Source organism: Phyllostomus hastatus, unplaced genomic scaffold (assembly GCF_019186645.2).
Source record: "Phyllostomus hastatus isolate PE091 unplaced genomic scaffold, TTU_PhHast_1.1 phas_scaffold_501, whole genome shotgun sequence".
NCBI classification, from domain to species: Eukaryota; Metazoa; Chordata; class Mammalia; order Chiroptera; family Phyllostomidae; genus Phyllostomus; species Phyllostomus hastatus.
The window spans coordinates 31,960,563-32,087,665 of NW_025334033.1; the positions used below are offsets into that span (position 1 = coordinate 31,960,563).

Below are 127,103 nucleotides of genomic sequence, written 5' to 3' on the forward strand. Positions count from 1 at the left end.
AGTCAAAGCAGTCTCCTACACACTAACTTCATAATTTCACGGCCCGTTCTTTTCCTTTGAACCCTCTTCCCTAAACCTCCTTAAAGCTTGTAGGAAATAAAAAGATACTTTTCAAAAAAAAGGAATGATTTTGTGTTGAAGATATAGATGATATACAATAAGACACGAGGAAAATATATACAGGTCAAAGATCATAGAAGATGTCTTAGAAAATGTAATTTACTCCTGTTGTGTAGAAGTGGATGAGGGGTGTGTAAGCAATATTAACACGGCCACTCTATCCGTCTCTGTCTCTCTCATTCTTTTTCTCTAAGTAATTTTAATTCTGTTTATCTTTGGAATAAGTACAACAAAAGAAACCAGGTTTATCATTGTGTTTGATTTAACTCAGTTACATATTCTTTTCATTTTATATAGTCACTATTCCAACCATTGTTTGTGAGAGAATCATAGAAAAAAATGTCCTCTCATGCCAAAGAAAAGGCACATGGGTTTTTATAATGAAAGTGCAATTTCAACAGTTTTTTCCTAGAGTACTAAGACAGTTTTGAAGTTATTTTATACAAAAATCCTTGGTATGATATTAAGTAACTGCATTTGTTGAAAACCTCAGTACTTTTGGTAACTGCTGATACCTTTCTGATAGAACACCGAAATTTAGCTAGTACTTGTTTAGTTTCAATTCAGCATGACATGAATGAAACCTGGGTGTAGAACAGGCTACATTTTCTACATACACATACATCCTGATGTTGCTAGGTAAACACCTAACTATATATTTAAATTTATATATGTGTGTGTGTGTGTGTGTAAATATGTGTGTGTATCAATGTCATCACATCTGATTTTTTCATAGTTTTAATTTTAAATATTTTCCAACTTAAAAAATCACTCCTCTTTAATATTTGCACTGTATAGCTGTAGTGGGTTGTTCAGCTGGAGGTCCCACAAAATGGAGAAAACCGCCATAGCTATCACTTTGGGGATGAGGGAAGTGGAGCAGGGCCATTGAGAGCATCTTTGCACAGCTGAAGAACGTGGCCATTGTTTTAACAATGTTAAAAAGCCGTGCCTGCACTCGGAGTCAGGGAGATGGGCATGACTCTAACCTGTGATAGGATGTAGCTGAAAGGACTTCCTGGTCCTGCGAGAGCAGCTTGTAGGTGGCTTCTGGGTCACAGGACCACACTTGCCAGGACTAACAATGGCAGCTGAGAAAGGCAGAAGAAACTAGACTACTGGCAGGTGTAACCCAGCGTGGGAGGCATTGGAAATGGGGTTACAGGGGAAGATCTGCACCAGGACTTAAACCCAGGCATGGCAGCCATGCTAGGGCTTAAATGCGCAGTTTTGGGAGTGGGGGGTGGCTCTTGACTACACAGCTTAGAAAGCAGGAAAGCAGGGTGTAGCAGCTGTGCGGAGCTGCTACACCCTGCTTGGCCAGGTGGCTTGGAAGGATGCAGAAGGATTCCCTGACCCACCATGAGGGTGCAGTTTTGGATTCTAGTGGGAGCCTGGCCGAGCTATGGACTTCTACATTCTTTTCCTGAGATGCGGTATCCAGATTGGCCCAGTTTGGCAGGGGAAGGCAGCACTGTGTGCGTGTTTGTGAGTGTTTTAAAGGGACTTTGGGATTTAACGGTGACATTCCACCATTAATCTGAACCTGTATAACTTTTGAATAAATAGTTCCTTTCTTCTTTACCAAATTCTGGCTTTGAGAGCCACAGTTCCTACCAGCAGTGGGCGAAGAACCACAGAACAACAACAATAAAACCCAGGCAGGAGGGTTTCTCCAACACAACTTACCTCTTTTTAAATGAGAATTATTTTTTGCTTTTTAAAAAATGTATAACTTTCAAAATAATGTTAACATAATTGTTATATATTCACGCACTATTAACTGATATTAAAATGAATTACATAATTTGTCTTATACAATTTGAACTCACTAAATATTCATGGGCCTGAAGTGACAAACACAAGAATGTGAGGCTTCCAGTCAAGATGGTGGAGTAGGTAAATGTGGTACTCATCTCCTCCCGTGACCACAGCAAAATTACAATGAAATTACAGAATACCATCAGTCAGAACTGCCTGAAATCTAGCTGAAGTCACATCAAGACTGGTAGGAGGGGCTGAGATGCAGAACGGACTGTTCTCACACCCATGTGTGATGGTTAAAAATCAGGAAGTATGTCTTGGTTGCAGAGGTGCTCCTGAGGGAGCAAGAGGTCCCAGCCCCACACTAGGCTCCCCAGCCCAGATTTCCAGGGCTGGGAAAAGAAGTCCCCATAACCTCTGATTTTGAAAAACCAGCAGGCATTGTGGCTGAGTGAGATGGAGGGCTTCTGGAGTCCCAGGTTTCCACTTAGTGCCCATGCACACACTTACTAAGACTTACTTGCTCTGAGCTCCAGCACTGGGGTGCCAGCTTAAAAGATACCAGGACACACAGGGAGGAACTGAATTGCCTGGCTTTGTGGCAAGGGCTGGAGGGGCAGAAGCCATTGTTCCTTCATTGTACCCTCTACCTGTAGGCTCAGGCAGGTGCTACATCTGAGTATCCATCAACCTGGCTAACACTGTTCATCCCACCCTTGTGATCCCTGAGACTCTACTCTTTGTTGGCCCACCTAAGTCATTTCCAGTGACTTTTCCATACAAATAGCCAGTCCTGGCGCATGCTGCGAACTTTCCTAAAATCTCTCAAAGGTTCACAAACCCAAAACAAGCAGCATCTGGCCTCCACATGTGCTGTACCTCTTGCTAAGAGGCCCCAGGCCAGGCCTCAGTTCACAGCTTGGCCTTTCTCTGGTACATCCAAACCCAGCCCAAGTAGCAGCTAGTTGTGGCATGTGTTGTAGCTCATGTTGGATGACCCCAAGCAGGGTTAGGGTTAAGGTTAGGGTTGGCACCCAGGAAGCCCCAGAGCCAGCACAGTGGGTGGATAACTTCAGACCATACCGGAACACCAACCAACCACCTTCACAAACAGCACAGTCAAGGGGCAGACTCATCAGGAAAGCCCCACCAAAGCAATCTTGTTTTGTTGGGTTGGTCCCAGCACAGCAGCTCCTCTGCAGTAGCTGCTGCTCTTCCTTACAGCCAGTTGGCCTGGGGGTAAATCCTTCTCATTGAGATAGATAGTAAGCATAAATATGACATTGAAACCATAAAAAGAACCAGTCAAAAATGAAGAATACACTACCAGGAATCAATAGCAGATTGAATTAGCAGATCAATAGCTAATTTGAAGCAGGGAATCAAATGAGCAATTTGGAGGACAATGTAGCAGAAAACACCCAATCAAACCAGGAAGAACAAAAAAGAAAACATTTTTAAAAATGAGGACAGTTTAAGGGACCTCTGGGACAACATCAAGTCTAACAACATCCACATCATAAGGGTACCAGAAGGAGATGAGAGAGAGAGAGAGAGAGAGAGAGAGAGAGAGAGAGAAAGCGAGCAATGGATTGAGAACCTATTTTAAGAAATATTGTCTGAAAACTTTCTTAATCTGGTGAAGGAAAAAGACACAGAAGTCCAGGAGGTACAGAGAATCCCAACCATGATGAACCCAAAGAGACCCACATCAAGACACATCATAATTAAAATGCCAAAGGTTAAAGACAAAAAGAGAATCTTAGAAGCAGCAAGAGAAAAGCCAGTTAGTTACCTACAAGGGAGCTCCCATAAGACTGTCAGCTAATTTCTCAACAGAAACCTTCCAGGCCAGAAGGGATTGGCATAAAATATTCAAAGTGATGAAAAGTATGGACCTACAACCAAGACTACTCTACCCAGCAAGGCTATCATTTAAAACTGAAGGGGAAATAAAGAGCTTCCCAGACCAGAAAATGCTAAAGCAGTTCATCAGCAATAAATCAGTATTACAAGAAATGTTAAAGGGATTTCTTTCAGAAGAAAGAAATAAAAGAGGAACATTAATATAAATAATATAATGTCAGTAAATACTACCTATCAATAATCACTTCAATGTGAGTGGATTAAATGCTCCAATCGAAAGATATAGGGTAGCTGAATGGATAAGAGAACAGGACCCATTAATATGCTGCCTACAAGAGACCCACTTGAAATTAGACACACACAGACTGAAAGTACAGGGATGGAAAAAGACATTTTATGTAAACAGAGACAAACAAAAACCTGGGGTAGCAATACTTATATCAGACACAATACTTTAAAACAAAGGCTATAGCAAGAAACAAACAAACAAAAAGATGTTACATAATAATAATGGGATCAATCCAGCAAGAGGATATATGACCTTTGTAAACATTTATGTACCCAACATAGGAGCACTTAAATATAAAAAGCAAGTATTGATGGGCATAAAGGGAGCAATAGACAGTAAAACAGCCATGCCAGGGGACTTTATTGGCCCGTTGACACCAACTGACAGATGTTCTAGACAGAAAATCAAAGAGGAAATAGCAGTCTTAAATGACACATTAGACTTGATAGATTTAATTGATACTTTTAGAGTATTTTACCCAAAGCAGCAAAATATGCATTCTTTTCAAGTGCACATGGAACATTTTTTAGGGTAGACCACCTGTCAGGACACAAAACAAATCTCAATAAATTTAGGAAGCTTGAAATCATATGAACCACCTTCTCTAACCACAATGGTATAAAACTAGAAACTAGTTACAAGAAAGGAAGAAACTGAAAATGCTCAAACACATGAAGGGAAAATAACATGTTCCTAAACAATAAATGAGTTAACAATGAGGTCAGTAAGAAATAAAAAGATACCTTGAAATAAATGAACATGAGAACACAACCCCAAATCTATGGGGCCCAGCAAAAGCAGTCAGTCTTAAGAGGGAAAGTTGTAGCATTACAGGCCTACCTCAAGAAACAAGAAAAATCTCAAATAAATAATCTAACTTTCCAGTTAAAGGAACTGGAAGAAGAAAAACAAAGTCCAAAGTGGTCAAAGAAGAAATAAACAACAGTGTGTGTGTGTGTGTGTGTATACTATTATATATAGTATATATTAAATATAGTATAAATTTATATATACAGATACATATATAAAAGGTCAATGAAGTCAATACCTGCTTTTTAAAAAAAGATAAACAAGATTAATAAACCTTTAACCACATTCATCAAGAAAAAGATGGAAAGAGGGGGATGGGGATGGGGAGCAGTGGAGGAGGGGATGGGGGATAAACGGTGGTAGCGGGAGACTTGACTTGGGGTGGTGAACACACAGTACAGTGTACAGATGATGTGTTGTGGAATTGTGCACCTGAAACCTGTATAATGTTAACCACTGTCACCCCAATAAAATTCAATAAAAAGGGGGAAAAAGGAAAAAGAGAGAAAGGACCCAAGCAAATAAAATAAAAAATGAAAGAGAAGTAACAATTGATACCACAGAAAGAAAGAAATGAAATACTGACACATGCTACAATATAGATAACCTTAAAAACGTGCTAAGTGAAAGAAGCCAGCCACAGAAGACCACATATCGTGTGATTTTATTTATGTATAATGTATACGACAGGCAAATCCATAGACACAGAAAGTAGATTAGTCGTTGCCTAGGCTGAGGGATGGGGCAATTTGGAATGCATTTATTTGGGAAATGATGAAACTGTTTTCAACTTAGATGGTGGTGACAGTTGCATAACTGAATATACCAAAAATTATTGAATTGTCTCCCTTAAAATATGGGTTAGATAAATTATGAAGATACATTAACATTGTGTAAGATTATAATGTACTTAAAATTATGTTAATGCAGTGTTCCTTTAGGGATGATAAAATTCAATGATATGAAATTAATAGAACTTAAGCAAATTTAGTTAAATTTAGTGACCTGAACTTATACTTTAGCAAGGGCAGTTAGAAGACATGCGGGGGCTTCCTGAACACTGGAACTGTTGAGCTTCAATGTTCATGATGTTGTTTTAGATAAACTTCAGACTTAGGAATTTAGGAAAATATGGTTAAAGCTGTATCTTCTGTTATAAAAACTGCCTGCTTGGCCTAAAATAAGAGAACATTATTTTATTGCCCAGATTTTTCCCTTAATAATTATTGGATAATTAACGCAACCCCTCTCTCACTTTCCAAAAGCCAAACAAAAACAAAAACAGTTTTTAGACCAGCAGATTTAATTAATTAATGAATTTTTAAAGATTTTACTTATTTATTTTTAGAGAAAGGGGAAGGGAGGGAGAAAGAGAGAGAGAAGCATGGAAGTTCAAGAGAAACATTGATCAGTTGCTTCTTGGCATGTCCCCAACAGGGGACCTGGCCCACAATCCAGGCATGTGCCCTGACTTGGAATTGAACCTGTGAACTTTTGCTTTGCAGGGTCGGTGACCAACCCACTGAGCCACACCAGTCAGGGCCAGTGGGTCTATTTTAAACATAACATGAAATTGAGTTTTCCTCAACAACATTTATTTTATACATTTTTCTTTATTTAAGATAAATTACTGGAGGCACAATTAATTTACATACTTCCAGCTTTTGGTTTATTCATTCAATCATTCAATTAACAAATGCTTTTTAATTGCCTACTGTGGCTCTAGGCACTGGCGAGGGGATACAGAGAACAAAGCAGACACTGTCACAGTCTCAAAGAGCTTACACTATGTAGCAGTTAACAATCATGAAACAAATATATACAGATAAAATTATCCTAAATTCTATAAAGAAAAAATCAGTGTACTAGAAATGGATTAATGAAGGATGTCAGGATTATAAGGAAAGTAAGGAAGTTACTTTCTTTACTAGGGAGGTAATATATGCACATGACAATTCTAGGGTTTAAAAAAATTTTTTTATTTTTATTTTAATTGTTGTTCAAGTACAGTTTTCTGCCTTTTACCCCCCATCCCAGCCCACCCCCCTCCCCAAGCCCTCCCAACCTCCCTCCCATTTCCACACCCCCCTTGTTATTGTTCATGTGTCCTTTATACTTGCTCCTGCAAACCCTCCTGCTTTTCCCCTGAAATTGCCTCCCCTCTTCCTTCTGGTCACTGTCAGCCTGTTCTCAATTTCAGTGTACAATTCTAGGTTTTATTGTTTAAAAAAATTTTCCTGCTTGACTGGCATAATAAAAATTGTTTTTAATTTGTGTTTCTTTTGTGAACAGTGAATTTTAGAAAGTTTTCACGCTAATTGGCTTTTATGTTGCCCCTTATTCTCTCTTCTTCCTCCTTTAATTGGCCCTTCTATGGGAAGGAAATACATGTTTTGAATGTATTTTTTGTTGTTGATTGAAATTTAATATTTCATTGTTCATTTTAAATTATGATTTCTATCATTTTCCTGGAATAAACTCAAAAGTAATTAATTTGCTGTTTAGCTCTGTGTGAAGGGAATTTATTCTTTTGTAAGTCATCAACTGTCAGTTTTTGCCTATATTTTATAGTAAGAAAATATATTAAATTTGGATCAGATATTTTTCATATTTCAAAATACATCTTAATATATCAAAGGTAACTGGTCCCATTTCAGTAGAGCAAACTTTTGTATATTTTGAAAATCTCATTTTATTTGTTGACTGATTATATTTTAATGTTCACATGTATTTTAAAATAGAGTTGTGTTCTTCCCAGACAATTCTATCGCTATATACCTACTGCTTTGCCTGCAGCCTTGTGTCATCTTTTTATGACAACACTGTGTAGTCATTGCATGTACCTGCTTTGAAGCAAGACAGCGTGTGTTCGAACCCCATTCCTACCACTGACAAGTTGGATATAATCTTAGGCAAATGACTTGTCCTTTCTAAGTGCCTCCTTTCCCTCTTCATAAAAGCACATTCAAAGGCCACAGTATATAGTGCCTGGCACAGAGTAATTGCTCAGCCAGTTGAAGCTGTTATGGTCTTTCTAATCACTATTTTCTAATTTCCCCTTCAGACTGTGTGCCACTTTGTTCCTGCAGTTGTTTACCATTTTGTTTACTTTCCTATTGTTTGCCACGTGACTAATTCTCCCCGTTCTGTTTCAAGAAGAGAAGTGCAGACAGCCTCAACCTCAGCTATAACGTCCATATCTGTGATTCTTACCAACCTCAAGCCTGCTTAGCAGGTAGCCATCCCGTTAACTAGAGGTGCTGGGAAGCAGCATTATGGTTTTTCAAAGTGGAAGGGACTCTTAGTTTAGCCATGTTCCAAGACATTGTTGTGTTTGGTTGGATCACTAACTGGTAAAATAGAGGAGATATTATAAAGTACACCAGTATAGGCCACAAACAGTCAAAGTTTAATAACACAACTTCTAGCAGAGTAGCCCAATCTTTGTAAGAGTTTGAAGTTTGTTCTTCTTTCTAGCTTCTCCTAAAAAATGGGATAAAGCATGTGTTTATAGTGGCCAGGGCCATTTGTAAGGATACTTGAGGCTTGACTCTCTTTTACTACCTTGCCTGCAAACATTTTTATAAAGACCAAGTTGATGTGCAAGAGCAGTTCTGATTAGTAGAACTGAGAAGGTCAATATGAAACATGTAGATATTTTAGGGAGACAAAAGTAGCAGATGGGAAGTGTGTGGGGAGAGGATGGATTTAGCAAGACAACAGTGTAAAGACAAATGGTACATGAAAAAAAATGAAGCAAAGCAAGGTACAAGGTAGGGTGTTGATACACAGCCATGAAGAGGCTTTTTAGTGTACTGGACCTGACTGTGGATCGGACCTGCAACCTAGGTATGTGCCCTGACCAGGGATTGAACCCACGACCTTTATGTGTATGGGCTGATGCTCCAACCAACTAAGCCACCCAACCAGGGTTTTACCTTAACTTTTAAGTGATATCACATGAAGTAAATTTGGGTATATTTTGTCAATATGTCATATATCATAATAAATGATTCTCATTGTTTGCTTGTTTTTCCCTTAAGGCAACACTGTGACATCTGATGAAGAAAAAAATGTGAATCATTATGTACAAGTTTTACAGAACTTACTACTAAGTGTTCCCACTAGGGAGCCAGCCACTGAGAAAAAATCAGAGTCTCCAAATACTGTTTACTCTATGAAAACGAAGGTATCAAAACTTAAGGCGATAATTACACCTGACAAAGCTTTAGCTGAGAATGTTGTAACGACCCCTGTGAGTGATAAAATTACAAGTTTCCCGACTAGAAGCTTCTCACCGGAACAAAGGAGGAAAAAACATACTAAAAGCACAGCATTCTGGTCTATTAAACCAAGCAATATTTCTGTTGTTTTACGCGCAAAGGAGCCTTATGTTGAAAGAGAAGAGCCAGAGCCAGAGCCCAAAGTCAAACAAACCGAGGCCCCGATGTGGCCGTATGTCACTGAGTATCCTCCCAGCTCTTCAAGTGGGAGCACCGACTGGGATACCTCCACGGATCTAGAAGATGTTCCTCAGCTCTTAGGCGATTATGAAACACAAACATTTGAAAAACACCCACTCGTTTTGGGTAATGAAGAAATTTTGAAAAAAATTTCAGATATTAGTTCAAAAGTGCATCAGGTACCTCTTGCTGAGAGCCTCAAGCCAGAGTACAGAGCGGACATTCAAGCCGTCAGAGAGCAGCTGAAACGGAGCCTCGCCGTCGCAGCGGCGGCAGAACACAGATTAAGTAAGATGTATAGGTCCCAGGTATTACCACTAGGGCAAAGCAGTTATGAAACTGATGACATTGAAACTGTTATTAACACGCTGTATAATTCTAGAACAAAGTTATCTCAGTATTTAGATACTAGATATGTTCCATCAGAGATGAGAGAAAAAGCTATTACAGTAATCAATACATTGAAAAAAATATTATGTGTAAGTCGACTAGAAGTTCAAAACCTTATTAGGAAGTTATTAAACAATAATATAAAAATTTTAAACCTACTTGATGTTCCATGACAAAGGTGACTTAGGAGAACTTGGCATATATTCAGAGGTGAAATAAGCATATTAGTGATTCAAAAGTTGTATAAAAATATTTCCTATTGCTCAATGTGCTAACATCTTTATGTCACATGTTATGAAAATTTTTCATATGCACTAATATGCTTTAAAATTTAAAATAAAATTTTGGTTCAGGAGTTTGTAGTTTTCTTTCATTAATTTTAAAAGTTATGAAGGTCTAATCTTTAAAATGTTTAAGCTTTGGTTTTACTTGAATAAATTAGTTAAATTCACCCATATTATGAGTTAAGAGACTATGCAATCTATATATGTAGCTTGTTTTGAATGATTACCCATAAATGTGAATTTTTAGGGTATATGGCCTTTGTTACTCTTTAAGAGAATCTGAGTTTTCTATCTGAATAGCATAGAAAAGTAGAGCTTGTATCAAAACTGCTTTCATTTGGATATATGTTTGCCTCCTTTGAGAGGCGGGTGCTGTATTAAGATATCTCTTTTCCTTTGTTGTTAAGTATTTTGGAGTATCAGTGAGGGACTGTGACCTGGACTGGTAGTAAAGTCATACTCACTTATTTCTTTTTTGCTTGTGTGTATGCATGTAAGTCCTTCATTTCCATTAAGGCTTACTCTGCACTGTGTACTCCATGGTTTTTGACAAATGCATAATGACACGTACTTGCCATGACAGCAAGTAGTTTCACTGTCCTAAAAATCCCCTGTGCTCCAAATGTTCACTTCTTCCTCTTCTCACCCCATGCCTCCAACTCCTGGCAACACTGTTATTTTTAGTCTCTATACTTTTGCCTTTTCCAGAATTTCATACAGCATAGGTAGAAGCATAGAGTGTAGAGACTTTTCAAATGGGCTTATTTCACTTAGCAATGGGTATTTAAGATCCCTCCATGTCTTTTCGTGGCTGGATAGCTCATTTCTTTTACTGCTAAGTAGTATTACATTGTATAATACACCACAATTTTTCCAGTTTATCGAAGGACATTTTGGTTGCTTCCAAGATTTGGTAATTATGAATAAGGTTGCTGTAAACACCTGTGTACAGGTTTTAGTGTAGACGCAAGTTTTCGATTGTGCCAGTTTTTTCACACTTTTGAACATGCCATATTTTAGCAAACTTTCACATTTTGGCCGATATGAAAGATGAAAAATACTATTTAGTTATTGTTTTAATATATAATTCTTTAATTATGAGTGAAGTTGGACTTCTTTTCATACTTACATTTTTATTTCTGGAAATGGTCTGTTCATGTTTAGTTCTCTATTGATTTGCTTTTTATTAGTGATACAACCTTTTCCTATAATGCAGATTTGGAATTTTGTCATATTTTTACAAATATTAGGTCCAGTTTATTATTTGTCTTTCAACTTTTCCAAGTAGAAACTTAAAATATTTATGAATCAAATTTATACTTTTTTTCTTTGGAGGCCTTTATGTTTTGTGTCCTGCTTTACCCACTCTGAGGTTTTACAATATTCCTGTTTTATTCTAGTGTTTTAATTGTTTTTATCCTTTTTTCTTTAAAAAAACACACTTTTTAAAGCAGTTTCAGGCAAATTAAGCAGAAGGTACAGAGGTTTCCTATGTACATGATGGGGTTCCCTACCCTGCCTTGGCAAAGCCTTCCCCATTGTCAGTATCCTCGCTAGAGCAGTGCATTTGCTACAACTAATGAACCTACACTGATACGCCATTATAATCCAAAGTCCACAGCATACATTAGGGTTCACTTTGGTGGTGTACATCCTGTGGGTTTGGACAAGTGTGTAATTACGTGTGTCCACCTTTATAGCATCACTGACCTAAAATTCCTCTGTGCTCTGCTTAGTTATCCCTCCAACCCTGCTAACACCTGGCAGCCACTAATCTTTGTACTGTCTCCTTGTTTTTGCCTTTTCCAGAATGTTGTATAGTTGGACTCATATAGTATATAGTCTTTTGACATTGGCTTTGGTCACTTAGAAATAGGCATGTGAGTTTCTTTCAGGTCTTTTCATGGCTCGGTAACTCATTCAGTTTTAGCTCTGAATAATATTCCATTATGGAAAGGTACCATAGTTTATTTAGCCATTTACTCGTTCAATTATATTTTGGTTTCTTCTCAGTTTGGGCAATTATTAATAAAGCTTCTAAAAACATCCATCTGCAGATGTTTGTGTGAACATAAGCTTTCAATTTCTTTGGGTAAATATTCTGAACTGTGGTGGGGAGGCTAGGTAGGGAAAGGCACTTACTAAGAAGGTCTCCTATTGGCTAACTGGGCTCAATTTAAAAAAACAGAGCCTAGCAGCCATTTCTGCACAAGGACTCTCACACAAACTACCCTTCATGGAGAAGCCAGCACAGAACTGCTGCACTGTGTGTCTGCCATCTTCGACAGCCCTGATAAAGGAGTTCTTGGAATCCTATTTGAACCAATAGGACTGAGACTTTCCCCATCCAATGAGAGCTGTGCTGCTCAGGCCAATCAGAGCTGCTCTATTCTGACCAATCAGGACAGTGCCTTTTAGACCAATCAAACTGCAAGAATTTAAGTTCCTCATTTGTATGAGAACAGATCAATAATGGACAAGCCCAGAGAGCACACTTTGCCTTTCCACAGAAAACTGAAGACTAAGGCTCCTGGCTGAACTGAAACAGGGACGATGTCTGGCCAGAGCAGAGCAGAGCAGGGCAGAACAGACCATCCAGATGCAGAAGTGGAGACAACTGTAATAGCATAAACAATAATAAATAAATAAAATTAAATGCTAAACTGAAAAAAAAAAAAGATGCAGAACAGAGCTGTCTATGTGGAGTGGGGCCTGGCCCCAGAGCTGTTCTACAGTCATGCTGTGTTCGCAGCTGTGCTGTATCACACTTGAGCTGTTTTGCACTGAATAAAGTTTCCTTCTTCCCCACACCCCAAATTGGGGATTTCTGTTGGTGTCAAATTGGTGCCAGTTACCACCAGATGGCAGTACCAAGGAGCATAATAGCTTGATCATATAGTAAGAGTATGTTTAGTTTGTAGAAACCATCAAACTGTCTTCCAAAATAGCTGTACCATTTTGCATTCCCACCAGCAAATAGTGAGAGTTCTTATTCTTCCACATCCTCATCAGCATTTGCTGTTGTCAGTGTTCTGAATTTTTAACATTCTAATAGGTGTCTGGTGGTCTTCTTGTGACCTACTAGTTTTTTAAACTTTTATTTTAATAATCATAGGTAAACATGCAGTTGTAAAAATAATCCAAAGGGATATGTTTAATGTACTCTTCATACATTTTACCCAATGGTAATATCTTTTAAAACTATAGTACAATATCACAACCAAGGTACAGATATTGAAACAAGATACAGAAGGTTTCCATCACCATAAAGAACCCTCACATTGCCCTTCCATAGCCACACCCACTTCCCTCCTGCCTTCATCTCTCCCTAGTCACTGGTAACCACCATTCTGTTCTCCATTTCCATAATGTTGTCATTTTAAGAATGTTACACAAATAGAATCTTACAGTCTATAATCTTTTGGGATTGGCTCTTTTCATTCAACTCAGTTCTCTGGAGATTTATCAAAGTTATTGCATGTATCAGTTCATTCATTCTTTTTCATTGCTGAGCAGTATGTTTAACCATTCACCTGTTTAAGAACCTCTGGGGTTGTTTCCAGTTTTTGGCTGTTGTAAAGAAAGCTTCTATAAACATTCATTTATGGGTTTTTGAGTGAACACAGGTTTTTATGTCTCTGGGATAAATGCCCAAGTATCAAATTATTGTGTCATATGGTAGTTGCACATTCACTGTTATAAGAAACTGCCCACTGTTTTTTAGGATGGAAATGGCTGTACTATTTCCTACAGCCACCAGCAATATATAAGTTTCTCTGAAATCTCACCAGCATTTGGTGTTATCACTATTATTTAATGTTTGTTTATTTTAAAACATATAATTCAATGGTTTTAGTATATTCATAAAGTTTTAACCATCACATCTAATTCCAGAATTTCATCACCACAGAATGAAACCTCATACTTGTTAGCAGCTACTCCTCATCCTTCTCTCCCCCAGCCCCTGGCAACCACTAATCTGTGTTTTTTCTCTATGGATTTGCTTATTCTGGACACTTTATATAATGTAATCATGCCAGTCCCAGGAAGGAGGAATAACTGCCCCTTCCATGAAGAGAGGGATTGATGTAAATAGCTGGCCATTCTACTCAAGAGATGGTACCCTATGGCTTGCTTGGGTCCTTTCTTCCATTTTTTAAAAATTATATTTTATTGATTATGTTATTACAGTTGTCCCAATTTTCCTCCCTTATCCATTCTCCACTTGGTACTGCCCATTCCCTTCTACTTTCCCCCCTAGTTCATGACCATGGGTCATGCATGTAACTTCTTTGGCTTCTCAATTTCCTATACTGTTCTTAACATCACCCTCTCTATTCTGTACCTATCAGTTTGTACTTCTTAATCTCTGAACCTTTTCCTCTATTCTACCACTTCCACCTCCCAACTGGTAAACCTCCAAATTATCTCCATATCTATGATTCTGTTTCTGTTCTGGTTGTTTGCTTAGTTTGTTTTTTATATTCAATTATTGATAGTTATAAATTTATTGACATTTTAATATTCATTGTTTTGATCTTCTCTTTCATAAATAAGTCCCTTTGACATATCATATAATAATAGCCTGGTGATGATGACCACCTTTAGCTTTACCTTTTCTGGGAAGCTCTTTATGTGTCCTTCAATTCCAAATTATAGATTTGCTGGATAGAGTAATCTAGGTTGTAGGCCCTTGCTTTTCATAATTTTGAATACTTCTTGCCAGTCCCTTGTAGCCTGCAAAATTTCTATTGAGAAATCAGCTGATAGTCATATGGGAACCGTTTTGTAGGTAATGGTCTGCTTTTCTCTTGCTGTTTTAAGATTCTTTATCTTTAACCTTTGGCATTTTAATTATGATGTGTCTTGGTATGGTCCTCTTTGAGTCCAATTTGTTTGGGACTCTCTGTGCTTCCTGGACTGTCTGTCTATTTTCTTCACCAAATTAGGGAATTTTTTTTTATTATGTTTTCAAGTAAGTTTTCAATTTCTGGCTCTTTCTCTTCTCCCTGTGACACCCCTATAATTCAAATGTTGGTACACTGGAAGATATCCCAGAGGCTTCTTAGCCTATCTTTGTTTTTTTTTTTAAATTCCTTTTTCTTCTTGCTGTTCTGATCAAATGCTTTTCTCTTCCTTATGTTCCAAATCATTGATTTGATTCTCAGCTTCATCCCCTCCACTGTTGGTTACCTGTAATTTTTTCTTTATTTCACTTAGTATAATCTTCACTTCTGCCTGGGTCTTTTTTATGCTGTTGAGGTACACCATGAGTTCCTTAAGCATCATGATAATCAGTGTTTTGAACTCTGCATCTGATAGATGGCTTATTTCCATTTTGTTTAGTTCTTTTTCTGACATTTTGTCCTATTCTTTCATTTGGGTCATATTTCTTTGTCTCCTCATTTTGGCAGCATCCCTGTGTTTGTTTCTGTGTAATAGGTAGAGCTGCTTCAACTCTTTCTCTTAGTAGCATGGCATATTGTAGAAAAGCTCACTGTAAGTTAGATGGGGAAGAGCCTTAAGTAATCATCAGGGTGGGCAGCCTGTGTCACTGCTCTGTGGCTCTCTGTGTGGCAGGGCTCAGAGAGGGAACAATGCTGCTGGCCTCTGGAGTTTTGTCTGGGAGGAAGCTGTCTCCCAGCACCTGTCCCCATACCAGATACTTCAATTTCTCCCTGTATGCCACTGGTGCCCTTCCAACTGTTGCTCTGGTGCTGAAGCCCAGAGGGAGTGAGTCTGTGTAAGTGCTAAGTCCATTATGGGCCCTTTAAGAAGAGGCTACTAATAATCCCACTATTTCTTCTGCTTCCCATTGCCTCACCCTCCACTGGTTTTTACAGCCAGAAGTTATAGGAACTTACCTTCCTTTCTCTGGAACCCTGGGCTGGGGGGTCTGGTGTGGGGCTGAAATCCCTCACTCCTGAGATATCTCTCCCAATTTTTATCCACCACAGATGGGTGTGGGACCACCTGTTCTCTGTCTCTGCATCTCCACTTCACAGCCCCTCCTACCCATCTAGATGAATGTGGCTTCTTCAATTCCTTGGTTGTCTGACTTTCATACAGCTCAACTTTCTGACGATTGTGGGCAGTATTTGTTTTGTAGCCTAGTTGTAATTTTCCCTGTGGTTGTGCAAGGAGGCAAGCCATGTTCATGTATGCCTCCATCTTGACCTGAAGTCTACTCAAGTTCTTTCTGTGTTAAACTACAATCAGGTAGCCAGCAGTGGCAATAACTAGATCAGCCTTGGTAAAGTAGGAGTTTATTCTGTTGGGCCAACATTTGGTCTCACCTTTGCTACTATGGCTATTCCATCTGTGGGATCATTTTGCAAGCACTGAGATGGCTAAAGACAGAGGATAGCACTGGGTGAATTATCCTACTCACTAGGTTTCTCAGAGCCCCACTGAAGTGATACTCTGAAGTAGGCATTGATTGAGAGACAAATTTCTACACACTTATACCCACTCTGATGGGTCATGTACGTGTTTCTTTCCCAGAGTTCCCAGTCTCCACTCTTTCTCCTTTCAGATCATTTGTTACTACACAGGCACCCCTATATACCTTTAATTTAGATCATCACTCCCTCCATACATAACTGGTGACTGTTCTTCTCAAAGCTCTATGCACAGAGAGGACTCCCCACCACCACCCAACACTGTATTTGAGGTACACCCCTGAGTGGGGATGTGCTGCAGCAGTAATTGGCTCATACTAATATACCAACGTGACCTATCCATGAATTAGACCCAAGTTTTTTCTTCTTCTTTTATCTGGTTGTTTGAACCTCCACTGTTGCGCGTGGGTCCCCGGCCAGCAGTGACCACGGAACGCTGTGGATGGCTCGACGATAAACACGCGAGAAAAAACAACACATGCACAGAGACAAACTAGTTTCTGTGGGGAAGTAGGGGACGAAATGGCCACCCCCCTAGTTGGGGAGTGCGCCGATTTACAGTCCATACCTGCTTTTATTGGGCTCATTCTGCATAATAATTCAGGTAAAGTACAGTACTCATTAGGGGGAAGTAAGGAACCATAGAAAACAAAGAACTCTGCCGGTCTATTGAGTTGGGGGTCAAAGAGCTGTAAGACCGAGGAACAAAATAACTTCCTCCTAAGACCCTTCTCATTCAACTGAGAGCATTCTAAACAAGGTTTCACAGTAATTTACATGTTCTTTCTTAGGCCTGATCACCCTGGGGAATCCGCCCTTTTCAGCACAGAGCTGCACCACCCTGTCATTGTTTCAGGCTTAGGTGGGACAAGGGAACTAAGGCAACCAAGAGACAAGGAGGTTTTCTCCCAGACGCTGAGAACTCAGGCTATGTCAAAGCCGAGGAGCGAGGGTCCATCACCCCCTTTTGCTACAGCCCCCCAAGTCCTTCTTTTTGGGGGGCCTCCCAAAGTGATCCTGCCTGTCTTAGGTCATTCCCCCGTGGGGAATCTTACCCGTCTTTGGCTAACCGACCAAGCTTTTTGGGGTTCAGTCATGAATAAAGCAGCAGAAGCAGCATTCCTGCCAGGGAGATAAGCTTTTGTCTCCTTGCTGGCTCACGGTTCCCAGGGCGTTCCCTTAGCCTTAGCCTAGGCGGGGGTTTCAGCTTCTGATACCAGTCAGGGCGGTTCCCAACACCCCACAAGTTTTGAGGTAAAGTCTTGCTGCAAAAGATGTAGGAGTCTTGAAGGTTTTGTTTCTTGAAGCTACACTGGTTTATGTAGCTTATTTGTGTCTTCTGTGTCCACTTGGGCCCAATCCTGAATATATCATTTCCATCATACAAAGGATTATGCTGCATCTGTCCATCTCTTGGCATGGTGGACCTGACAATTTATATCTCATAATGAGCAATTCCAGTTTCATATTTATTCAATGTTTCATGGTTAGGTACTCAGTCTCTACTAGGACTCACTTCAGGAACTGCTTTTCAAATAGGACCTCCTTTTCTGCTGCAGAAGGCATGGCTTTGCTCCAGAACCTCAGAGGTCTGAATTATGGGTTTCTTGTTGGGGCTTGCCAAAGATTCCTCATAGTGTACTTATCCACCATGGATATCTCCAGCACCTTATTTGGGCTGGATCATTTAATCTAAATGCCAGGACTGCTCAAAGCTTGGATCTGCAGTAGAGCCCTCTCTTCTCAGACCCTCACTCAAAACTGTTAGTCTTCTAAGTTACCCAATAAATGGGTTGGAGCAATATTCCCCAGAGAAGTACATGTTGTCTCCAAAATCTAGAAACCTGTCAAGTGCTGTGTCCCTTTCTTAGTATTAAGGGGTGAGAAATACAAAAATTGATCTTGTAAAAGGATGAATTGGCATGGCCCGACTATCCACTGATCCACAGGTTCCCAAATCTTGGTAGAGTTTATCCTCTACCCTCTGGCACATTTCCTTAGAAATCCCACTTCTTGTTTACTGAATCTAATTAACATGGCATTTTATCAATATAGTCGACCAGTAAGATATATTGTGGAATGTTAAAATGATCAATCCCTCTAAACTGTATTGTGACAGGGAACAGGAGCATTAACATAGCCCTAAGGCAAGACAATGAATGTGTACTTCTGTCCTTTCCATGTAAATATTGTCATTTACTCTTCTCTATTAGTGGAAATGGAAAATACTGCATTTGCCAAAAGATTAGTCACATACTAAGTATTACATCTGTTATAGTAAACCTATAACACCTGGCACAGTTGCTATAACTAGAGCTACCACTTGGCTGAGTTTTCAGTTAGCACACTATTTCACCGCAATCTGTCTGATTTTGCTAAAGGCATTCAAGTGAATGGGGAAAATAATGTGGATTACTACCCCCACATCCTTTAGATTTTTGAGAGTCACTCACTCATCAAGGATTCATTATTTCTACTGACTTGCTTTCTTGTTTGACGAGAGAGGACACTAATTTAGGGTCTTTCACCTGCCCTTTCTATATAATGACTCTAATGCTGAAGGTCAGGAAAACAACATGAGGACTAGGAGCTGTTAAGAAAATTGGTCTCAATTATACAGTCAAGGACGGTGAAATGAGCAGGAGGTGATATGTGGACCCTTTGGAACCACTGTGAAACAGACTTGAGCAAGAGCTCAGTTTATCATCTGGCCTTCTTAAATCCCCTCTTTGACCAGAAGCCTTGATGCAGGGCCAGGACCAGGGCAAAGCAAGTGAGGTGCCTAGGGTGCAGACTTCAAGGAAACATCCTTGGATGCTACCCATGCACTTGCACGACTCCGAGAGTGAGTACCTCCCTGAGCGTTGTGCCCAGGCTTCTTACCTCACCTTAGTCCTGCCCTACTGTGACAGCCTCACACCATTCTGGTGTAGAGCACTTGCATATCCCAGTACTTCATCTTCCTGTTATGTCTCCTCCCTACCCACCACACAGGAGACTCTTAGGAATTATAAAGCTTAAGCATTCCATGAAGTGCAACCACACCACTTACTACCAGCAATGAAATGCATGTTGCCACGGATTGAATGACCCAGTGCCAGAATCTCATCCCAGGGGGACTTCTTCCTAGTGTCATTCCTGGCACTAACTATGTTCATTTGGTTTCTCCTGTGTAGCAGAGTGTTTGACAAAGACTTGGGTACAGGAAGTTTATTTGGAAAATGACTCAAGAGAGGAGGGATAAGGGAATTTGGAGAGAAAGACAGGAAATACAAGAGTATTTTTGAGTTGGAATCTCTGTGGGCAATGAAGAATTTAATAACCTTTTGGCAAATGACTCTGACAAATGATGAGGTATGTACCTCAGAAATGTCCCTCCAGAGCAAGAGTGCAGAGTCTTTTAAACACCGTTCTGGTCCCCCATTTGTGGATGATAGCTCCCTTGTAATTCCAGGCTGTGCACTCCTGTGGGCTGACTATGTCCTCCCGGCTCAGGAGGAAGCCCTGCAGCAGAAGAGTGGTGAGAACCAGGCAGGTGGGAGGCTGAAGTCAGAGAAAGGCTGAGAGGATGTGGCGTTAGGACACCTCTTGATCTACACTGGGCCACAGCAGTAATTATGCTGCCACCATGGGCTGCAGATCACTCGCTTCACCGTTTTTCCCAGGCCAGGAACTTTGTGCTTCTCATACAGGCGAGCGATCCAATCTGGAATCCTATTTTGGGGACCTGTTTCTTGGGGCCATATTTCATACCACTTTAGAAAAACAGATGGTATTCTCAAGTTAGGTAATTTGAGGAGAGTTAGTAAAGAGACCTTTTGCAAAGGTATGAGCAGGGATACCACAAAGTGTGCGGAGTCCCGGGGCAAGCAATAGCGGGGACACCATTATTACCCTTAACCTAGAAAGGAGAAGGGAAGGAGATTTACCAGAACCCGGAGACAGAGTCCTGCGTGCTAATAGGCCCTAAGTAATAAAATGGCATAAAATGGCATAAAATGTGGTCTGCTTTTCACTGTCACTACACATGAACAGTTTTAAACAAAGTCAACAATAAAATGTAAAATGTGCTTGGCTCCATCCTGACAACCTGGTGACTTTGCATGTACTCACATAGGCCATGCAGGCAAAGGCCTGAGTAGCTAACGTGAGTCTTGAAAGAAAACTTTGGGGTCCTCCTGGAACACTGGAGAATGAGAAGCGCAAGAAGCTGCCTTGAGTCATGTCCCAGTCTCCTCCACAACTCCTCTGGGAGGCTGTCATGGACAGTTTCTCCTCATTTCCTGGATTCTGATGAGGTATGTGGCTTCCCACCCTGCCAGCTCAGAACAGAGCTGCCGGATATAAAACTTCTCGGCTGCAGTCTAGAATTGGCTCCCCAGCAACCATCTGCCTTCAGCTCATGTTGCAATCACCTGGCCCCTTGTGTTTTAGTGCTATCCTTTTTGATATACAGGACGAGGATCATGGGGCAGCTGGCATCTTTGGCTACTTGTTCTTTCACTGTCTGTGCCAGGGATGAACTGCCTGAATCTACAGGTGGCTGTCTGTATTTTCACCAGTGGAATCGCTTACTTAGGCCTTGTCCTTGCCTTGTATTCACTTCACATGAAATACTCCTTTCGTCCCAAATTCTTCTGTAAGTCCAAGTTCTAAGCCATTGTTGTGGTTCCGTTGAGTTTTAAAAGTATGTGTTTCCAAGTGATCACTTTTTATTACTTATCTTTTAATAAACAGTCCATGCTTCATAGAATTTAATTTGGAGAACTCCCAGTCATACAGTAGACTGATAAAAGTGGACTCAGCTACACAGGTTTGTTTTGAGAATAAGTTCTTAACAATAAGTGATAGTAACGGCAGGTTCTTAACAGTAAATAATTTTTTTTGTAAGTACCATATTGTATTTTATTTTGTTACTTTCAGTGAAAATCATAGAAGATAGTTAAAATTCAACAATATCAAATAATATCAAATGTTAATTCAATAGTATCAACTGAACAGAACAGATACATGGGGAAAAGAAACAGAAATTTCTATACTCTTCTTCCCTTTCTCACTATTGTGGTGTAGCCTACTCCGCCCTCTTGACTGGAAGTTCAACAATAGATAATTCTTAAAAGTTCTTAGCAAATGCTAAGCCTACACACTTCTAAAATTCACTTGCCATTCCTCACCAAAAGCGGTTGCTTGCTTGCTTGCTGGTCTCCTCTTTGGCCCCAGCTTGTCACCATCTTCTTGGACCCTGCACATCCCGTCCACAGCTCTCTCATTTCTAGCTGCCTGACTTCAACCCAAAATTCCAGCACTTCTAGCTCGCACCTCAATTCTAATGAAGTTCTGAGTTCATCTTCTCAGCTCATGCAGAAAGAGACTCTGATAAGCATTTGCCAGTCTCCTGGGGGTCTACATTTAGCAGTACAAAGAAGTGGTAGTAGCTTTGACTCTATAGATTTTGTTTTGCTTTATGTTAAATATACAGTTTTTAAGGCAATATGTGTTTTTCACTATGGAAAGAGAATTTTCCTTCTCTGTGGGGTATGTTCTGAGAGTCACGAGGAAGGCCTGGTTTCTGAGCTGCATCATCAACTGTAACAGGGGGGAGAGTTTTTACTACCTCAACATGAGCTGGAAATCTAATACTAAATTACTCAGGAGCAAAGCAGTGTTTATTGCCTCATAATCTGGCTGCTGTGAACATCTCCATGTTCTCGCTTAGAAGGAATGGCTAGGAACCTGGAGGCAGGATTCTGGATTTGTCTCTGTTACAGTGGGCTGGGGTTCCTTCCACCTTTATCCAGTTCTGCAGAAGCTCACTGAGGAGGCAACCAACCCTGGGTGGCAATTTCCATTGACTGGGATCCCTCAATCCTGAATACGGTCCCTACATAGATGGCAGGAGATGAAGAAAGGGTCAAAGTTTTTGCATTTGTTTTTCTTTCACATCTCAGAGGTCATGCTGACATTTCTTGGAATGGGGGGTGAGTGGGTGGGGGTCAGATGAGATTTCTGGTCTGGTCACCCAGATAGCATCGGGAGGATGAATCAACCAGCAGCCTTTGGGCTTCATTTGCACACACAGCAGGCCCTACCCTGCCCAGGTTCCGTAGAGTGTGGTGCTGAGAGTCAACGTGTTTTTCAGAGCCTAAGATGTGACAACTTGGAAATATGGGGAGATGCCCCAACTCACCAGCAAACAAGGCAATTTTTTTGAATATCAACATGAAATCCCTTAGCACCTCAGTATACTGAAACTGGAGACCCGCGAGGCAGACTGATCTGAGACGCTCAGGAAGCCACGGCACAGTCAGGAGCAGCCCCAAGTGCGCCCACTGCCCTCACCACTGCGTGTTCGGATGAAGGTCAGCACACCCTCGTGTTCTCGTTCCCGCTGTCCCTCGGAGGTCTTTTTAAAAATTGTTGCCTGCGTTCCCATTTACCTAGTCCTTCTGCCACTGCCCTAGTTAAAGCCTCGGTCCCTTGCCAAGTTGTTGATGATGATAACAGCATTAATAATAGCAGCAGCTACTGTTGATTGAGTCCTTCCTCTTCCTCAGACTCAGTAAGTAGGAACACTTCAATCTAACAGCGCTTTGAGGGAGATACTAGTATCACTTTCATTTTATCGATGAAGAAACTGAGGCACAGAAAAGTTAAGCACAAGGTCATGAAGCTGGTAAGCAGTGGAGCAGATTTAAATTTTGGCAGTGTGACTCTGCAGTGCATGCTCTCAACCATTTCATTAAACTTTCTTTGGCGTATAGTAGCACATTGGATGGCATTATCACCCCACTTTGCAGATCAAGAAACTGAGTCTCGGGGATGTTAATCAAGTTCACAAGGCTAGTGAGGAGAAGAGTTGGTTCTCAAACTAAAGCCCTTGCCATTAAATACTAGTTACACCTTCTCATTGTCATAGTAACCTCCCCACATTCGACAGATTAAACCTAACTCTCCAACAGGAGAGAGCAAGAAGCTGTATTGTTAACAAACAGGAACTATTGCTGTCAACGTAAGAATGTCCAAACCTGTAAAGAATTTTTATAAAAACTTGAGTCAGATATAGGGTATACCTGAAAGCAAGATCTCATCAGACTGAGATAAATGCTTCCAAGAATGATGGTTTGCAGTTTCTTTTTAGGAAGGTGAAAGGATTATGTGAAGGTGGGAGGAAGGCCTGGAGGAATGGGATTGCAGGGTAGTTAACATTGGGTGCTCTGGGACTGTGGGGCCGGGAGGAGGAGCCGAGCTGGGCCTCCTACAGTGGTGGTGGCGGAAGGCCATGGCGCACGGGGGGTCTCCTACGTCCCCTCCACCTCGCCCCGACGCCCAGCCGAGCTCCCCTCCTGCCCATTTGTTTTCCGAAGGCTCTGGGGGCGCCACCCTCCAGCTGGAGGCCGCTGCTGCATACAGCCTCTGATTTTTTCCTCTTTCCCTCCCCCACACCCTAGCAGCGCACGCGCGAGCCTGTGGGGCTGGTTGCTGAGGGTCTCCAAGCAGTAACTCCTTTAAGATGTCCAGTGACAGGCGAAGGTCCGAAAATGAGAGCTGCAGCCCCAGCAGTGGTATTCAAATGCAGACCCAGCCGCTCCGGAGCCTGAAGAGCAAGAAGAAAGAAAACCTTCTGCCACCCAGCAAAAGAACAACACCAAACTTTCTAGCAAAAGCACTAAAAGAATTCAGAAAGGAGTTAGCTGAAATAACCCTTGATCTTCCTCCTAACTGCAGTGCTGGACCTAAAGGAGATGACATTTATGAATGGAGAACGACTTATATTTGGTCCATCAGGTTCTGTATGTGAAGGTGGTGTGTTTTATCTGGATGTCACATTTTCATCTGATTATCCATTTAAGCCACCAAAGGTTGTTTTCCGCACCAGAATCTATCACTGCAACATCACCAATCAGGGAGTCACCCCAAAAGACAGCTGGAGTCCTGCTTTTACTATTTCAAAGGTTTTGCTGCTCTTTTGACAGACTGAGACCCTGTAGACCCTCTGGTTGGAAGCAGAGCCATTCAGGATTTGACCAATGGAGCAGCACGCGACAGGGTAACCAGACAGTGGGCCAAGAGATATGACATCATGCACATAATTTGGATGCAGGGCGAAGGAGCAGAGGCATCTCACTGTGCTACAAACCTTTGTACCCTTTACAATACGGCCTTCTGTGTGTGTGTTATACTGATTCTACTCTCTGTTTTTATCCTTTGGAGACTGGGAGACTCCCCAGAAAGGTAAATGCTATCAAGACTAGAACTTTGTAGCTGTAGATTAGTTATGTTTAAAATGCCTACTTGTAAGTTTTGCTTCTTTGGGATATCAAAATGTATTTTGTGATGTACTAAGGATACTGGTCCTGAAGTCTACCAAATAATATAGTGCATTTTAGGCTAATTCATTATCTGTATGAAGTTATAAAAGTAGCCATAGATGACTAGGAATTACGTCATTTGCATTACATTCAGACCTATTTGTTAGTATGTGGTTATTGCTGCTAGGAAAAACGTTTTACCTTATACCTTTGTCAGTTTGTAATAAAAAGATTTCCTCTTACCCTTTGTAGCTCAGAGAGTACCTGATGTATCATCTCAAACACAATAAACATGCTCCTGAAGGCAAAAAAGAAAGTGCTCTCTTAAAAAGCAAAGAAGCTCACCTGAGCTCTGCCTCCTATCTCCACCCTGCCCCTATTCGACAGCTGGCAAGTGAGTGAAACTCACTCCCTGCTCCCCTCAATCATCCACAGCAGGTGAGCAAAGCTCACCTGAGCTCGACCTCCTTGTCCCCATGCTGCTTCCCTGACCTGTCTTCCACAAAACCAGTCCCTGGTGCCAAAAAGTTTGGGGACAGCTGTCTTAAGGGATCTGAAATGGGAATATTTCAAAAGTGTTTTAATCTAGATGCACAGAAACAATGGAAGGGGCTTGCTTAAGACAACAACAAGCATTTTATGAAAGGAGTTATATGCTTGGGGTGAGTCTGAAAAAGGCATCCAGTGGCCTCTAGTTGCCTGGCAGCTGTTGCTCCTGGTGATACCGAGATACAGGCATGGCCTCCCCAGCCCTCTGTGTAGGCCACCCCTGCCCCCCGACCTCCCAGACTGGACAGCAGCATTCCCACAGCAACCTGGGTCCCAAATATTAAAAATATGTCTCTACCAGCACTAGTGTGTAAGTCAGCAGTGTTATTTCAGGAACACACCGCATTAAGTCCTCTGTGCTGCATAGCACACACTCTCTAAAGACAAACTTTCTTTAGCTGAGGACATCTTTACCCTCTACCTTGAAGCACCAAGCACCCATTCTCCTCCCCTCTGGGGTAACCTAGTTTAACCACCTCCATTGTTTTCTGGACACACTGTTCAGAGGTTGTCTTGGGGCTAACTCATTCTCACACCAGGCTCCCTCCTGGCCCAGAAGCAAGAAGATGGTTTATTGCTCCTTAAGGGCTGGGGCACCAATATTGTCTTTATGAAGAAAATCAGGCTATCCTCTAAGGGTGTGGGCTCCAAGAAGCTTTGGTGTTTCCCTGCTGAGTCAATAAATACAATAAAGGATATAAATTAATTTCTCGATAAATTGTTGTGCTACGTTAAATTCCCAGTAAGTTCTCTTTCAGTTTAAGTATGTCTTAATAGAATAAGAGTAAAGTGGAGTGAGAACTAGAGGAGAGAGCTAAATTAGGTCTCTTGAGGATGCGTGTGCTGGAGAAGGGAACATTTGCAGTGGCCCTTGAAGGTTGTCTAGGAGCTCGCCAGGTGAAGAAGTGAGGAGGAGACCTCACTTTGTGCTGAGATCCAGCGCCTGACTCGGTCTGGAGATTTCCCAAACTATGCCATGCTGCTATGGCCCCAGCCCCTCCACATCTCCAGGATTTACCAAACAGGTTCAGGTGAGCTCAGAGCCTGGAAGGAAGCAATGTCCTCTTGTCAGCTGGCTAGAATGTGTCAAGACGGAACCTGTAAGATGATGAAGATGATAACATGCACTGAATTGCCGGATGTCCCGCTCCTTCTCTGGTAGGACCAGTGTTCTGGAAACAGGCTGGGGCCACTGCATCAAAGTAAGGTCTTGTCATTCACATTGTGATTCTTGTGGGTAAAACTGTATAGAGTTAAAAGAAGAATAGAAAAGGGGGGTGGAAAAGAGACAACAAGGTAGAGAAAGGCAGGGAAAGGCGTTTGCTTGAGTGAAGATCTTAGGCCGTGACCTGCCCAGTTAGGAATTTATGATGGGATCACCCTGTGAGGTTACTTTCCTTTCTTCTTTGTCCACAGGGCTCGTATATCCTTCCTCTGATGGAAATATAATGATATGAAATATGACTCCCAAAGCCTGATGATTGATTGTTGGCACGTTTTAAAAACAAAGGACAAGAATAATATTTTCACTTATTCGAACAAAAAGTCCTAGCCTTATTCCCAAAACAATTCTTAGGAAACCAGAATAAGACATAAAAAGATAGAGTTCTTAGATCAGCCTAAGATTCCTTTTCCACTTACATCACAAATACCCCACCCTCCCTTTTTCTTCCTTACCTCTCAGATGCAGAGCCGAGTCCCATGTTTTATAGTCACCGCCTCAGTGTGAAGGCTAATGTGAAAAGAGCCCTGCACTAGGGGATCAGGGTTCCAGTCCCAGCTCGACCAACTCCTGGGTTACCTCCAGGAAGATACAACCACTCTGTGGGCCTGATTTTCCCCTCCTAGAAAGGAAAGGTTGCACTAACTCTTTCATAGAAAAAATAAGCATGTACATTTTTGGGGAGGGGTGAGTAAAAATTCTAACCACATAACTAAAAATAATTTTAAGTGTTTGGAAGCCACTGGAATAAATCATTTCCAAGACTGTACCCAGACCTAATGTATAGAAGTCTCTAGACTTAAAGAGCAAAAGTGGAGAAAGAGTGGGAAGATGGCGTTGGACTTCTTTCTGCAGCTGGGTCCCCACAGCAACCCTCTCTCATTCGTTGCCCTTTATTGCAACAGAGGAGTGTATCTCTCACACATCACCTGTCTCCTGAGCTAAATGGTGGTGGTGGCAGGTGGCAGCTGGCCCTCATTGCATGTGTTTCCATCCAATGATTCTGCAGAGGAAGTGGGGTTTCTGTGCTAAGGATGCAGAGGGCTGGGATGGGAGTGGGAGGCCAAGGATGAGAGGTCCTTGCCCAGCCTCAGAACCCAGCCCACACTATCTGAACCAATTCCTCCAGGAAGAAGAAGGAAAGGGGAACGGAGCCATCATGGATTCAGTGCCACCTGCTAGGGGTGTACCTGTGGTGTCTCAAAAGAGCCCAATGACTTCATGGATATAGGCCTAAGTGACCCCTTTATACAGGTGAGAAAAATGAGGAATGGAGAAGGAAAGAAGGTTGGCCTCAGGCATCAAGTGGTAGACCAAGTGTCAGTTCTGTGGGTGGTCAATGAGCTAGGACATCCAAATCATGACCTCTGGGCAGGCAGTTCAGGTCATGTGTACTCAGTTATTTCTGGAAACTGGGACACAAAGGAGGAGGTTGAAAATAATCAGAACAACCTTTGGAATGAATGAAAGTGAATTGTGTCTGTTCTGGGCCAGGAGTTTCACTTAATCCTCACAACTGTGTGAGCTGGTAGTCCGGGCAGCCATGACGCCCATCCTACAAAGTGCTCGGGCTTAGTGAGGGTCAGTGGGCTGCAAGGGAGGGCGGAGATCCATCCATGCAAGGCCAGCTCTTTTCACTCACTCGTCTCACTCCCATCACGAGGCCTGCTGGTCGCAGTTGTTGAACAGTTAATTGTCTCGTGTGAGCTCCTTGAACAGAGGACCATGAGTAAGTCACCCTCTCCCTCCTGCCTCTGGCCCAGCACTGGGTACAGAGGTAATGCTCAGAACCAGTGTGTTCCAAACTATTGTAAAATATTTGAGGTTGTGAACTTCTCCACTCCCTACCAAAGCCTTCTCTTTTCCATGTGTATGCTGCCGTGTGCTGGAATTGCTCCCAACAGCTAAGTGGGTAAACAAGTCTTTCTCTTTTAAAAAAAAATATTGTTCATGCTATTACAGTTGTCCCAGTTGCCTCCCTCCACCCAGCTCACTCCCCATTCTCATAGTCAATCCCCACACTGCTGTCCATGTCCATGGGTCATGCATACATGTTCCTTGACTAACCCCTTCATCTTCCTTCAACCAGTCCCTGCCTTTCCCCTCCCCTCTTATATAGCTGTCAGTCTGTTCCAAGTTTCTATGCCTCTGATTCTGTTTTGGTCATTATTTTGTTCCATAGATTCCACTTATAAGTGAGATCATCTGTTATTGTCTTTCACGGACTTGCTTATTTCACTTAGAGTAATAGCCTTTAGTTCCATCCATGTTTTTACAAAAGGTAAGGATTCTGTCTTTTTTATTGCTGCATAGTATTCCATCAAATAATGTATCACAGCTTTTTTATCCACTCATCTACTGTGGGCACATAGGCTGTTTCCAAATCTTGACTATTGTAAATAATGCTGCTATGAACATAGGGGTACATATATTTTTTTGAATTGGTGTTTCAGGATTCTTAGAATGTATTCCCAGAAGTGGAACTGCTGGGTCATAAGGCAGTTACATTTTTAATTTTTTGAGGAAACTTTATATAGTTTTCCTTAGTGGCTGTAACAGTCTGCATTCCCACCAACAATGCACTAGGGTTCCCTTTTCTCTACATCCTCACCAGCACTTGGTTTTTGTTGATGTATTAGTGATGGCCATTCCAGCAAGTGTGAGGTGATATCTCACTGTGGTTTCAACATGCGTTTCTCTGATGGTAAGTGATGCTGAGCATTTTTTCATATTTCTGGGCCCTCTGTATGTCCTCCTTGGGAAAGTGTCTATTCAGGTCCTTTGCCCATTTTTTAATTGGATTGTTTTTCTTCCTGGTGTTGAGTCATATGAGTTCTTTATATATTGTGAAGAATCCACTCTTGTCCAATATATCATTGGCAAATAAATTCTCTCATACTGTGGGTTCCTTTTTCATTTTGATGATGGTTTCTTTAGATGTTCAGAAGCTTTTTAATTTGAGGTAGTTCCATTTGTTTATTTTTTCCTTTGTTTCCCTTTGCCCTAGGAGATATATTGGAAAGAATATTGTTATGTGAGATATCTGAAATTTTACTGCTTATGTTTTCCTCTAGGATTTCTATGGTACCATGACTTATATTTAAGTTTCTTATCATTTTTTAGTTTATTCTGGTGCTTAGTGTAAGCTGGTGGTCTAGTTTCATTGTTTTGCAAGTACTAGTCTAGTTCTTCCAACACCATTTATTGAAGAGACTGTCTTGACTCCATTGTATGCTCTTGCCCTCTTTGTCAAATATTAATTGACCATAAATTTTGGGAACTGCACTGCCTGGTTTCAGAAGTGGTAAGCCCCCCATGGCTAAGGCTGAGTGAGAGACCTTGGGACCATAAGCCACTAAGGAGACAAAGCTTATCTCCCTGGCAAGGGCACCATCTCTGCTACCTTTTACTTCACCCTGCTTGGCCCCAGGCAGATGACTGGTTAGCCAATGATGGGTAAGATTCCTCAAGGGAGGGATGACCTAAGACAGGCATAGTCATGAAGGGGCCCTTGGGGAAGGGCTTAGGGGGCTATAGAAAAAGGGGGTGGTGGACCCTCACCCCTCAGCTTTGACATAACCCGAGTCCTCATTCTGTCTGTGAGAAGTCTCCTAATCTCTTGGCTGCCTTACCTCTCCCACCCGACTTAAGCCTGAAACAATGCTGGAGGTGGGTGTGGCCCTGTGCTGGAAAAGGGCAGGTTCTTCTGGGGCACTTAGGGCTAAGAAAGAATGCATAAAATCCTGTGAAACCTGCTTTGCTAAGAATGTCCTCAATTTTCTGATAAGGGTGCAAGCATGAAATGAGTTTGTTTCCCAAAGTTTTATGGCCCTTCAGCTAACTGACCCTGACTCAGAATAAGCCCTCAGAGTTCTTTGTATGTTATCTGTTGTTTGATCCTTACTGCCTGACAATGATTAATGACCTTTACCTGTATTCCTGTGCAAATTGTACCCAAAAAAGGCCCATTGAGGAATAGGCCCAGGGTCTTCTCCTTTGAGAAATTGGCCACCTTTCCTCCCCAAGCAGATCATGTCTTGGTAGGCTTATTCTCATCCACGGTGGCCCACAGAGCCCCCCAAACATAAAGGCATGCATTTATTTCTGGGCTCTCAACTCTGTTCCATTGATCTATGTGTCTGTTCTTAGGCCAGTACCAGACTGTTTTGATTACAGTGGCCTTGTAGTATAGTTTGATATTGGGTATTGTGATCCCTCCAACTTTGTTATTTTTTCACAAGATAGCTGAGGCCATTTGGGGTCTTTCTTGGTTCCATACAAATTTTTGGAATATTTGTTCTAGATCTGTGAAATATGCCATTGGTATTTTAATAGAAATTGCATTGACTCTATGGATTGCTTTGGGAAATATGGACATTTTAATGATATTAATTCTTCCAATCCATGAACTTGGTCTATGCTTCCACTTATGTGTATCTTCCTTATTTCTTTCTTCGGTGTCATATAGTTTTCTAAGTACAGGTCTTTTACCTCCTTGGTTACATTTATTCCTAGGCATCTTATTTTTTTTTGTTGCTGCAATAGTAAATGAGTTTGTTTTCTTAGTTTCTCTTTTTGATAGTTTGTTATTGGTGTATACACATGCCATTGGTTTCTGAGTATTGATTTTTGTATCCCACTACTTTGCTGAATTCATTTATTAGGTCTAGTAGTTTTTTGGTGGAGCCTATAGGGCTTTCAATGTACAATATCATGTCATCTGCAAATAATGACAGTTTTACTTCTCCTTTCCAAAGCATTTGGATGCTTTTTATTTCTTCTTCTTGTTTGATCCTTGTGGTTAGGACTTCCACTGCTATGTTGAATAAGAGCCATGAAAGCAGACATCTTGTCTTGTTCCTGATCTTAAGAGAAACGCTTCTAGTTTTTGCCCATTGATGTTGTTTGTAGGTTGTTCATATGTGGCTTTTATTATATTGAGGTATGACCCCTTTATTCCCACTTTGCTGAGAATTTTTATCATAAATTGGTGCTAGATTTTATGAAATGCTTTTTCTGCATCTATTGATGTGATCATGTGATTTTTAGCTTTCATTCTGTTTCTGTGATGTATCACATTTATTGATTTGTGAATATTGTACAAACCTTGCATCCCCAGGGTAAGTCCCACTTGATCATGGTGTACGATAGTTTTGATGTATTGCTGGATCTAGTTTGCTAATATTTTATTGAGGATTTTAGCATCTATGTTCATCAGGAATATTGACTGTAGTTTCCTTTCTTTGTTGTGTATTTACCTGGTTTTGGAATTAGAATAATACTGACCTAATAAAAAGAAATTGAAATTCTTGCCTCTTTTTGAATTTTTTTGGAATAATTTGAGAAGGATAGGTGTTAGTTCTTTGAATGATTAGTAAAATTTGCCTGTGAAGCCATCTGGTCCAGGACTTTAGTTTGCTGGTAGGTTTTTTTTTACTGCTTCAATTTCATTAATTGTTATCAGTCTATTTGTTTTCTGCTTCTTCCTGATTCAGTTTTGGAAGGTTGTATATTTCTAGAAATGTATCCATTTCACTCAGGTTGCCCAATTTCTTGGCATATAGTTGTTCATAGTAGTTTTTACAATACTTTGTATTCCTGTGGTATCAGTAGTTACTTCTCTTTCATTTCTGATTTTATTAATTTGGGCCCTCTCTCTTTTTTCTTGATGAGTCTGATTAAAGGTTCATCAATTTTGTTTATTTTTTCAAAGAACCAGCTCCTGGATTCATTGATCTTTTGAATTTTTTTGAGTCTCTATGTCATTTATTTCTGCCCAAATCTTGATTAGTTCCTTCCTTATATACACTCTGGGCTTTGTTGCTGTTGTTTTTCTAGTTATTTTAGGTATAGGGTTAGATTATTTATTTGATATTTTTCTATCTTCTTGAGGTAGGCCTGTAATGCTGTGAACTTCCCTCTCAGGACTGCTTTTGCTGTGTTCCATTGGTTTCGGGGTGCTGTGTGTTCATTTTCATTTGTTTCTAGGTACTTTTTAATTTATTTCTTCATCTCATTGATGATCCATTCATTACATAACATGTTATTTAGCCTCCATGTACTTGATGTTTTGAATTTTTTTATTGAAGTCGATTTTTAGTTTCATGCCATTGTGATCTGAGAAAATACTTGATATGATTTTGGTTTTCTTGAATCTGTTAAGACTTATTTTGTACCCTACCATGTAGCCTGTCTTTGAGAATGCTCCATGTGCACTTGGAAAGAATGTGTATTCTACTGCTTTAGGATGAAATGTTCTGTAAATATCAATTAAATCCATTTGATCTAGTGTATCTTTTAAGGTCATTGTTTTCTTGTTGATTTTATGTCAGGAAGATATATCCATTGTTGACAGTGGAGTGTTAAAATCCCCTATAATGACTGTATTGCTATTGATCTCTTCTTTGAAGTCCACCAAGTTTTTCTATATATATTTAAGTGCTCCTATATTTGGTGCATATATGTTTACACAGGTTATATCCTCTTGCTGGATTGACCCCTTCAATATATGTAGTGACCTTCTTTGTCTCTTGTTATGGCTTTTGTTTTGAAGTGTATTTTGTCAGATATAATTATTGTTACTGCAGGTTTTTTGGCCTCCATTTGTATGGAATATTTTTCCTATCCTCTCACCTTCAGCCTGTGTAAATCTTTTGTTTTGAGGTGAGTCTCTTGTGACAACATATTTATGGGTCATGTTTTCTTATCCATTCAGCTACCCTATGTCTTTTGATTGGAACATTTAATCCATTTACATTTAGGATTATTATTGATAGACACTTATTCATTGCCATTTTATTCTTTATATGTTCCTTCTATGTTTCTCTCTTTCTATTTCTTCTTCTTGAAGCAGTCCCTTTAACATTTCTTGAAATGCTGGTTTGTTGTTAATGAGTTCCTTTTGCCCTTTTTTTTTTTTGGCCTGGTAATTTCTTTTTTTTCACCTTAAATTTTAAATGATAGCTCTCCTGGATAGAATAATCTTGGTTGCAGATCCTTCTGAATACTTCATACCAGTACCTTCTTGCTGAACTGTTTCTACTGAGAAATCAGCAGTCTTATTGGAACTCCCTTGCAGGTAACTGACTGTTTTTCTCTTGCTGCCTTTAAGATTCTCTTTTCATCTTTATATTTTTCAATTATGATGTATCTTGGTGTGGGCCTCTTTGGGTTCATCTTGTTTGGGACTCTGTGTTTCCTAAGCTCATGAGACTTTTTACTTTACCAGGTTAGGGAAGTTTTCTGTCATTATTTCTTCAAACAGGTTTTCTATCCCTTGCTGACTTTCTTCCCCTTTTGGTAACCCTATGATGTGTATATTGTTATATTTCATGTTGTCCCAAAGTTTCCTTAAATCATCCTCATTCTTTTAAAATATTTTTTTCTTTTTGTTGCTCTGCTTAGGTGTTTTTTTCTACCTTGTCTTCCAAATTGCTAATTCAATCCTCTGCTTTTAATTTCTTTTAGTGTATTTTTCATTCCAGATATAGCATTCTTCATTTCTAACTGGTTCTTATTCATGGTTTCTGTGTCCTTTTTCATGCTGATATAGTACCTACTAAGTTCTGTGTAGTTCTCACTAAGTTCCTTGAGCATCCTTATAACCATTACTTTGAACTCTATGTCTGATAAATTGCTTGTCTCAATTACATTTAACTTTTTTTTGGAGGGTTCTTCCTTTTCTTTAGTTTGGGAATTGTTTCTTTGTTTCCCTATTTTAGCTGACTCTTTTTGTTTGTTTCTACATATTAGATAGATCTGCTTTTGCTCTCTGTCTTTGTGGTGTGACCTTATGTGGTAGGAGTCCTGTGGGACCCAGTGGTACAGCCTCCTTGATCTCATGAGTTGGATGCTCTAGGAATGTCCCTTATGTGGGTTCTATGGACTCTGCTCTTATATTTGGGTCTTGATTGTTTTTGGCCCATTCATTTATGGGATCTCCTCTCTGGCTGGCTGACTGCAAGGCTCAACTTACACCTTCCTTTGCCACATTTTATAGCTGTTGTACCAGTGCTGACAGAACAAAATGTAACAACACAAAAACCAGAATTAAAACAAACAAAAAAAATCAACAGTAAAATCAATGACAATAGAGCAAAGAATAATAAAAGTAGAAAGACTAATAAAATAGTAAAAGAAAAAAAATAATGTAAGAAGACCAGAGGAAAGAAAAATGATTATGAGAGGAGAGAAGGAGGAGAAACAATAAGAATAAGGAATAGAGAGAGGAAATTGTCAAAAAAGAAAAATGAAAGGAAAAAGATTTTAAGGGAAAATGGAATAAGAAAAGGGAAGGGTAAAATAAAAAATATGACAGAAAAATAGAGAAAAATAGAAGAAAAAGAAAATAATAAAAAGGCTAAACAAAAGAAAACATAGTGAAAAAGAACGAGGTGGAATTTGGCTCAGCAGAGTTTAGTGCTTGTCCTTTGGGTTTGCCCTTTGGATATGGCTCTGATGTTTTCTGAAGCTGGTATAAGCCAATGTCAGATGCTGTCCACATCTAGCCTTTGGCAGCCTGTTTGAAGCTACAAGCAATCCTCTGTTCGCAGCTGTCTCCTCCAAGCTGAGCTGTGCCCAGGATGAGCCACATTGCATTGTAAGGCTTGCTTTTATGAGCACAGAGCCCAGGGGTGGGTCAGCAAATGGCCAAAGCCATCACAGGATCTGCCTCCACCTGCTTCTGTCTGCTGGCCTGCTGTCAGTCTTAGTCTAGCCATGGATCCAACTGTTTCTGAGAGGGCTTCTGTCAGAATCTGAAGGATTGGACCCTTGGATCTCCCTTGGGAGGTTCTGTTCAGACTTCAGAGAAGATGGTGGACATGTTCCTCCATCCCTGTGACATATGTCTGAGTTTGTCCAGATTATTTCCTTTAACCTAGTAGAAAGTAGATGGAGCTACCATAGCCTAGTGTTTGGGTATGCTGGAAACCAGAAGGGTGTCTCTATGTTTCTCCCATGATGGATAAGAGCCAGTCTAGTTCCTGGGAAATTGTATGGAATACCCACACCCTAAAATCATTCTCTGATACCCCCTGAGTCTGCCCATGGGGTTGTCTCCTCTATAGTGTTTAAGACGCAGGGTGGAGAACAGTAAAAAAAAAAAAAAAAAAAAGATGCAGGGCGGGATGAAGAGGATTCCAGATGTCAGATGAGCAGTTTCCCACAGGGTGGAGCAATTGTTTTTCCCCTGGAGGGACTTGCTCTTTTCAAAGAAAATAAGTCTGTGGTATGTCTTGGCACAGGGAACCCAGCAGCTGTTCCCTGAAGTTTCTCCCCAAACCTTCCTACTCCAGACTCTCCTCAGGCAACTCCAGTCTGTACTGCTCATCCTTTGCCCAAGCCCAGGATGAGTAGCTATGAGTGAGAAACCTGTGCTTTGGCCTCTTAGGAAAAAAACAAAAACAAAACAAAACAAAACAAAACTGGCTTTGTCTCCAGCAGGCTCCATCTCTCCCCAGCAGACAAAAACCCTGTGGCTTTTCACTGCTGGATGCCACATGGATGGCTGATCCCAGCACCCTGTGCTTTGGAGCCCTATCTGGGGTCCAGGCTTCACTCATCTTGGGGGGAAGTCTCACAGCAGTGCCGTAACCTCAGCCTGCCTCCTGTGGGAGAAGTGCCAGCCCTTTTCACATCCCCACCCTTCCTACAGGTCTCAGTCCTGAGATGATTTCTGCCCATTCTTGTCAAGAATCTCCTTTTCAGGCAGTTTGGTCGGGTGGCTGTTGCCCTCATTATTTTAATTTCCAGTTTGGTTCTGGGAGGCAATGCAAGAAAGATCCTCCTTCTCCACTGCCGTCTTACCCCTCTCCTCTTTCTCTTTAGCAGAAAATAATACCTCAGTAGGGTCCTAGAAAAGATCCCTGTGCTAGGAGTCCAGTAACAGAGAAACCACAACCCTCTGGGTGCTTCAGTTTCCCCACCTGTGCCATGAAAGCTTCCTCTGGTAAGCTGTAGACCTCTATAGGGCCTATGGGCTCCAACCCTTTTATAAGTGGGGCTCCCAATATATCCAAAGGGCAAGGCCCCAAAGAATTCCTATCTAGGGTTGCCATCCAGAAGCTGCCCACACAGGCCCTTTTCTCTATAATGCTTCCTGCTCTTCCACTGAAAAATAGTCCACACTCAGCTTCGATCAGATCAAAGGGATACATGCTCTGTATGTAACTTGCTGGCCAGAGACTGCCCATGTTACTCTTGCCTTTTGGTCACAGGTGGGTTTTACCCAGTTCTCTGGAGGTAAAAAGAATAAATAAGGAATATAAACTCTATGAGGACAGGAACCATGTTTCCCTTGACCATTGATTTATCTCTCAAACAGCATAGAATATTTCTTGAAGGAAGACATGAATGAAATAGGGAATGACCTGGCAGGGTAGTTGGAGAGAGAAGAGACACGCACACAAAAGTTAAGTAATGACCAAGGGACCAAGTTACCATATAGGGCAAAGGTATGAGATGTTGCAAGACAGCCTATGTTCAGGCCAAATTTGTGGTGCAGACAGTAAGGGCTGAAGGTACATAGTATATCTGGGCTGGGTATAGCAGAAAGGGCCTCCAGGAGGAGGTGGACTTTGCCCCTGCAAAGCCTTTGTGTTGAAAATGAAGAAGGCATGCTCAAGCTCTCCAAAAGAGTGTGGGCCTCTGCCACAGAGAGAAGGGATACTGGGCAGAACTAGCTTGGCCAGAGCATTCTGTCCAGGCCATGCTCCTCTGTTCATCTGTCTAATAAGCAGAGGCTCAAAAGTCCATCCCACTGGGGTCTTGTTGGGAGTTCCTGGGATGTGTCTGTGCAAGCATCTTGTAGTTTGAGAGATGTTCTGCAAATGCTGATGCAAACAGCAACCCCAGGGCTCCCTGAGAAACCTGTTGCTTGAGACAGGCACAGTGTTTGCTCTCTCCATGTTTTCCTCAAGCTGAGGGGCAGTAACCCAGGGTACAGGAAACTGATGAGGACCAACTCAGCCCACACTGGTGGGGCTGAGCTGTGCAGGAAATACAGGAGGAAGAAGATGGGCCCCAGCCATCTAGGTCTTAAATAAAAGATAAAAAAATCTGGTGAAACTTCATGTCCTCTGAAATTTTATGTGTTAGTGACCTTAACTGCCCTGTTTCTGTGAGAGGTTCATTTCAACCCAGGGGGATGGGGAATGATAATATTTCATTTCATTTGAATAAATCTAAGTTACATCAGCATTCTGCTTGTGTTTTGTGACTCCATGGATGCCAAACTGATGGACGAGACTCTGGGGGGAAATAATCCTTAGCAAATGGCTTGTAAATAGCTTTTTGTGAGGCTCCCTCCTGGACATGAGTTGCATAGTGTAGAGGCCAACTTTTTTGGCTTTAAAAATATCTATCCCTGTCTGCTCTGATATTATGTCCTGAAGCGGGGAGTACAGAGAAAAAGATCTCCATTAAGCAGGTGAGAGACTGGGTCCTGGACAGAGGAGGTGACTTTTCCAGTCCATGCAGTAAGTTAGGCTGTGTGTAGAGGTTACCTTTCCTGATTAATGCCTGGAGCTGGTTGGTCCTCTCTTCCTGCTGACATTGGGAACAGTTGACGGGAGTGTGGAGCTTCCTCTATGTAGCTGGCCCACTTCAGCCATTTACTAAACACTGATGGGGTGACTATTATAGTTCAGGCACTCTCCTAGGCTCTTGAGATTCATCTACAAATAAAATAGACCTAAGTCCCTACTTTTACAGAACTGACATTCTAGGGGAGGAGGCAGATATAGAACAATAAATGTAATAAAGAAGTACATGATATAGCATGTTAGAAGATGATTCCTGTCTGGAAAGAAGAAAGGAAAGCAGGGTAAGAGGGATCAGTAGTTTGGGGTGAGGTGAGACCCAATTTTAAAATACGGTGCTCTGGGCAGACTTCATTGAGAAGGCATGAGACAAGCAAAAGGTTGAAGGAGGTGAGGGAGTTAGCCAGGTAGATCTCTTGGGGGAGAGCATTCCAGGCAGAGGGAATAGCCAGTGCAAAGACCCTGGGGCAGAAGTGTGCCTGCTATAATCAAGAAAAACTGAGGGAACCAGTGTGGCTAGGCCTGACTGCTGGAGGGGAGAGCAGGAGATGAGGGCATCTAGATGGTCATGGGGCCATGTTGTGGAGGGACTATGGGGGGCATTGGTGGTTATTCTAAGTGGGATGAGAAAGCATATAAAGATGTTAAGTAGAGGAGTGATCTCAACTAACTTATATTTGAACAGAATTTCCAGGACAGTTAAATAAAGAACAGACTATAAAAGGTTAAGTGTGGAACAGTGAGGTGCATTAGGAGGCTGTCAGAATAGTCCAGGTGAGTGAAATATTCTGGCTTTGGCTGGGGTGACAGCTGCAGAGAGGCAGTAAGATTCTGGATCTATTTCTAAAGTAGAAGCAACAGAATTTGCTTGTGGATTGGATGTCAGGCAGGTGGGGAAGAAAGGAATAGATGAGCACTTCATGATTCTGAAGTTAGGTGAATGGGGAAAGGGTCATTCACCGAGATGGGAACACAAGGGTGGTTCAGAGTTAAGGACACCATGGGTCCAGCTTGCAGCATGTTGAGTTTGAAATGCATATCAATATTCAAGTGGAGATGGTCAATAAGCAGTTGGATACATTAGGCCACACAATTCAGGGCCAAGGATCAGTAAATCAGTACACTGAGGAGTCAGTGAGTTAGAAAGGAAACCAGGACCCTGGAAATCAAGTAAAGACAGGATCTAGAAGGAAAGAGTTCTCACCTTTGTTAGTGCTACTAATGACTGAGAGTGATCACTGGACTTGGCCATGAGGAGGTTACTGGTAATCTTATGAAGAAAGGTTTCTTTGGGGAATAGAAGTCTGATTGGAGTAAGTTTCCCCTCAACCAAAAAAAGGAAATGAAGAAGTAGACACTGAGTTTAGATAACTCTTTCAGGAAATTTTACTATTAAGGAAAAGTTGGTCAATAGCTGGAGAAAGGATGATTGAGCAGGGAAGGGGAAAATAATGCAGAAAATGAGGGGATAAAAGCAAATAAAAATGCAAGGTATTATTTCTTTTTTAGCCTAATTGACAAATATTTTAAAAGACAATCCTTACTATTTGCAAGTGTTTCATGAAACAGGCATTCTCTTCAAACAAGGGTGAAAGTGAAAACTGGTTCAAGATTTTGGGGACATAGTTTGACTATATTGAAAGACTTAGGAAAATTTGTCCTTTTGGGGCTCAGTAATTCCTCTTTTGGAAATCCAATCTAGAAAAACCACTGGAAACTTGAAAAAAAGATTTAATCATAAGATTTCTCACAAACTTGAGAAAGTTACAGTTAATGAAATAAATATAAAGAAAATTAAACTGTCCAAGCATAGAGGACTAATTTATAACATTTGGCACATTCATATTTCATATTATGAAGAAATGCTTAAAATACGTTGGTAAGTGTTGCAAACTGCCCTGTCTGGTTTCAGAAGTGGTAAGCCCCCCATGGCTAAGGCTGAGTGAGAGACCTTGGGACCATAAGCCACTAAGGAGACAAAGCTTATCTCCCTGGCAAGGGCACCATCTCTGCTACCTTTTACTTCACCCTGCTTGGCCCCAGGCAGATGACTGGTTAGCCAATGATGGGTAAGATTCCTCAAGGGAGGGATGACCTAAGACAGGCATAGTCATGAAGGGGCCCTTGGGGAAAGGCTTAGGGGGCTATAGAAAAAGGGGGTGGTGGACCCTCACCCCTCAGCTTTGACATAACCCGAGTCCTCATTCTGTCTGTGAAAAGTCTCCTAATCTCTTGGCTGCCTTACCTCTCCCACCCGACTTAAGCCTGAAACAATGCTGGAGGTGGGTGTGGCCCTGTGCTGGAAAAGGGCAGGTTCTTCTGGGGCACTCAGGGCTAAGAAAGAATGCATAAAATCCTGTGAAACCTGCTTTGCTAAGAATGTCCTCAATTTTCTGATAAGGGTGCAAGCATGAAATGAGTTTGTTTCCCAAAGTTTTACGGCCCTTCAGCTAACTGACCCTGACTCAGAATAAGCCCTCAGAGTTCTTTGTATGTTATCTGTTGTTTGATCCTTACTGCCTGACAATGATTAATGACCTTTACCTGTATTCCTGTGCAAATTGTACCCAATAAAAGCCCATTGAAGAACAGGCTCCTGGCCCTTCTCCTTTGAGAGACTGGCCACCTTTCCTTCCCAAGCAGATCATGTCTTGGTAGACTTATTCTCATCCATGGTGGCTGGGAGAACTCTATGGGCAGAGCCTCCCCACAGATAAATGAAAAAATTTACAAAATTATTCCAATGAATACTATCTTAGGGATTGTACAAACACTTTTCAACTATGTCTAGTCCAAAAATTATTCTATTTATTGAATTACTTTAAAAATTTAAAAACTATATGTTTCTCCATATGTCTAGAACACCAACTGGGGCTGGTTTAATTTCTTCCCATTTTTATTTAAGTTCTTATCCTTTTTAAAATGGATATTTTTATTTTATTTCTCTTTTTGAGGATTCTAAATACATGTGCTTAAAGTCTATTATCTTCACTTTTTACAGAAGAAATTCTCCCTGTTATTAATTTGATTGACTATCTTCCTGGCATTCATTATTTTTGGTCTTTTGAAGTACCAGCTTGCTGGCTCATCTTGCATAGTATATGTGTATGCATGCTTGCACATGTGTGTTCATGTTCAGCCCATCTCTAGAAGTTTTGTGGTTGCTTCCACTCAGCTTCTCAATCCCCTCAGTTCAATATGAGCCATACCTTGGTGGCTTGGGGCTCCCATTCATGAAGATTTGAGGATATTGTGGGTCCAGTCACCAAGGAACAATTGTTTCTTGTGCTTTTAGGTATTTTTATAATTTTTTAAATAATCAGCCCTCTTTTGTACTTTTAGGCAGTTTTCTAATTTTAAAGTATATTTTATTGATTATGCTATTACAGTTTTCCCAATTTCCCCCCATTATTCTCCCTCCTCTATGCACCCCCCAAACCTGCAGCACTCCCCACTCTTAGTTCATGTTCATGAATTGTACATATAAGTTCTTTGACTTCTCTGTTTTCCATACCATTCTTAACCTCTCCCCATCTATTTTATGCTTACCAATTATGCTTCTTATTCCCTGTACCTTTCCTCCCATTCTTCCCCTCCCCCTCCCCACTGAAAACCCTCCGTGTGATGTCCACTTCTCTGTGATTCTGTTCCTGTTCTCGTTGTTCACTTACTATTTGTTTTCATTGTTGTTGGTTATTTTTAAGTTTAGTTGTTGATAGTTGTGAGTTTGTTGTCATTTTACTGTTCATAATTCTTTATTTTCTTCAATTTCTTAGATAAGTCCCTTTAACATTTCATATAATAAGGGCTTGGTGATGATGAGCTCCTTTAACTTGACCTTATCTGAGAAGCACTTTATCTGCCCTTCCATTCTAAATGAAAGCTTTGCTGGATAGAGTAATCTGGGATATAGGTCCTTGCCTTTCTTTCCAGTCCCTTCTAGCCTGCAAGGTTTCTTTTGAGAAATCAGCTGAGAGTCCTCTGGGAACTCCTTTGTAGGTAACTGTCTCCTTTTCTCTTGCTGCTTTTAAGATTCTCTATCTTTAACTTTTGGCATTTTAATTATGATGTGTCTTGATGTGGTCCTGTCTAAGTCCAACTTGGTTGGAACTCTTTGTGCTTTCTGGACTTGTATGTCTATTTCCTTCAACAAATTAGGGAAGTTTTCTTTCATTATTTTTTCAAATAGGTTTTCAATGTCTTGCTCTTCCACTTCTCCTTGGCATCCCTATGATTTGGATGTGGGTACATTTGAAGTATCCCAGAGGCTCCTTAGTCTATCTTCATTTTTCTGAATTCTTGTTTTCTTCTTGCTGTTCTGATTGAGTGCTTTCCTTCCTTATGTTCCAAATCATTGATTTGATTCTTGACTTCACCCCCTCCACTGTTGTTTTCTTATAGATTTTTCTTTATTTTGCTTAGCATAACTTTCATTTCTGCCTGGGTCTTTTTTATGCTGTTGCTGTACTCAGTTTTTTGAGCATCCTGATAAAGCACTATTTTGAACTCTGCATCTGATAGGTTTTTTGTCTCCATTTCATTTAGGTCTTTTTCTGGAATTTTATTCTGTTATTTCATTTGAGCCATATTTCTTTGTCTACTCAATTTGCTAGCCTCTCTGTGTTTGTTTCTGTGTATTAGGTAGAGATGATTTGACTCCCTGTCTTAGCAGTGTGGCCTATTGTAGAAAAGTGCACCCTGTAAATTTTGTTAGGCAGAACCTTAGGTAATCTCAGGGCAGGCAACCCATGTCACTGCTCTGTGGCTCTGTGTCGGGGAGGGTTCAGAGAGGAGACAATGCTGCAATACTGTGCAATATATGTAAAGTCCTTAGCACAGTGCTCAACTCAGAGTAAGTGCCTAATACCTAATGTTTTTGTTGGTAATTGATGTTATCAGTGAAGTCTCAGGTAGCTCATTGGTACCGAGCAGTGCCTGCCTCAGGTTGTTGGTAATTGTTTTCATTGTACATTTCCAGGTCTCTTGCCTGCACCCTCTCCTGGAGAGAGGGAGAGTGGAAGATATTGGGCCAGAATAAAGAAAGCCAACATTCTTCCCAGTGAAAATCTTTCCCCACCCCTGCAACAGGCTTTCTTGTTGGGATTTCTCATTACATGGATGACAGAGGGACTATGGGTGTGAGCAGCTATTTAAGAAAGTCGGCAAAGGAGCAGTTGGGGAGAGGTGAGCTGTGGGCTCCACCACACAGGCTGCTGTGTGGACAGCAGCTTCTTTGGCACGTATTGTCTAGAAGACAGGAGAAAGGATGAGCATGCCAGAAAAGCCAGCCCAGGCAGATTCTGAAGGCTGCACAGGGTGAGTGTCTCATTTATCAAGATTTCCATACCCGAGACAAGGGAAAGGCAAGGGTTCTTCACCTTTTGGGGGATCAACAAAGGGTGACTGTGTCTGCCTGGGGACAGAAGTCAGGAAACCTGAGCTCTGTTCTTGCCTGGTTACTAACAAGCTGTGCAATCTTGCTTAAGTCACTAGTCCTCCCTGGGCCTGTTTTCTCATCTGTAAAATAAGAAATTGGCCAAGTCAGATTAATAAAAAGAGCTAACATTTGTACAGTGTTTGCCAGCTGTACTTTCCCAAATAGCATCTCATTTGGTTCTCAGGGCAGCCCCCCGTTGGAGGAATGCTTGTCACATTTTGTAGCTGAGGAAACTACAGTGCAATGAAGTGAGTTATTCAATTGGTGCAAAGCAATGCTGGACCTAAAATCTTGGTCTCCTGGGGTCAGCTCTGGCTTCTGTGAACACATTATTCCCTGGAGCTCTGGACTCTGAAGATCCCCAGTTCCTCGTCAGGACTTTGTCGCCCTTGGTGCTGCCTTCTTTCTCCTTTGTTCTCCCTATACCCTCACCCCCTACCTAAGGCCAGCTGTTCCTCTTCTCTATCCTCTTCCCAGAGTTACCTTTCTCTTTCCACAGGCTGACATACTAACATTTCTGAGAAGAGGGAGGTGAACACCAGATACCCTGTCTCCACCCTCCCTGGGTTAGCACTTGCACGCAGTTAATTTTCTAGAGCTTTCTCTGCTGTGTGGAACATTTTCCTGTGGGATCCCAAGAGGTGAAGAAAGTGGGGGTTGATTAACTCTCAGGGCAGCATTTCTCCAGGTATAAGCCTGGACCACCCAGCATGGGTCATAAGCCCCCCAGGGTGTTGGTTAATTGTGCAGATTCTTGGGCTTCATCCCAAAGGTTGTGTTTTAGCAAGCTCTCCATGTTTCTGACAGGCATCTATCAGTATTGGTTTGGGAACCAATACTCTTTTTTATTTTTTGTGGGTTTTTTTTTCTTTTTGGGGGGTGGCAGGGGACCACTACTCTTTAGTAGATGGCTCTGTTGGGCTGCAGAGGGTCATCGATAGATTTCTTAATAGTGACTATCCTTATATTACTGGAGTAAGCCTTTCCTGATCCAGGTGGATTATTATTTTTTAAAGTAGACTTCAGGATTCAGGTTGGTTATATTTTAGTTTGAGTTTTGCATCTATGTAAGTTAGATTTATCTAGAATTTTCTCTTTTATTATTACCTTTGTATGCAATCTTCATTGGGATTGGGTGATTCTATCTTTGTAAAATAAATTGGAAATCTTACCATTATTTTCTATAATCAGAGATGGTTTGATATTGGACTTATTCTTTGAAGATTAGATAGACCTCAGTTATAAAAATAAGGTGGGCCAGACATTATTTTAATTCACTGACATTTAAATGCATTTCTACTTTCTTAAATGACTATTGGTTGGTTCAGGTTGTTACTTCTTGAAACTAATTCATTTCTCTAATTTCATCAAACATTTGCCCTTGGTACTGTTATGTCTCTGTACCCCTCCATTTTGAGGGTTCATTGTCTTTATCAGTGATAATCTGTCTTTTTCTTCACTTCTTTTTCTTTCATCATGATTTTTTTATTTAGTCTTTTCAAAGAACCAATGTTCTTTGAAATATCGGTAAAACCATTGTCATAATCAAAATAAATTGATCACTTGAACCATTTTTTAAGTTTTCTAGTTTTTAAATAATCTATTCCTTTATTTGTATATTTTATTCTTTTTCTAGTTCCTTAAATGGAAGTTAGCTCATTTATTTTTAATCTTTATTTATAAATAAAGTCAATCTTTTTTTGAATTAACTTTTCTGTATTGTTTAAGTAAGCCCCAACAAACAAAGCCATTTTTATTTTAGGGAAAAAAAAAGTGCTAGAACAAAGCATGGGAGAGTTAAAAAATCATAATACTCTAGTTGTGGTGATACCAGGAGCCTTTTCTTTGCTCACCCAGCCTAGGATCCTGTCGGTCAGAGGGGAATACAAACTCTTTCTAATTGTTTAGCCCAATGTGGCTCCTTTTCTGAACTGGCACTTCTTCATGTGCCATTGCACCAGTTCTGACAGTGGGAACTCCTCAGCTCTGGGTCCCTGGAATTTGTCTGTATCTGTGTCTGCCCTGTATAAGCTATGTTCTTTTGGACAGAGAACAAACCTCTCGGGGTCTTTGTTTCGTCACATGTAAAACTTCTCATTTTCAAAGCTGAGAACATTCATTGCTGAAAGACCTGGGCTGAAGACTCAGCTTTGCCTTCCTAGAGCCTGTAAGGGCCTCTGGACCTCGCAAAGCTCAAGTAAACTGGGCCCAGAAGGAGTGCACTTCATAATCCGGTGTCCAGTCTAGACAGTGTGCTCTGACAAGTCCAGTCAATTCTTGTTTTTCATGTCAGTTATGTTCTATAAAGTCACTGCAAACAGTACAGAATTCTGAACCATTACTGCTAGGGAAAATATAGGCTTTGGTTCCTGCTAACATCTGGGCACACATTTTCATCCAACGATCAATATATAACCTTGTTTTATGTGTGTTTCTGTTTAAAGACTCCTTCAAAAATATAAATTGTTAACTCATTAACATAGAACTCACAGTCAACAGCACTAGAACTCCTATCTGAATAAAGCTTACCTAACACGTGTTTTCTCCATAAAGCACATCCCAGCCTTTTTGCACTTAGGAACAGAACACTAGGCAGCACTTTAGCACAACTCTAAGGGGCTATTTTAAAGACCAAAATCACCAGAAGCAAGCACAAAACTGTGACACATGCAGTACTAAATAGATCATGAAAAAGACACTCGTTCCCTGTCTGAGAACTAGAACAAGGTGGCAGAATGTTGCCTTGTTTGAGCTCAGCTGGGAAGGTGTGCGTCTGGAGACTCAAATTACTCTCTGCTCTGCCCATGTCCACGATGACCGCAAAAGTGCTGCAAGGATTGATTCGGGGGTTACAAATAAATTTTACCAAGTAGGTGAACTCACAGATATGGAATCTGCAACTAATGAGGATCAATTGTAACTAAATCATTTAAGGTTACACTAAACTCATGGGATATAGACAAAGCCATTCTCTCAGAAGAAAATTTATAGCAACAGGATGCTGTAAATCCTCACTTACTGCCTCATTTTGGTTTGCTGGGTCCTGATGTCCTCATTGCATCACTAACCTCTGTTCAGATCTCTGAAGTTCTAGCTCTTCTGGGAGTGTTTTAGACAGCTGAGACCCTTCAGGTATTGGAGAAGATGCCCTGGACCTGGAGAGTCAAGGGGTCCTGGCATGACTTATACTGGAAGTGTTCAAGCAGAGGGTGGAGGCTCTGGGGTCTGACGGAAAAAACACTGGCCTTGGCTTCGAGCTCTGTCTCCCACCTGCTGAATGAATTTCTCTGAATTATTCAACTACTCTGAGCCTATTTCTTTCCTGTAAAATGTCATCGTCCACCAGATTGTCACAGAGGCCAAAGTAAGTAGTGGATAGGAAGTATTTGGAAACACAGTACACAGTTGTGTAAATCTGAGTGAAAAGGTCGTTGTCATCATGTTAAGAGTACTCTGGGAGTGTGCCATTCTATGACCTTATGCCCACAGTCTGGGGATCCTCTCACTGAAGCTCTATCATTCCAGAATCTAAAGAGGCACGAGCCTGGGCCAGTCGATGCTAGATATGCTGGATGGAAGGAAGAGACAGGTTCTTAAAGACATAAAGCAACACCTGTGAGGAGGCTCCTCTTCCATGGCTGAAGGTGACTCAGCCCCATGGGGGGCCTGAGGTCCTAGTTAGAGGAAGGCAGAGGTCCTGAGACAAATAAAGGGCTAGACCATCCCACCCATAAACCTGTCTCCTTTGTCTCTCAGCACCATGAATGCCAAGGAGGACGCCAAGTGGCTTCAGTGGGTGACACGCCAGTTTGAGACCATTGCAGGAGAAGACCGGGTGATCAACTTGCAAGAATTCAAAACAGCCCTGAATGTGAAAGAGGCAAGTGTCCACTCCGGAAGTGGGGACTCTGCATTTATAGAGGACGAGCGATCTGGTTCCCAGGACATGGTGCCTCACAAGGAGTGAAAGTTTCCCTTGGGTTCTCTGGGTTTCCTCTGGGCCTGAGACCCCACTTCTAAGCAGAACTGGAGGGTATTTCTGTTTCTGTTACAAGGGCCCTTCCACCCCTCTTGGTAGCCATGCATCATATGATCTTCAAAACAACACATGAAGCTGGGAATCAGTATCTTGTCAAATACTAAGAAATGTTATTGATTTGATCTCACAATGTCCACTAGCCTTATAGGTAAAGTTGATGTTCTCCCTCCAGGAAATGAGCTTTCCATACCACCACACCATTCTCAGTCCTCTGTCGGTTTTGTGGGTCCTCTGCCCATCTCCACAACAACCTGCATGCCTGACAAACAGTGGTGACATTAGAGAGAAACAGCAGGAGTGAGCCTGCAAATGACTTCTCCCAAGTTGTCCTCTGGGCTACCATCTGTTGGTGGCCTCTGTTCTTGACAAGGGCCAGCCCAAGGGCATTTGAATGCTCCTCTTTTGATTGGAGGGTACCTCACTTGCTGGGTACTTCAAAGGACTTTAAATGCTCTGCCTCCTTCCATTGCAATTATGGAGAGGGAAAAGAAGACCTTCTGCCTAGCAACACATTACCATCATAATAGGAGGCTGTAAATGTTTAATGATGAAGGACATTTCAGGATGTGATGGTAATCATCACAGAGAGTGATAAAGGCATTACTCAATGCCTTTGAGTAATATCAGGCCTGGTAAGCAGGGGCTCTGCAGGACATGATTGTCCAGTGAATGAATGAATGAACTGGCACTTAAGAACAAGCCTTCATTGTATCCTGTAGGTAGTAGCGCAAACACATAAAGGAGAAAACAAATGACATCTACTCTGTAAGTCCTTCCTGGGTTCACTTATCCCTGGTATACCCCAAAGGGGATGGAAAAACCTGGGAGAGCCTGCAGGAAGACCCCATGTCTGACCCTTTTCCCATTTTGAGTGAGGGGCGACTAGAGGTCTGGACTGCAAGGCTGATGGGGGTGATGGCATGCAGGGACAGAGAGCCTACACAAATGGCCAGGCCCAGGGGCCAGAAGGGGGCCTGAGCCCCACACACAAGTCCATTCTTGCTGCAGGGCTCTGAATGGTTCTTCCCCTGGAACGCAAACTTGCTCTCAGGAGGCTGGAAGGGCCATGGACACTGCACCCTGGTATGGCCTTGTGGGTGGATGACAACTAGAGCCTACCTGAGTTCTACCACCCCATGGCGTGCGCGCGCGCGCGCGCACACACACACACACACACACACACACACACAGAGCGAATAAATTCAAAGCTCAGGCCCTGTGTCCATACTTGTGCTTGTCTCCACTCTTCTTGGCCACAGTCCTTCTTTGCTGAGAGATTCTTCACCCTGTTTGACTCAGACGGAAGTGGCACCATCACCCTCCAGGAGCTGCAGGAAGGACTGACCCTGCTCATCCATGGCAACCCCATGGACAAGCTCAAGTTCCTCTTCCAGGTGTATGACGTTGATGGTAAGGGCTCTTTGTAGGGAAGGGGGGAATCAGTGGAAGGGGACAAAGGGTATCGGCTGGTCCCCGTGCTGTGACCAACACAGGGCAGTTTTCCTCAGGTGAGGCTGTTGTGTCTCCCTCCCCCCATCTTTCCATCTGGTTCCTACCTCCCACATATGGGGGGTGGGGGAGAAGGGGAGACTCTGGCCCAGGAGACAAATGCCCTTAATTCAGTTCACTAGAAACTAGAACTTTCCTTTGTCTTTTTCTGTGTTTGAAAAAAAAACTGTTGTTTTTTCCTTATAATAATAATTATACAAGCCTGTTGTGAACATTACAGACAATACAAAATGGCTTAAAGAAGAAAGCAAAAATTACCCATAACATTTTTCTATACTGTCTTCTAACTGATCACACACATATGTACCACACACATTTTTTAAACAAATACTATACTATATGTACTGCCTTCATCACTAAACAAAATGAACATTTGTTCATAAGAGACTATAAAGCTTTATAACGTTATTTTTTATCATGGTAAATATATACAACATTAATTTACCACCTTAACCATTGTAAGTGTACAGGCCAACAGTATTAAGTACATCCATATTGTTGCCCATCTGTCACCACCATCCGTCTCCAGAACTTTTTGTTTTTCCAAACTGAAACTCTGAATTACCTGTATCAGTCACAGCAGGGAGAGTTCTCACTCTGCATTATAAAAAGGACAGCCAGGAAATGAAACAAGAAGGAAAATTTTAACAGACTGCTGTTTAAAGCATTTTCTTAAAGAGACTTCCTCCACGGCCAGTGATCTGGAATGGCCTCTTGGTCACTCATCTGGAAGCAATTCTTCACATAATTAATGAACTCACCTTCCACTTTGGGAAGCGAACCACCTTTTTCTACACTTGCTTGCATTGTTGCTTTAATGTCTTCTACAGAATTAGGCCCTTTTGGTGTCTTTGGAGTTTTTTCCTGATTTTTGAAGGATTCTTGACCTTTTGATCTTGGTGTGGATGGTTTTGAGTCTTCTCCATTCTAGTTTGATTTTCATGCATTTTTTGGCTGGAGTATCTCATATAGATTCCTTTACTGGAGCTTTTTCATCAGCTTCCTCATCCTCAAAATCATCATAATCTTCTTCATCGTTGTTGTCTTCACCATCCTCTGCAGCAGCAAGTTTTACTTTTTTCTTTGGAAGCTGGCTACTACTTTCAGGGGCAAAACGCTTCCCAGACATGCTTAGGAGTTTCATGTCCTCCTCCTCTTCATCTTCTGACTCTGTATCTTCCTCCACAGCTGCTAAGTGCTGTCCACTACTACGCACAGGCCCCAAACCACACTTCAACCAAGACCACAGGTGGTGTTATTTCAAAGTCACCAAGGGAAACCGTTTGCTGTACAGGCATATTCAAAGTTACCAGTGTTACTTTAATTGGACTGCCTTCCCAATTTGTGGCCTCTGCTACAACAATGTGCAGTTCATCCTTTGCACCAGTCCCTAAACTGACTGTTTGTAAAGATAATTGGTGCTCGTTTTCACCATTATCCACCTCCAAGTGATAATCTTGGTTAGCTTTGAGTTTGCACCTGGAAGGACAGCTCTGGGGCCGCAGAGGGCTCATGTCCATGTCCATCACATCTTCCATGGGGTGGCAGCACGCACTTAGGTGGGAGAGAAGGCAGATGGAGATAAACATCTTTTGTTCTTCAGAACAGACATGCAGGATGGAATCACACCCCTTTTTTTTTATAATAGCCATCCTAGTAGGTATGAAGTGGTAATCAGTATAGTTACAGCATCAGTTTAGTAGCTGTGTCATATTCCACCATACACGTGTGACCCTATGTTCCATATGGCATAGTGTAGTAGTAAAGATCTCTGACCCTCAAGCCAGGTTACTTAGGTTCAAATCTCAGATCCACCAGTTACATACTCATGAGGTATGGGTTTACATACTCATTGATCTGGGTTTAAAGTAGTTAGCTTATCTAAACTCAGAACAATGCCTAGCACAGGATACTCTCTCTATAGGTGTCAGCTGTTATTTATTATTATTTTCTCAAGCCCTATTACCAAAACAGAGAATTCCATTCCAAATTATAAATGACACTGCAGTACACATCCTGGTTTTTCCATCTTTGGTGACTTTGTAGCTTAAAGGGTTTCTGAAGGCCTGGAATCTTCAGGACAAAGGAGGCTGAAATGGGAAAGAGGCACCCAATGAGACTGGAATGGTGAGTGAGACTAGACTATGCTGGCCTTGGAGGCCATGGTTTGAAGTCTCACTACAATGAACAATGGGGAGCCATCAGAGACTGTTGAGCAGAGGACTCACAGGGCTGGATTTCCATCCCAAGAAGCTCAACCTACCTGTGGATTTGCAAGTGGGCAAGGCCCTCTGGCCAGTGGGGTTTCTTTCACTCCCATTCCCACCTGACTCAATCTAGCCACACCTCATTCTTGGAACCTACTCCTCAAATTGACCTGCCTGCCCACTCCATGGGCAGTTGGCCATGCTGCTTCTTGGGATCCTCCTCAGACCCCATTGCAGTCATCATGGGACCCTCTTCACTGACTGCTTTCTGACCACCAAGCTCTGCTCACATTTGGGATTTTTTGATGACTACAGATGGAGAGATTGGCCTGTAACAGGAGGAAGCAATATACTCCTCCTCTTGCAGATGGGGTGGGGAGAAAGACAGGGAAGGGTAGGTGTAAGGAGGTTTGTAGTTTTACGATAAGATCTAGAAGGCATTCCCTTCCAATGGCTTCCATTTTCAATGAGAGCTTGGGAGGGGTTGATTGGATGGGCATGGAGGTGAGAAGTGGTCCAAGAGTGACCTTACCAGAGGAGTAGGAGAGGATTTCCAGGCAAGTTGCAGATCTTGCTGTGGCCGGGGATCAAACAATTCCTGCCCTCTTGGGTGATTTTCTTAAGCAATGTTCACTTAGCTGCCCTGGTGCAGGAAAGGAGAGAACAGATGATTGTATTCACCCAGGGATGGAATATTTTTAGGGTCAGTGGAATAGAAGAACAGATGAGTAAGGAAGAAGGTATACATGGTAATAATTGTGAAGGAGGACTCTGGATTTGCAAATGGCCAAGCAGAGAATAGGGCTGGATGGATGAGAGGGTGTGAAGGGGATTAGGGGAGGGACTGGAGCTCTGGGTGCAGTCTGAAACCTGTTGCATGAATGCTCTTGACTAGGAAAGTGGAGGAGAGGAGCTGTGGTGGAGAGAGATGTTCAACTCTGCTCTGTAACATGATTACAGACTTTTGCTTTGGCCCCAGTGATGATCACAAAGCCAATGAGACTTTTCATTTATATGCAGCTACCTCCTTTTAGATACTGTGTTAAGTACTTTATAATCCTTGAACATAATTAATTCTGAAAGGGAGAATTTATTACCCCCCCCTTTCAAGATGAGCAAAATGACGTTCACTACTCTAAAGGACTTATAGCTCACCATCACACAGGTAGAAAGGGGTAGACGCATGTTGCTGCATGTGTGTCTGTATCCAAAGCTGGCCAACAAATCGCTAATCGAGTGTCCTGCTGTTTTGAAGAATAAATATATATATGGGAAAAAAATGCCCCAAATCTCATCTCAGTTGATAGTTTTGACTTCCGTTTCGCATCACTTCACTCATGTTCACGTAAGGCCACATGCTGGATTGAGTACCCAGCCATGGCCTCTCAGGACACCTGGATGAGTAGAGCCTGCCACCAGTTGGGGAGCAAAAGGAACCTCACCTCTCACCATCACCTCATACAGTTTGCTCCTGGATAGTTGAGACTCTGGCCACATGTCTCCTTATAGATTAAGCAAACAAGTGTATCTTTTGTACAGTTGGTCTTGGACATTGACTGGTACTTAAAGAGGAAGCTGCAGATCCTGCAGCCAGACACGCATCAAGGCCAAAGAATCTCCATGCTTGGGGAGGGGTTTATCTCTGTTGTGCTTGACACTAGAAAGCCATGGAGAGGTTGTGAGCTGAGGGTGACACATGTTCTTTGTTTGTCTGGACTATACCCAGAAAGCTGATTGGTTGGCAGGAACATTGAGTGGATGAACAGGAAAAGGTCACCACTGTATGCAGTGACTGAGCAGGGCAGGGGTGTATGCAGGTCAGAGTGGGGTCCCAGAGCAGGTCCCCACTTGGCTTCATCCTCTCTTGTGACAGGGAATGGCTCCATTGACCCAGACGAGCTGCGCACGGTTCTCCAGTCGTGCCTGCAGGAGAGCTCCATCTCCCTGCCGGATGAGAAGCTAGACCAGCTGACGCTGGCACTCTTTGAGTCTGCAGACAAGGACTGCAGTGGCGACATCACCTTCAAGGAGCTCCAAGATGAGCTGCAGTGCTTCCCTGGGGTCATGGAGAACCTGACTATCAGGTATGGCCCTGTCTCTGGCATCATGTCGGTTTTAGACTCCAGGTGCAACGAGTGGCCTGAACTCCCCTTGGATCTCTCAGCCCCGCCAAGCCCCACCCCAAATCAGTCAGGCCAAGTTTAGCCCAGCAGAGACCAGCTCCAGTCTTGCTCACAGTAGCCTGCCTCTCCCACCCTGCCCTAATCCAACCCAGCCCAGTCTTGCCCACTTTTCTGCAGAGGACAGCTGTAGTCATGCCTCCATGTTCTACTGTCTCTTCAGAATCAACTCACAGTATTAAGCATCTACTATGTGCTGGACATTTTACAATTAGAGCAGTGCATTTTATAGCACTGGTATACTTGTAAAAGGAAGTTAAACTTACAAAAGGAAATTAAAGTTATTTCGCCTGAAGTAACATACCTACTAGGATCACACAAGTAATTAGCAAAGGCAATCATTTATTCAACTCAGCTGAGCAGCTGCTGTGTACCAGGCACTGTTTTGAATAAGGGCATTACCCCACTGGGGCTGCATTCTGGAGGGAGAGACACGTAATTTATACCAATAAACAAATACATAAAGTAGAGAAGTACAAATGTAAAAAGAGCTCTGGAGAAATAATGTAAATAGGATGTAACAGACCCAGGTTTCTCCCAAGCTCTGAATAGTGCCAGTTTTGTAGTTTATTCTTTTGGTGTATTACTAGCTTTCTTGTGGATTACTTAACACAGCACATTTCAGATTATTTCATCCTTTTCAATTCCTGGGTTTTTTTTTTTTTTCAATTGGGAAGTAAGGAGAGGTAATAAAAATAGTCACAGATGTGGCATCAAACAGACTGGAGTTCCAACCCAGCTTCACCTAACTATGTGACTGTAAACAAGTCTCTTGTCCTTTGTTTCCTACTGCAAAAGGAGGCTGGCCTGCTTGCCACAAGGCTCCGGAAAGTTGGTGGGCTGTGGTGGGGTTCCCATCACAACCCATGTGGATTCCTCCCCTCCCCAGCCGGTCCCACCGCATCCTTCTTTTGCAGTGCTGCCCACTGGCTAACGCCCCCCACCACCCAGCGGCACCTTCACCGTCCTCGCCCACTGACTGCTGCCTACTGGCACAATCACTGCAGCCAGCTACTCTGCCTGGCAACCTACGTGGGCCTTCATGTGCTACTCTTCGCACTGGCAGCTAGTGCGCACCGGGACCTCGGCATCAGCGTCATGGTGGCCAAGGGCTGTGGCCAATGCCTCAACTTCGACTGCAGCTTCATTGTGGTAGGGATCCGAGGCACAATGCAGGGAAGCAGGCAGGGGGATTGATGTAGGCTCCTCATAGACTAAACAACCCACACGTGGACACCCGGAGTGCCAGGGCAGGACGGCATCTTAGAAATCAGGGTCAGTACTCCATGGTGAAGACTGAGGCCCAGACAAGGGCAGTGACTTGTCCATAGTCACACAACACACAAATAACATAGCTGGCATTTTTGTGTCCTTTCCTGTGTACCAGTCCAGGTGCTGGGCACTTTCCATTTGATCTTCACAAGAAAACTATGGCAGATCCAGAGGAGGTGGAACTAGATCCAGGGCAGGGCTTCAACCAGAGAAAACCTTTCAAGAGCCTTGCCTGCCAGACTAAGGAGTCAATGTGATTGATCCTCTTGGCCAGGGAGTGAGGTCTCCAAGTGTTTTTGCACACTACTACAATTAAAACAAGACAAAAGACCCTTCCAATAACCCAGTATATGCTCACTTACTTATAATTATATATGCCCTATTATCATTAGCTGATAGAATTATGGTATAATATAACAATAAGGCAAGTTTCATTTTTTTGCTTTTTTAAAATTATATTTTATTTTTTATGCTATTACAGTTGTCCCAATTTTTTCCCCTTTGCCTCCCCTCCATACAGCATCCCCACTTCAGACAATCCTCATACCATTGTCCATGTGCATGGGTCATGCATATATGTTCCTTGACTACACTACTCCTTATGCTGTACTTTACATCCCCATGACTATTCTGTAACTACCAATTTGTACTTCTTAATCCCTTCACCTTTTCACCCATCCCCCCAATCCTCCCTCCCATCCGGCAACCATCAAAATATTCTCTGCAACTATGATTCTGTCTCTGTTCTGCTTGTTTGTTTGTTTGTTAGATTCAATTGTTGATAGATTTGTATTTATTGCTTTCTTATCATTCATATTTTTTATCTTCTTCTTCTAAAAGAAGACCCTTTAACATTTCATATAATACTGGTTTGGTGGTGATGAATTCCTTTAGCTTTCTCTTGTCTGGGAAGCTCTTTATCTGTCCTTCGATTCTAAATGATAGCATTTCTGAGTAGAGCAATCTTGGTTGTAGGTTCTTGCTTTTCATTACTTTGAATGTTTCTTGCTAATCCTTTCTAGCCTGCAAAGATTCTTTTGAGAAATCAGATGACAGTCTTATGGGGGCTCCCTTGTAGGTAACTAACTGATTTTCCCTTGCTGCTTTTAAGATTCTCTCTTTGTCTTTAACACTGGCATTTTCATTATGATGTGTCTTGGAGTGAGCCTCTTTGAGTTCATCTTGTTTGGGACTCTCTGTGCTTCCTGGACTTGTCTAGTTCCTTCACCAAGTTAGGGAAGTTTTCTGTCATTATTTTTCAAATAGGTTTCCAATTTCTTACTCTCTCTCTTCTCCTTCTGTCACCCCCATGATGCGAATGTTCCTGTGCTTGAAGTTGTCCTGGAAGGTCTGTATACTGTCCTCATTTTTTTTTAGGGGGGGGGAATTCTTTTTTCTTTTTGCTGTTCTGATTGGTTGTTTTTTGCTTCCTTACATTCTATATCACTAATTTGATTCTCAGCTTCATCCACTCTATTGTTCATTTCCTGTTAATTGTTCTTTATTTCAATTAGCGCATCATTCATTTCTCACTGGATATTTATTATGCTGTTGAGGTTTTCACTAAGTTCATTGAGCTTCCTTATAACCAGTGTTTTGAACTCTGCATTTATTAGATAGCTTGTCTCCATTTATTAAGTTTGTTTTCTGGAATTTTGATGTTTTTTCATTTGGACCATTTTTCTTTGTCTCCTAATTTTGCCAGTCTACTTGTGTTTTTATGTATTAGGTAGAGCTGATATGCTTCCCAGATAGAGTGGCCTAAGGTACTAGGTGTCCTGTAGGGTCCAATGGCACATCCTCCCCCTATTACCCAAGCTGAGTACTCAAGGTGCACACCCTTGTGGGCTATGTACACCTTCCTGTTATAGTTGAGCTTTGACTGCTGTTGGCACATCCAAGATAAGCCACATCCTGTGTTCTGTCTGGGGTCATACAGCATAAGCTACAAAACAATCTGTAGATGGCTGCTACTTGTGCTGGGCTTGGAGGTGCCCAGGTGAGGCTAGGCTGTGAACCAAGGCCAGATGGTGCTAGTCCTAGGTCTGGGGCAATTTAGCACCTGAAGCCAGATTCTGCTTGTTTGAGAGAATTTAGGAAAATCTGAAGCCTGAGCTAAGATTAGCCATTGGTATGGAAAAGCCACTGGAAATAGCTTGGGTGGGCCCAAAAGTTGGGTGGGGTAGCAGCTCAGGGAATCATCAAGGTGGGGCAAACAGTGTGAGCCAGGTTGATGGAGTCTCAGATATGGTGCCCACCTGCTCTGTAGCTCTGTGGGTTGAAGGCTCAGAAAAGGAACAATGGCCTCTGCCTGCCATTGTTCTCCCATTTTCTGTCTGGGAGGAAGCTGCCCCCAAGCTCTTACCCTGATGCCAGACAACTCATTTCCTTCCCATATGTCTCTTATGCCTTTCAATCTGCCCCTGCACTGGAGCTCAGAGGGAGTGAGTCCAAGTAAGTCTGCGTGTGAGCCCTTTAAGATGAACTGCCTGGGACTCTATAAGTTTCTGTCTTCCATAGCCTCAAACCCCACTGGACTTTACAGGTAGAAGTTATGGAGATTTACCTTCCTCACATTGGAACCCTGGACTGAGGGGCCTGGTATGGGGCTGGGACCTGTCACTCCTGAGATATCCCTCTTGGTTTTTATCTGCCACATGTGGGTGTGGGACCAGCCTATTGGTTGTATGGGAAGGCAAGTTATGTTTACCTACGAAGACATTTGTCCTAAGTGGGTGTCTGAGGATGGCTGGCCCACCAAAATTCCAATCTATGGATGTGGATCAAGATGTCTGGTTGCAAGAGCAGCTGCACTGGCCCCCTTCCCTGAAAGAAGTTGCTGAGGGCCAAATCTGGCCAGCACGAACTTTGCCGCCAGGGGCAAGGCCGTTCTACCGCCAGCCCAGTTAGTGCAAACTTGCTCTTGCCACATCCTGCCTCCGCCCTGGCCTTGGCCCAACCCCAAGCTTCATTTTTTAAAAAAGTAAAAAGCCAAAGAGAATTTTTTAAAAATTATTTATTTAGAGGGTAAGGGAGGAGAAGGAGAGAGAAAGAAACATTAATGTGTGAGAAAAATATCAATTGGTTGCCTCTCACACACAACCCAACAGGGGATGAGGCCAGCAACCCAGGCATGAGCCCTGACTGGGAATTGAACTGGTGATGTTCCACTTTGCTAGACGACACTCAACCAACTGAACCACACTATTCAGAGCAGCCAAGGTTCATTTTTAATGGTCAGGAATGTATGTCTCCAGTCCAAACATTCTTCTTCTTTTTTTTTCTTTTTTCAAAGATTTTATTTATTTATTTTAGACAGAGGGGAAGGGAGGGAGAAAGGGAGAGAAACATCAATGTGTGGTTGTCTTTTGCACGGCCCCTACTGGGGATCTGGTCCACACCCCTGGCTTGTGCTCTGACCGGGAATCAAACCAGCAACCCAATCCACTGAGCCACACCAGCCAGGGCCAAACAGTCTTCTTGATAATATCAGCTTCTTATTAGAGTGGCTTGTAATTTTAACCTCATAACTGGGACTAAGAGTTCCTACCGAGGGTAGGACATATGTGATTCATTTTCTTGGTAACTTGCTATTGCACGATCAACACTATTTTCAATCTTCTTTTTCTTTGCAGTGAATCTTTTTAAGCTACTGGTCACTTCTGTGAAGAGTAGTTATCTTAAAGTTAAAACTTGATAATGTAATCTGCAAGTCCACATATCTGGGTGCACATAACTACATTGAAAGCAATTGAGCAAGTGAGGGAGCCCTTGTCAAAAGTGTCTTGGAAAACCAAGTCTTTCCCCAGGACAGTTTGAGAGCCACACGTGACATGTGTCCATCTGACATACAGACTGAAAGAGGGCACTGTGTCAACATAGATATTCAGTGTTAGTAAAGCCTTATGTGTTTCCCATGTGTTTAGATCAAAGTAATACCAGTAAGCATTCTGTAACATTTTCTCTTCCCACCCCTGGGGTCTTAGAGACCCCAGCTGTGGACCCAGAAGAGCAGGGAAGGCTTGGAGACAGGATGCATGGTGATGGGGCCCCTTCAGGAAGCACAGCTAGGTCAGAGGGAGGCAGAGAGACAACTGCTGGAGAAGGAAGACAAAGCAGAGAGAGACAGATGGCTTTCTGCCCCTTTTCCCTGCCAGGTGCTGATGCTCAGGCGCTGCCTCACATGGCTACGGACCACATGGCTGGCTCAGGTACTACCCCTGGACCAGAACATCCAGTTCCACCAGCTTATGGGCTATGTGGTGGTCGGGCTCTCCCTTGTACACACTGTGGCCCATGTTGTCAACTTTGGTGAGTAGCCTGGGGCTGGGGGTATGGTGGGACTGAGTCTTTCACAAATCACTTAGTTATCCAACCCCCATGTGTCCTGCCTGCCCAATGGGTGGAGAAGTGTTGCCCTTGATAACCAGAACTCTGGACAAAACTCCCTGCCTGTACGGGTGTATGATGGGGAGACTTGGAGACACAAAGGGGAGGTTAAATGGGAAGAGCTTGTCTTGTGCTTATCTCCAGCGCTCCAGGCTCAGTCTGAGTCCAGCTCCTTCCAGTTTTGGGAACTGATGCTCACCACAAGGCCTGGCATTGGCTGGGTCCATGGCTTGGCCTCACCAACCGGTGTGGCCCTCCTGCTGCTGCTGCTCCTCATGTTCGCCTGCTCCAGCTCCTGCATCCGCAGGAACGGACACTTTGAGGTATGTAGTCCTTGCTCCCTTGCCTCTCCCAGGCTGGGCTCCCACCTTCATTTCATGGTGCATGCCCTGTAACTTACTCCAGAGTCCAGGAAGGTTCCCGGCCAGCATGCATATTATGTGCATGTGATTTGAGTTCTGCCATTGGGCTGTAGTCGATGTCTGCCATATGCAAATATTTTGCTCTAGAAGATTCTCTGGCTCATCCCCTTGCTCTAATTGGATTAAACTGGGCTCAAAATGTAAGAGAAGGGAAGGAACATAGGCCCCCAGGGTTCTAATCCCCACCCCACTATTTACAGGTCACTTAGCTTCCTCATCTGTAAAATGAATCTATACTCCTCTACCTTTGAAGTTTTTTTAGGAATCAAATGAAATAATATATGTGAAGCCAGTAACTACCTACCTGGAACATAGGTGCTCAAAAAATGTTATAATAGTTTCATTTTTGCTTCCTTCTCTCTAACCTTCTCAAGACACAGGAGGTCATAGAGGATTTAGTTTGGAGACCCTGGCTGTCCCCTGGACTGATCTCATCACATCGGAGATAGACATATACAGAGCACCTACTCTGGGCCAGTGACAATCCTTTGAAGTAGGAATCAGCATCCTCACTCAACTGATGAGGAATCTAAAGCTCAGAAAAGTCATTTATTAGGCCACCGTCCCAAGCTAGTTGCAGAGTACATGCTAAATCTCAGTGCTCAGCTCTTTTCTTTTCCATTCCCAGAACAAAGAAGCAAGGAAGCTTTCCACCCCCAGCCTTTTACTCAGCCAGGTGACCAGGAGAGGGAGTGTATGGCCAAGCCTCTGGGCACCATCCTGGCTTTAAGGATGGCCCGGAGCCCTGGCTCTGTTCCACCCCAGGCTTTGAACCCCAGCAGCTTACACCCCCACCCCCACAGGTGTTCTACTGGACGCACCTGTCCTACCTCCCCATGTGGGTCCTGCTCATCCTACATGGGCCCAACTTCTGGAAGTGGCTGCTGGTCCCTGGCACCGTGTTCTTCCTGGAGAAGGCCATCGGGCTGGTAGTGTCCCGCATGGCAGCTCTGAGCATTGTGGAAGTCAATCTCCTCCCCTCCAAGGTACGAAAACGGCCTCAGCAGCCAAGGGGAGATGCAGGTGGTGGTAGGGTGCAGTGGCTGGCTACCCTGTTCTATCCCTAAGGAAATAGGGAGCCCCAGCACAGTGGAGAGGACCAGCAAAGTGCACAACCCAGTGCAGCCCTTCAGGAGTGATGCTATAGGAAGGGGAATGACAGGATACCACTAAAGGCCAGGTCTGCAGAGAACATGCTCAGGCAGCATATATTAAATGCCTATAAGATAGGAGGCCCTGCGCTAGGTGGCAGAGACACAGAGAGGGCTCAGGCCCTGTCTTGCTCTCCACAGGTCCAGCAGATAGCAGGGAATCGGCCCTTTCACTGTAGTGCGGGACTATGTTGGTGAGAGAAGTCAAGTTCCAGGAGGTATCAAACTCATTGTCTTGGAGAGGTCAGAGGAGACTCCTGAATGAGGGAGAAGATGCCATACCAGGGTTTTGAGAGATGTGGAGGAGTTTGCTGGACAGACAAGACAGGGAAGGGTATTCCTGCAGGCGTGGGCAGGGCCTGGTGGTGAATAGAGTCTCACTTGCAGGCTCCAGGGAACCCCAGACCAGGGCAGGGGTATTAAGCTGCTTTATATTCCAGACAGATTTCTTTAGTTTCTCTGTGGAAGATGGCTCAGAGAGGATTGTTAGGGAAGCTGTTGCACATATGCAGATGAGAACTCATAACGGCCTTGACCCTGAACTTAGGCAGTGGCTTTGAGGTGGGGAGGGGGGCCTATCACAGCAAGACTCAAAAGGTAACTGGATGCATTTTAGGATAGAGAAAGGAGGCTAGGACAACTGCCAGGTAGTTGGGGAGTGACTGGGGCCATTTATGGAGAAAGGGAGGGTAGGTTGAGGGGGGGGGGCCGGGGTCTGGACAACTGGAGTGGAAGGACATGGAAGTAAATAATGAGGTTGTGGTTTATGTCCAGGCTCCGGCATCAGACAGCTGATATTGTATTTGAATCCCATGGTTTCCTAGCTGATGGTCTTGAGCAAGCTATTTAACTTCTTTGGGCCTCAGCTTTTCATCCAGAAAGTGGAGAAAGTATAACATTAGCCTCAAAGGGTTACTGTGAGGACTAGAGATAGCACTTAAAGTGCTCCCCACAGCTCTGGCACACAGTAAGTGCTCAATAAACTGATGCTGTCATCCAGAACGATGTTATTATCATAGGGGAGATGACCATTAGTGGTTTCCATGCTGGTTGAGTGCTACAGAAGTACCAAGAAAAGGTTTAGAATAGTCAGGGAGGGCTTCACAGAGGCGGGGGCCACTAAAAAGCAGTATTTTCACCATAAGAAGTGGAATCAAGCTATGAACCCCTTCCTGACTTCTCTCTTCTCTGATAGTTGCCTTGCCTTGGTTGGCGGATAGCTCAAGGGTGGCCCTCACTCATAGGTACAGAAGGGTCTCACATCTGAGCTGGCCTGGTTTATGGCGGAAGATGGCCCGGCCTCTGCCCTCTGGTCCCAGGGCCCCTGACAACTTTGGGTCTGCACGAATGATGCTGATTTCCTTCTTTCCCCAGGTGACTCATCTGCTCATCAAGAGGCCCCCTCTTTTCAACTATAGGCCTGGTGACTACTTGTATCTGAACATTCCCACCATTGCTCGCTATGAGTGGCACCCCTTCACCATCAGCAGTGCTCCAGAGCAGAAAGGTATGCCAAGCCATCCAGTCATTCAGGCATTTACTGAGTTCTTCTGTGTGCTAAGCACAGGCTGGGAGCCAGGCACACAGAGGTGAACAGAACCAGAGGTGCAAAGTCAACCTCCAAAAAAATCCCTCTGAAACAAGGAGGAAGACGGGCAGACACTCACTGAATGGCGTGGTCAGGGCTGACCAGCTACTGTGAGGGTCACAAGGGAGGGCCTGGCATGGTGGGATAAGTGGGCCAGGCTTCACAGGCACGTGGCATTGCAGCTGAACTTTGAAAGGTTAGTAGGAGTTTAGTAGGCAGGGAAGGAGATGCAGGAGGAGGCAGAGGGAGGACCAGAGGCAAAAGCTTGAAAAACTGGAAGTGTGGGACATCTGATGTTGTTAGAGCTAAGAGTGGGGGTGGGGTAGAGAGAAAGGAAGGGGGGACAGAGAGAGAGTGGGAGGGCAGGAGAGAGGGTCAGTGATGAAAGGCAGTGTCTGGAAAAGCTGGTTAGAGCCCGTGTGAGACCAGGAGGACTTTGAATGCAGAATTAGAAGCTGGATGGCACAGGCAGTTGGCAGCCCATGAATGTCTTAAGCAGAGGAGTAGCCAGCACACAGGAAGGGGTACCTGGACATTTTCAGGGGGTCTGTGACAAGAAGCCAGGCTTTCCCGCTCCCTGTGGGCAACAGCCCAGCAGAGCCCCCAGGCAGCAGACTCCCTCTCACCCTCTGCCCTCAGTCCTACACTACTCCCATTTCTCTGTGGGTCCCCAGCACCCATAGAACTGCTCAGCTGACTCTCCCTGGGCCCAGCTGTCCCCTGACCCCCACCATGCCTGTGCCTTTCTTCCGGTCCTGGGCTATTGTCCCTCCTGGCCAGGCCAAAGATTGGCCTTCCCACCTCAGGCGGTGCTTCTGACAGGAAAGACCTGACACGGTCTGTCACAATGAGACCCTTGCTTGGCTTCATGACAGGTAAAGGGGTTCTCTGACACATCCCATTAAAAGATAGCTTCACTTAGGATGCCTCCTAGCCGGGGCCCAGCAGGACCCAGCTCCCACAACTCAGGGTGCAGACCCAAGGCCAGGGCTCCCCCCACTCAGGCTGCATACTACCTGCCCTGCAATGTCCTGATTGGTGGCCTGGACATACAATGGGACAAACATAGGGATAAGGGTTGAAGAAGGTAGGTTGTTTCCTTTCTATTTTTTCTTCCCTTTCTGTTTTTTTAAGAAATTATATGCTCTTGAAAAATTCAGGCAACATAGAAATTGGCACAAAAGAAAATTAAAATCCCTCAAATAATTCCATGCAAAGAAAAGCATTGTCAATCTTTTGGTGAGCGGTGTCCAACCTGTACACCCACGTGGATAATTGGATGCGGAGATAATTCTGCATACATAGGATTACACTGTTCACTCTGTTTCACAGCCAATTTTTCCTCAGTGAACAGTACATCATGAAAATCTTTCCATGTCAGTTCTTTCAGAAAGAACTTTCCCTTTTTGTGGCTGCATAGTATTCCAGCACGTAGCCACTACTCTGATGTTAATGACTACGTTTAATATATGGACGGGTCATTTATTTGACCACTTTCTGAAGGGGTTTCTTCAGGGTCTCAGCTCAGAATTTGCTTATCTCTTGAGCCCTGAACCTCTGGCATTGAGCTGAGTCCTTATGGGGAATGGTAAATACCCTATTTACAAAGCTGGGTTACAGAAACCAGGAGTGGGACTCGGGCTGGCAGCTGTGGGTGCTTGAATGCAGCTCACATTTAGGGAGGCTCCCTTGGTGAGTCACTGTGTGAAGCACTTCAGGGTGTATTTGTGTGGAGAAGGCATAGCCCACTCACCACCCCCCCCACCCCCGCCACACACACACACATCAGGAAAGAGGAAGAAGCTTGAGAGAGAGGCATGGGAGCCAGGGTCTGAGGAGCTGAGCTCTGGTCCTGACTTTTCAGTTCCTTCCTCACAAAGCAGTGAGACCACACCACACTGCCCTGGGCCTCCACAAATACAGGGTTGAACCAGTTTATTCATGAACTTGGATGGGGGAAAGAGTGACATCTTTATTTTCACTAACCTCTGATGGAAATCTAGCCTTTTCTTTAATTAGGAATGCAGATAACAACCCACAGTAGTGTTAGCAATACCTGTGACTTTTTCTAAATAAGAACTGTACGTTCCTTTATGTCACACAACAGTTGTGGCTGATACCTCATCACTACTATAGAATTCCGGTGGCCATGCCACTCCCCAGTGGGGAGTTATTTCTTGTGTTAACAGAGAAGCACACGTATTCCTAAATCACACATTTGGGGTTTTTAAAGACTTTATTTATTTATTTTTAGAGAGAGGGGAGAGGAGAGAGAAAGAGAGGGAGAGAAACAACAATGTGTGGTTGCCTATTGAGCGCCCCCTATTGGGGACCTGGCCTGCAACCCAGGCATGTGCCCTGACTGTGAATCCAACTGGCAACCCTTTGGTTCGCAGGCTGGCACTCAGTCCTTTGAGCCACACCAGCCAGGGCACACATTTGGTTTTTAAAAATATTTTTGATAACTTTCTCATTATGACTGGTTTCATTTGTAATGCCTATGCATGTTACTTTATATATTAAAAACCTTATTTTGAGGAGAAGTCTATTCATTTCCTTCACAGAATTGCCTAAACAGTCCATAGTTTAAAAGAAAAGAAAAGAAAAGAAAAGAAAAGAAAAGAAAAAGGACATCTCTTAGGGGTCGCCTCACTCTAATGCTGTGGATTCCCTCTGGTCCCCTCAGCAGAAGGGTGGCCACCCCCCACCACCTTCCTGCCAGTCATCCACTGAACAGAAAACCTTAGTAAGCACCTGCTACATCCCAGGCACTGGGTGAAATAAAAGTCATTGGTACCATCAGTTAAACACATACTATGTTCAGAGCCATTAATAGGCACCTGACTGAATGTGGGAGGGAAATGACCCCCTCCTTGGTGAGATCCTGGCCTGATGGTGAAGGCAGGGACCTCAGGGACCCTAGGGAGCTCCTAGTGTGTTCAGGGCAGCTGTGACCCCTGCCTTGGCAGAGGAGATGGAACCCTTACTGTGTAGGCTTAGATTGACTCCACTGGGAACATTTGCAAGGGAGAGATCAGATCTTCATGCCCTGTGGCCATGGCTGCTGGTTTGGATCTGAGGAAGGAAGTTCAGCCCAGGACCTGGGCAGGGGATACCCAGCCCCAATCCCTCAGATGAGGTCCCCGCTGTAGTAACAAGCACTGACACACCCCTGCTCATCTCTTGTTCAGATACCATCTGGCTACACATCCGGTCAGAAGGCCAGTGGACAAACAGGCTCTACGAGTCCTTCAAGACATCAGACCCAGTGGACTGTGACTCTAAGAGGCTGTCAAGGAGTTTAAAAATGAGAAGGAGCCAGGGGAGGCCCCAGGTAGGTGACTGTGGGGAAGGAAGTATCCACCACGGAGGCCAACCCATGGGGACCAAGATGCCTCCTTCCCGGTTGGCAGGCACCGATCACTGAGCAGCAGTGTGTACATTGGCTGAGCGGCAATGTAGCTGAGCATTGTGGGATGCAGGAACCTCCTTGAAGCTTGACTCCAGGTGCTCCCCAGACCACGTTCTCTGTTAGAAGGTGGGGGATAATGAAAAGAGAGGGGAAACTGATATCAGGAAAACTCACCTCGATGTCTGCTCCAGCACTTGCTAACTGTATGGCCATGCGCTCATCCTTTAATCTTGCTGAGCCTTGGGTTGTTCATTTATGAACTGAGGGTAATTCCCATCTTTCGCTTCCCTTTCTCACACGGTTCTTCTAAGGACCAATGGAATGAATGACTGTAAAGTATCGAGTGAACTGGGCTGCATGGTCCAGGTGGACCATTCATTATCACCATCAACACCCTCAGCATTAGATTAGCATCAGCATTGTTGTCTTTTGAGCCCCAGTGAAACCCGCAAAGCTGACAAGTGCCTGGAGTGAATACAGTGCCTGCAGCGGAGGAATATACAGAGATCAGGGCAGCACCCGAGGCAGTAAGAACAGATGAAGGAGGCTGAGGGTGCCAGAAACTTAGTGGGCTGTACCACCGGGCTGGGCGACAGATTCACATGTGGAACACTGCTGAAGGCCAAAGGAAGAGAAGCCCTCAGGTCTGACTCAGCCCTGCCTTGCCCTAGAAGAGTTTAAAGTCCCATGGGAAAACCAGGTGGAATCCAGCCTGGCCAGACCAGAGGAACCTTCTAGAATGCTGCCAAGAGCAAAGCTTTGGGAAATGGAGGGCTAGGTGCAAACAAGAGAGTGTTCTCTGTTGTTCATCAGGGGATACTTCCTGAAGGAGGAAGTGACTTCCGAAACCAGGAGAGCCATGGCACACTGGGAGTTGTTAAAACCTGTGTTTCCTTGGGGCCTTAAGCATTGCTGCCAAAGAATAAGTTGGCACAAACTTTCTGGTGGGAAGTCTGGCCATATGTGCAGTATACCCACTGGCCCAGCAATTCCATTTTTAGGGATTTATCCTAAAACAGTTAATTGGACAGGTATACAAGAAGTATGTTCATCCCCTTGTTTATTCATTCATTTAGCAAACATTTATTGAACACTTGGAAAAACAGTAGTTTTCCAAGTACTGTTCTCGATGCTAAAAATACATCAGTAAGCAAGATAGACACAATCATTGCTTACATTCTGAAGAGACAGACAGTTATCCAACAACACAGATACTGTATCAAATGATAATAAATATTATGAGGAAAATAAATCAGGGTAAAGAAGTGATTTTCAACCTTTTTCATCTCATGGCATACATAAGCTTATTACTAAATTCTGTGGCACATCAAAAAATATATTTTTTGTTGTTCTGACAAAAATAGGTATAATTTTGATGATTTACAAAGAATAATAATAATAGTAATTACCTACCCTTTTTGTTCCAAAGTGACTTTAACAAACATTAGGCACCTATACTAGTATATGAGGATATCTGGTACCAAGAATTAACCAATCAGATGCAACCTTATTATGCGACATGACCAATAAGATGCAGCTCTTTTACATGACCTATATACACGTGTTTATGGTTCGAGACCGGGCATTCACATCGGACGGCTATTGTTGTGTTGGCTGCTGTCACTTTTTAATTTGACAGTCTAAGGGAAAAGAGATCAGTGCCCCTGACTAAATAGTCAGGTGTTGCATGTTTTAATAATCCTTGCAGCACGCCAGTTGAAAATCACTGGGGTAAAGCATAGAGATGGAAAAGGTGCAATTTTGTATATGGTAGTTGTTAACAGTAATGGAGAAATGAGGGTAATCAGAATTTTACAATAGGGAAGTAGCTAAATAAGTTACTCATCACCCTGATGATGGAACAGTAGGTCACCTAAACAAAGGGAAGCACTGGAAGCATGAAAGCCCAGTCCAGGTGGAATGCGTGGAAAAGCCTGGTCACAAAGCAGTATGTTCCATTTATGTAAAAGTGTGTGTGAGCAAGGGAGACAGTCTGGAAGGACACGGAGAAAATGTTTAGAGAAGTTATATCATCTGATTCAGGTACTTTTTTACTTTATTCATTCATGTTCTGTAATATCTCAATCTTTAAAACTAATGTATTAATTTGGTGATTTAAATAATAAAGCGATTCCCATTTTGAAACCAAACAGGGATTGCAACCCCAGCCCGACGACTCCAAAGCCCTGGCACAGGGTCCAGTGGCTTCCAGCGAGGACGTCACCGTGGAGCTGACATCCTTCGGGCATGAGGGCACTCCGTGGCAGGGGGACAAAGGCCTGGTGCCCAAAGGGACAAAGGACAGGACTCAGGCACAGTGGGGAGCCTCTGCCAGCACCCGGGTTCCGGTAAGGCTAAGAATGCTGGGCTAGAGGCTGGGGAGCCAGTGGTCTGTCTCCCCAGCGACGGTGGGTCCTTGGAACATGGAAGGGAGGGCCTCAAGGGTAGCCCACGTTCAGGGCACCACACATTTCACGGGGTTTCTGCAGCCAGTCATCTGCCTCCCACCTTTGTAGCTTTTGCTATATTCACCTCCCACCTAACACTAGGTATTTCCTACCTAACGCTTCTCTTTATATCCCAACATTACTTTAAACTTAATTGTATTTTAAAAAGGACTCTTTCAAGGGCTCTTGTTAATGGAAAACTAGTATCCTGTGCCACAAACAGAAGGTAGCTCTAAAAGTAAAATCAGTGAAAACCAGTGTTACTAGATTCTTGCCAGATGTTTCCGCCTGCCAAGGCTCGGAGCCCGGAGCTGCATTCCACTGCTCTGCCCGTGTTTGTTCGTGTTCTCTCTCCCTCTCCCTCTCTCTCTCTCTCCCTCTCTCTCTCTCTCTCAAAAGAAAAAAAAGACAAGGGATTAGTAAGTGTTAACGACATCAAAACTATAACATAAGGCTTTCTTTCTACAAACAGAAGGATTTTAGAAAACTCGGGGTGAGTATCACGAAACACAGGCCTTGGAGGGACCCCCGATGGCAGTATTTATACCAAGAATCAACAGACACCAGAATCAGAAATTTTGGTGGTGATGTTGAAAAGTGCATTTTACAGAACACCACTGGTGTTCTCCCTTTGAAGGGCTCCACGCTCCTTGGAATGGTTGGGGCAGAAAAGGCAATTCCCTTTTTGTAAAGTTGCTCAGGCCGGCAAGGGCTAGGAAGCCTCTGGGAGATGTCTGACGTGCCCACTCCCAGAGGCCCACAGCTTACTACTGTACTCCTCTCAGGTCTCTGAGCTGTCCCCTGAGAACCACCAATTCTGTAACATCAAGGTAAGTGGTTCCAGAAAACCCTGCCCCCACCTGCCAGTAGGGAAGGCTTGCTATGGCCCTCGGTGCCCAAGCCCCACAAGTCCCCGTGGGCTGACCTCCAGGTATCCAGATGATGGAACCAAACCCCCGTCCCAGCTGCACACAGGATGCTGGGTGAGCCCTGCTCCCATCGGCTCTGCATGCTGGCCTCCTAGGGCTCTCCCAGACGAGTGCTCGGAGTGCAGGAGTAGGAGCTCTTTAGACCTGGGTCCCAGGCTAGGAGATGACTGCCTGCGTGTTAAGGGGGTCCTGAAGTCTCGGGGTCCAGCCCTCCTTGTACCCACTCACCCCCTCTTTCCTCCAACCTCTCCGGTGCGCAGTGCTACATCAATGGCCCTTATGGAACCCCCACCCGCAGGATCTTCGCCTCTGAGCACGCCGTGCTCATCGGGGCGGGCATTGGCATCACCCCCTTTGCTTCCATCCTGCAGAGCATCATGTACAGGTAGGTGGACAGGCCGTGGTCCTGGCCGGCTCCCTGGGCAGAGCCCTGAGATAGCCCTCCCGTCTTCTCTCCCCCTCCCCCCTCCCTTCTCTCACCTATCTCCCTCTCCCCTTCTCTGTCTTTCCTCCCCTACTCCTCCAGCCTCTCTTGTTTGGGTCTCATCCCCCTCCTTCCTCATAGGATGGGTTCTGTCACTCCCCCTCCCTCCCTGTTCCCCGCACTGTTCTCTGAGGTCCTGGAAAGTCTCCTACTCAATCTGCATTCAGAACTCCTGCCCCCACCTCCCCTAAGGTACCAGAAGAGAAAGCGTACTTGCCCCAACTGTCAGCACTCCTGGATGGAGGGCACCCAGGACGATGACATGAAGCTCCACAAGGTGAGCATGGCCTCCCCTAGGCCGGCCTGGAACCCTCTGCCTGGGATGCTGCCTGGAACAGGAGCCAGGCCCTCCTGTGCCAAGGCAGGGGAGGGACAGATGACCTCTCCCCTGCTGGGGTCTGCTGGTCCCCACACTCCCCCCAGTGCTCCACATTCTCCTGGTGCCTCCTAGGTGTCCAGGCCGCCCCTACCATCACCCCTAGTCCCCTCTGAGAGAAGTTCTGAAGACTGTATCTCATGAGACACCAAGGAGCTTGAAAGTCAGGCAGCCTGGATTCAGCTACAGCCACGATGCTTACTCACGTCACCCAGTGGTGGTTTGACAAATGAAAATGTTTGCCTTTTGAACATTTATTATTTTGACTAGGCCACTTCCAAGAATCCCTTAAAAAATAAGTCATGTTATTCTGGCTGTCCTCTGTTTAAGATCTCAGAACACTGCGTGCTGTAGCAAGAGAGTACTGCCGAAAAACCTGACCCAGCAGTCAGGAACCCAGGCTCTGGTCCTCTGCCGCTCAGGGACCTGGTCAAGGCTCCTCCCTCCATGAGCCTCGGTCTTCCCCTCTTTTCAAAGGGGATGAGCGTGTGTGCCCTGCTCACACTTGGGTGGCCTCGGAGACCACTGATATGAGCATGCTGTGAACAGGGAGGCCCCGACTCAGACCGAAGGGCCCCTCTCCCTAGGTGGACTTCATCTGGATCAACCGACACCAGCGGGCTTTCGAGTGGTTTGTCAGCCTGCTGACCAAACTGGAGATGGACCAGGCCGAGGAGACTCAAGAGGGTGAGTGGGCAGGAGAGGCACAGGGCCTGAGGGGGTGGGCGTGGGGCAGGGGCCAGGGCCAGGGTCTTTGTGAGGAGGCGTTCTATCAAAAATACGGGGGAGAGAGGGTTCCTCTTATTTCCTACTTAAATATAACATTTTGTGAAACAAAAATTAAAGAAGGGAAAAGGCATTCATAACCGTATCCACTATCCAGACTATTCCAGACTTTTAAAGGGTTTCCTATCAGTATTTTCTTTTCATTCACAGCTTATAAAAATGTGTGCCCTTCTTTTTTCTAATTTCTCTTTTTCATTACGTTTCTTTCCTTTTCTTTTTTTAAATGTATCCTTTACCCGACGATACAGTTTACTGATTTTTAGAGAGAGGAAGGGGGAGAAAGAGAGAGAAACATTGATGGAGAGAGACACATCAGTCAGTTGCCCCCGACACGCGCCCCGACCAGGGACTGAACGAACAGCCCAGAAACTGCCCGGACCAGGGCCAAACCCACGGCCTGTGGTGCACAGAACGACACTCTCACCAGCTGAACCACCCAGCCAGGGCTCACTGTATTTCTTTTAATACAGAGTGAGTACTTGTTAAAAATTTAGGTTTCCAGCCCTAACTGGTGTGGTTCAGTGGGTTTGGCATTATTCCCAAAAGGGAAAGGTCACCAGGTCAATTCCCGGTCAAGACCTAAGCCTGGGTTGCAGGCCTGGTCCCCCGCTGGGGGCATGTGACAAGCTACCTATTGCGTTGCACTGGTGCATCGATGTTTCTCTCCCTCTCTTTCTCCCTTCTTTCCACTCTCTCTGCACTAGATAAATAAATAATCTTTTTAAAAAGATTTAGATTTCCAGGCCTCACCAGCGATCTTCCAAAGCAGTTTCTCTGGGTGAATGTCCTGGAGCATATACTTTAACAGACTTCTCAGATGACTCTTGTTCAACCCTTTTTAAAAAAAGTTTTCTTAGGGATAATTTATATACAATAGTATTCATCAGTATAATTGTACAATGAATAAAATGACGTTTTGATGAATGTGCATGGTTGTGTGACCAGGGGCACAATTGAAATAGGAAACATCTCTATTGCCCCCCAGAAGCTGCCTCATCCCACTCTGCATCGACACCCTCGCCCCCAGCTTGTCCTCAGCAACCGCTGACCTGCTTTCTCTCACTATGGTTTCACATACATGGAATCGTGTAATGTGTAGTCTTTTTTGTGTGTTACTTCTTTCACTTGACATGTCTTTGAGATTCATCCACGTTGTCTCATGTACCAGTAAGTGGTTAAAACCGTCCATCGCTGAGTAGTGTTTTATTTTATGATATATCACAATCTGTTTTTCCATCCACTAGTTGATGGATATTAGAGTTCTTTTCACTTCTTGGCTATTTTAAGTAGAACTGCTAGAGATATGTGCATGTAAGTTCTTGTGTGGACATATGTTTCCATCTACCTGGGATAAATATTTAGAAGTGGAATTGCTGGGTATGCTTTAGGTTTAACTTTATTGAGAAACTGCCAAACTGTTTTCCAAAGTGACTGTGCCATTTTGCATTCCCATCGGCAATGGACAGGAGTTGCATTGGTGCCACACCTTGCCAAGATTTGATGTGGGCGGTCTTTTTAATTTTAGCTCTTCTAGTGGGTGTGTCGTGGTATATTAATGGGCTCTTAATTTGCATTTGTCTAACAACTAACAATATGGAACATATTTTCATGCTCTTGTTCGTTGTTTGTACATCTTTGTAAAGTTTCAGATATTTAGTCCACTCAGTAAACCCAAATGCTGTATTCTTTTTATTAAGTTGTACACGTCGTCTTCGGAGTCCGGAAGCAGGGTCTCGCTCAGGCGTACATCTCTCAGACACTTCTCCTCGGTCTGCTGTTCGCCTTTTCATTTTCTTAAACTGTCTTTTGAAGCACAAAATGTTCAAGTGATCAATTTTTAAAATTCTTCATGCTTTTTTTTGGTCCTACCTAAAATCTTGGCTTTACCCAAGTCCTGAGTATTTTCTCCTTTGTTTCCTTCTAAAAATGTCATAATTTTAGCTCTTCATTTACATCAGCATCACAGTGAGTTCGACAAGGTCAGGATATAAGGTCAATATGTAAAAGTTAACTATCACTATTTACTAGCAGCAAATGATTCATAATTGAAAATTTTTTAATAAAAATTTAAAAAACATGAAATACTTAAGGATAGGTATAGAAAAATATGGGCAAGATCTAAACACTGAAAACTACAAAACGCTTCCAAGAAGTGGTTTTCTTCACATTCTTGTACTTGGAGTTCATTAAACTTCTTGCATATATGGGCTTATAGTTTTCATCAAATTTGGATAAATTTCAGCCGTTCTTTCTTCACATTTTTTTCTTCTTTCTTTTCCTTCCTGTCACTTCCATTACACAGACTTTAGACGGTTTGGTATTCCACAGGTCTCTGACACTGTCCTTTTTTATTTTTTCCTTTCAATCTGTTCTTCATGTTGGGTCATTTCCCTTTCTATGCTTTCAAGGTCACTGGTCTTTTCTTCTGCAGCACCTTTCCCATCATTCCCATTCGAATCAGACTTTTGGAGCAGGTTTTAAAAAATGCATATCGAGAAGCTGATACTAAAATTTATTTGGAAAACCAAGGGACCTTAAATATCTGTGAACCCTGTTCAGTGAGGTTGTGTTTTTCCTCTCTAGAAGTTCTGTTTGGGTCTCTTATGCCTTTCATCTCTCTCCTCATCATACCTGCTTCGTTTTGATCGTACATTCTCATACCTGTGAAGCATGTTTGTCTAAGTCCATCACACCTGTTGTTTCTGGGTCTGTTTCTAATGACTGAGTTTCTCCTTGTTATAAATCATGTTCTGCTTCTTTGCATGCCCGATCATTTTTTATTGGATGCCACGTATTGTGAATTGCATGTTGTTGTGTTCTGGATTTTGGGGTATTTCTTTAAATAGCATTTAGTTTGTTCTGGGGCACAGTCACATTATTTAGGATAATTTGGATCCTCTCAAGACTTGCATTCAACTTTGGTATGGTGAGTCCAGAGCAGATTTTACCGTGGGACTAATTTAGCCCCGGTACTAAGACCTTACACCTCTGAGGACTCTACCTACGGTCCTGGGTATCACAAGGTCTCCCCGCTCTTGCTGGTGGAAGCCCAAATTACCCCCAACTCTGTTTGAGCTCCAGGTACTGTTCAGCCTAGTGTTTTGCGGAAACTTTCTTTCACACATGTACATATTGATGCTTAGCCAAAGGCTGAAGGGAAGCTTTATGCAGATTTCCAGAGGTAGCTTCCCCCACAACTCCCTCTCTTCCTCCCTTTCTCTTTCTCTTCCTCCTTCCCTCTCTCTATCTCTCTGCAGTCCCCTTTTCCAGTGTTGTGCCTGCACATTCTAGCTGTCTTGGCCTCCTCAAACCCCAGTTTCTGTCTCCGCACTCGGTGGGACCAGCTCTAAGCTGGGGCAATTGCAGGGCTCACTTCATTTTCTCCGGGGCCAGTTACAGTCCCGCAGTACCTGTTCACTGTGGTTTTATGCATTTAGTCCACCGTTTAAGGTGAGAAAATACATACGGTTCTTCTCACTCCCACCTACATGTTCAATGTCCAGAACCAGTTAGTAGAAATGAACATGTGAATAAACATATATTTATTGGGATTGAAGCTTCAATATTTTTCCTGATGCAGTGGCAATAAAAACACGTTAAGCGCAGTCTAAGATAAGCATTTTAGTGTATACGAGTTCTTTTACTGTGTGGTCCCTATTTTATACTTTCATTGAAAATGAATGTTTCCAATGCTGTCCTCCGGCCCCTGCAGTCTGCCCCCACCCCACCCCGTGTACATTCTACAGTTTTTACTAAGCCAGTGCTTAGTGTGTGTGACCACACGCTTCTCTGAGGTACATCGTTATCTTCATGGGACATCTTTGTGGCACACTGAGGTTTTGTCCTGCATTCTAAAGTTAACCTGTTAGGTTCACTTTTTTTGTTTTGTTTTGCTTTCCTTGTGGAATAACTTATACAGGGAGGAATATCTTTAGATATGTTTCTAACTTCAAGAGAATTGGTGTGTTTTTTTTTTTATACTGGTTGAATTCACTGGAAGTAGATCTTATTTGGCTGTTTAATTATCACAAGGTTGCCGTGAGTAAATTGAAATTCCTATAATAAACATAGTTTATAAGTTCAAGTAATCAACCATAGTTTTCTACAAGAAACATTCAGACAGATGTGATTTACTATAACAAACATTCAAAGCCTTAAAGCCCAAGTCAACAGTCTTTGGAAGATAATGATTAAGCCTTAGGATGTTACAGGAAATCTCCTTGCCCTTTCTTGTGAATAACATTATAGCAAATATTTATATAGTATCCACTTTGTTCTAAATGGTTTTATGTATATTAATTCATTAGAGACTGGATTTTATGATGACAAGAGAGAGGAAAAGTATAGATTTAATTAAAATTTCTAGTTACTGGTGTATTTGCTGCTTGCTTCTTCCCTATCTGTGTAAACAAAGGGTAAGCATTAACCTGATGCTTCCTGTTCTCAGTCACTTGAGGCAAATTGCCACCCAGGTGTCATGTAAACTGCAGCTGAAACTTGTGGCCTCTGATTTTAATTTTAATTTTCATTTTATACGAAAGTTTCAGTTAAAGAATTTGTGACTTCTTTTGAATTTTCATAGCTTAAACGTCAGTCATTCTGTTTGGTTTGAAATATTTATCCCTTGATAGCTATAGAAGCCTGGGCACATTTTTAACTGCTTTGCTTTAGTTCCCTCATCTGAAAAATATGGCTATGGCTGGTACCCATCTCATGGAACTGTTGTGGGGATTTAATGAGATATCATCTGTACAGCACTTAGAACAGTGGCTGGAGCTTAACAACTGCTCAATAAATTAGTAGTAATAGTAGTAATGGTAATAGTAACTGCTCAATAAATTTAATAGTGGTAAAAGTAGTAACTACTCAATAAAACTAGCAATAGCAGTGGTAGTAGTATTTAATGGTTATTAATGAATGATACAGTTAGTGGTTTGCCACAAATTGTTTAACCAAGCTCCTACTACTAACCATTTTTTAAATTCCTGGTTTTCCACTATCATAAGTAAAGCTGTTATTAATATGTACATGCACATAGGTTTTTTTCCCCTTCCTTAGATGATTTCCTTAGAAGAGCATCCCAGAAATGGGATGAGTTGTCTCAACCTCAGCTGTTTTGGAGAGGGTGAAACTGTGACAGATCAGATCTTTCTCCTCCCTCCCCCACAGCGTCTCCTCCTCTGGTCTCGCACCCCTCTCCAGGGTGTGGAGACTGCAGGAGGGAGAAGAGGGACAGGGTGCTCTCAGGCAGGCATCCCTCACAGTCCCTCCCACACCTCCCAGCACTCTCAAGTTCACTGATAGGGGAAATAAAATGTGGTATCCTTTCTAAGGCCATTTGCATTTTAACAGTGGCCAAGACCTTAAGAAAAACGGGAAACTGGGCTACTGGTGCCCCATGAAACAGTCGAGAGCTAGTTGAGAGCTGCACAAGGGGATGCAGGGCTCATCGGCCTGTGAATCCATCCACCCAGATCATGCCCTGCCACTTCTCACTTTGCATGGATGCAGGGTCTGAGGCAGCACTTGCCGGAGTGGCACACATGGAAAATGGTAACATCTGTATGCCATGTCCGGGAAAACGGAGGGAGGAGCCCAAACACAGAGCTGCCCATCTGGGCCTCTCATTGCTCTGAGGGCTGAAGGGTGAGCACCCCACTAACCTGTCCCGTTGCAGGCATATAACTGAGGGTGCTCAGACCTACTGGTCTCTGTGTCACCAGCCTGTGCCCTGTCTCTTTGGCTCTCTGACTCCCCTTTCTGAAATGCTGTTTGCATCCTGTCACACCCGGCTCAGATACCCTCCACCCGCCCCCATTCCCTAGCTGGGCATTCAAGACCTTGTGCATCATAGCCTCAGAGTATCCAATCCCACCTGCTGCTCCTGTTCAAAGCCCTCTGCTCCAGCCAGGCAGTCCCCTCATGCCCCACGGTCACTGAGTTTGTTCCAGCCTCTTGTCCTTGGTTCATGCTACTTCTTCTTGGGATGCCTTCCTTCATTTCTTCCTTGAACCTTGCCCGTCTTCCAAGACCTAACCTAGTCCCCGCCCTCCCAGGAAGCAGCTCTGTCTGCTCCAGCCCTTCCCTGGGTACCAGTAGCACGTGTCCTCTGATCCACTCACTCAACCCTTGGCCCTCTGGTCCCAGTTACCTTCTCATGTGTGCATGCCTCATGTCCCCAGCCTGACCGAGCATGCACCGTATGGAATGAAAGGTACACACTTCAGAGCCCAAGGACTGCCCCACTGCCTTGGGATTAATTCCCCTCTGGAACTGGAACTCCTGGGTGATTGTGAGGCTCATGTTGGAAAACGGATAAAAACTAACCAGTGCGCGCCGTGCACAGGGTGGGCCCGGCCCAAGCAGGGAGCATCACTCCTCTCTACTGCACTGGTCATGTGGGGGTCCTGGGTGAACATGGTGGCTGTGGGTGAGTTCCAAGCCCTCTTGGTGTCTCTCCAAGCCCCAGGGCGAGGTGGCTGACATGCTACTCTGTCCCTGTCACTGCTGCTGGCCCTTCAGTGTCACCCTCTCCTCCCACCACATAGGCCGCTTCCTGGAGCTGCACATGTACATGACCTCTGCACTCAGTAAGAATGACATGAAAGCCATCGGCCTGCAGATGGCTCTCGACCTTGTGGCCAAGAAGGAGAAGAAGGACTCCATCACGGGCCTGCAGACGCGCACCCAGCCTGGGCGGCCAGACTGGAACAAGGTAAAGGCCAATTGGAGCCACTCAGCCTGCAGGGACCAGTGGGGCTGAGAGCCTGAAGTAGGGCCTGGGTAGACCAGGGCCAAGCAGCCAATGGCAACACATGAGGCCAGCATCTCGAGTCCAGCCAGTATCTCAGGGCTGGACCTGAGGCAGGGAGCCTACGTTTGGGTCCATCATTGGCTCCCTTTGTCAATCATTGGCTTCAGTTTCCCCATCTGTTTAGAGTGGAAATTAGCCTATCTGACATCTGAGGCCTCTCCCAGCCCTGATTCCTACAAACCAGAGTCAGATGGCCCAAGCCAACAGCATCCCGGTCTTATCCCTTCCTGGTACAAATGCGGGAACTGTGTGTCCCAAGGACACAAACTAGTTTGCAGCCTTCCTATTTTATTTCTCAGATTGGTTTCATTGTTGTTCTCCCCTGTGCTTACCAACCAGAGTCTAGAGTTCCACAAAGTGATCCAGGAATACTGCTTTCAAACTGCTGTAGTTAACCCAGGCCCCGGTGGTGGGAGCTGGGAAGGGAACGGATGCTGGTGGAGCTTGGGCACCCAAGAGGACTTTCCACAAAGGCGATTCTTAAGCAGAATTTGGGGTGGAAAAGGGACCCGACAGTGGTGGTGGGGATGCCTAACTAGGGAAGAGACGTTTCACAGGAGGCACATGGCCAGCTGGGGGCCACCTGAGGTTCAGACAGTTGGGTTCAGCTGGCCACGTCCTGGTCCACCAGCCCGGCAGTTAGAGTGTTGCGCAGTTCACCACAGACATAGCTCCTTGGGTGAGGGCCTGGGTCTTGTGCTTTTACTGGCCCACACCCTCCCTGGGGTCTGGGTCAGGTTATGGGTGAAGCAAATGCCCCCTGGACAAGTGGCTGCATGTTGGACTTTCTGCTCTGAAGAGAAGCAGCTGAGTGTGGGTGGTCCTCATGGAGACAGACGGCCATCGCTGCCGCTGCCAACTCATTACACCGTCAACTTTAGGTGGGTGTGCCACTGGGTGGGTCCACGGTCCCACCTCTCCTCACTCTGCTCTTCCCCAACCCCGTGCACTCCAGGTGTTCCAGAAAGTGGCTGCGGAGGACAAGGGCAAGGTGCAGGTCTTCTTCTGCGGCTCCCCAGCCCTGGCCAAGGTGCTCAGGGCCCACTGTGAGCGGTTCAGCTTCAGATTCTTCCAAGAGAACTTCTAGCCCCTCCTCTCCAGGCTCTGCCCCAGTCCACACGGCCGGCCAGCTGGATGGCATTGCTACCAGTGCTGGCACCACAGGGCCCAGCCTTGGACGGCCACTGAATCCTGCTCCACACACAAAGCGGGAGGCCCCAAGGGGCAGATGGACTCCCCTCACCAGGGGCTGGGGCAGGGGGCTCCTGGGGCAACTGCTCCTCCAGAAGTCCCCCAAGGGGGCCTCCCGCTACAACAGGGGTCCTAGACCCACCGAATCATCACGATCATTTGGGAACTTTCTCCCTTGGTGTTCTGTGAAAATTTTCAAACATACAGAAAATTAAGAGAATTGTACAGTGAGCAGTATTATCTAGTTTCTAGAGTCCTCAATGAACATCTTGCTATATTTGCTTTATGACATGTTATCCCTCCCTCCCTCTGCCCACCCAGCAGTGTACCTTACTTTGTGATGCATTTCAAAGCACACTCTGCCACTCAGTAGATTTCTTTAGGTGCTGATTCTTGGGTTGCACTCTCAGAGATTCTGATTTTGAAGATCTGGGATGAGACTGGGAATGCATATTTTCTCTGAAATCTATCCCAGTAGGGAGAGATAAGCACCATATTTTTTTTTTACCTTTCTCTGTGTCATTGTCTTCCCCTCATCTCTATCTGTGCCCCTTTTCCTCTCACTCCCTCCCTCTCTGTCTCTGTCTCTTGCTCCTGGGAGTGTCCCTCAGTGCCCCTCCTCTGCTCTGCCTGTCAGTGCCCCCCTCTCCTCACTCACTGAGAAATAGGATGTGGACAGTGCCCGTGTGTCTGCAGGGCCACAGAAGGGCCGTGTGCCAGAAATCGAGCAGGTTGAGACCTGAAGATCAGCTCAGCCACACCCCAGCTGTGTGGCCCTGGCAAGCCCTCTGAGTCTGTTTCATCATCTGAATAATGGGACTGATGACCTCTCCAGTCCCAACTGGAAGTGAAATGAGACATCACTGTAAGCACTCAGGGCATTCATCTTCCATCCCTGTGTGGTTCTTTATCATGGTCCTTGCACCTTCTGGCTATATCAGGGCCCCCTCCTTCTCTGCATCCCAGCCTCTGTTTGCATCTGTCACTCTCTGGGCAGGAGTGGATGGCAGAGCCGACAGATGCGAAAACTCTCCTAGGAGACACTTTGGGGAGCAGAGGCCCTGGGCTGCGAACAGGGGTGGGAAGGCTGGCCTCACTCCTCGGATATGAGCTGCCCCTTGCCACAAGCCCCTGTAAACCCCAGGGTTCCTGGGAACCCTCAACCTTGCAGCCAGTCTTGCCAGGTTCTGTCTTTTCTGTGACAGTCTAGAACACTCATCCCCAAGCTGCCTTCATGGGGTTGGGATCAGGCACTTCCCGACAGGATTGTAGATTGTGCCTTTCTTTTCCATGGGTTGGGTTGGAAGTCCCTTGGGGAGAAGAGGGAAAGAATCAAGATTCTAAAATCCACGTGTTTGATTTGTGACCAAGTGTGTCCAAAGGCTTTCTCTCCAGGCATATTCCAGTTGCCCACTGGAGGGCGATGCTGAATCAGGGATCTCAGGAACAATCGTTTGCTGGGAAGGAGGCTGCTTCCTGAGTGGCCCTGAATAAAAAACAGGCGAGAGAAGACTGCACCTCACTCCAGAGCTCCTGGCTCAAGGCAACATGTCTCTCAGGCACAACTATGATGTCAGAGAGTTCATTTTCAAGATCAGAGTTTCTCTAGCTGCCAGCCTCTTGTTCTAACACACCACACACACATGCGTGCCCACACCTAGTGACCAGATTCTGGGCTTTGCTCCTGCCCATCTGCAACGTCAGGATGGGCCTACCTGGGGAGAGTTTGCAGGCCCAGGCTCTGCCAGCTCATATGATCACAGGTGGCAGGATCAAATATGTAGGTGTGCAGATCACTCGGTCTGTCCACCCGGATGGTTCCCAGATGTCCAGATGGGACCATCCTGTTGTCAGCAGGAGTCAAATGCATCTGCATGGCTGGCTGACTTTTCTCTTTTCACCCAGATGTTGGCAATGCTGTAGATACATCTGGGCCCAAGAGAACCAAGGCTGACACACACACAGTGAGAAGAGGAGCACAGGCCGACTGCAGACAGACAGCGGATGGGTGCTGTGAGCTCCCCAGGGTCAGACCTGGGCCCCGAATCTAGCACAAAGGGAGGGGCAACAGGCTGAATGCAGACATCAGTTACGACCAAGCTACAAGGTTGCTTAAAAGGGAATTATCCTTGGGAAGGGCTTCTTGCATATAATTGTCATTTGTAATATGGAGACGAAGGTGCAAACGCTAGCTCACCGAGTGAATCGCTTCACCAGGTTCTGAGACTCAGGTCTGCTGTGACGACAGCTCTGACAGAGTCAGTGGGCATTCGTGAAACAAAAGGGCAGGCAGGTCTCCAGGTGTGCAGCACAAGTCCATTAACACACCGAGAACCTACACCATTCCTGCGAGGGGAGGGAGACATGGGCAATAGTGAGAAGTGTCACTGCCCTGCAGACCAGGTCAAGGTTAGGAAGGGATTAGAGACATCAGCCCAGACGGCTGTGCACAAACGCCTCGCAGACATTCAGTGGAAAGGTCTTTGCCCTCTGAAGTGGGGGCACTGGGCTTCACGTTTTCCTCTGCTCCAGTCAGCTGTGTGACCTTGGATCTGCCCGTGACCTCTCTGAGCTCTCACTTCCTCATCTATAACATGAACAAATGATGGATACATGTGTTTAAAGGCTAGTATATGCATACTCATGTCTTCAAAGACACACAGGAACATGTATTTATCTGCTTGCTTTAAAGAGTGGGAATGGAGGGAAAGGAAGGAAATAGTTTTGTTTTTTTTTTATCTTTATTTTCTTCCCCTCTTTAAGTTTGAAGTTTTTGTAATAAACATGTATTAGTTTTACTGCATGTATAACTTTATTTTTTATACAAACCCAAAATAGGATGTTAAGTAAAAAGAGTACCAAATTTTGAGATGATTCTAGCCGTGTAACAGAACATGAACTGTGTGTGTCTCGTGCATGGGATAAATAGGTAGAAGTGCATCGGAAGGGGGTGAGAAGGAGGAACGCCACGCAGTTCGTGGTGGTCAGCGCTGGAGGAGGTAAAGGGGGACTTCAGCAGTTTTCTCTTTCTGTTTCATGTGCTTATGTATTTCTCATGTAATGTCTCACAGTACAGAATTTTTGCACTATATATTTCATGTATTACTCATATTTTACTTTTTCATCTATATACTTATATTATGGCCTGTGTACATTTTTAAAAGAATAAAATAAAATGGAAAGATTGTCTGAGTTATCATCTAAAATTCCCTCATATTGATTAGCTCTCAAATGGAAGTGTTCCCGACACATCTGAGGCAATGGGAACCCCCCTCCAGCTGTGGGCCCCTCCCGAAAAGTGAGGCTGTTCCTGCATCGCTACTCAATATACAAAGCTACCCTTTAAAGGTCTAAATATTAAAACAAAAGGCCTCCTCCTGGCCTGGGGCTGGTCCAGAGGGACCGCAGAGGGGAAATTTTGCACACAGAGCGGGCCAGGGCCAGCACCTGCCCAGCCTTGCAGCCCGGATGCCTCAGGGCATGCCATTTCCACTAAACAAATCCTCATATTAACCAGCTTTCCTGACAGATTGATACATCTTTTTATGATCTGTCTTTACAATATGATGACTTTCTCCTTTTAAAAATAAGATTAATTCAGGCAAGACATTCATTTTATGAGGAAATCTATCCCAGGGGGAAAAATACCCAAGCTGAATGGCAGAGATAGCTGGAAGAAGACTTGATTGTCAGGGAAGCCTCCAGCCACAAATGTCAGCGTTCCAGGAATGGCCCCAGATGGGTTGCCCTAGTCCTGCCCACGGACAAACAGGGCTGTCTTGAACCATCCCAATGTGACAGGGGAGAAAAGGGCGCATTTTAAAAAAAAATCACCAAAGGATATGTTCATTGATTTTTAGCAAGAGGAAGGGAGAGAGACAGACAGGGGCGGGGACATTGATGTGAGATAGAAACATTGATTGGTTGCCCCTACCAGGGATTGACCCCAAAACCTAGGTATGTTCCCTAATCAGGAATTGAACCTGCAAGCTTTTGGTACAGAAGACACACAACAATCAACTGAGCTACCTGGCCAGGGTGAGAAAACAGTGCGATTTTTGGTAAAAGAAAAAAAGTTCTGTGATTCACCCAAACTTGTTTGGATGTGAGTTTATATATACAGATGAAGCTTGTCTTTGAATAGCCTGAAGAAGTTTCAAGGGAAATGAACTCTTTGTCTCTGCGCATCTGTGACTGGAGTAGCGCAACCTCCTAGTAGGTGCTCAACAGTGTTTCATAAACGTTTCTGCCCCCATGAGCCCTGTTTTCGCTGGCGGCACCAGGAGGTACCCTTGACTCCTCTACCTCCCCCACTCTCCCCCTTCAGTCAATCGCCAAGACCTTTCAATGTGAGACTCTACATGTTTCTCAGATACACTCCCTTTCCTATTGGCCCTGCCTTGGTTCAGTCCATAAATCACCTGGACTCTTGCATCACATCCATCTCCTGACTGGTCTTCCTTTCTCCGCCTTCTTTCAGCTCCAATCCATCCTCCACGCTGCCAGGGATCTTACTACACAACCTACTGTTGGACAACTGTCCTGTTGCTGTCGTCAAACTCCTGAGACCCGCACATAGGCCTGCCCCACCTAAACACTCCATTGAGATCTGCTGTTATTATTAAAACCAGTATTATCCCTGCCCTTGTCTACCGCTTGTGTCTTGCCAATGTCCACCTCACTCTCCATCCTCCGAAAATGGGATATACCAATAGCTCAGAATTCCCCGTAACACCATGCAGCGTCACACCTTCCAGCCTTTGCCTCTTCAGTGTCTGACATTTGCAGCGTACTTTTCCACCTTCGGATTGAGATTTCAGAACATTTTATCATCGGCCCATCTGTGAAGACTTCCTTGCAGGTCCCTGTCATCATGAAATAAACAGTCTCCCCCATATGACAGCATGTGACCCACACTGTAGCTATAGCATTTACTGCAGGTATTGCATTTACCCGAGCCTTACTTGTCTGGGAGCAACCTGAGGGCAGGAACAGGGTGTTCGCCTCCATCTCCCCAGTGCCTGGCACGTAGGAGATGATCAAAGAGAATGTCGGTGAGCTGATATGACTCATTTAGACCCCATCTCTCCTTCCCTTTTCTGCCTTCTCTGCTTCTCCTATTCATGGAAGAGAATGCCAACATCCTGCAGGCAGACAGGACCAGCTACACATGTGGACAGAGTGAGCCTTCAGAGTGCAACTTTGGGGGCTGCAGAAAGAGTCCTGCCCCCACCACCTCCCACACCTCCCACAGTTGCTTCTCTTCTTCAAGCCGAGTCCGATTTAACACAGATCTCCTATGGCCGAGGGGCAGTCTGTCCCCAGCTCCTGCTGTAAAATGAGGAGGTGGGGCTAATGGTTCCTGTAACTGTGACACCTCTTTCTCCTCTTCCTCATTCTTCTTCCTTGAACCCAAAAGAGATGAATGAGTTAGAAAGAACAAATTAATCAGAAATAGGGAAAGAAAAAAAACAGAGAGAGAGTAATTTTGCCAAGTTATTATTCAAAGGAGCATTCTGGGACCCAGAACGGGAGCAGCCCCATCAATCACCCCACAGAGCTCTGGGGGTGAGTGGGTGGGAGCTCCTCGCACTGTCCGTAAACAGCTCTGTGCGTAAAAGGCCAGGCCAGGAGCCTGGGGCCCTCTGCCTGCCACCAAGGAAAGAGGGAGAAAGGCCAAAGACACTGAAAGGGGACAGTCAGCCCAAAGGCCAAGGAGAAGGCTCTCTGACCTGCTTTCTTGACAGGCCAGAGCACCTGGAGGCCCTACTCTGGGCTGGACCACTCTGGGAAAAGCACTCTTCAGAACAGAGGAGAGGGGTTGGGGTTGGGCCTGAGGCTGGAAGCCTGCTCTTTAGGCTGCTCTCCCCAAGCCCCCGCTACGCTGATGGAGGCAGCCACTACCTCATCCCACCAGAAGGGGTGCCTAAGGCACATTCAGCCCTGTATCCCTGGGCTTAGGCATGGAAGCTCCTCAAATGAGTGACTGAGGGGATGGATGGATGGACGGACAGCTAAACTATTATAGCACATTGTTGGCTTCTTTTTCTGTGTTTTATTACTTCACCATAGTTTTTATTTATAGCTTATCCCTGTTTATTGCATTGTAATTATAATCTACTTGGGCCACGAGCTAAACCTGATACTTCTCTGCCACACAAGTTCTGCATCTCGGAGGCCCTTAACAAAATAAGTGTGGGAAAAAAGAGAGCGGGAGGGACGGGGAGAGCCTCAGTCCATCTCCGGTCGCACTATGCCACTTCCTGGCAGGTTGTTGGTCCCCGGGCTCCACGTTAAAGCACATCGTGGTGTTAAGTGGATGAGTTTGTTAAGTTCCTACCATCCTGGGTGCTGGAGTTCAACCGTGGATGGAAGAGTCAAGATTCCTGCTCTCAGTTTCCTCATCTGTAAAATGGGGACAATGATAAAAATGGTACCTATTAGAATAATGAGAAGGATTACATGAGTTACTGTGAGAGAGGTGCTTCAAACAAAGCTTGGCGTGTAGTTAAGTTTCAGTAGATGTGGGTTAGTTCGGCCTTAGTCCATTTGGACTACTATAACAAAATACCACAGACCAGATAGCTTATAAACAACAGAATTTATTTCTCATACTTCTAGTGGCTGGAGCCCGAGATCAGGATGCTAGCATGTTGGGGCCCTGGTGAGGAGTCTCTTACTGATGGCCCCACTGCCACCAGGAGGCATCTGAAGTCCCTTGTCTTCTGCTTCTTTATGACCAGCCACATTTGGGGACCAATAAACACCCTCCCCTCCCCTAGGGTGACCAAGAGACTCCCAGGGGTCAGCAAACACCCCTCCCCCTCCTTCTCACCCTGGGGGAAGCCCTGGCCACACGGTGTAGACACGCTGGAGTAGACGGCACCCCTACAGGCTCCTTTCTCAAACCCACTAATCCTGGGCTGCAGGAGGCAGGAGGAGATCAAATCACAGCTCCCCCAGCTCATTAGTGCTGCATTGTGGATTCCGGGGATAATGTATGTTCTTTTCTTCCCTGATTGCCTCTGAAATCTCCTGCCTGTTTATCAAATCTGAGCCACGCTTCCCCACCCTCCGGCTTTGGCTCTGAGCTCTACTTCTCCAGAAGAGGGAAACAGGGAAATGCTCTTGGTGAAGAAATCCTCGGTGCTGGTGATGGTGAGGGAAAGCTAATTTTCAGGAGCCCATCCCCAGGGGTGTAGGGAGATGGGGGGCTTTAGGGGAAGGAGGCTGGAGGGCCTCAAAAAGCACCTGACCACCGCCCCCCCACCCCCCCGACCAGGCTGGACTAAGGCTGATCTCCCAGAGAGGAAAGCACCTTCCTCATGCCTCCACTGTGCCCAGCAAAGCCTATCAAGTGAGCTGAGACCCACTAGTTCACCATTAGAGATTCATTCATTCATTCATTCATTCACTGCATAGCATTTGTTGAATGCCTGCCTTATGCCAGGCACTGTCCTACACAACCAGGTAGGTGCCATTGCAGGGTCTCATGAAGTGTGATGGTGGCTAAAGGATGAGTGAGTTAAGGTCAGGTTTGGGTGAGATGACCCCTGACCCTGGTTGTGAAGGAGTGGGAAACAAGGATGCATGGTTGGACGGCCGGGTGGGGGGCAGATATTTGTGGATACAAGTCTGGACACCATGACTGTTTATCTTGGGGCAACTGGAGGGGGTGGGCGTTGGAGGACCAGTGTGGGGAGGAGTGTATGGGCAGGGATGGGCCTGGAGCCTGAGCTCTGAGGAGCCATTCAAAGGTTTAAAGCAAGGTGTGACAAGTCATCTTAGAAACATGTGGCAAATGAAATGGAGAGGGGAGAGTAAATGCAGGGGGAGCATTTGGGGGAAGAGGACCTTGGCTGAGGCCAAGGCAGGGAAGACCTAGGGAAGGGGTAAGAGGTAGGTGAAGGAAAGAGGAGGTAGGGGGGAGGACGAAGGCTTCCCACACCAAGATTATTTAAGTGAGACACAAAATCTCTTCAAACCAGCCCCAGTGAAAGAAAAGCCGATGGTCAGGATGCAACAGGCAACCCCAACCCTGGGATAGGATGGACCCGGGTCAGGAGTGAGGGCCTGTGAGGCCTCTTGACGTGGCCCCACAGGCTGCCAGGACCTTTTACACTGGGCAGTAGATTCTGCACCTCTCATTTCAGATTCTCCAGAGAGAGCATCTGAGCGGCTCGGCTCCACTCGTGGCTGCTGGCCTTTGGCCCAGGGACGTCAGCTATGGCTGGGGCCAGGGGTGAGGGCACTGGATGTCACAGAACTACCCTTTTAGAAGCTTTCACACATTCTCCAGAAGGGGTATGAGCAGGACAGGCTGAGAGAGTGCCTCTTAAACTGCCTTTACTTGGGGCTCTCCTCGATCCCCATGCTTTCCAGTCCCCCCAAGGCCTTTTTACTCTCGTGGTCACAGGCTGTTTCCTATGTGTGGGTGTGACCTTCAGCCCATCTGTAAGTTCCCTGAAGCTGGGTCCTCTCTTCCCCTGGCACGTTTCCTACAGAGCATTGGAAAGACAGTAAACAGCAGGCACTCAATAAAGACATGTTGCCAGATCTTGGGTTGTATCTATGTCATTGTTAAATTTACAAAGATTTGCAATAGTGTATTTGCCCGTGGAGTGTTGGCCTCTGCCAGGGTCTGCCTCGGCCCCTGAACAGGTAGGTGTTGGGGGCCACCTGACCCCAATACCTTTCCCCTTCTTCTGTGCTCACTGCTGACTGCTCTGGGCAACCCCAGGTGATAAATAATGACCAGAGTCAGTCATGAACATGCTGATGTAGCCAAGTGCCTGTTCTCCCTTGTGATTATCAGGGGGAATCTGCCGGGCGTTCTGGGAAAGCTTTGTTCTCCTGATAAAGGAACAGGTGAGGCTGGTGTGAGTTGTATCTCCTGCTTCCAGTCTTGCCGGAGATTCCTAGACTTCCTGAGCAATCCAAAGGCCAGGAGGCAGAAGCCAGTAAAGAGTCAACGGAGGAAAAAGACAGAGATTGTTCAGACATTCGGGGCGGAGACAAGGCCCTGCCCTCACCTGGACTGGAGTGCTTGGCACTCGGTCACTTCTCAACACTTCGTTGTGGATTGAGGGAATTCTTTATTGCTTAGGCCACTGTCAGGTGGGAGATGTATTACAACTAAACATATTCCCAACTGATTCATTCAGTACCTGTAAAACCTAATAACAGAGTATGCTAAGGTTATAAATGGAGTAAACTCGTGGACCCACAAACTCAGGTACCACACTAAAATTTGAAACAAGATGCTGTGATGGGGTGCATGGCCTCCTAACCCTCAGCTTTTTTCTGCCTAGAGTGAGCACCGCCCATCCCTCTCCCCGCTCCAGCTTCCGTGGGGGATGGGCAGCGCAGCTCATTTTCTTGGGAGGTACCATTTTTTGGTGCTAGCCCTCTGGCCTGGCCCCGACTCCCACAGCTGAGGAGGCAAACAGGACCCAGCTCTTCCCGGGGAGAAGAGTGTCAAAACACCCAAAGAGGGGGCACTTAAAGTCATTCCTGCCACATGGCTCCAGCCTGGCATTATCCCTGATGTGAGCCATTAACCTGCTAATTACCAACCAATTAGCTCTGGTTGGAGCTGCTGCTTTCACAGTCTTTTAAGCCTCCAGCTCCGTGGAGGGGCCCTGCCAACCTCACTTCCCACCCTGAACAAGCTGTCCTGGGGGAGACCCAAAGGGCTCCCTGCAAACAGGTTCTGCACATCCTCCTGTGCTCCCTCCAGTGGGCGCTGAGAAGGAACTTTTCCTCCAGAGACTCCACAGTCACAAGCCTGGCATGTATAATTCAGCAGGAAGGAGATGCTGCCATTCGCAAGTTATATTTTTACTGAATGGGAAGGAGACAGGGAAGGTCATGAAATAACCAACTTTCCTGAGGTTCCTGCTGCAGGCCTAGAACCTGACGTGGCAAGATCTCTTTTTAGCTCCATTTTTTGATATTCAGCTAACATCAAACTGAAGTTTCTCCATTCCCTCTCTCTCTGTGCTCCTCATTTTCTTGCCATGTTGCTATCAATGCCCCACACCCTAATCTCGGAAATGTCAACTAATGTCATCTGCCCTTGCCTTCAAAATCCAGGTCAAAACACTTTTTTTCTCTAGAAAGTGTTCCCTGCCTCCCCCTCCCAACCCCATCACTAAACAGCCTACTTGCATCACGCTTCTGAGGATACTCTATTGGTCTAAGAAGAGCCTCCGTGCCCAAACTAAGTTCCAGAGGGTGGTCCCTTTGTATCCCCCATAATGAGAGCACATGGTTTGGTCCACAGTGAAAGCTCGAAGGTATTGCTGACTCTTTCAACTCCCTGTTGCTGTGTAATGCACTACTCCACAAGTTCACTGCTTAGAGGAACCATTCTAGAGCTCAGAAGTCTGCGCGTTGATTTGGATCAGCTGGGCAGTCCTCAGGTTGCACGTGATACAGGCTGAGGCCGCAGCCATCTGGGAGCTGGTTTGGGCCAGAGTGTCCAGGACGGGCCACTCATCTGCCTGGTGCCTTGGAGAGATGGTTGGAAGGCTGGGCTCAGCTGGGAACGGGGCAGGTAGGGCTCTCTGTTTGTCCACATGTTCTCTTTTCCCACACGTTCTGTCTGCGGGGTCTTTCTAACACAGTGAAACCAAATCTCGCACATGTTGGCTCAAGGCCCACAAAAGCACAAAAGTGTAAGTTTCTAGGACTTCTTAAGGTCACAGAACTGTTTCCGGGTCACTTCTGCCACATTTTACTTGTTAAAGCAAGTCCCAGGCTGGCCCAGATCCCATGGGGAAGGGGAGCACACAGGCCGGGACTATGGAGAGGGGCCAGTTTGCTGGGCAATGTCTCTGACACTCGTCTCTGACTGAATCCCCACAGCATTTGGTCGAGGCCAGGGTCTGATTTTCTGAAGGGCTCAGGTGTTCTTTCCCTCAGACTGTTTCATCAAGGATAGGAAACACGCACACACACAACAGCCCTCCTGGGACACTGCCACCCCAACCTATAAAAATTACAAAGTCTTGGAGAGGGTGAAGTTGTATGTATGTGATGAAGGAGAGATTAAACACCATTATTTTTTTAGCTGCCTATTTATAAGATGTCTTAGATATACTATCTCATTTGATCCTAATCTCCATCCCCATTTTAGAAATGAAGAAACTGAGGCTCAGAGATGCAACGTAATCTGCCCACCATGGTAGAGCTAGGTCTGTCTAACACCATGATTTTTCATCATACCAAAAGGAATCATTAAAGAATGATGTAAATGTGTCTAGTCTAAAGAAATGAGACTCTAAAGGCAAAATTGCCCAGAGTCCTCCAGCTAGGGCCCTGATCCCCTTTAGAAAGGAACAGATGCAAAAGCAAACAGCACAGGGCCTGGAACATAGTAGGTGTTCAGTAAACACAAGCTCCATGGCTCCTCCCAACCCTTGTCTCCTTGCACAGCTACCTGTCATTGGTCCCAAGAATGCAGCATGATGCTGTGTTATTGGCATAATTGCGGGCATGACTGACTCCTCTGATTGGTGGAAAGTCTGAAGGGCAAGCTTGGAAGGGCTCAGTTCACTCCATCTCACTCCTTTTCCTGCTCAAATTTCACCCAACAGTCGCTTGCTTTTTGAGCAATCTGTTCCTGGAAAGCAGAGGAAAGTAACAGATTGATGCATTGACTGTGTGTGGCCAAGTGATTTATTTTTAATGTGACTAAACAAGACACACACCTGCCTATGGAAGTGTAATCACATTAAATCATCAGGGACTCAGATGGCCATTTAGGCAAGGAGAGACAGAAAGAAAGCAGAGGAGAGGGGAGAATAGACAAGACAGGGGGGTGGGGGAGATGGGGAAATTGGGACCAGCTCCCTAAAAATTATGATTTCAACAGCATCAGTGAAGCACCCCAACTGCCAAGTGTCCCTTGTTTAGTTATGCTGATGCCTGCAAATTCATCATTAAATAACAATAGTGGCTTAAACAGGACAGAAGTTTTATTTTTCTCTCATACTCTCAGACTCTCAGAGTCTCATTCTCTCGGACTTTCAAAAGTCTGAGCTGATAGGAAGTCCTGGGAAGAAGGGTGGTTTGCCTTCCCAAGGTCATCCAGGAACCCAAGTTCTTTCTATGGCCGCCCCACCATCCCCAAGAGTGCTGCCTTCATCACATGGTAGAAGTTATCTCCTCCCACATCTGTTCTCCAAACAGCATTCTGCAGGGGGAAAGAAAAGTAGGCTAACAGCCTCTTTAAGGGCATGACCCAGAAGTTTTGCACATTACTTCCCTTTAGCTAGAACTTGGTTACATGTCCTGTGCAGCAGCAAAGGAGCCTGGGAAATACAACTCAAAATGTCCAGCAAAAACTCAGGAGCTCTATTTTGAAAAGGAAGAAGAGAGACAATGGAGATTGGGGGACAATTAACAGTGTCTGACACAAACAGGAATTGTCAAAATGAAAAGTGCATATATCAATTGACCTAACAATCCTGGTTCTAGAAAGCTATACTAAGGAAATATTCATACAACTATATAAAAATTATGTATAAGTGTAGTACTAGTGGTTTTAAAATAGGTTCACACATTCTTTGACAAACCACCCTTTGGAAGGGCTGTATCTCGCTTCTAATGAATAGGTATGACATAAGTGACAAAGTGTGACTTCTGAGGCTGAGTCATAAAAGGCACCGCTAATTCTGCTTTGTTTTCTCTTGAATGACCCACTCTGGGGGAAGCCAGCCGCCATGTTGCAAAAACACTCCAGCCTGGTGAGGAGGCCCCTGTGGGGAGGAGCAAAGGCTCCCCACCATCAGTCAACCCCCAGCCCCTAACCCCAGAGTGAGTGAACCCTCCAGCCCTAGTCACACCTCAGTGACTGTGGCCCAACCAACACCTAGACCACAGCCTCATGAAAAACAGTGAGCCCGAAGCCACCCAGCCAGTAGCTGCCAACTTGCTGACTGGCACAAACCGTGAGCAATAATATGTATCATAGTTGTATACCACCAAGTTCTGGGGTAATATGTTAGGCAATAGATAGCTAATGCAAAAGTCATTGCTTCCTTGTTTGTAACAGCAAAAACAAAACAAAACAAAACAAAACAAAAAATTAGAAACACCAGATAGGGCAATGACGAGAGGTTAAATAAGCCATGAGATGGCCATGGGTTGGAAGGTGCAGCGGTTGGAATGAAGTAGGGCTGTGTGCAGAAAACCCGTCTGTCCTGTCATTGATGGCTCCTGCAAACGTATTACCATGTGAAAATAGGAATTTGCTGAATATGAATGATGTAGACCCAGTTATATAAAAACAAGGTTGTATATACATATATGTATAGGCACAGCTGTAATAAAGCCTTTTTTTTTGCATATACCCACGTGTATATCTTTATCTGTGTGTGAGCAGGGATGGAACAGTGCATAGCAAAGTGCTGGCAGGCATTCTACCTGGGAGGGGGAGTGGGAGTGCAGCAGGATGGCGTTTGGCTTCCTAATCTCATGCGTGTATTGTTTCAACCTGTCACTGTGAAAATGCATTTGTGTGTTCCACTGTGTGATAAAACAAGGAAAATCCTAAAAAGAGAAAAAGAGGCAGGCAGACAGGAGATAGAAGGAAGGGAGGATGAGTGAGAGAGTCATGACAACCCACTCAGTCTTGACTACAGGTCCCTCATTTAAAAACAATCAGAAGGAACTGCCTCTCTGTGGCCTTGGGTGTGCTCCGCTAGCTAGTGTAGGGGCTGGTGTTATTTTTGAGCGAGAGTAAGATGGTAACTTCCCAATTTGATCCCGCCTCCCTCACCCCCACCCCCACCCCTGTGCCCCACTTGTGGGATTTGAGGGAGTACAGGGTTGGAGAGGGTGTCTATGCCCTAAAGGACAGGGCAGCAGGCTGCACGGAATGGCAGAGGGGGTGTCAGGGGAGAGGAGGTAAAGGGGTCGCCATGGTGAACCTGGGGCAGGGTGGGTGTCAGAGAGGTTTTGTTCTCCTGGGTGCTCTGCTGTGCTCCGCCCTGCAAGGACGGCAGCAAGCCCCGGAGCTGGGCTGATTATGCGTAAAGGCCTAGGGAAGAATCGGTTGGGGCACTGAGAGGATGGATTCGGTTTGCATCCCTATGAGGTCAGGGAGGCACCAGGGTAGAAGCGGGCCTCTTTCTCGGAGATCCGGCCGCCTGGTTGCCTGCTTGTCCCCACCCTGCCTGGGTTGACCTGGACAGGCTGTGTCTAGGGAGAAGCCAAGTATAGCACCCAACTCTTCTCTGCCTTCCTCTGGGCAGGCTGGGCCTGCATCAAGGAAGCCAGGCCTGTTTGCTTCTGAACCAACTTCCCTGGACCCTGAGATGGAACAAAGAGTAAGGTGGGCTTGTTACTGTCCCCTTGCTACTGTGGTCTTAAGGAGCCCACCATCAGAGCCTAATGCAGACCTTCAGAGACCCCAAACATTACACAGCTTATGGGAACCACCATCGATGTAATTTAAAATAAGAGTAGTACACAAATGCAACTTTACCTAAGAGCTGATTTCTCCTTGATCAAATTATTTCCACACAGCAACTACCACCATTTTGCCCTGCCTTGTGGCTCTCTGGCCTGCCCATCAGAGGACCTTAGGAAGGCTTGCCCCACGGCTGGAGTCCTCCCGCTCCCACCCCCGACCCCTGCCAATCTTGCATCCTCTCTGTCCCCTGCGTCAGCCCTACTTACCAGTTACCAATTGTTTAGAAGCTCAGCTTTTTCCTCCTTCCAGGCTTTTTCTAAGTTCCCACTGACTGGCAGGCTCCTCTGTTCTCTCCACCTAGCTAACTTTCACCTGCCCTTCCTAGCCAGCTTGTGTTTCCATTCCTCCAGAGGCCTCACCTGACCCCCTCCTTCCCAGCTTCCCTCCTTCCCAGCTTCCCTCCTTCCCAGCTTCCCATCCAGCTGGGTCAGCATCGTGGGACTTACCACTGTAGGGTAATGTCAAGGACTGAATGAGTGCTTCTCCCTGCCCCTCAATCTCATATGTTGAAGCCCTAACCCGTATGTGCTCATATTTGGAATAGGAAGGAATTCAGATTGAATGAGGTCATAAAATGGGCCCTCATCTGATAGGATTAGCTTTTTTTTTTTAATTGAGAGAAGGGAAGGAAGGGAGAAAGAGAGGGAGAGAAACATTGATGTGAGAGAGAAACATTGATTGGTTGCCTCCTCTATTTGCCCCAAGAGGGGACCAAACTTGCAACCTAGGCATGTGCCCTGACTGCGAATTGAACCGGCAAACTTTCATGTTACTGAATGACACTCAACCAACTGAGCAAGGCCAGTCAGGGCAGGATTAGCATTCGTATAAGAAGAGACAGCAGGGAGCCCTCTCTCTCTCTCTCTCAATCTCTCTCTCACATACACACCGAGGAAAGGCCTTATGAGGACATAGCAAGAAGGAAGAAGCCAGGAAGAGAGCTCTCACAAGAAATTGAGTCAGCTGGACCTTGATCTTGGACTTCCAGCTTCCATAGCTGTGAGAAAATAAGTTGCTATTGTTTAAGCCACCCAGTCTATGGACTATGTTATGGCAGCATGAGCAGACTAATACAGATAAGATTCTTTCTTTTTTGTTACCCTCTCTGCACTGAGAGGTCTCAGAAGCAGAGAGATTTTGTTTGTCTTGTTTACAGTTATATCCTGGAACCTAGCATGAGGTCTGATATACCGCTGTGTACAAATAAATACATCAATATTTGAAATTAGCCATTTATACATAGCAAATAATACAGAATAAAAACACATAGTTCATTTTGGCCCATGCAATTAATTCATTCATTCCTTCACATTATTCAGCTTGTTAATATTTTTTGAGCTCCTCCGATGTGCCAGACATGTAATGTTACCAGATAGGAACCAGGCCCAGAGGGGGTCTGCCTCTGGCTGGCCTGTAGTGTGTGGGCTCTTGACTGCACACAGGAAAGATTTCACAACATGAGTCCAGGTGATTTTGAGAGTATGCTTATCAAAGCTAGGGACAGCGAAACAAGGAAGGGCTTAGGATAGAAGAAGCAACAGGAAAGGGCCTGGGTGAGGCTGCTTTGGCTCTCTAGAAATGTCATAGGAAAGACATGAGCCCAGGTGAGGCTGTGTGGGCTCACTGGAAAGTCAAAGAAAAGGGGCCTGGGAGGCAGCTTCAGGGGCTTAGCCCAGGAGGAGCAGCAGCTGCCCTTTGCTCCTCTGGTTGCAGGACTTACGGGGACCCTCAGAGTTTGGGAGGTGCGTGCCTGTGGGGGAAGGAAAGTGTGGGGAGAACGCACCACCGTGGGTCCTTGGGCCTGAGGGTTTTAAAGGCTGTGAGTTTAGGGGAGGGCCTCAGTAGGATATTCATCAGTTTTATGGTGATGTGCCAAAGTGAGATTTATTCTCCTGACTTCAGCAGTCCTTGAGTGTGGCTGGCACAAATGGCACTAATTGGGTTTCTGCTATCTGTCTGAAAACAAAAGTATAAAACCAGGTGCAAAAGTCTAGGGTGATTTAAGACATTTACCCTCTGGTTGGAGAGGAGAATTATAAACCGTTTACTCTTAAGTTAGGGAAGAGAGGATTTTGCGCTTTACTAGAGGATGGCTGTAAACTGCTTGGCCAATTACTATTTGTCTCAGCTTCCCTATTCCACTTGTCTCTTCTCAGTAACACTCAATATGTGTTCGTTTCCTTCACGCTAAAATAGACTTGGTGTCCACCTGACTTCACTGAAACCAATTATCATGCCCTTTCCCCGGGTGTCTGTTGAACTCGGTGTGCCCGTCATAGCCATAGAAATATCACTAACAGGAAATGCCAGCAGGATTAGATCTGCAAAGTGTTTAAAGTTTAGTGAGAAAGCTTTCTGCAAATGTCAACACTATCACTCAGTTCCCTGCAAACCAGAATTTTAATCAGCAGGGATGCTGTTTCTAGCTTATTGAGCAATGACATAAAAATGTCCCAGCACAGTCAGTTCTGTAGAAGAAAAACACCGGAAGACAGAAAAGAGGTCATAACAATCACAACTACCTACTACGTGCAAGGCGTAGTACTGTCGATTCTTAAAACACTGATGGATGGAGAAGCTGAGGCTCACAGATATCACACAACTGCAACTGAGGCCCTGTGGGGGCTTCCCCTTCAACCTCCTGTTGGAGCGGGAGGGATGTTAGAGGTTAGACTCAGGAAAAGAGCACACTTGTGCTCCTCACACAACATGGGGATCGGCTGGAGCTCCCACCTTTTCTTCTCCCTCTTCAATTTCCCTCAGAGGCCAGGTGTAGGGATGTGATGATGTTGGAAATTTTGAGCTGAAGGAGGAAAACACTTTTTTTTTTTAAGAGGGAGCTGTTAGGTTGTTTGCTTACTGGGTTCCTGGCATAGCACCTGGTAGACTTGATGAGATTCCAAAATGAAGTTACTAATGGAAATTATTCACTGGGGACTTTCTGAAGAAATTGATAACAGAGAGCGAGCGGCTCACGCCGGGTGGCTGCGAGTGTGGCCCCAGGTTGTCGCAGCTGTGCGCAGAAGGGATTGGAGAGGGCATGGCTAACATGTCATGGTAGAGTCGCCTTTCACGCGTAGCTCTGCACAGGAAGCGTATCCGAGGAAGAGCCAAAACAAAAATGTAAAACCAGGTGCAAAAGACAGTACGTGAAGTAGCCATGAGTCTGTCTCTGGGTGTAGATCTGAGGATACATTTAATCTTGGACACAGGCAGGTGTGTTTCCCAGCGCCTAAGTCCTGGTAGGGATGGATAGGTCAGAGGCAGAAAGTTCCTCACTTTGATCTCTAACCATCCCTGAGACAGCGTAGTCCTTGGTTTTCAGCCCTGGCTGCTCACTAACGATATCTGGTGAGCTTTTAAATAAACACAAAAAGCTCAGGACTCACCCCTAGATGGGTTAAATTGGAATCTATGGGGCAGGGATCTGGGTAAAGTGATTCTACTATGCAGCCAAAGTTTAAAATCTCTGATACAGCCTTGGTAGCCAGCGATTCCAAGAATCAACTAGAGAACTCCTCCAAGTAATTTCACCCAGGCTACTCCCCTGTAGCTCTTGATTCAGTGGACCTGACATGGGCCAGTGACTGTATTTTGAAGATCTCCTTGGTGGTTGTTATGATCAAATAAGCTTGGGGACTCACAACTGTAATAAAATGCTATATTCTCATATTATCATCACTATAATCACCACTTCTGACATGTTATATTTTCATTTGTGTACATGTTATTGTTTTACATCCATTATTAGATTATAAGCTCCAAGGGGGAAGGAACTGAATGTTGTTTACTGTGGTATTCTCAGCGTGAAGAGGAGTGCAGGAAAATCATGGGGACTCTATGGGTGTTTGTTGAATGAATAAATGTTTTTTGTATTTTGTCACTTCTACCTTATGAACCAAGTCAAGCTGGAAAGGGAAACTTTGAAAGAAAATAAAAATATAGACAATATTTTATTTCATTTTCCTTTATAGATATAAAGTCCTGTTGTTAGAAACATAAAGATATATTTTATATGGAATTTGATTTCTTTCATTCATTCATCAAGTTTGGATATTTGGAGATTTAAAGACCGAGAGAAACCAGAAATGTTCTTAAGAAAAAAAAACTTTCAGCCTTGACCGGGGTGACACGGTTGGGTGTCATCCAGCAAAATGAAAGGTCACCGGTTTGATTCCCAGTCAGGGCACATGCCTGGGTTGTGGGTTTGGTCCTGCTTGGGGCAGGTAAGAGAGGCAACTGATTGATGTTTCTCTCTCATATCGATGTTTCTCTCCCTCTCTCCCTCCCTTCCCCTCTCTCCACAAATAAATTTTTTTTAAATCTTAAATAAGTTTAAATAAATAAACTTAGCTAAATCTGTTAGATTTACTTTTAAAAACTTTCAAGAGAAAAATCTATTCCTAGCCAATTTTTTTCTGAAAATTTCTGCTTTATTGCAGAACTTATTTATTGTGTAACCACTGTTTTCCAGTAAGCATCACTGGACAATCAGTGAAAAATAACACGTGGTCCTACCTTCAAAGATATCCCAGTCAGTGGGAAGCTCGCCTTTGAACTAGACAGTTACAGCACAGTGCAGTGCGATAACACGGCTCACTGAATCTCAGATGCCTTCTGCTGCAAGATGTACCATAAACGTTTGTGCCACTAACACAAAAGCTGCCAATGAAACTGTGACAGGCCAGGGGCCATAAGACCTATTCTAATTTCAGATGTGAACATACAGGGGGAAAATGTGCATTTTAGAATTGATAAAATATCACTATGTCAGCACTGAGAGGTAAACTCAGGTCCAAAGGACATTTGGCAGAAAAAGGCAAAGGGTGGGGGTGGGTGGGGGAGGTAGAACACGTGTAGAGGGAGCAGTGAGTGCTGAGAGGCTGGAGCATGGCTGGGGTGAGGGTCCCTGGGCTGGAAGGTGAGAGGGGAGGCTGGAGAGGGCAGAAGGCCAGATCAGGACTGGCCTTAGAAACAGGTGACCTTTTGTCCTAATTTAATCTTTAGCACCTCCTCCATTCGATCTCAAAAGTACCCTGATGGACAAGAATTTCTGTAGTTGCCCTACTACTGAACCATTCTGAGACCTGTGCTTTTTATCCTAACAGCAATGAGAACATTCAAGGGTTTGAAAGGAGGAGAGTAAGTCAACAGTCATATTTGTGAGTGGGTCTGTGTGCTGGGGCGGGGTGGGGGGAGTTGTGGGACTTCTTAATTAGAATTTTTTTTAATGAGCTGATAGGTTCACACAAGTCAAACTTTTAAAAGACATACAAGTGAAACTTCTTTCCTCCACCCATGCCTTTCGGCACCCATCCACCGCCCAGTTTCCCTTCCTAGAAGCAAACCACGTGATCCATTTCTTGTGTGACCGTTCAGAAGTATTTAATGCCTGTACACACAGATCTTCTTTGTCTTTCATATCTATGGTTTTCTCTCTAATCCTTTTTTTATTTCTATTTAATTTGCTGACTTTTCTATTCCTCTCTTGCTGAGCTTTTGGCAGTATTTATTCTCCGTTTTCCTCCTTCCGATTTTAGACTTCATATTAAGAATGAAGTTTGGATGGATGGCTGTTTTTCCTCCACTTCTCTGAGCTCTGCCAGCCCCGATTCCCGGCCTCCTGTGGTTGCATGACCTCTTCCCTGATCTCTGGCGTGTGTGCTTCCTTCACAGAGGCAATTTCTTCACTGTGTTTTTAAAAATTTCTGGCTAGAATTTTCACCTGCTCCATGGAAATATTTTTTGATGTGTCTTCTCTGCCTGCTGGTTTTTTTTTTCCTCCTTTTTTCTTGTCAGATCTTTGTATAGATAGATAGCTTTGTATAGATTGAAGCAAGTGATTTTTTTTCCCTTCCCCATGGACCTCCTGTACAAAAGCAGCCAAGGATGTCTTCCAAGTAAGCTAAATTTTCCTTATGAGCCAAGGTTAATGTAAGAGTTCTCAGCCTTGAATTCTCTCCAGCCAATGGTGAGGCTTTTCCCAATGAAAAGTTTCTCCTCCCCTGTTGCCGCAGAAACAGACCACTTCCTACAAAGATGGCTAGTGTGGTCAATGCCTCGTTTAGTCCTGGTCCACACCAGGACCCATGCTACTGGCATGTGTCCCTGCTTCCTGCTGTTGCAAAGCAGCGCTTTCTGTGTTGCACTGCTAGGTATTGCGCCTGCACATTGCACCTGCACCTAGGTATTGCTAGGTGTGCCCCTCACCTTCTGGGTGAGTGTTTTTGAGCTTCCCTGAGACTCTGCAGCATGGTGTCCTCACTCCACTTACTCCTACCAGTGCCTCTGCTGAGGATCCATTGTTTGAGGCCACTCTTCCACCTATTTTGTGTTTTAGGTGGCTCCTGCTTTTACTGAAAATGGGGTTTATGTACTTACTTCTCAACTCCTTTCTGATTTTGGATTATTTCCAGTAAAAGAAGTGGGAATTGCTTACTGGACATTATCTGCAAATCAGAAGTCCTAAAATTGGGAAGATTGTGCCGGTTATAGCACAGAGATCAGATCAAGTCAGAGAAAGACAAATGCCCTACGATTTCACTTACATGTGGAATTTAAAGAGCAATGTAAATTAACAAACAAGACAGAAACAGACTTGTAGATACAGAGAACAGACTGATAGTTGCCAGAGGAGGAGTACCAGGGGTCCGGGTGTAAAAGGTAAAGGGATTGAGAAGTACAGATATGTAGTTACAAAATAGCTGCAGGAGTATAAAGTACAGCATAGGAAATATAGTCAATAATATTGTTATAACTCCATACGGTACCAGGTGGGTACTGGAAATTTCAGGGGGAACACTTTGTAAGTATATGATTATCTAACCACTATGCTGTCCATCTGAAACTAATATAGAATACCAGTACATATAAACTCTATTTTAAAAAAATACTTTTGATTCCTTAAATAAATAAATAAAATTATTAAATGCCTTTAAAAACACTGGGTACAGGATGTCCTGTGAAAATTGTTGCTATCCTGATGTTTCCTGCTGGGTCCTGACTGAAAACCAGACTCCTAACCTGGGGGGCGCGGGGGCAGGGAGGGGGGTCACCTGTTAAAAGTCATACAGGGCACTCCCTGCCTCCAGAAAGTTTTTCTATGATATCTAAACTGCAAAATTAAAGAGAGATTTGTCTTTCTCCACAGGAAAAAAACCTGATTTTTTTTCTTTAATCAGTATGTGATAAGTCCTGGGCATTTCCTTTCTTCTCTTTTTTTTCCTTTAATGTGCAGTGAGGGTTGGGTTGAAAACTGAAGCCTCAGAGCTGATCAAGGTTCAAAGCCGAGGAATTTGCTGGCCCAGGCCTCTCTGTTCCTATCCAGTAATACGACAGTGCCTGTGCCCGAGATAAAATATCTTCCATTCTACTCCCTGGGGAGGGATTGGTGGCTGCAGACACAATCACACATGTAATGTGTCTTTTGCATCTACTTTTTAAAAAAATGCTTTTACCTTGGCTTCTCCTAAAATGTGCATCTGGACCAGGTCACATGATCAGCGCAGGGCCGGCCTGGATGCCCTCTGCACACAGCTGCGGTAACTGGAGCGGCATTTCCAGCCTCAAGTAAGCAGCCCCCTACCAGAGATTTCTTTGGAAAGTCTCCAGCAATTCTTGAACTAGTTACTAGGGCTCTTAAAGATTTCCTTTGGCAAGGGTAATCCTGACGTTTACCTTCTGCCCCTAAAAATCCCAGGCTCTGCTCTACAGTGGGATGTTGCACAATCATTTAAAATGGTGCCACATAAGGCAGGGTTTTTAGGGAGTTTTTAAAAACTTGGGATAATGCTAATCATATTGTGGGAAAAGCTGGATACAAAACTGTAATTTTAAGTATGTTAAAAAATACATGTGGTGGAGTAAAAAGAGACTTCTCATCCTGCCCTCCCCACCACCCCACACCCACCCCTATTTCCCTTCCAAGCAGTTAAAGCAATATGCTTCTTTGTCAAGTTAATAAAGGATATCTTGTCATCTCACCTTGACGGAGAGGAGGTAAATGTTCTCTTGGGCTAATAAGGTCAGGGTGTTTGCTCACAGGAAATAGAGTTACAAGTATAGTAATAAGAAGAATATTAATTTCTTATGTGGGTCAAATGTTATTTGTATGGTTGTGGGATTTTTTTCTTGAACGAAGTTAGTCTTGGGGTAATGAGATGCTTTATTTTAGATAACACTGCTGGGGGAAGCCGCTACAGTTTAAGGGGAGACCCCTCATATTCTGCCTCCCACCCCTGCACCCCAGAGAACAGTGCTCCCTCCCCTCCCTTGCACCCTACCCCCAGGAAACCTACTCTTCTCCCGAGCAGCAGCAGCTGGCAGCGCTGGAGAAAAGACCTGGTCCTTGAAAGCCAGAGGCTGGGGATGTGGGAGGCTCAGGAGTGGGTTCAAGTGTGCCTCATTTGTTTTCTGAAGCAAGTTAATTCCCAGAAGGGGATGGGCTGGATTTTTGAGCAGAAAGAGGTGAAGAGTCAGAGAGGCAACAGGAGGGCAGGAGAGAGGGAAAGAGATCCAAGAGGGAGACCCTGTGGAGGCCCGTGGAACATTATGAGATACCTACTCCACCTTCCCATCCCCACCAAATATGGCTGTAAGACTTAGAGGTAGCCTTCTCATTCAGTATGAAACTGGAATCTTCCTTATGGTCCAGGGTCACTGCAGAGAAAGGTTCTCCAACCTCCTCCCTGGTGGGGTGAGCCAAGCTGCACCTTCATTGAGAGCCACTGGCCGTGGACAGTGTTCACCCACTGGGGACACCCGGAGGTAGTAAATTGACCTCCTGATACGCCCTCCCCAGAAGACCCTAGAAAGAAGCCTCTCACAGGAGTTACAAATACACACGCATGGGGAAAGTCTAGAAGAAAATGGGCGTTAATCATGGTTTTCTCTGAATATCTGGATTATGGGTGTATTTTCCTGCTTCTTTATGCTTTTCTGAATTTGTCAATTTTTTTAAATAACAGATACGTGCTATTTTTATAGTCAGGAGGAGGGAAAATCCCATGTCCATCTGCCCGGGGAGGCCTTAAGGCTGGAGGTTTCTTAGCAAGAGGTTGGAGGCAGATTTATGAGGATGGGGACATGGTGGTTATGAACAGGTCAGACTGGAAGGGACCATGAGAGGCCATTCAGTTGATCTCCCTTGCCTCTGAGATAACATGCGTGCAGAGAACAGGATGTCTGGATTCCCTTGCCCTGGTCAAATATTGCCCCTTGCCCCCACACCCAGCAGAATCCTAAAAGAGGTTCAAATTAACGCTAAGTATCCTCGCCACTCTTGTGGTTCCAGTGTTCAGCTAAATAGAAAATAGGACAGGATCCAGCAAAGTCTTTGCTCTCAGGTGGCTTTAGGACCAGCCTGTGGGCAGTGTCCTCTTCTAAGAGACAGTTACCCAAGGGGAGAGAAGTCAAGCTGAGCCCCAGGTGAGGGGAGGCCCTCGGGGAAGAGAGAGGGGAGCTCGTTGATCTAGGACCATGCAAGGGATGCTTGTGGGTCTGCAGAGAAGCAGCTGCCTCCCTCTCTTCCTTCTTCCCTTGTCTCTCTAATGGTATGAGGTGCAGTGCCAGGAATATTGTATAGAATACAACAGCAAGATCAAAAGCTTAAGACTTGGCACCTTGCTTCTAGGAGCTTGCAACCTAATGAGGAGGCAAGCCCAGCTGGGAGAGTTAACTCCCCAGCACATGTGCTTGATTTCCATAAATTGTCCCTGTGCCCAAGAGGGGGAGGAGGTGACATACAAGGAACAAGTGTGGTGATGTGATAGCCCTTGCAGTGCAAGGATTTGTGTTGCTTTTAAGGTGGGGTTGGAAAACAAGGTCTGCCACTAGGCTGAGGTCACACTACGTGTAGAGAGTTCCAGAAATGGGGAGATGGCCATGCTTTGGAGCAAGAGTACCGCCCCTTTCTCCCACCCCATCTTCTCTTTCTTCCCTAAATAATGACCTCTCAAAGGTGTCATGTCTTAATCTCTGGAATCTGTGAATATGTCAATTTACATGGCAAGGGGATTTTTGCTGCTGTGATGAAACTGAAGATTTTGAGAGGGGGATATTATCCTGGATTATCTGGATGGCTCCAGTGTAATCACATGGATCCTTATAGGGGGACTAAGGAGGCTCAGGTGGAAAGAGGCAAAGATGGCAACAGAAGCCCGAGAGGAGAGAAGGCACCACCCCGCTGGTGTTGAAGACAGGCGATGGGACCCCGAGCCAAAGCTACCTCTCACAGCTGGAAGAGGCAGAGCCAAGGCGACCTCTCACAGCTGGAAAAGGCAAGGATGTGGATTCTCCCCCAGAGCTTCCAGGAGGGATGGCAACCCTTCCAATTCAGGCTTAGACTTGCAAACTCCTAAACTGTCAACAATAATCACAACTCATTTTAGACCACTAAGTTTGTGGTGTTCTGTTATAGCAGCAAAAGAAAACACAGCCCTCTTTCCTCCCTGTGACCCTTATGAGGCGATCATTTGAGTTACCACTAGAAACAAGAAATGCCAACTCTTATTGGAAGTTAAGCAGTGAAAATGAGGGAAAACATATTTATAACACATAAAGTTGACCAAGAGCTAATTTATTTAATTTACAAAGCGTTTAAGAAGACCCAAACCAGGTTTTTCAATGAGCAAAGAATATGAACACTGTGTCTTCAGGAAATAAGCGTGGGTGGCTCTGTGCCGAAGTGGGAAGACCCTGTCAGACGTGTTGCTGCGTGAGAAACGCCAAGCTGCAGAACACCTAGGGGCCTCAAGCGACCCCATTTGCATGAAAAACAAAATGGAGCCACACACACAGGGTTATACATATTCCTTCTACTGGAAGGGATTTCTTGTGAGGAAATGATAGCAAAGATTGCCTTTAGGAGAGGCATAGAGGGCAATGGCATTTAATTTTTAAAATGTTCCTGCTATTTGAATTTTTAGACTTATGCTCTGAATTCTTTCCAGTTTTATTGAGATGCAATTGACATATAACACACTTTGGTTTTAGGCATATAACGTGATAACTTTATACATGTGTATATTGTAAAGTGATTACCACAGGAAGTATAGTTAATATTTTTTTTAAATGTCAACAAAGGCTAATCCGAGCAAGGAGATTATGACTTATTTTTGGTTTTCTTCTTGGTGTCTTTCTGTATTTAAAAAAAATAATGTTTAGCCCTGGCTGGTGTGGTTCAGTGGAATGAGTGCTGGCCTGAGAAGCAAGGGGTCACTGGTTTGATTCTGGGTCAGGGCACATGCCTGGGTTGGGTGCCAGGTCCCCAGTGAGGGGCAGGCAAGAGGCAACCACACACTGATGTTTCTCTTCTTCTCTTTCTCTCTCCCTTTCCCTCTAAAGGTAAATAAATAAAAAAGATCTTTTAAAAATTAAAAAAATAACGTTTAACCAGCATAATAACAGGTGGACCACACAGGGACAAATCTGGCAGGGAATTTGTTGTGATATATATGTATTATTTTCTTGCCGACAGGAAGCACTGGGCTGTTCTGTAAGGTTTATTACTCAGGCTCCTCCTTGGGGGCTAGAGCCAACCGAAGTGCAATAATCCCCAGTCCCCTGGGCTCCTGGCATCTGGGACCCGGGTTACCAAGGCCGTAAGATCTAAACACGATTGTGGCGTGACCCTGGTGCCTCTGGGGCTATGGGGGGAACAGGTTTGCAGTCAGGTCCCAGTTGCCACTCACTAGCCATTCAACCTCTGGCAAGTCAGGGGTTTTCTCTGGGCCTTTGTCTCTTCATCTGTAGAAACAGTGACGGTGAGGATGTTTGTTTTCAGGGTTACTGGGAGGTTTAAGATAATCCTGGTGAGCTGCACGGGCGGCATGAAGACTGGCCCAGGCAGGAGCACAACAAAACCAAGTTTTCTTCTCCTTCTTTACCTTTCTTCCCAATCCCATCAAGGGCTAAAGGGGGCCCTTGTTCAGCTGGGGAGAGGTAAGAGCAAGTGTTTGTGAGAGTACAGAGGCCTCATAGAGAAAACCCAAGTCATGCAGACACATATCTATTTTCACATTTGTGTGTCTGCCACCAGTTTGCCGTCTCTGCCAAGTCACAGAAGGTTCATAAAGTTTGTGAGCCTTTTACGGCCAGACAGGCACATAGTGCCTCCTCCCTGATACACATGTTAATGTCGCTGCAGTAGCTGAAATCCTAGCTGGCGTTAGCCCACATGCCCACCACCCGTGACCAGGGGAGGAAAAGAACAAGCCCACTTTGTCCCCAGGGCCCCTGCTGAGGTGTGCTAATTTTCAGGTGAATTCAAACAAGAAATGGAGCAATTGTACTTTTAGCTGCTTCAGGTGGTAACTGGGACTAAATGTACTGAGCTTAAATGAAAAGCCAAACTCTTAGAATCCCAGGATCCAGAGATTTGAAGGGCCTTTAGGGACCCTCTGCCCTAACGGTTGCCTTTACACCAGCAGCCTCTCTGAAGCCCCCCTGCCTGGTGGCGGGCAACCCTCGGCTTGATGAGCATGGCATGAGGAGGGGTCAAACACCCACGGCCAGCCCAGGTGCTCTGAGGCACCCCTGCTCTCCTTCCCCAAAAGTATCTTCTTACTCTTTTCTCTCCCATTCATTTGTTTATTCATTCCACACATTTTTGTGGAAATTATTAAACACCAGGCACTGTCCTAGGCTCTGGTCAGAGCACTGGTGACAACAATATAGACCCTGCCGTCAGGAAAAGGCCACTCAGCTGGCCAAGGCAGCAGTGAGGAGGTCCTACAGCCCAGGGGATGGGGCCTTGGATAAAATAGGCGCCATTGGTCACCTAGCACCTCCTGAGCACCCAACACAAACTGGGTGGTATGGCTAGGAAGAACTAGGTGGATTCCAGAGAGATTTATGGCCTGGAGCTCGATTATATCTTGGGGAGGGGGATGGAGTCAAGGGTAAGCAGGTTTCCAGTTCAGTGGTGATGGTAAGAACCAACGCAGATTTGGAGGCATGTGGCTGGGGAAGTGAGACTGAGCTGGGTTTTAGACGTGTGCCGTTTGAGGCCCATTGCATCTGTGGTTTCATGGCACAGGAGTGACATCTGGACTGCAGTGTGGGTTCAGGAGTCACCAACAAATGGGTTATCGGGGAAGGCGGAAGAGGGTGAGACAGCTCAGGGGAGGGAAGACCTAACACAGGACCCTGAGGACCCCATACTTAAAGGAGAAGAAGAGGAGCCCCAAAATCTAAGAGGAGTGGCCATAGAAAGTAAGGACTCATGAAGAAGGTTATGGTGGCCCCATGTGCCTATCCTGTTTTTTGAGGGCAGTTTTCTTTGGGAAGCCACCCTTTCTCTTTCGTTTTTCATGTGGTCTGAGGAAAGGAAGGCTATTCTGGGAAAGAGGAATTCTCCTACTGGAAGGGAGACACCCCCTTGGCTGGGAAAGAAGAGGTTAAGGATGTGAAGTCAGGCACCAGTACAGCCATTCTGAAGGGTGAGGGGAAAGCCTGGAGCTGCTGGAGGTGCTCTAAGTGAGGCCGGAGGGTGAAGCTCAAATTGCAGATGGCAGGACAGAGAGAAACCAGATTTCAGATAACATTATTGGAGCCACTAGATCAAGCCTTACCTGAAGCTCTATATCTACCTCTGGGCTTTTCAGTCATGCAAGTCAATTAACTTCCCTTTATTGTTTAAGTCAACTTGAGCAGAGATTTTATTTATTTGTTTTGCTGCTTGCAGTACAGAGCGCTAATTAATGCACAATCTGAGAAACCGATCTCCTCAGGTCAGTGGGTAGAACATGGGGTGGGAGGGGAGGTGGCAGGATTGCAGAAACTTTGACACTGAATCACTGTTGCCTACAGAACCTACACAATCGGCAGATTTTCTATTTTCTATTTTGCAATCTCTTTACAGGGTTTTCCCCACCTCCTGCTGTATCACTCCCTAACAGTATAATTAACATGATTCTAAAGTTGCTCACTCACTAAAAATGAGATTTTTTTTTTGGAAAATAGGTTAGATTCCCCTTCTTGTGCGGCTTGCTCAGACACTGAAGTCTCTCCTCATAAATCAGAGTCAATAGCATGTAATAGCACGTCCTTGAGTTTCACCCGACTCGTGTCCATCTTCCGCAATGTGACTGAGTGGGCTCTCTAAAAATATATGCTCCTGCTTAAAAAAACACCAACACTTCCAAGGCGGCTGGAACAGATCGCCAACCCCATAGCATGGCACATGTGATGACACACGTACTCTAGGCCCTGGGTCGCTTTCCTACCCTGGTTACCTTCGCAGGAGCCCAGCACTGAACCGTCTGCAATCAAACCGTCCGAATGTGCCCTGCACTTCCGCGCCTCTGGGCCTGCGTTCCTGCTTTCCCTGCACTTGGAAAGGTAATTAATAGCACTAGCTAATGTTTATTGGGCACTGTCCATGTGCCAGGCATTGTACTTAATGCTGCGAGGGGATTATCTCGGTTAATCCTCACAGCCTCCTAATGAGTCTTAGTATTACCATCACCCAGCCTCTCTCAGTGTTCTGAGGCCAGGGAAGAGTTTTGAGTATGAAGTGGAGAGATCCAGGTGAGGAACTGGGGATACTCCTGAGGGTGGAAAATGCCATTGCAGTTGACATTGGGGCTCCTCCCCACTCGAGCAAGGATATCAGCGGCCTTATAGAACGCACATCATTCAGGCTAGGTGCTCTGGCCTACATTTTACCCTCGAAGCCACACATACAGCTGTGCCCGGATTTCCTAGATCCCAAAGACTGAAGCCTCTAGTATGTCCTTGCCAAGCATATACCTGAGTGTGCGTGTGTAGGATTATTTGCATCTTTGCCAAGGTGAGCAGCCTGTGTGACAAGTAGGGTCCTTGATGGCCACTCCCCTCAAAGGTCCCATCGGGGTGTGGTCCCCATCCCCCAAGCCTGCCATTTTTCTGATTAGGAAAAACACCTCAATTATCTTCTTTAGCTGCTTCCATTGCTTGCTGCAAGCCTTCCCTCTCTCAGACGATGCAGCGTAATTCCCCTGAAAATGTGTTTTCACAAAACAAAAGCCAGGATGTGTGTGGAGGGGTGTGTCTTCTGGATGCTTGGCAACGAACTGCAGTCTGTGGCTCCCAGTTTACCAGGCAGCACAAAGACCTCTGGGAACAGAACTTACAATCGCTGGGCCGCCTCCCATGCTGGGGGAGTGTCTGTGGCAGGAAGAGCAAACACAAGTGAATGGTTTCACCATCCTCCTTCCATTGGTAATTACATATTTATTTGGTAAACGACTGTCTCCTGGGTTCACTCCTTGAGCATATGCTGCACGAAGGCGGGATTTTTGTATTTGTTTTGTTCACTTTGGCCCTAGCGCAGGGCCTGCTGGAAGAAATCACAAACCCCTTAGCATAGCGCATAGGATCATAAACATGTTCCAGAAGTGTTTGTGGAAGGGAGGAAGGAAGGAGGGAGGGAAGGAAAGCAATAATATAGTGCCTAAGGGAAGTTATGGGCAGGAAAAGAGGACTGCCTGTGATTTCAGCTTTCTCCCCACTCCTTTTCTCAGAGCCACCCTGTGTTTCCTCACCTGGAAGGGAGGAGAGGGTGACTCCTGCCCATGGAATGCCCTGGTGAGCTGCCCTCTATGGCTCCCCTGATGCGGAGCTGTGTGGCTCAAGGGGAAGGCACAACGGCTTTGGAGTCAGGCGGAGCTGTGTATGAATTCCAGCTTAGTGACCTTGGCAAGTTACCTGTTCTTATCTGCAAAATGGAAGTGTTTATTGCAGTAAATGACCTGCTAGCATATAAATGCCCCTGAAAAAATAAAGTTATTATTATTTACATGGCATGTTGAACTTCATTTATTCAACTCATATGAATGAGCACCTACACTCTCCTCCCACAGAGCTTACCCTCAGAAAGTTCCACATGTGCCCTTTTGCTGGGCAAATATGGGACACTTAAGTTTGCTAAGGGCCAGGGATCTGGGGATAAAGAAGGCAGAGGCCTGTCCACTGAGGCGGTCACATCTCCCAGCAAGACCTTCTGGTGCCCTGGCTTTTCCTTCTCTCCTCTTTCTCCAGTGCCCACTGGGCTCTGTGCATTGTCGCACTGGCAGGGGGAGGGTGCTTCACTGTCCTCCAGTGCCCTTCCAGGTGCCCCAGCCTGGGGGTGCCTGCTGCCCTTTCCTGCTCCCCTCACTCAGAGGCGGACAGTAGGGGCTCACCACTTCTTCATGCCCAGGAGGAGGGGGAGGTCAGACTCTTCCCTTTAACTACTATGCTGTTCACCTGAAACTAATACAAAATAATACTAAATGTCAACTGTGATCGAAAACATTTTTTTAAATGTAAAAGCAACATGGTAAAACTCTTTCCCTTACTCAACTTTCCTGCTGTAAAAACTCCAGAATTCTGCTCCTGGGTCTTCTTTGTGTCTCTTCTTTGGTGTGTGTGTGTGTGTGTGGGTGTGTGTGTGTGTGTGTGTGTGTGTGTGTTTTGTTTTAATAATATACTTTATTTAACCCAATATACCAAAGTATTATTATTTCCACTTGCAAACAATATTAAAATTATTCATGAGACAATTTATACATTTTTTCAAAATCCAGTTGGTACTTTATACCGATAGCGCATCTCATTTCTAACTAGCCACATTTCAAATGCCCATTAGTCCTGTGTGGCTGGCTAGTAACTACTGTTTCAGAAACCACAAGTCTATACTACCAATTTTAGGAGAGAAACTAGCAATTCTATTTAAGTGTCTCTTCTTTTGAATTTCAGTTTCTCCCAGCTGAAAGAAGACTGATATGAGGAAAGGAAATGCAGCCTCAGTGAGGAAGTCTCCTTTCTAGCAGGACTTCCCAGCCCCAGAGAAGGGGAGAGCGAACTGGTATCACTCAAGTGGTGGTGATGCTGGGCCTCGCCCTCCCATCTGAATTCCGAAGAAGGAGCATGGGGATCTCACAAAGGACTTATGCACAGAATGTATGAAGAGCTCCTACAAATCAGCAAGGCAAAAAACTTAGAGCAACTATTTCATAAAGGAGTATATCCACATGGTCAATAAGCATGAAAAGAGGGCCAACCTTCTTAGCCATCAGGGAAATTAAAATTTGAACTACATCAGAACTACATTTAAAAGATGGACAATACCAAGTGTGGGTGAGGGTGTAGAGCAACTAGAACTATCTTATACTGCCAGTGAGTAGGTAAATTGGTGCAGTCCTTTTGGAAAACAGTTCAGAAGTGTCACCAAAGCTGAACATACTCATCCCTACCCCAGAAATTCCAAACCCAGGTATATTTCAGAAATATTTTTTGTCGATGCACCAAAGTCATGTGTGAGAATGTTCATGGTAGAGCTATTTGTAACAGACACAAATTGGAAACTATCCAAATGCCCTCTGCAATGAATGGATAAATGAAATGTGGTAATCCAGACCGTGGAAGGGCATGTGGCAGTAAGAACAAATAAACTACTGCTACCTGCAACAATATGCATGCATCTCACCAAAATAACATAGAGTGAGAAAAGCCAGATATGTAAGCGTACACACTTCACAGTTCCATTAATTTAAAGGTCAAAAACAAGGCCTGGAGTTACATTATCCCCTCAGTGTTGTTTTGACTTGGGCTGCAATGGCCAGGCCTTTATATCCTGGCCTTGGTCCGTCCCTGGATGTGGGCCGCCAGGAGACAAGCTGACAAGCTGTGACCTTGGATGTGGCTGCCTTCTGCAGCTTAGGCAGTCCTGAAAGGGCTGAGTGTTGTGCCTACCACAACCATCCAGTCAGCCACCTGAGTGGAAAAGACCTTTTGGCCTAGAGAGATGTTCTGAGGCCACTCAGCCCCAGCGCTCCTAACCTGGTTAAATTTTTTCAGGGGTACTTAAATTCTTGCAAGATTCCCACATAAAACCCAAAGCCTGGACACACCATGGTGTCTATGCAGTTCCTCTCTCACACCTCAGCAAAATCCCCTCCTTGGCATGGATGCCCTTACCCCAGACTCATTTGGTGAAACAGCTGTCCTTCAAAACTTACCTCTTCCAGGAAGCTCTCCATGATCCCGCCCCTTTCCTAAGAAGAGTGGGCCCTTGCTCTTTTGAGCCCCTCCAAGCACTTTAGTGCCCCATCTTTTATAAAACTCTTACTATACCATTTGTTTACCTGACTGGCCTCCCACTGGTGGAGGCAATCTGCGATGGGGCGATGCCTCACTGATCCCTGGACAACAGTCGCAATAGTGCTGATGGCGACCATGTGTTGACTGCCTCTGTTGGGGCTGGCACTGCCCTGTGAGCTCACATGCCTGACGTCCTTAATCCTAACAAACAACCCTGTGGGGTGAGTAGCTACCTTTTAAAACAGCGGTACCTTTGCCCACAATCACACAGTCACAAAATATCACAGTACTCAAATAGGGGTCAGTTTGAAGCCTCAGAGTCCTCTGGAAATGGTGGTTAGGGAAGGAGAAAGGGAAGGAAGAAGAAAGAAGGAAGAAGGGAGGAACGTAAAGAGGGAAGGAAGGACAGGAAGGGAAGGGGGGAGGCCTCCTCTGTCCCTGCCCCTGAGGACAGGCCCATTGGCAGCCTATTTCAAACATCAAAGGGACTCCCCAAGTCCCCAAGGATGGGAACCTGCCCTGAGGGAGGTGACAGCTCCCCAGCCTGCTCCCACAGTCTTGCCAATCTCTCTGTTCCAAGAACCCCTTTCAGTCATGCACCCCCACCCCCTCCCACCTCCCTTCAGCCTAGCTGGAAAATGCAGTTGACAAATCAAAGCCTGTCTGTGGGGGTCAGGTCCCTGGGCCAGGAGGGCAGAGACAGTTCACAGTTTGAATCCAGATGTTTACTCTCTCTCTACTCTCAGTTGCTCCCTTTGAAAAATAGCCTCAGGGTTCATGCTGCAGCATCAAACAGGGGTGGAAGATGTGTCTCCCATTAGCAGTGGGAGCCTCTAAAGCAGCTTAAGTCCCTGGGGGTGCCTGGCACACAGAATCCTGCACTGAGCCTGGAGCAGAACAAGGTGGTGGGGGCTTCTCAGCTGCACTGAGAGCAGCAGGCGGTCACAGAGGCCACAGGCACAGGCACACAAATGCAGTCGTGAAATGTGCCTGAGAGCATAGCCACACTCACATGCACAGGTGCATACATGGCTCCAATGTGCATCCTGGCAGCAGACTCAACACATGCACATAGGCATACATGCACACAACATGTATGTAGTTAGTCACATACCTGCACATACAAATATATAGAAACACACCCAAAGGTTCCTGGCAAAGAATATATTCTTGTCCTTGGCTTCCTGCCAGTGAGTCTACTGATTCCATCTTTGAAATCCCTCCTAATTGTCTCTCTTCTCCACTTCTGCCACAGCTCTAGTCCTTTGATCCCCACCTGGACCATTGGACAGTAGCAACAGTCTCCTGGTTGGAGCGCTGCCCCTGTTGGGGTCCACTCTTCTGTCCATTCAACGCACAAGAGCAGAGGTTGTCGGGGGATCGGGTAAATCTGATTGCATCCTTTCCCTGCTTAAAACCCATCAGAAACCTCCCCTTTCCTACAGGATGAAGTTCAAGTCATTTGGCACCTAATATAAGGCCCTTTGCAATCTGGCTTCAGCTCGTGGTTTGGCCTCAGCCCCTGGCATGGAGCCCTGGGCACCCAGTGCCCCAGCTGAGGGCCTCCTTAAGGAAGCTGCCCTGCCCCATGCCTCACACTTTTGCTTACCCTGGGCTCACCATGCGAAATTCCCTTCTCTCCACTTGCATCATTTCCTGTGCCAAAGGAGCACTCACTTTATCCTTCAAGGCCCAGCTCAGCCAACATCACCCCACTTCACCCTGACATTCAAGGCATTGCCATTGTCCTGTCCCTAGCCCTCACAGTCCTTTCTTTGGCCCTCGCCAACATCATCATCACCTGTGTGTACATGAGCTTCTCCCACTGGCCTCTGAGCAAGTTTAGTACAGAGCTCAAAACAGGTGCTCAGCCGGGTTGTGGGTGTGAGTGAATAAGTGAATCAGTCTGTGAAATGATTGGATCACACTAGGTAATCTTTTCTGGCTGGGTAATACCTGGGCATGCACCGTAACTTCTCTGCACTCAGCCTTCCTGTGGATGGACGGTGCACTGCTACCTCCTGGCAGAGTTTAGGTATGGACTGTTGGCATGTATGTGAAGAACTTAGCTGATCAGCTAACACATGGTGGGTGCTATTTTGGCCTCTCTGGAAACAGCATCCCAAGTTTTCCTTGGGGACCACTCCCTATTTCTTGGCTATAGGACTGTCAATCACAGTGTCATGATGATTGTAGTTGCTATTTTAATATTTATTTCTATTTCCACTGAGGTCCTCCACTCAAGTTTTCTATTCTCTGTCCCCCTTGTTACCTACCCAGTTCAGGGCTGGGCTCCCAGAACTGATGCACTAAAGGTTTGTTTTTGGGTTGGTTGACTCCATGGCTCCTGAAGGCTTGTTTCCAGTCTGAGAATTCTAAACTGAGTAATGTTCTTCCCCTCAGCCTCTCCTGAGACTGGAAGCTGAGAGCTGCACAAAGTATGTTCTTCCTCCCCTCTCCCCAGGCTGAACAGCTGCTCCATTTGGAGTTCTGTGAACCAAGCTGAGTTGGGACCTGAGGAGACAAGAACAGCTGGGCCTTTCTGCTCCAAAAAGTGATTATGGAGACATAGCCCCCCAGCAGCTGCAAGCGCCCCTCAGGATGCTGCTCATGTGAATGGGACCTGCTGTCCCTCCTCCACAACAGCTCCTCCTGGACTCATGTGAGAGGTTAGGACTAGAATGGGAGGGGAGAGGGCAGGACTGCCAGACACGTTCACATGCAAACACTTCAAGTCGCTTAATCCTCAAGGTAACCCCAAGAGAAACATGCTATTATTGTCCTCATTTTATTACAAGAAAGTTGAGGTCCAAAAACATGGGCTTCTAGCCCAAGTTCATGCACTAAAAAACAAGAGAACTTGTCTGCAACCTTGTCAGTTGGTACTGATGCAGTCAGCCTGAGCCAGCCAGCTGCAAGCAACAAAAATCAACCCCCATTTTCCTAACCAAGAAAGAATGTACCAAAGGACGGCGGTGCAGCAACAGAAGGAAAGGAAAAGGGAGACACATGATTGGAAAGGGCAGGAAGCAGAGCAGCTTCAAGGGACTGGGTGGCAGGAATGAATGGACAATCACTTCATCAGAATGAATGCATTTCGGTATTTAAATCTTTTTGTCTCACCATTTAGGACTCAGATTCAGGAGGGCCTGCCTGGGTGCAGTGCCACCTGTTGGGCGGGAGAGGGCAGATGCTGTGATTGACAGCTTATATCCAATGGGCTAGAAAGTAGCCCCCAAGGAAAACTTGGAATGCTGTTTCCAGAAGAAAGAGGAATGAATGCCAGACAGGCAAAAGCCAAGCTCACCTGACTGTACCATGCTGCAATGGGACACAAGGTGGGAAAGTTTCTACAGGGAATGAGGAAGGAAATGCAAGAAAGAAGCATGAATGGGGGTGCTACCTGGAGAAGACAGAATCAACTCAAGTGACAATTAGGAGATGGACACCCAGAATAAGGAAGCTGTAAGCTGAGTCTTCTTTCGTGGGAACTAAATGCACCCGTGCCTCAATGTTCTCCGCCTCTTCTCGACTGACCTTCTGCACCTCAGTACACACACGTACACACACACACTCTCTTTCTCTCCAGTTTTTAATGCAATATTTAACTCTCAGGATCACAGAGGACTATTCACCATTAGCCTTGGTTAATAGAAAGAACACTAGTCACCTCATAAATAGTATAGGACTTATTTATTATGTCCATTGTTTTTTGCCTGCCTCTTTTATCCCCTTTAGAATGTAAGATCCAGGAGGGCAGAGAGTCTTCTCCTTTGTGTTCACTGGTATAACTCCAGTACCTAAAAAAGTACCCGGCACATAGTAGGTGCTTAATAAATATTTGCTGAATGAGTAAGGATGTGCCAACTAATACGATAGGCACTTAGGATAAAACAGTGAGCTGAAAGAATAATCCTGACCTTGCTGAGCTTATAGTCTAGAGAGAGAGAAACAACCACAAGCATATGTAGCAAAGGAACAAAATAAAACTAAAGAATTAAAATAATACAAAATTGTGACATATGCTTTGAAAGAAACAAACAAGCATTTTTAAAAAAATAACTGAAAAGATAGAAAATTACTTAAGATATGCCAGTCACAGAAGGACAGAAAGCCTCTCTCAAGCAACATTTCAATGCAGACCTAAAGGATGAGAAGGTGCTGACCATGAGAAATGTGAGGGCAAATTCTTCCAAGCAGAGGAAAGAGCATGTGCAAACGTCCCGGGGCTGGAAAGAGCTTCCTATGTTGGGAACTGGAAAGAGATGACAAGTGTAGCTAGAACTTAATAAGCAAGGGCCAGAAGGATACAGGTTGAAGATGAAGTGTGTCAGGCACCAGGCTACCTGGGGCCTTGTAGGTCATAACATGGAGTTTCAATTGCATTCTGGGTAAATTGAGAAGCTGTTGAAGGATTTTTGTTTGTTTTTTTAAGTTTGTTGGTGACATCAGTTAGTAATGTTATGTAAGTTTCAAGTGTGCTATTCTATAATACATCATCTGTATATTTTGTTGTGTGCTCACCACTCAAAATATAATCTCCCAAAGGGTTTTTAACATTGGTGTTTGATGGCCCCCGCACCCTCCTCCCCCTCCCCGTTTATGAGTCAAGCTGATCACTCTGGCTGCCAGGTGGAGAACACACTAAATCAGGGAGCAGGGGCCCAGTCAGTACGTGATTCTGGCAGTCCAGACTGGGCTAAGCACCTGTGGCCAAGGTTGGAGGACAGTGTAACACCTTTGGGCCTCCTCTCAGTTAAGTCAGACGCTACAGTCAGGCTGGATGATATCACCCTCCGGGGCCCTGAAGGTACCTCCCTGCCCCCTGTCCACTCCCAGTCTGTGGGTAATGGATGGACCCACTGACAATCTGGCTGGGCCCTGTGCCTAAGTGATAGGTGACGGATGGGGTTGGAACGGAAGACTGTAAGCCATGTGGCCAACACACTGATCCAAGGAGGACATTGGAGCCAGGAGTTAATTTAAAGAAAGGAGTGGGGGAGTTCAATATCATTTCCTTCACTGCTCAATTAGTGGAGAGGGCTGTAGGGAGCTAGAGTTTTAAAGATCTCCTTAATCATCTTCTGTCTGCCTGGCAGTGTGCAGGAGTGTGGCAGGGATAATTGCACCTACCCATTAACAAATGCAATTAAGGCACTGGGACCTCCAGCACCCCCTTCTCCAATTAAACAGCAGATGAGGGGCTCATGGGGGTGGCCTTTAAGATGAATCACTTGAAGCTGAAAACTTGGAGGCTGGAAGTCTGGACAGAGAGGCCATTAGGGTCGATAAAATTGAGACGAGGAAGGACAAACTATTATCCAATCCCAGCCTGCACCAGCTTGAGCTACCCCCCCAATCCCCGCCCCTGATCCCCTCCCCCTCCCCCACCCCGCCACACACAGTTGGATGGTAATCCTTTAGGACAAATTAGAAGTTCTGCTTTACACAAAGTAGGGTCAATATTTGGAACCTGCTGACGACCACCTCCAGCCAGCTGATTCCTCTTCATCATGGATATACCCACAGACTGTTTAGTTACAAGTGAATTCTTAGATATTTAATTTTCTAAGAAACCAGGCTGTCTGGGGTGTTGGCTTGTGTACTGGCAGGGAAGGTCCTGGGAAGGCAAGCTCCTATCCTGGGAAGGGGAAGGAGGTAGGGGTGGAAGGAAGAGAACTTCATTCTTGGGCATCTCCCATATGGTAGGCCTCTACTCCCTCATTTCCTATAGGGCATCTTCTTTAATTTAATCCAAATCCCAACAGCCTTGGAGGAGGGCTGTGATCTCTTTATAACAGAAGATGGAGCAGAAGCTTGGGAGTTCAAGTGCTTTGTCTAAAGTCCCAGAACTAGGAGGTGGCAGAGCTGGGATTTGAACCTTGGCCTACCTGACTTCTAAGAATTCACTCTACTATGCTGACAGGCCTCTTTGAAATCATAAAAGCCAATATCTTTCCCCTGTGCCCTTTGATGCCCCATGGGGGTGCACTCAGGGAGGCATTTCAAATGTTATTTCCAACTTTCTCGCCGCTTCTCGCTCACCTGGGCTGGAGGTCTGAATTTCTGAAAAAGGCCTCTGTGGGTCCCAGCATAGTCAGAGGTAGGACCTGACAGGCTGGCGAGTACTGAGGTACTGACCCCTGTGCTCATTTCAAGCCAAAAAACAATGAGAAAAGAAATCTCTCCTACATTAACAAATGCTGTGGATCATTATGGGTGTGCTGATCATCATTCTCATCTAGCATGTCCATCTACCAAAGCTCCAGGTGCTGGCGTGCGTCATGAAGCGCTGCACAGTTTGGGTTTGCAAAGAGGAGATCTGGCTCTACTTGAACATCATGACACACACGTCCCCCCACAGGGCCAGACTAGGGCCAGGAGACGCAGCCTCCATCTGCTCAGGGACCCAGCTGCCCCAGATGAGTGATGAAGTAGCTCTACTTCTGCCAAAGGCGCTCAGGGGTGAGTTATGTTTCCCAGTCCCCAAGTTTCCCAACTTATTGCCCTTTGCTTTAGGTTTCGGTTTAGTTTTCTTTTTCTCTGAGGCTTCAGTGAGAAGCTGGTTCTAGGGAGGAACAGAAATTGCAGGTCAAATCGTGGTAACAGGGGGTCACCTGGCAGTTACCACTTCCTTTGAGGCATTTCTGAACCCAGATACCTGCTGCTCTCAGTGGCCTAGATTCTTCCTGAGTTCAGGACTAACCCATGTCTGCCTCTTACCCTCTGGACCCCATTAAAGCTCCAGTAAGATTGGAAAAGAAAGAGGCAGGGGATCAGCTTCAGCTCAGCCCCAGTGAGGAGCCCCTGCCTCTCTTCAACAGCAACCAGGCCACCCTTAGCTGCCAGGAGGGCTTCTGCAGACCCCACAGCCCCTCAGATATTACTGGGTGGCAATTGAGTCCTCTTTCCTCACTTCCTTTCCTTGCCCAAACATTTATTCACCAAATGTCTGTTGTGACCTGACCAAGTTCAAAGGGCTGGGGATCAAGCAATAAATAAGCTGCTGCATGTCCAGTAAGAGAGATGCTAAAGTAAGGAGTACATACTAGGAACTACAACGTGCAAATCAGGAGAAGCCTCCCTCTGGGAGCATGGAGGAGGGGATCATTAATTGTGCCAGGGAGGTGGACATTTGCATTCAGTCCTGAAGGCTGAATAGGGCGGGGTAGGCACAGGATTTCCAGGAAGAGGGAAAGCCTGAGCCAAGATCAGAAAAGTACAGCAGACATGACATGTTGGATGCCACCTGGACCCTACTGCCTCCAAGGTCCTGGAAGCTTGAGTTCCACAGAGCCAGCTCCAAAGTGGAGGAATGGCGCCAGCCTCCCAGCCGGCAACATGAGCTAGGTGGAGGTGTTAAAGGGCTCAGGCACATGCCCCTCTTAATAAGTTTGAGTGTATGAGGGAGGCTGCAGACACCTGCTCTGGGACCAGACTCTGGATTCAGGAACAATCCTTGGCACACACACTTTGGGTGTCAACCCCCCTAGGGAACAGTCTGGCCAAGGTTTCTCTAAGCCAGAGCGAACACACACATGCAGCTGCAGGCTGTCTCCCCTTTCATGAACAGGTTTCCCTTCACCTCAAGCTGAGCATCGCCAATTGCCCAATGCCAAACAGATGGCGGGAAGGAACACTCTGAGGGGCGATGGGCAGCAAGGTCACTGCTAACAAGTGAGGGCTGGGCTGCAGGGCCCTCCTGACCTGCCGCCCACATTCTGCTGAGATGTGGTTCTGTGTGGAGCCGGGAAGCAAAACCCATGACATTTATTCCTCCCACCCCTACTCTCACCATTTCCTCCTCTTTCCTCTTCTTTCTGCTTTCTTAATTTTGAATCTTTCTTCACACTTTCCTCTTCTCTTCTATTCTGTCTTCCCTTTCCTTTTCTGGTGGAGGGAGAGGAAGGGGGATAGAGAGCAATGAGGAGGGTGTGGGGGTGAGAAAAAAAATGGCAGCCCCTGACATTCCGAAGCCAGCCCAACACACACAGCTAAGCCAGGCTCTGCTCCTGTTAGGTATAAATGGTTTCACAGATTACCAACCTCAGACGAGTTTACTCTGAGACTGAGATAATGCGAGATGAAGCAAAATCACTTCATGATTTTGTCTCAGCACAGACAAAAACAAGGTCACTCTACCACCCACCACATACCCAATACCCACTTCTCTTGGCCGGATGAGTGACTGCTACCTCTATCCATTTCAACTTTGTCTTCATTCTTGTCTCCCCTCCCTATGGATGAGATTTATTGAACTATTTAGTTGGAATTGTCCTGATTTCTGAAGCCTTTCAGTCTAGAGTAGTCCTCCACTTCCTTAGACCCTCCCCAAGTCACTCCATCAAAGCCCATGTGCTATAACAGGTTCTATCTAACACCTTCTCATGGGAAAAATGCACCCCACATGGTATGTTCTCCTCCCTGTGATGAGAATAAACTCTACTTGTGTAACTGCAGTGGGTTCCAGATGGTCTTTCATTGAAGGGCATCCACAGAATTGGAGGTTCCACCAAGATTTATTTGAGACCTTCACTGCCTTGAACCAGGACCCTCACTCAACTCAGTAATAGTGCACACATCTTTTTGGACAGGCAGGAGGTGGAGAGGCATGTTCCGGCATTTTTTTTTTCAAGCTCCCCAGGTGACTATAATGTGACTCTTGGGTTCTGAGGGACTGGGTGACAAGTCACTTTAAGGGGTCATAGTGGGGTCATAGTGGGGTCATAGTGGGGCCATAGTGGGGTAATGCCTGTGTAGCACCGAGCTCAGCACTGCATATGGTCCTCAGGTAATATGAACTATCACTCCTTTGCTCTGTGCCTTATTCATTTTGCTGACCCTCTCAATACATGTCTGTGGAATGAACATTGATGTTACTACTGAGAGGCTATGAATCATGTCAAATGTCGTACACATCAAACCATGTTGTCGTTTTTCTCTCCAAACCACCTTTCCCTCTGATTCAGTCCTCCCACAGTCCCCAAGGCTGGAGCCTGGAGTTGGAGACTCCGACTCACCCCAGTGACCTGTTCCCCCATCCCCAAGGAGGATGTCTTGGCTCCCCTTTCCCACCTCACTGACACCAGTTCAGACCCCACAGACCTCATGGTGACTTAAAGCTCTCAGGCTTCCCTCTGGTCTTCTTCTCGACCCAGTTCATGACATCTAAGAAGCACTTCGTAAAGTTGACCAGACCGTGACACACCCCTACCTCAGATACTCTCCATGGACCCTCATTACCTCCTAATATCATTCAAACCTTTATCTTGACATTCAGGACCTTCCATAATCCAGCCCCACCTCACACACATATTGCACAAGTGTTCTACTCATTAGCCCAAGGGCATTCTTCATGCCTTCAAGTTTTGTGCTTTGTTTATGCTGATCCCGCTGCCTGGAATGCCCTTCCCACCATTATGTCTATACAAATCCTACTTATTCAAATCCCAGCTCAAATGCTGCTTCCTCCATTCCTGATCACACCGACCAAAAGGGACCATAACCCCTTTACGATCTCTTAAAACCATTCTCTTTGAATTCACTTATAATCTTATGCTACTCTGAACTGTGATTATCTTTATTTGTTCTCCATCCATGTGTGATTGGAGACATTCTGGACCAATGTCCAGACCTATGTGTGGTTCTGGACCAGGAGCTAAGAACCCAGACTTTACAATCAGAAAACCCTGGAATTATGATTGATTCTTCTTCCTACTAACTCAGTGACCTTGGGCAAGTTTCTTAACTTCTCTGAGCCTCAATTTCTTCACGTGCACAAAGGGGAAAACCTCATACCATTATGGTGAAGATTAAATGAAATAGTCACACATGTAGAATTCCTCACTCAGAACCTGGTAGAAATAATAGTTGTTATAATTATAATAGCAACTGTTATTATTACTAGGTTGAAATCTCCTAGAGCAGGGTGTCTGTGCTTCGGCGGGCCTATAGAGCAGCTGTTAGAATCCAGCTGTGATTCAGAAGGTCTGGGATGGGTCTGAGATTCTGCATTTCTAACAAGCTCCTGGGTACTACTAATACTGCTCATTCAGTTACAACCTTTGGAATAGCAAGGACCTAGAGGTCAGGTTTGTGTTTTGTATAGCAGTATTTCACAGAATCTAGCACGGTTTCCTATATGCAGTAGGGGCATCATCACTTTAAGTGAATGCATCCACATAGTGGTGGTAGGAATGATATCGCAGGCAGCTTTTCTTACTTGAAAATTGCACACACACCCACCCCACACCAGCTAATCTAACCTTGTGTAGGACTGAGATTTCCCAGGGGCCCAACTGCTGTGTTTCAGAAATCAGTGCTCTGAGATGGAACCGGCTGTGCACTAACCTTACAGCCCTGATTAATTCCCTCCCTTTGTTTGCCTCATTATCATGATTAGGTTCTGCCCGTAGCATAGCAACAGCTAATTGCAGGCTGGTTGCAGAGTGCATAATTCCCGCTATTAAAATTTTATCGAGGCTTAATTGCGCTCCTTTTTGCAGCAGCAAAGCTTCAAAGTTTCAGAAAAGAGGTAATGTGGTTAGTGGAAGCTGATGATTTTTAAAATCTTAGCAAGCTCTGTAAAAGCCCTGCTCTGCAATATCATTGACCTTGAGATGGTTTCCTGCGGCCAGAAAGAAGCCCATCATTTATTTATTAACCCTCCAGAAGGTCTGCAAACAATCCCCTGTGGCCATGCAGAAAGCATATTATGGGTCAGATGCTATTACAAGAAAGTCCCAAAGGGCAGGCGGACCAAATTGCTTGGCCAAGTGGGCATGTGGGCGGGAGAGCTGCAGTTTGCGTGTAGAAGTGGTGTGGTGTGCGTACAGGTGTGTCATTCCGCAGATGCCCCAGTGCCACCACTCAGTGGCCTTCCAAAACTAGCGGCAGGATTAACAGGCTTTAAAAGAGGTTTTCTAGGAACTCCAGTGTCAAATTGCCTCAACCTGTTGTGCTTAGCGAGAGGCGAAAAGACATGAACTCATTAACAGGTACTTTGTACAAATGATTTCCAAGCCTAAGTGATCACTGGCATCACCTGGCATCTTGTCAGAGCTGCACACTTCCAGGCTCCAGCCCCCAGACCTGCTGATCCGGAATGGTGGCAGCAGGGGTGGGGTGGGGCGAGGGATAAGTTGGACACTGTTCCTCTCATGGTGCCGATGCTGAGCCACTTTGGAAATCACTAACTGACAACCTGGAGGGACTTTAGAAAACATAAGAAAGGCAGTGGAATCAGCTGCCCTGTGGGGAGCCATCCTCTTACTCTGCTTAGCTCCAGTTAGAACCATGAGGCCTAACGGTATGGGTGGCTCTAGGTCAGTGCATCAGAACGACCTGGAAGGGTTGTTAAAATACATGTCTCTGGGCTCCATTCCCATCAGCGTCTGACCCACTAGGTCAGGGGTAGCGCCCAGGGCTTTGCATTTTTAGCAAGCTTGCAGGTGATGCTGGTGCTGCCACTCTGAGGACCACAATTTGAGAGCCACTGCCTTCAATGATCCTCCAAATTTGGGCCAAATGTGTCTCTTTGAAAAAGACTCAGCTGTGTTTCTTGGTCCTCACATCACAGAGTATTACTTTACGTGGAAACTGTCCTTGTGTCTTGGGCATCTTTCTATAATCCAGAAACAGTGGCATCTGTAATCAAGATTTGGCCTGAGCCATTAAGAGTAGAATCCTAAGGCCCTGGATTTAAATGCAGTTGAATCCAGATGATCCACTACTGCTTTACAATTAAGTCAAGCTAGGCTTCTAAAGGAGGTGGGGTTTGGAGCACTGCTCAAATGAAAGGCAAGGCATTATTTGATGAGCTGACCTCAAGCTGGGAAGGGCTTTAGATAAGGCACAGTAATGGAATTATGGTGAGCAAATGGGAAACAGCAATGAACACATTTTATTCAGGGGAGGTAAATTAGGGAGGAGGATGGTGAGAGAGAGGGAAAATTCAGATTAAGTTGAAAGCAGAGGTTACAAGTCAAAAACCTCAGAGGCCAGACAGATAATAGAAGTGAATGAAGCAGACAAGTCGAATTAGAACCGGTGGTTCCAATTAGAACAAGACAACATGGAGTGGTGGGGACTATGGTAAACTGGCGACCCCTGGATGTTCTGAAATGGGAGCCTCAGCTCAGCTCTTGCCTGTCACTGTCATGGAAGAACCAGAGCCCAGGAATAGTGTGCTGTTTCAAATTTTCAAAATAAACTGGGACTCTGAAGTCTAATGAAATTTCCCTGCACTTGAAAACTGAGTTTCAATCAAAACACGTCTATAGGCTATCGGTTTATAACACTCATTAAAGGGTTCAGCTCCTCTTTCCTAGATTCTTGTCCACAGGTATGCTTCTGTAGGAATTCGGCATATTTTTTGCTTTTGGGGGAGAGGGTTAGTTATTGAGAGAGTAAAACAAAAAGAGTAAAGTAAGAGAGGCAAAAGGTTGAAATAGTGAAAAACATTGTAAAAAGGAATCTACTATTTAGCAGAGACCTAGGGGTTATATAGTTCTGTCCTCTACATATAAAGAATGTGTCACTTCTACGTCATCCTGGTGTGGTAGACTTTTAACTAGGTGGTCCAGGTGGAGTCCCCTCGCACAGTGACTCTGGGCTTAGCCAACAAGTCATTAGCAAAGTCTTGATCAATCCTTGTACATTGGAACGCACCCTCCCGGAATACTTCCTTTTGGGATCCAGCTGCCACATGGAAAGACCATGTAGAGAGAAAGAGAGGACCCAATCTTTCAGTTCTTCCTGCCAAGGGGCCCGGCATGCAAGCAAAGCCATCCCGGACTGCTTGACTGCAAACACATGGGACCCTAAGAGAGACGAGCAGCAGAATTGGCCAGCTAGCCTCAGTCAACCCACAGAGTCATGAGAAATAAGAAATCGGTGGCTATTTTCAGCCACGAAGTTTGGAGTAGTTGGTTACACAGTGAAAATTAATGGAAACATCTAATGAATAGTTGTCCTTATGAGTTGTATTAGGATTCTGTGGTATAATAAAAAGTGAAAAATAAATATTTGGTCATTGTGCCTGGTTCCTTGCACAGAACTGCTGAAACCCTTGGCATCTCCTGAATGACACTATCTTTTGTACACTAATGAGATGACTGGGGGGCTGGGACCCCTTGGTAGCTTCAGGATGGGGGTGGTCACCAGAAAGGCCAAGGCATAATTAAAGGGTTGGGATTTTGAGCCCTACTCTATCCCACCTCCAGGGAGGGGAGAGGGGCTGGAAATCGAGTTCAGTCGCCTGTGTAATAAGATCACCATCAAAACCTCTAAACAACAGGGCTTGAGGTGCTTCCAGGTTGCTGAATTCCAGGAAGTGCTGGCAGGGTGGAGCACGGAAAAGGGCTGAAAGCCCCACACATACAATCCATACCTCGCCCTCTGCATCTCTTCCACTGAGCTATTCCTGAGAGACCATAAACCAGTAAGCATAAGTAAAGCTGTTCTAGCAAACTATCAGACCTGACATTGTGGCGGGGGCAGTTCATGAGAATCCCTGATTTGTAGCTGATTGGTCAGAAGTACGTGACTGGTACCTGAGGTGGGTACAGTCTTGTAGGACCGAGCCCTTACCCTGTGGGGTCTGATGCCAACCTCGGATAGATAGTGTCAGAATTGAACTGAATGGTTGGACACCCAGTTGAGGATTCGAGAACTGTGAAGGTTCTGTTTGGCTGGAAGTAATAGAACACCTGACACACAGTGACTTAAACATTAGGGACCTTGTCATGCTCATGTAATGAGAAACAGCCTGTGTTTCAGTGGTCAGAACCTGCTGCACAGCAGGGGAAGGGTGACTGACTACCGGGGCACATTTATGTCCCACACAATGCGGGGGTTGACTCATAAGAAGGAAGGAGGAATGGGTATAAATTTCACAGTGTCTGCTACTAACAGCTTCTACTAGGAAAAGAAAACAGCTGTGTCTTTTTCAAAAATTTCCCCTTCTCTACCAAATGTAGCCATAAAACCACAAGCCCAGCGGCCCGAACAGCCAGCACAGTCTCCCATGCCCAAAGGGAGAGGTCTCTGTCTCAGTTTAATGGCTCAGCATTTTATATTTGCCTGTCTTCTTCTTCCAGGTTCATTTCATAAGAAGCTGATTGATTTTGAACTTGATTCAGCCCATTGACACCACCACTACTGAGTAAAGGTCTTAGGGCAATTGACTTTGAACTTGAAGCAATGGAGATGAGCAAACATTTCCAAATGAGCATATCTGCTGCAGAACTTTGCAGATTTCCAGGATGCCTGGTACAAAAGAAGAGGCCATAGAAAGAGCTAAAAATAAAGTATGCAGGTTACATAGTTAGCCGGTGGCCATTTCATGAATTAGAAGTGCCTTGATGGGAGAAGCAATAAAAGGAAATGAGATTGAAATTCAGTCATTTTCTTTCTTTTCAGCAACTTCATGGAAGGAGGAAATGGAGATGAATGAGACCTAAAATCACAGAACTTAGATTTGGCAATGCTCTTAGAAATAAACTATCCAACCTTGTGCCCTACTGCAAATAATAATAGCTAATATTTGTTGAAAGTTTACTACATGCCAGACAATATACAAAATAATTTACTTGCAGTCTTTAATTTCACCCTTACCCCATCTCTGAAAAGTAGTCTGATTTGAATGTCTGCTTTACAGGCATCCAGTTCAACAACTTATTCAAGGGCACAGTGAATGGCAGGACCAAAATTCCTGCCTATGCACCGCCAACTCCTCCATTCTTTCTATCCTGTCTCATGACGACTTCTGCCTCACCCATCCCAGCTCTCCACTTCTCTTGACAACTCATTGCTATTTGGAAAGCTTGGTTGCTCAAAAACTCTTGATTAAGTTAAGCTAAAGTCTACTTTTCTGGAACTCTTGTCGTCTGGTCCTCCCACTGAAATAACACACAGGCCAGTCAGCCCCTCTGCTCTGTGACAGATCTTCCAATATCACAATCAGGCACCTCTGGGCTTTTCTTCTCTAAGATAAACACCCACAGCCATTCTAACCCTGACCCACAAAACCTCCCTGTATGCGACATTTCTTCCTCTATGTATACTGCACCCAAACTGCAAATGCCAACTTCTACAGACACAAGACTGAACTGAAAATAAATACAGCAGAGCAGGTCCAGGGAGATCACATGGCCCCGAGTCTTTCATTTTCCTGCTTTTCATAGAGATGTGGATACACAGAAGCTTTTCTCTGCCAATTCACTGTTGGGGGACCACAGGGAGTGGCGAGCTCTGGGACAAACAGGCAAGCGCGTGCTTGATCTGAAGGAAGCAGCTACTGCTCAGATCCAGCCAAGTGTTGTCACTAAAAAGTGGTGCCAGAAAAAAAAAGATACCTTTAGATCTTTTGAACTTCTGAAAAGTTGCTGGAAATCTGGGTTTCTATTTGAAAACTTTTGATTTCTATCAGATCAGATTTTTGTTTTTAATCTTTTTCTACAGCATGCTGTAAACCAAACAAAATGTGCCTGCAGGCTGGATCCAGCCCAGCCCTTGGGCTGCTGGTTAACAGCTACTGCTGTTGTCTCCCAGTTAGACCCAATACCCCAGTGAGGTCCAGCCGGTCCTGAGGACAACTCACTTGACCGAAACACTATGCAGACTAAATATGCAATAGCTTTTCCTAGCAGCTATGTCATATTGCACTTCAAGGCCACGTGGAACTTGTGGCCAAGTGAGTGAGTTCAGGTCTTCACGTAAAGTGCTGTCCAGCCTGACCCCTCAGTCCGCCCGTGCAATGACATTTTGAACCTCACTGCATGACTTTGCATTCATCCCTGTCAGTTCCCATTCTGTCCTGCAGAATTTTGTCTGTTTCTCCCTAACCTGCTTTTGTGCACTGCTTTGAACAATGCTCCTTCCTTGAAATCACCAGCTGGACCCAATACCCCAATGAAC

General features: G+C 45.0%; 3 protein-coding genes and 1 pseudogene across 3 annotated transcripts in view; 3 read left to right on the forward strand and 1 right to left on the reverse strand.

The window, feature by feature from the left end:
• SPESP1 (sperm equatorial segment protein 1) overlaps positions 1-10,057 on the forward strand; it is an 11,656-nt gene extending 1,599 nt beyond the window's left edge. Inside the window, exon 2 of the mRNA XM_045822923.1 lies at positions 8,893-10,057. Coding sequence (XP_045678879.1) covers positions 8,893-9,875 — 983 coding nt within the window. The 3' untranslated portion in view covers positions 9,876-10,057. The remainder of the gene's footprint in view (positions 1-8,892) is intronic.
• A 13,840-nt stretch (positions 10,058-23,897) lies between these two features.
• LOC123807870 lies at positions 23,898-24,623 on the forward strand (annotated as a pseudogene).
• Positions 24,624-43,191: 18,568 nt separating this feature from the next.
• On the forward strand, positions 43,192-78,676 carry NOX5 (NADPH oxidase 5). Its single transcript, XM_045823215.1, has 17 exons — positions 43,192-43,323; positions 47,201-47,324; positions 48,743-48,893; positions 53,073-53,283; positions 54,297-54,531; positions 58,809-58,962; positions 59,185-59,363; positions 60,266-60,448; positions 61,988-62,120; positions 65,393-65,535; positions 67,767-67,961; positions 68,846-68,890; positions 69,250-69,374; positions 69,666-69,750; positions 70,437-70,536; positions 77,184-77,350; positions 78,405-78,676. The coding sequence occupies exons 1-17, from the start codon at positions 43,274-43,276 to the stop codon at positions 78,534-78,536; spliced, it is 2,412 nt and encodes an 803-aa protein (XP_045679171.1). The 5' UTR covers positions 43,192-43,273; the 3' UTR covers positions 78,537-78,676.
• On the reverse strand, positions 49,665-50,530 carry LOC123808516 (nucleophosmin-like). The gene is given in 3 exon segments (XM_045823214.1): positions 49,665-49,884; positions 49,970-50,230; positions 50,232-50,530. Coding segments are annotated over 3 exon segments (780 nt in total).
• Positions 78,677-127,103: the final 48,427 nt, after the last annotated feature.

What these genes read in the sequence shown, in the direction of transcription:
- NOX5 (XM_045823215.1), top strand. Translation starts at nt 43,274, where the DNA reads ATGAGCATGCCAGAAAAGCCAGCCCAGGCAGATTCTGAAGGCTGCACA. An exon ending in GATTCTGAAGGCTGCACAGG is followed by an intron (nt 43,324 to 47,200) that starts GTGAGTGTCTCA and finishes TTTGTCTCTCAG; the next exon opens with CACCATGAATGCCAAGGAGG. An exon ending in CAGCCCTGAATGTGAAAGAG is followed by an intron (nt 47,325 to 48,742) that starts GCAAGTGTCCAC and finishes TCTTGGCCACAG; the next exon opens with TCCTTCTTTGCTGAGAGATT.